Source organism: Cornus florida, unplaced genomic scaffold (genome assembly GCF_030987335.1).
Source record: "Cornus florida cultivar Cherokee Brave unplaced genomic scaffold, ASM3098733v1 CherokeeBrave_3.0.0_Hap2_Chr04, whole genome shotgun sequence".
Taxonomy (NCBI): Eukaryota; Viridiplantae; Streptophyta; class Magnoliopsida; order Cornales; family Cornaceae; genus Cornus; species Cornus florida.
The window spans coordinates 6,769,284-6,913,462 of NW_026775574.1; the positions used below are offsets into that span (position 1 = coordinate 6,769,284).

Here is a 144,179-nt window from a genome sequence, read left to right on the forward strand (position 1 = left end):
ATACCTCAAAATAAAATCAACCAATTACGAAAATGAATTACAATGCATGATTACATTAGGATTGGGTTTATAAACTTCGCTTTAATTATCTTGGAATAAAAAAATTGTGTTACTTGACAACTGTCTGTGTGAACTCCAAAGTTGATAATGTTACCTAATAAAAAAAATAAAATAAAAAAACTAATTTATATCGGATTGGATTTGGGGTGATAGTGCCAAATGCATGAAACTCTGATTCTGTATCACACTTGAAAGGGAATTAATATTATTTTATTAATAAAATATTGTATTGAAAAATTACATAAAAATGTAGTGAAGGATAAAGTTACACCAATTCAACGGTGGAGAGAAACTGTACCAACCTCATCCCTATCTTCGTTTTTTCTTCAGTGATCTTATGATTACGGTGTGCTGTATCAATCGATTTGCAACCAGAATTTGATATATATATATATATATATATATATACACACATACATATGAATTGGCCGATTTTTATGAATCTACCGTACGGTTTGTAGCTCAGGATTTAATACCACCATACATTTCTATAAATTTATAAATTTACATCGATATTCGTTTGAGTTCACTAATCATTACAGTTGCATAATTTTTATTTTACTTTTATTTTGACATAATCATATTTTTAGTTTTAACTGCAATGATTCTTTTTCTTATTCTTTTTTACTTACATGATCTCACTCTGCTCATATATATATATACATACACACACTAGCAAAAGTGCAAGTGCATAATGCACGTGATAAAAAAGAATCCTTAGAAAAAAAATTACATTTAAAATTTCATAAAATTATAAAAAATAATAAGTTTGAAGAATTTAAATGTAGAAATAAAATATGATATAATGTACTATCATATAAAACACTTTATATATATTTGTAGAGACATAGTAATATTGTAATACATCATAAATTGTTCTATTTTTTTTTCTTGTCTTTTAAATATTTCTTTTTTGAACTTGTACAAATAAGTTCACATCTTAAAAACAAAACAACAATTATGAATATATACATTATTCTTGGCTTGCAATCATAAGTCTAAAATATAGTTGTCACAACTTACATATCCTTCCCAAATTTTCTTCGGTAATTTATTCTTCATAAATTTTCTCATCAATTATCCTAGAAAAGCTTAATACTTAATCATTTCAGTCCCCAAATTGTTGAAACGACAAAATAAAATAAAACAAAATTTAATACAGAAAACAACCCACTGAAAATACCAAAACCTTGTGTATTTTTTTTTTATCTCTTGAAAACAAATGATGGAAAGTCCATTGCATCACAACATAATTCACTTAAGGGAAAACAAGAGATTTGAGTTGTTATATTCATATTCAATGTGAGAAAGATTATATTCACCTTAAAAATGGAGCCTGACTTCCTAAAGGTTTATGAGAAAATTGGAGAATTAATTTATTCAATTGTAAAAAAATTTAATATGTAACATATAACTATCACAAATTCAATCATGAATTAAAAATACAAATACCAAATCACTTGCATGCCAATATTTCTCCATAAATAATATTTCTTCTTACCTGAAGAGTTTTGGTATTTAATATTTCTTCTTACTTTTTTTTTTTGACAATTAATTATAATTAACTAATTTACTGCATAAATCATAGTACTTAAAAATAATTGCAAACAAGAACGTAAGAACTGGCTTGAGGTTATCCAATATTGCTGCTAAAGTTGGAGAATCAACTTACCCAATAACGCTGCTAGAGTACTTGACGCCTTTATATCCAAATATCTTTAAGAATTTCCTGCAGCAAATAAAATTTTATTTTGTTCAATTTTTTATTTCAGGTAACAAAACTTCTATATATATAATTAAATAAAGTAATTTTATCAATAGGAACAATTGGTTGGAAATATATATGAATATGTACATTATTTAAATCATTATACCCTAGGAAGCCATGGAGGAAGAATTTGTATTAGAGAGTCACTTGTTTCTATCAAAAGATAAAGAAGGAAAAAACCGAGATATTTTATTTTAGTACTAAAATGTGAAAATGTACAAATATTATTAAGTTAATAAAAAACGAATAACTTGATGTGTGTGTGTATATATATATATATATATATATATATATATATATATATATATATAAGAAATTGTTAGAATTGAAATATGAAAAATGGAAGAAGAATGAGGATGTCAAATTCATTATGGTAAGCATTGCTCAAATAGAATGAAACATAAGACAAAGAAGACCCAAATAAGTCATGTGTGGACTTTCACCAAATTCAAAATAAACACAAACTTTGGAGAGGACGGATTTAAGATAACGGTTTCGGTGCTTTGCTTGTCATTGTCATGCCCATCTTGTGCATTGTTTTAACAAGATTGTAATCTCATCTAAATAGATGTGTTTCATCACCTTGGTAACAGTAGAAATAACCATTTAGATTCAAGGTAACTCACAAGACATACCTTGTGCTAATGAGCCATCACATAATTTAAGAAATATCTGTTAAAAAACTTTGTGAACAATGAACCGTTACATAATTAAAAATACTATTAAAAATATTTTTAAACAAAAAATTGTACTTTTGTTTTTCTTTTACAATTTTTTTTTTTATTTGTCTGGAATAATGTGAATTAGGCTCTAGAATTTGTAGGGAGAAATTATTATTTTTTTTTTTTTTTTCATTTACGTTATTTTTTTCTTTTTTATTTTATGTGTGAGAGTTAATTTTTTTTTTTAATGTATGTTTTTTTTTTTTTCCTTTTGGCTTTTTATTTATTTTTATTTATTTTTATTTATTTATTTATTTTTCTTATTTTAAATATGTGAGCGTTAAATAAGGTGATTTAATGACACATCATTATAATTTTTATAAAGAAAAATTAGAAATTATATGAATCATAAGGGTTGTAAATGAATTGAAAATAAATTGGAAGATAATTTTGGTGCATTTGGAGAGACTTCAAATCAGATGTAATGGCAGAAAACTAAATGATTTTTAACCTTTCTATTGTAACATTTAAAAAGAAATAAATCATTACACTTAATAGCAAAAAATTAAAGGGTTGTAACCTTTATAGAGATATTATAAATCATTATATAGCTAATATACATGTTAATAATTTTTTAAAATTTAAATTAAGCAAAAATGTTTGAAGTGGGGTGGACATGCACATTTTTAAAAACAAAAATGTATGTTTTTTTTTTTTTTTTTCTTTTCTTTTCTTTTACGTTTTTCTTTTTCTTTTTCATTTTGTTGCGTGAATATTTTTTTATTTTTGTTTTTAAACAAATAGGGTACATTTTGTTTTTCTTCTACAATTTTTTGTTTTGTTTGGAATAGTGTGAATGAGGCTTTAGAATTTTTTTTAAAAATGTATGGTTTTTTTTTTTTTTTTTTTTTTTTGTAGCGTGTATATATTTATTTATTTTTTAAAACAAATATGGTACTTTTTTTTTTCCTTTTACATTTTTGTTTTTTGAATAATGTAAATTAGACTTTAAAATTTTTGGAAAGGAACGAGTTCCTTTTTAAATGGTGGGAATATTATATATATATTTTTTCCTTTTATGTTTTTTTTTTTTTTTTGCTTATTTTTTATTTGTGAGAGTTAAATAAGGTGATTTAATGACACATCATTAGAATTTTTATAAAGAAAAATTAAAAATTATATAAATCATAAGGGTTGTAAATGAATTGAAAGATAATTTTGATGCATTTGGAGAGACTTCAAATCAGATGTAGTGGTAGAAAACTAAAGGGTTATAACCTTTATATCGTAACATTTAAAAAGAAATAAATCATTGCACTTAATAGTAAGAAATTAAAGAGTTGTAAACTTTTATAAAGACATTGTGAATCATTATGTAGTTAATATATATGTTAATAATTTTTTAAAAATTAAAATTAAGCAAAAATGTTTGAAGTGGTGGTGGACATGCTTTTTTAAAAGAAAAATGTATGTTTTTTTTTACGTTTTTCTTTTTCTTTTTCTTTTTGTTTCATGAATATTTTTTTGTTTTTGTTTTTAAACAAATAGCTACATTCTTTTTTTTCTTCTACAATTTTTGGTTTTGTTTGGAATAGTGTGAATTTGGCTTTAGAATTTTTGGGAGGAAATTTTTGGAAAGGAACTGTTCATTTTTAAATTGTGGGAATATTATAGTTTTTTATTTTATTTTTTTTTTTTATTTTTTTTCTTATTAAGGAGTATTATTTATTTGAAAGAGTTAAAAAAGGTGAATTAATGATACGTAAAATTAAGATTTTTAATAATTAAAATTTGGAAAATATATGACTCAGAAGGGTTGTAAATAAATTAAAAATAAATTGATAGATAATTTTGGTGCATTTGTATAGACTCCCAATAAAATGTAATAATAGAAAATTAAAGGATTTTTCATTTGAAACCGTTATATCGTAAAATTTAAAGAGACATAATCATTACACGTAATGAGAAGAAACTAAAGTGTTGTAATATTTATATAGACATTATGAATTATTATACGGTTAATATATATGTTAACAAAAATGTTTGAAATGGAGTGGATGTGTATTTTAGAAACAAAAAAGGAGTTATTTTCCTTTTACATTCTTTTTTTCTTTTTTTAGTTGTGAGAGTTAAATAAGGTAATTTAATGACACGTCATTAGAATTTTTATAAAGAAAAATTGAAGATTGTTTGAATCATAAGGTGATTTAATTTTTAGTATTTAATGAAATAATTTTGTATTTTTTAAAAATCTAAAAATGTTAAGAAATTAGCTACACTTTTAGAATAATATAGATATAGATATAGATATAAATAGATAGATATAGGTATAGATATAGATAGATATAAATATAGATAGATTAATGAAATAATTTTGTATTTTTTAAAAGTCTAAAAATGTTAAGAAATTAGCAACACTTTTAGAATAGTATAACTTTTTTTTTTTTTAAATCTAAAAATGTTAAGAAATTAGCTACACTTTTAGAATAGTATAGAAATAGATATAGATATAGATAGATATAAATATAGATAGATTAATGAAATAATTTTGTATTTTTTAAAAATCTAAAGATGTTAAGAAATTAGCAACACTTTTAGAATAGTATAAATTTTTTAAAAATTTAAAAATGTTAAAAAATTAGTTACACTTCTATAATAATATATATATAGATATAGATATAGATATAGATAGATATACATATAGATAGATTAATGAAATAATTTTGTATGTTTTAAAAATATAAAAATATTAAGAAATTAGTAACACTTTTATAATAGTATAAATATAAATATAAATATAAATATGAATATAGATATAGTTTTTTTTTTAAGTTAAAAAAATATAGATATAGTTTGAAAAGATGTGTTTTTGGTTGTTGTAAAAAGGCAGATATGGAGAGATTCTTAGCTCATGAGTTTACAGCTGGCTGTCAATGGCCCATTCCATTTCACTTTGTCTTTTCAACATAGGATAATAGCATATCAGACTCAATCTCTCTATTGTTGACCCACCTATGTTACCAAATTGTCAATGTCAACCCACGATTTTTAACAAATACTCCATATGAAATGATTCGGTGATTCAATGGTAAAAACACGGAAATTTTGCAATACCAGATAGCAAAACCACTCATATGGCAAATCATGCTATAAACGATCACCTTTTTATTAATTTGCACACAGGAATGGACTTGTATTGACTTCATATATATATATATATATATATATTATATTTGAGTAAATTAAGCTTACCTTCTTTAAAATTTGAATAAATTATACAATATGTAAACTTTATCTATGTTTTTCATATAAAGGAATGATGAGTTTTTTTTAAGGGCAATACTTACCTATTAATTAGTGAGTAGAAAATTTATATTTATTCTTGATGTAACGCAAAAATAATGTGACAAGTATCTTTAAAATAAAAAATAATAAAAATTAAAAAAATTGAATGCTTATAGGGGCAACCCAAAATGTTGCAAATCAAATCATAATTTAACTCTCATTTTTTTTTTCTCTCTCAAACTATTCCGCTAAACACTAATTTGCTAACACCAAAAGTTTTGACTTTTATCTTTCATAGTTTAATGTGTGATCTTTATATATATTTATCAATTGTTTTTACCTAAAGTACACCCAATACAATTACATAAAATCTGGTTCACATGATTCCATAGATGATTTGTTAATTACATAATAGATTGTTATTACTTATTTCTTGTCTTCTTTTTTCTTTTGACAGAAAACAAATTTTTAAAATTATTTTTTCTATTCATTATCCAAACTTTGTTTGTATCTTGTAGTATTATTTTATTTAAGAATTTTAGCTTAAAATATTTTTTTTCGACAAAATCCCCTTCTCATTCACTTCCTAGACAAAAAGAATAGTGTGAGAGATTTAGATTTAGATTATATTGGATTTAATTCGGATAACCTCTCAAATTTATTAATTATTATTATTTTATATTATAGGAAAACATGTTCCATTAATTTTTTTTTTTCCTAATTGAGTACTCACACACACATGCCTCCATGAAGGGTCAAACCCCTAACCTCTTTTTAAAAAATAGGGGTTTAGTACCGCTAGGCTGTTAGCTTGTTGGTTGTTCACTAATTTTATGCCACATCAAGGTAAATATAAACTTTCTACTAACTTGTAAGTGGACAAGTGATATCATTGAGCGTCAAAATTTATGAGAAATCAAAATTATCCAAATCTCAGCTTAAGTCAATTTAATTTATCTTAAAATAATATAACTTACCATTTTTTTAGGTTCTCAAGGGGAAAATATTAGAATATTTATGAGGTTCTTGCAACGTAATATTCTATGCTGTAATGTGTTGGTGATGTAGTGATTTTTTAACACATTTACATTTTTTTGTTTCCTGCAATAAAATATAACATATTAAAAAATATTGTGTTAAAAAACATATGTAATGCGTTGAAAAATAAATGTAATGTATTAAAAAATGTACAGTATGATGAGTATCACGACAGTAACTTAATCATCAGACACTTATGTAGTCCAGTCCACTCAATATATATATATATATATATATATATATATTGATATTTCTGTATCATATCTTATCTTATTACATTGAATTTGTCTTTTTGATTCATGTTATATTTTTAACGATTTGTTTTAACCGAAAATAAAAAAGTGTTTTGTTATAAAGTGATTTGAATAGTAATCAGAAGCGTGTTTAGTAACGTTTATTTGTTGTAAAATTTTTTTGAAGCAAAAAATATGAAAACATGTTTGGTAAAAAGTGTTGCAAGTTTGAAAAATATAATAGTTAGTTTAAAAATGTCATTTAAGAGGTTTTTTTTTTTTTTTTTATAAATTATTTTTTATTGTCTATAGCTAAGTAATCTTTGCTACGTGTTGAAACTTGTAAAAAAAAACCAAATTGAATTTGGTGTTTTGATTTTTGACTATTAGTCAAGAAATATTTCAGCATTGTGTAAAAACAAAATATTTTTTACCAAATATATTTTTTTTCATTATTCATTATTACATTAACCGACAAAAACAAAAACATCAAAACCAAACTGACCCTAAGGCCCGTTTGACATGCACTTTGTTTTAAGCGTTTTGTTTTTGCCTGTACGAGTATTTTAGAAAAAAATCGGAAGCACTTTTGGAAATAATATTTTGTTGTGGAAATGCCAAAAACAGAAACATGATTTTGAGTCATGAACAATTATCAAAATAAGAAAAAATAACTTTTTGGTATTTTGATTTTGAACTACTATTTACAAAATATTTTAACACTATATAAAATAAAATAAAATCACACCAAATATATTTTTATTACCAAAATTAATATTATAAAATTTTAAAAATAAAAACAATATAAACAAAACGTATATCAAATGGTTTGAAAGCTGAATTAGTAACACTAAAATACAAGCTCTTGATGTGTAAAGTAACCGTTAGTACAAGGCATTTATTAAAAATTTATGATGTAAGTTTGAATAGGGGGTAAATAGTAGAGACTTGTTAATTACTTTGGTTAGTGTTAAGAGTAGGACTTTGCGGACCTAACAAGAATTTGAAGAAAAGCGTCCACGTGTCGACGTCCGAAAGCGAGTAAGAGTTTAACATACACCAGCAAAAAGGAGTAAGGGCTTGGTTGTTGTTAAGTTGATATTTTTGGGGGAGATTTTTTAAATATTTTAATATATAGTTTTGAAGTGGGTGCAAAAACCGATGAGATTTCTCGCGGGAGCACCGCCAGCGTGTTGGATTAAAAAATTAATTAAAAAAAATAAATGCAGTTTCTGCAGCCTTGCAGGTCTTGCCTCCCACACACCTTCCTCCTTCTCTCTCTAAAAACTCTATCTCTTTCTCTCTCCTGATTTGCCCAACAGCTAACATCTTTCCACATCGGTCTCTTCCTCTTTCTCTCTCTTATATTCTTTTCTTTTTCTGATTCCTCTCTCTCTATAATAACACTCATCTCATCCCACCTTTCCTTTTTTTTTTTGTATACTTGTTTTGTTTTTTCTATTAATTTCTCGGTTCTTATTTGAATCCTTGTTCGGCTGGAGAGGAGCTATACTGATCTGCACAGCTCTCTCAGGTATTATCTCCTCTCTCTCTCTCTCTCTCTCACACAGTCACGCACACAGTCACGCACACATACTTCGTATGCTTGTAGATTTGCACGTATTTTTTCTTCTTTGTTGAAGCTTCGATCTTCAACAATTTCTCACAATTCTAATTCAAATCTTAACTAATTTCTTCCTCTACTAGATGTTTACTTCAATTTATGAAATTCGTTGTGCTTAACAGGCATAAGCTTTTTCTATGCCGCTATGCTATCAAAATTAAGTTAATTTTAGATTTTTTTTTTTTTTAACTAACATCAGTTTCTTGTGTTTCTTATTTTTATCTTCTGATCAAAATGATATATTTTTCATGAGTAATATAGATCTGCGAAAATTTTTAAAATTAAATTTTTTTTTTTTTTCAATTTCGAAGTTTCCAACCAAATTTTTTTTTTTGTTGTTGCTGTTGATATGATATACTTGTATGAGATGTGTGAATTTTTTTAAAAAGTTCGTTGATTTTTTAAATTGTTAATAAATTATCTTTAAATTCTTTGTTTTTTTAGTAATTATAAATATATCTTCTGCGATTATTACTAGATCTGCATATATCTAAGTATAAATAGACTAAATAGTTGCTATTTGGCTAAAAAGCTCTTGTTTTTTTTTATGATAGATCTGTTTCGTTCTATAAATTCAAAGTTTAATTTTGATTTTAGATGCATAATAGGCTTGTGTTGGGAACGAGTCAAGAAGGTCGGCTGGAAATTTTTTAGGCTTTATTTTTTATTGGTAGTTTGACCAGATCTGGATTTTAACAGTTGAAATTATCCCTATGCGTTCGAGATCTGTCAGATTCAAATTTCAATTTGTTTTTTTTAATTGGTCTGTTTTCTCGTTTTTCTCGGATCTATAGGGTTGTCTTGAAGTATTTGTCTGAAAGTGTTTTGTTACTATTAGGCGTTGTATAAAGATATATATATCAGAAGAGGAAGATGAATCACTGTGCGATCCAACAGAACGCCTTTGTGGACTGTGAAGGGATGATGGTGGGCTCTGTTGTTTGTCCGAAACCTCGCCGTCTCGGTCTCCTCAACACAGCGATGAATGATTTCAACAGACCTTTGAGATGGCATATGAGGTATAATTCTTGTCGAAGTATATACCAATTTTATTTGTTGATGTTTTTGTAGATTTCTGTAGAAGAGATAATTTTTAACTGATTTTTGCTTCGGTTGCAGCTATCAGACGGATCTCTGTGACTCAAAAGCAGGGACTGATCTTTTGGATATCATCTTCGCTAAGGTAACAATTTTAATGTTTGGTTTAGTTTTCTAGCGAATTGTTTGTTTCATAGTTAGTTGTTTGAAAATTGAGTTTGAACTAGTCCTGAATATCTTTAGTAGTAGTATTCTGAAAACTTCCAGCAACCGAAACAAAATATTGCAATTTGGATTTTTCTAGAGATTAAATGAAATTTGAGGACCATTGAGAAAGGTTATTGTCAACTATGATGACTCAGATGATTGATGGTGTACTCTATGGCTTATGTTAAACTTGGGTGGTTTGGGTAATGTATTGAAGAAAAATTGATTGATGATCTGATTTTGTCTATAGATATTTTCTAATTTCTCTTGTTATCAATTCTGTTACTTTCAGGGTGGTTATGGTGCCGAACAAAATGTGACACAAGCAGCCTCGTCGCCCCCGTTTTTTTGTGGGTCGCCGCCGAGCAGAGTTTCTAACCCATTAATTCAAGATGCTCGATTTGGGGATGAAAAGGTCACCCCGGTCTCGCCTCGCTCAATCCCGGTTCCCTCTGGTATGTCGTCCTCATCCCCGTCTTCGTCCGCCGCCAGGAAAGGCGGATGCGTCCGGGCAAATTTTGGGAACAAGCCAGCTGTGAGAGTTGAGGGGTTCGATTGTCTCGACAGGGATAGGCGAAATTGCAGCATCCCTGCTCTGGCTTAGATCGAACCCCCACCGATACTGAAGAGTACATAGGAAACTGAATTCTAATACGACGAGTTACACCAAATTTGATCCGGAGAAGAAATTTAAACATTTTCGAGAGAGAAGGGTCCTTTGCTAGTGTAAATATGTTCAAAGGGTCATTATCATGTATGTATAGTGTCTGTAAGTAAAGAGTAGTCCTTAACCAAAATAAAAGGGTGGTTTTTAGGTTTTAAGTTATGCAGAGGTCTTGAGGAGAACCCTCTCTGTCATGTAAGTATGAGAGTAGGGGAATTTTTAAAATTTACTTCCGGTATTGGGGGGTCTTCTGTAAGTCTGAAATTTTAGTTGGCAGCCATTCTCGAAGAGTTTCTGTAAAAATCGAAGTCTGTATTGAGTCGTTTCGGAGGTCACTTGTATTGTAAATATGGTGGTTTATTTATGGACTGAACGTTCTTTGTTATTTTTGCTTTGTGCTATTGTATACTGTGTGTGTTTCAGTTTCTTCTGTTTGGTTATGGGCCTCCCAAAAGAGGGTGGACAAAAAAATTGCCTAAACTTTGCTCTTCAAAACTGGGTTCTTTGATTGAAAATTGGAGGGGATTTGGGCTAATGGGCCAGGAATTCCATTTGATCCTCGGTTAGGTTTGCTTTGTTCCCTTTTAATGTACTTGTTCGGAGTTCTACAAATTATCAAGGACAAAATGGGCTTTCTATATCGTCCGTATATGTATGGAAACTAGTAGCTTCCAGAAAGTTCAAAAAATCGTGTCATGATATGAAGTCTGGATCACATAATTATTAAAATATTCACAAGTTTATTTTTTCTTCCAAGATAATGTATTAATGAAATTAATTAATAATGTAAAAAAGAAAAAATCTCTCGTGCATATCAGGTTCTAATCAAATTACTCCTCTCTTGGTGAACACTCTTCACACTGGCTTTGAAAATTCTGAAAATAAATTAGTAGTACTGTTTCTGAGTCTGATTTGCATCCAGTGTATTGAGTATGAGTTCAAATTTGTCAGTTAAATTTCATGGGCATAATGTAACAATTTTTTTTGGTCGAGATTTATATATATAAGATTTTAAGTTACGGTGGACTCCTTTACATTCAACGTGCCTTCGGATTAGATACTGGGTGCACTTGGCATACCAAGTCATTGATATGTCCGATAATTGAGAATAATTTTTAAGATTAAGTGAAACTAATCCAAGTCATTGGTTTGTCCGGTGATTGAGAATAATTTTTAAGGTGAAACTAATTTCATAGAATGTTTCATAGAATGCTTTTTTTTCTATTGACCGTATATCAACAACATCACACACCTCACGTACCGAATATCTCATGCCCTTGGCATTGTTCCCAAACCGTACGACGAGCCCACTTCCTCTAGTTTGTAATGCTATTTGTGGGTAGAGAGAATATTTAAGACACGAGCACGCCACGTCGTCCCTTCAAACTCGCTGTGCCCTGATGTACATCACTTAATCAGATATTCGGTGTACCTGATGCACAAAATCGTCCGTGCATAACGCGAGCAGGCGTTTGCACACCACGTGCGGGCACAGACGACTCTGATGGCCCTATCCCCCTTCCTTTTGTAATGGTATCAGTGGGTAGAGGTGCCCAAAGTTTTTGCCCCTATCTAGGCAGTGGTCATACTGATGAGTCAATCAGAGCAGTGTCTATATGAAGGCGGCTCAAATATTTTACTTCCGCATATCAATTCTACTCTCCACCAACACTCATCTTTCAACCAGTCTGCATTATCCTATTGGATCTTGGGAATATTTCCTGCACCGCCCTGTGATTTGATCCACCAAAAAGTGTTCATTGAATAGTGCTCCAAACTTTTTCATGGTCCAAATTACCATAATCCAAGTCAATATTACAATAATATTACTGAACCGAAGCCGCAAATGGATACAAGATTTTGTCAATATGCCTTTAAATGGCTTTAAGTTAAGCAATAGGGACAAGGCACTGTCACGTGACCTTTGGAAACCAGCAATTGTTCTCATCACCTTCAACACACCACCTTCCAAAACCACCGTCTCACTCTCACTCCCTTTAAATACCAAATTACAAGTTCAACAATTTTACCAAGAAAGTGACAGAAAGTGGCATAGGAGAGAGATGAAGAAGAGGGAGAGAATTGTTGTGGGGAATGGAAAGGCAACGGCAAAGAGTAAGATGAAGGTGAAGAAGGAGGTTGGGAAGGAAAAAGAGGAGGTGGGGAAGGTGGTGGTGGCGGTGGAGGAGGAGCAGAGGGATGTGGCGGCGGCGGCGGCGGAGATGTTGATGGATTGGGATGAGTGGCGGCCGGGGTTGTGGAGTAGTGTGGTGGTGGATGAGCAAATGTCATGGGGATCACTTTGGTGCCCATTTTGGGGAATTGATTTTAAGGATGAAACTTACATTGATAAAATGTATGATGATGTTTGGGATGGTGGTGATATTTGGAACTTGAAAGGCATCAAGGAAGTCCCTAATCCATGAGAAAGAGAGAGTGAGTTTTGCACTTGATATTTTCATGTTTTGTAAATGTAAGTTATGTTCTGTCTTGGGACAGAGTTTAATGTTAAAGCTTATATGATACATAGTATGGTGATGTTTTTTGGGATGATCTTATTTTACAATTTACAAATGAACGTTTAAGTATAAATTTATGCTATACCTTCGAAACAATTAATTCTTCTATTAACTAACACTTGGACATGGTTCCAATTTTGACAAATAGGTCTCAGTAGTCGGTCTGTATATTATGTCTCATTTGAATATATGATTTGGCGGGAGACTCATGCACTGCAGAAGGTAAGGCTGCATAAGTGTGACAACACTGTACTAACCTTGTTTTAACATGAATATATATGATTATACTAAGCTGATGCTGCTTTTCATGTTCATCACCAGCAAAACATCAATCTTTATTTCATTCAGTTCACATTTTGCTCCATTGGACATTTAATAAAAAAAACAAACATGTAGCAAATTGATGCCCAAAAACCTACAAAATATTGAGGGACAAAAGATAAATCAACCTAATGAAAGTTGAAATGATGACCAACATATATGATCTATGGTTTAGTGATCAAATTTAGAAGCCAGGAGGCTTGTAGGCAATGAAACTGATTCACTGCACCTGGCGCTTGTTGTCGAATCCGATAATCCGAACGAATGCATTTGGGTACTCCTTCTTGGCCTCCTCCAGCTCCTTCAATACCTGCAGTGAATCGGTGCACCCGAACATGGGTAGCTTCCACATGGTCCAGTACCGGCCGTCATAGTAATCAGGGGATCTGTGGTTCACACGGTACACAAATGGATGCTACACACACCCAAAAAACCTATAATTAATTGTCAGCTTATATGTGTAGACTGTGTGTGTATTATATTACAATGTATAGATGGATTGGCAGGGTTTCACTCTTCATCTGAGCAGAGTATTATTTCTGTACTAAAAGTTTTGTATGATCATTTGTACCACTTAGCTCAGTTTCTAAGCCATTCTTAGTTTTAGTTCATCTTATATCAGCTTCTAGTTTTTGAACAAGTAATTTAAGCTCTATTGATCAGAACTATATATTAGGACACAGATAATGAATGTTGTAAATGTGTATACACAAAGCTTTTATGTAATCCCGAGGGGTTGGCCTAATGAAAAAGGTTTGGGGCTTAGAGCTCATTAAGCTTCAGATATCAGGTTCGATTCCCCTTAGGTGCGAGCAATTCCTTGGGGCCATGACTACGGATATAATTCGAGTTTAACTCGGTCTGTGTGGGAGGGTCGCCTTACACGGGTCCTCGGGGATTAGTCGGGGCGAAGCCTCAGATACTTCGGTTTTTCGAAAAAAAAAAAAAACTTTTATGTGCATTAGTAGAATTTATGGAAAAGATATATTTGTCGTTCGGTTTTTGTTATCAACTGACGGGAACACTTTAGAAGGAGAGAGACTATTGTTATCTAATACTGACAAGAGTTCGTTGTTGGACATACTATTTAAGTACTAATTAGAGTCGACACAAAATATGATTGTTGTTTGTAGTATTAAAGTTAATAAACATATAGGCCATAATTAGATAGATTTAGGATTTAACCTCCAATTCAAATTCCAAGCAAGGAATCAACCCCAAGCGAAGAAGATAGTCAACTTCCTTAGCCAATGATTCAGGGGAGAGAGGTGAAAGGTAAGAGAGAGTCTCGAACTTCTTCTTTCCCACCGGTGGCCACACCTGCACTTAGCCATAGACATTACTAACTTAATTTGTGTTTTTATCATATGATACAAAAATGGTCCTCATTTTCAAGGTTATGTTGATACTGAACTCTACCACCATTGTTGGCTACAGACGTAATGTCAATGTCAAGCTTACGCGTTAATTGGAATGTAGAGATCGACTTGAGGCCGGTGAACGGTGCAACCATGGTGGCCTGAGCCAGGATGGCATTGTTAACAGATGTAACTGCAGCAGATGAGATCATGGAAGAAGCCATGTCTCTTCTTTTTTTTGTTACACCACAGGAGTTTTGTGTGTTCAAGTGACCTGGCTCTGTTGCTTCATTCAAATATATAGTAACAAATTTCTGATCGATTTTTAACACTTTTTTGACGTATACTTCAATCCATTGGTCCAAATTCATCTAGGAATTTTGAATTCGCTTTGGCCACAGGATCGTAGGGAGGGTGGCATTGCAATTCTGTGTCCACAGAGTGATGTAATTTGGATTAGCAGCCTTATCATTAATCAACCCAGTGGGGCTGACACGTGGCAACAACCCATTATCTTATCACATCTGAGGAATGAGGACTTGAATATGTGAGGGTTTATGGCTTATTCCTTGTCAAATCTTTTCATGTTATCCCTCTCCATTGCAAAGGCTAGTGCTCGAGATTTCTCTTATTACACAAATCATTCCCATATTACACAAATCATTCCCATTACAAAGGCTAGTGCTTGAGATTTCTATTATTACACAAATCTTCTCATGTTATTCATTTCCATTACAATGGCTAGTCAAGTGCTCGAGATTTCTGTTATTAAAGAGTTTGAAAACGGTCAAGTATACAATCTTATCTTTCTATGAATAAACTATTTTTGATTTTGAACCCATGCTTAAGCATAATCAGTGCTGTAAATTTGTTTGCAGGTAGGTCAATTGTGTAGAAATTGGGGTCAAATATATGTATATCAATGATACACTGGTCTGCTGTGTATAGGCATTAAAAAAAAAAAAAAAAAAAATTTACCTAGTGTGATCTTTGTTAACACAGAGCTTTGATGTTAACAAGTTGATTATAAACCTAATTTTTGACATTATTTGCGCAAAATGGAGGCAATGATAGACTCAAGATAACAGGGATTGAAATCTAAAAATTCCTGGAGGTGGATCAGGTTTGGCTTACATTGTAATTTGAAGGTTCATCCATAGACAATTAGCAAGGTTTGAGTCTTGTAAATGTAATGTGTTTCAAGACATTATTTCGTGCCTTAAAAATTTATTAAAGTCTAAGCTAAATATGTTGAAACATGATTTAAGCGCGTTGAAAATCTCTAAAACACGCTGCAGCTACCGCACTCGTATCAATCAAGCTCTTGATTTTTGCCAAATTCCATGGGATTGGTTGGTCGAATTTGATAGAGTTTTGAAATAAAAAAAAGTAGGAAGTCTTTTTCTCCCAAAATCAATGTCAGTATCTTTCAACCAACAAATCAAGCAGGCAGTCCTCGGTACTCTGTACTATGCATTTGGGTAAAGTCTATATATGTATGGTAGTACTACTTTACTTTTGTAGATTAGGCTTTGAATTGGGCTGTACCAGACCAGTGAGGCCTCAACTAAACAAAGTCCTATAACCCCACCCTAAGATGGGTTGACCAACCCTATATGCCTAAGTAGTCAGCCCAAGCTTGTCCTATGGCTAAAGAGAAAGACACAGAGTGTGTGTGTGTGTGAAATAAGGCCAAGTAGAAAAGGGCAAACAGTGAAGTAAAGGACACAAGAGGGGTTTAATGTGGGTGGTAGAAAAGGGCAAAATAGAATAGTAGAGACACCGAGAGGAAAACAAATTCAAGGTAGAATCATAAAGTGTTTTCAACTTTATTGTATCCAGAAGATCAGATATGATAAGGCTTTTCGAGACTGTGTTTTGGTCACTTTTCTTTTTCAGGGACACACACCCAAACAAAACCAACCTTTCTTTTCACCCCTTCTTCACACAAATACGACTATAAAAAAAAAAAAACTGTTTGAAGTTTGGGCAGTAACAACTAATAATATATATATATATATATATATATATATATAAAACTCTATTGTAAGCTCAAATTTTAAAAAGGGTGTGTGCTCGTATACATTGTCACGTGAGGTCCACGCGTTTCTAGTTTTAAATTTGAACAAAATGACTTTGCTTGATACTTTTCCATAATATTACGGTATTACCCTCAGACTTGGTGAGAATTACCAAATCAACAGTGGTTTAACGGGTATGTGGTTTTTTTTTGGTTAATCCACATGGTCGTACTGATCCCCTCAACATTGGTCGTACCCACTTGTGAAGAAATTGGGCAAGCCCCATTAATTCCAATAAATATATATGTCTATATATATACAGAGAGAGACACACAGTGTCACACACACACACACTAAAGATAGGAGTTCTTTATTTGTTCATTATTGAACTAAGCCAATTTACTTCATTGTTTTAAGACTTGGTGGTCCTTTTTTCTGCTGACTTATGTAAAGTTCACACAGGGTAAATCAGACAGAGATCCAAAAGTAGGTAAAATAATTAGTCCTTGTATTTTATTTGAGGAGATTAAAAAAAATTGATAATTGATTAGGTCATTGGGATGGTGCAAAATGGAGATATGAGGTGAAATTTAAGATATTTTTAAACCAAAAAATATTATAAACTATGCCTAATTTTAAAGGTATTATAGACCAAGACGTCCTTTTCATTTTTTGACCGTGCAACTTCATAAAGAAAAGAAAGAAAAAAAGAAAAAATTACATTCGAAAATGGAATTTAGTAGGGCATTTTATATTTGATGAAAGTCGTAAAAAAGAAAAAGAAAAAAGATGTCATTGTCGAGAGAGGAAAGGTTGTATCCACTGAGCATTCAGCATTCAGTGATAAGTGATGTTTTCATTAAAATTATTTACATTCGAACATAAGATCTGATATTTCATGAGACACCAGAACTCAAAAATTCATCCGCTAAGCCAATTCCGTGGAACTAAACGTGCCTAATTAAATAAACGCTAAATCCATGCAGCATTAAGCACAACACTAAATTAAATAATCAAACACTACAATAATACAAAATAACCGATCTATCCAAACTTAATTATCCTAAAATCAAACAAGATATTCTCACTTGCTCACATCATCAAATCATTCAAGAATTAAACCCTACCCTCTCTCTCCAAACATCTCTAAAAAGGCAAGCATATACCTAGTCTTCCATCTAATAAAGAATATAAAAAAAAGCCAAATGTAGAATATTGGGTGACTAGTGATTGCAAATAAATTGAATACTACAAATTTTCCAAATCAGACCAATAAAGTTTTGACTAAGGCCAATTCAGGCAATCTCTACTCATTCCATTACCATTCATTGGTTATTAAAATGGTCCAAGATCAATAGTTTATGTTATGGTGTAATAACTAAAAGGGAATGCTTGTAAAAGGCTATTGAGCTCCACACACACATATATATTATATATATGTATATATTTATATACAACATGTGTTAATTTCTTGGTATTTCTTATATTTTCTAAAGGAAAATGAATCAACCTAAAAGGGAAGTCAATTTCTCAAAGGCCATCATTGTTGAGAACTAGGCTTTCTGTTTCTGTTGATTCTCTCTGTCTCCAGTACCTATTTATTTATCTCTTCACACTTCTTAATACATTATTATGGCCCACCCTAAGAGAATAAAATATATATAACTGATTTTTTAAAAATTATTCTTGAATTATATATACTTTTCCAAGTTGATATATATATATATATACACTTGAGACCAACCGAACAAAATTTTTGTAATTACACATTAGAGATGAAATTTTTTGTAATTACACATTAGAGATGAATGAAATTATCTCTTGTATAGGAAATATATATATATATATATATATATAGTTCAAAATAACAAGCAAGTCAACATCCAGCTATCATTTAACATAGAGCTTCACGCACTGGAAACTAGAAAATTACAACGTGGAGAGACCATTGGCATTTCAAAGAGGTTCACAAGATTGGCATCAAAAGGGGATCGTACGGACACGGTTTGATCAAATTTCTCTGTTACATACATAATAGATAATACATTACAATTTAAATGGTGTCTATACATAATTATATATATATATATATTTACACACACACTACGTACTATATAGAGTATTATACAAAATTCCTCAACACCGTAGCGAGATTCCCGGCCACCTATTCCTCGACCATCTCATGTTTTTATCAACGTATTACCCAATTTTAATATAATGTTTTCGTATCACAATCCCACGCAAACCATCTCATGTTTTTATCAACGTATGACTCGATTTTAATATAATGTTTTCGTATCACAATCCCACGCAAATCATCAACGCTTGATCTACACAGCACAATACGAGTCAAAGTAATCTTATATGTGACCTATTATTGGACTGTGAAGCTCACAAGCCCTAAAGGCGCGTTGTTGACTTGGCCAGAATTATTACACCGACATTCAGCAAAATTCAAGTTTCAACACAGAAACGCCATGCTCCGCAGGTAATGGCACTACAGTAATTTAATTTTAAATGGAGCCCCATATATTATTAAATCCTCATATACCCCCAAAAAAACAAAAAATCAAATAGTAATACTATTACTACCAACACTGCTACGTTCTCATCACCTGGACCCATCCTTGCATGAGACTTTCTCTCTCTACACTCTCTCTCTACATATACATACATACCTGTAGACACTCAAATTAAACAGCCGTCAATTATTAGAACCTGAGCCTCTAGAGAGAGATATATATATAGTGTGCTCGAAAGCTCAAAACTTGTTAGAAATCTCGCCGGAAGGAGTCTGATTTGGTAAACTTTATGTGGGTTTTCCGGGGATGTCTTTTGCCGGCGGCAGGAGGAGAATCGTGTACTCTGCTCTGGTGGGACTGTTCATCATATGGTTGTTGAGTGATTGCAGCAGAGTAGGGGCAATACGGGAATATCCACCAAACAGAGGTGCAAATGAGAGAGAGACCAACAACAACAACAACAGCAAAAGTGAAGAGCTGTATGATAAGTATTTCAATGGAAGAGTCGTCTCTGATCTCAACAACAACAACAACAACAACAACAACACGAATCATGAAAATGGTGGTTTTGAAGAGACTAAACGAAGAGTGCCCAGTTGTCCAGATCCACTCCACAACAAGTAGATTCATTTTCATCTAAATCTCTCTATATTATTATTATTATTATTTTTTGTTTTTGGAAGTTTTTGTTGGAATTTTAATATCCCAAAATACCCATGTTTTTCTCATTATGCTTTTTGATGTTGTTTTTGATGGTTTATGTAATTTTGGTGGGTAAACCGTGGGTATTTTGGTAATTTAAACTGCTTTGTTTTGCATGGAAAGATCAAGAAATGGACGATCATGATCATGATGTGTACAGAAGGCTGAGCTTTTGGTTTTTTATAGGGATTACAATGAGACGTTTTTGTAGTTTTGCTTGAATCTCACTCTGTACCTATTATTCTCTTTTTTAAATCCTTTGAAAATTCAACAATATATTTTGTTGATGAAGAAGAAGAAGAATAGTTAGATTCATGTCTTTTAACTGCAGAAAGCAAAAACCCTTTTATCTTTTCTATATCACAGATCAGCATTTACCTGATTCTCTCTGTGTCTTAGAAGATCAAAAGCTTGTTCACTTTGAGTAACTGTTGTTTTCTACTTTATGTAGTGTCAAATCAACCATTTTTCATTTCTGCTACGTCCTCCTTTGTATTTTGTCACCTAGTTTAAATTTCCAATTATAAGCACATTAATTAAAATTTTATTTTATTTCATTTTAGTTATTATTATTATTTCGTTTTTAATTTTATCAGAAAATTCTAGAATACCATACACTTCCCTTCGAATCTCTCCGTTGGATGTGATGGTAGGACTTACCTCATAAATAATCCAACAGCTGAAAGACCGTAATCCCATAATATTATAAACTTTCTTGTGTATAATGTCTAACCCCTTGGAGGAGAAGTTATTGGGTATTCAGGGATATCGGTTATTACAATCACAACACCCCCATTTTCTATTATCAAAGTAAATAAGGGGATAGTAATAGGTACATGTAGCTGTTTATTATCACGTGTGTAATATATGCGAGGGTGTGTTTATTATAGGTTCGAATGCGTCCGTTGTACAATAGGAGTTATTCTCATGAAAACATGCAATTTATCATTGTACTGGCCAATTATTGAAATTTTTTTTTGGAGTAATTCCTAGGACCGGAATTTGAATTCCCAACCTCCGAAACGGATTAAATTTTCAAATTTTAGGCTGTTTTATAATTTCACTCAATTTCAAAAAGAGAAAAGAAGAAGTTACATATATACATTGAAAATATCAGATGATTTCAGTACTTGATTATTTGGTAGTTAACCAACAAATTTAATTGCTAAAATTTAGTCAACTCTAATGTAGAAGGTTAAATTATGATTGCTGATGATGACCATGACCTGTCATTTCTTCTTCGAAACTTTGTATGCTTTTTAGTACTTTGATTTTTTCTCTGTAAATATATTGTTTCTTGCTGCAGTAGATGAGGTTCGTCAGATGATCTAAGCCGTTTGATTGTGTTGATGGACTGATCATACCTTTCATTAATTGGCCTACAAAATAATGCAAGCCCTTGTGACCCTGGTGTGACAGTCATGTGATTTTTCATTATATATAGTAGTATCTGTGACGTTGCATATTGTACCCAAATGAATGCCAAAGCCGTAGGGACTTGAAATTATCTAAAAGTCACACCAAACCTCTTTCTTTGAGTCTACGACAAATATATATCTATATGCCATATCAGTGATATATATCAGTACAAAAAAGAGTGTAGTGATCCAATTTTTGAAAGATAGATTGTGTAACATGCACGAGAGGCTTGTCTTGTATTTTCTCGGTGCATGGAACTCTAAATCAAAAAATATATATACATATATATATCAAATTTCAAGCAAATGCTCACACGCTTGGAGTGAACATTCAAATTTTTATTTAAAAAGGAGTTATCATGCAATCTAAATTAATGTCTACGATTGACTATGTTTGCGAAGTTCAAAGTCGGTAAGATCAAATTATGGAATTCTTATATTTTAATGGGCTAAAATCACAAAACACCCCTATTATCTTTAAATTCGTCATATAATTTCCTCAACTAAGAAAATTTGTATATATCTGCCTGTAATATTACCATTTGATGTTTTAAAAATTCTATTATATTACTTAATTTCTTCTCGTTAGTTTCCCTTCTAAAAATAATGAGATCGTATCATATGACAATTACGGGCAACAATTGCGTCATTTTGCTAATCAAAATAACCTTATAATTCGTAATGACAAACTTACCCTTTTCACACTTTAAAATTAACAATTTTAGTTTAATAAAATATTAATATACTATTAAGGATATTATTACCATTTTATAATAACTTAATAATTTGGTCACAAAAAAGGAGCAAGTAATAATTTTTATTAGTTTTAAAAAATATTTTAATAACTGAGAAGATTATATAACGAATTTGAAACAATAAGGTGTTATTATGATTTTAGCCCTATAATAATTTTGTTAGGGGGTGCCTCCATTATTAAAGCTGTATAATAATGTAGAGTTGTACGACTGGACTGATGAGATGAGTCTTTGCACAAAAAAATTTGCATTGATAATGACTTACTGGCCTTTCAGAAAAGGACAACTATTAGGGGTGTCTTTATTATTCCAAATAATTTTTCTTCCTTTTAATGTACTCTTACAAAATGTCTATGTTGTTGTCTGCGTCATGTTCAAATCATTTTTTTTTTTTTTTTAAACTTCGACATGAATGTTTAATGTGCCAACCGTAATGTTTTTAAAGTCTCTTGCTAGTAATATTAGACAAGTAGGAAAATTTCCCTCTTTTTATTAGTGTAAAAGATTTTTACAAGATGATATATATAAATAGAATAATTTTGATACTTTCATAAAGACAAGTGAAAAATATTTATAGTTATCTAGAGTTGCAAAAAGAATTTGGGATTAGTATACTCAAGATCATTTCTAGCTACAATTTAAATTGTTTGGTAATCAGATTCATTGAATTGAATTTGATTGAGGAGATTCTTAAAGTTTTGTGCATCAAAATAATACCATTTGAGCGGAGACACGGAGCCTTGTGCTGGGATTCTACATAGTTTGATATGTTTCGTGCATGTATACTAAAACGACATTGGTGCCATTTGGATACATGCACAAGCCTACTACAAGATGCTTTCCTCTTCGGACCGAATCGGATTTCAACTTAGAAGAGTTCTATTTCTTTTCAAACTAAAGGGTGTAAGAGAAGTTATACAAAATAGAAGCCCCTGTATTATTGGTAAAACAAACTTTATGTGACAAGTCCCTAACTTGTTTTAAAAAACACAACATAAATGTGCGTGCGTGCGTGCGTGTATATGATGTTCAATAAGTTTGAAAACACCTCTCTCTCTCTCTCTCTCTCTCTCTCTCTCTCTCTCTCTAATAATCAAATAACCTAAAGAGGTTAGGAAATATACTTCTTACTTTCCAAGAGGTTATATTCTTTGTAAGGTAGAATTACCTAACTAAATTGTCCTAGTGTTGTCATCATCAATTTATTCTTTATTTATTTATTTTTTTAATTTTTTACAATTTAATTTACCCACTTTTCTTGTTGTATGTGGGTAAAGACGGTTGTTATTATTAGTAACGCCCTAGCTATAGTTAACGCAAGTAATGTTTTACATATATAGTTATATATATAGCTATATATAGTCATGTCGATTGCCTTGTCAGTTACCATATGTATATTAAGTAATAATATTTAATGATAAACTAGAGATATCTATAGAAAGAGAGGATCTGCATAAAGATTCATTCACAGTTAAACAACGACAGTGATTCCATAAACAGTAAAAAAAAAAGTCTAATTAAACGAGAACGTCAGTGTAATTTGGATTGTTTTTCCTATTTTATTACCATTTCCAGTGAATACTTTGTCTTATAGCATTTTCGGGAAAAGTGCATGGAGACGGAGATTTACAAATTTCCACCGAGTGAAAACGGAAAGGATTTTGTCAGGGGTATTCTAGGCATTTCGTCATTTTTATATTTATTCATTATCATTTGGAGTTCGTTAGCTTAGTTGGTTCTCGTTTGTGCACGCTCACCTCTTTCATTTTTTGATGACCTTTATTTGTTCGGTAATATAAAATAAATAAATAAATAAATAAATGTTATAAATAATAATTTTATTAAATAATAAAAAAATAGAGTATAATTTTCTGTATTCGATTTTATTATAATTAGAATCTTTCTTAAATTTCTTTAAAAAATCGGTACAAGAGTATCATAAACCTGATCTTGAACTGGTGGTTGAACTTTATTTGAACAACGGTTGGCGGGGCTTGATCTCGAACGACGAATGAAAGCCTTTGATTAAGAAAATGGCGTAAGTGTGGCACGCTTATTTTTTTTCGTCTTCAGAAATCTTCAGAATTTTTATTGAGACAGAGGAAGGATGACTTCCCTTTACAAATATGTCTGTCCAAAAATAAACGAAAGAAAAGAGGCAAGACAAGTGAACTATTATAGGAGTTTTAAATTAAATAATATTATAAAATATACAAGTTTTAAACGTATTATATCTATAAATTTCAATATTATTAATATTATTGGATATAATGATAAAAATAATTAAAACTTTATTTTTCATTCTCTTTTAACGAATATAATAAATTATGAGTTTATTCCTTTCTTTTCTATCAAACGGAACAAAAAGAAGGAAATACACAATCCCTTTCTTAGGGATGTCTGATCCATCCATTCTTCTCTCCATTCAAATTTTTTTTTTTTTTCAACTGAATAGAGTTAGTGAGTTGTTTTAATATTATGTATGATGATTCTTAGATTGATTTCTCAAACTTATTTGTCAAATTAAGCTTGGAAGAATTCGCCTTCCTATTTATAGTTTACAATTACATTTACATGTATAAACAGAATGGAATTTTCAGGGGTATTTTGGACATTTCATCAATTAAGCATTTGTTAATGGTGGATTTGGAGTGTGTTAGCTTCTCGTTTTCCGGTGTTTGGACACTCAAATTTGTTAGAGAGAGAAAGGGCTAGAGAGAGAGAGGATAAAAAAAAGAGGAGGGAAATCGATGTGGGAAAGGGCCACGTATTATGCGGCGGAAGAGGTTGAAAAGCTGCGAACGTGGGAGTGATTTCTTTAAGCCGTTTGTTTCGTCGGCTAGCCGTTTGGATGCGGAATCCAATTGACTCCCTAACCTGTCCTCATCTTCCCCACTGTTTGGCTCATCAATGTACATGTTTTCCGAATTATTATATTCCACAAATCACATCTATGATTATGGATATTTTATCCTTTGTGTGGTTAATGTTTTGTCCATGGATTGAGTTTTAGATTTTTTTCATTTTTTTTTTTTAAGAGTTAATTTTGATATTTTTTTATATTAATTACATATTTAGAAGTCAAAGTTAAAGATCTTTGACAATAATCACAAATACAGATTAATGTCAAAATTTTTAGAAATAATAAACTTTTTTTTTTTTAGTGCGTGTATGTACACATGAATGGGAAAAACCATCCTCATCAATAAATATTCTCCACGTGTTACTAAAAGAAATAAATAAAACAGTGATAACCAACTAGCCAACTAGCTTTTGGATTTATCGAATTAAAAAAAAATAATTTAATAAGTTTGTCCTCTTGGTGGGCAAGGGGATGGGTTGTAATTAAGGATTTCAAGGAGGTAATGCTTGTTTTGCTATACGACATAAAAGTGTTGAATAGAATTATTCGTGTAACTATTTATTTATGTATTATGAATATGTAAAAACGCAAACGTTTTTACTTATTCATGATAATAAACTTCGTAAAGATTGAGACAAGCTTTTCAAGATACTCTGAGCATGACAATTGAATTCTCTATGTAAGACACACATAAACAGGGGCAGAGGAGTCAGGATTTTAGTTCAGAGGGGGCACAATGCACTTGTTAAATTTTTTTTTTTTAATAAATATGACAATATAATTTTTTTTTAAATCAAAAAGACAAATAAGAAAAAAAATAGTTGTAAATTAATATGCTAAATAAATACCGTAAAAAAAATATAGTTACAAATATAAGAATAAAAAAATTAATTAATAATATTTTAAATAAATACAATCACAAATGTCATCGATAAAAAGAAATAAGTTTAAAAAAATAGAAAAATACATAATTATACATAAGCGAAAAAAGAATTTTTTTGAAAAAGGAAACAAAAATTAGAAAAGGAAAAATATATTGTATATTTGAAGAAGGAATATATGTAATTTTTTTTTCTTTCTAAAAGGAAATTAAAAAAATTTGAAAATTTGAGGGGAGGCACTATTTAAAATTACCATGTAAGTATATATATGTACCAAAAATATGTACCTATATATAGTAGGTTGGAGCAAAGTGAGGGAGGGCTCGTGCCCTCTCTAGGCCTTAATTGGCTCCGCCCCTGCACATAAACATTATACGTGATGTGGGCCACAATTAATAAATAATCTTTTACACTATGAACTTTTAGAATGCAAGTGTTTAATACAAATAAGAGATAATGGCTCTGTAACCATAAAAGGTGAAAAGATGATGATCAAACCGGCCCCCGTCATTTTTAGTTTCATTTAACATGTTGTGGTTGGCCCAATTGTGAGATTTAAGGTCAATGATACATTTATACTACAAAAGATGGGTTTTAGGCCCAAATTAATTCCCCATTAGAGTCCCATACAAACCAGACTAAGCCCAAAGGTTGGCACAACAGAAACAGCCCAACACTTGTTCGGCAAATACTATTATGCCCAGGCCCGCCCATCTAAAACTTTTGTTCACAGAGGAATTTCAGGCAAACAGCAAGGGCATTTTTGTCTTGATAAAGTGACTCAATTAAAATGAGCAAGTAAAAGTAGGGTTCGTCAGGTACTGATAGAAGAGGGAAGATCGAAGACTCTCTCCGGAATCGCTCCTCTCTATTTGGTACTTTCTTTATACACAATTTATATGTTTATATATGTATATATAAATATATCTATATATGTATGTTCACATATATGTGTATAGATTGCGTAGAAAAGCTCAATTTGTGTTTGCACCGATTAAGAATTTGTTGGATTCAGTTGTGATTGTTCATTGATCTTTCTTGGTATTTGTTTGACAAAATTGCTATTTGCATAACTGTAGCTTTGACAATTGTTATTATGGGTTGCGAAACTTAGCTGAACCTTCCTAAGATGAGTTTTGTTTAGTTATGAGTGGTTTGAACTTAGAATGGTTTGAACATCGAATATTGTTCTCATTTATTTGTTTGTTTATTTAATATAATTTAAGTTGTTCAGTTCATAATGGGGCATCTGGAAATTGGGTAGAAACCATCCTTTGTGTTTTGCCAGATAGTGTCATCGACCAGTAAAATGAACCTGATGGAGCTAGTTTTGCTATAAGTAGTGTATCAGTTTTTTAAGACTAATTGAAGTCAGTTAATTGGTGGCTAGGATGATCGGATTAAAAAAAAAAAAAATTTGTAAACGTGCAACAAGTAAAATGGGGTAATCAAATTTGGGGTTATTCTAAAATTGTGAAAAGTACAAATTAATAGCACTTGGTTACTAGTTGGGGTTAATCTCGGAGTGTTAAGAGTTTGGAGTGTGATTTCTTTTAAGGGTGGAAAGAGTTTAATTTATGGGATTTTGAAGCTTATTAGTTCAACATAAATTTTTTTTTTTTTTAAGAAAAGTTTAATAATACTAATAATAAAGAAGAGAGAAATAGGAGAATAAATTTGGAGTCACTCATGGCCTTCCTTGGGCACCAGAGCTAGGTTCGCATTGAATCACACTACACAGAGTAGAAATGCTGAAAAGTTCTCGAAAAACTATGCTCTATTGAATTAATAGCGTTATATCTTTATTCATAGATCTCAGAGTAATATCAACTCTGTTACAAGTTGAACTCCAAATTTGGAAACTACAAATGAAAATTATGAAACACAATATAAACCATTAAATTCACATGTTAGAACCCAGACCAGAAGTACAATTTGAATGAAAGGCGGTCCATGGGTCATGTTATCCATGTCTAACAATTCTATAATTTAAAAGTACAACCAACTTCAGAAACATAAGAAAACATATATAAAATTTTGATGGGCTGCGCGGTGGATGATGTGGCTGCTAATGAGGTTGAGGTTTTCTTTACACAGTAAGAAGCTGTGATGTGTCCCCACTACTGCAGAGATTGAGTTTAAAAAATGCAAGCATGCTTAAGATCAATTGGTGTCTCTGACATCCATTGGCCTGCAAAATTATGATTTTGACCGGTTCGAAATTGATTGCCCTTCCTACAGTTTTTCATGTAATTTCATTAGTGGTTGTAAGAAGCATGGAAATATGTAATGCAAGGAAGTCTCTCTGTTTAAATTTATCAATGTTGTTGAGCAATTTGTTACTTGGGTGAAGACCATAGTTTCTTTTTGTCATTAATGCCTGGCTAGGAAGCTAGGACCATATTCAACTTGCCTCTTTGCTTATAGGTGACTATCGATCATCTCTGTAGGATCTTGAGTATGGCAGGAAGAAACCGTATGCCTCGCCAGCCTGATGGTTTCCATGGTTTTCGTGATGGCCCTCGACCTGTTTTACACCGAGGACCTGGACCCCTCTCTGTTCACCCTGCAGCTCTGGAGGAGGAACTTGAGATCCAGTATAGAGATATGCAGAGATTTCATGCTGAAAATAGGCATGTGATTGATGAAAATGTGATTCTTGAAAGGGAGCTGGCTGCTGCAAAAGATGAGATTCGCAGATTAGGTCAGGTAATTCCTAAACTTCGTGCTGACAAAGAGGCACAAGCAAGGGAGTTGATTGAGAGAGGATTGAAGCTAGAAGCTGAGCTTCGTGCTGCTGAGCCTTTGAGGGCAGAGGTTATGCAGTTAAGAGCAGAAACTCAGAAATTGAATGCTTTACGGCAGGAGTTGTCTGCCCAAGTTCAAACTCTTACAAAGGACATCACTCAATTGCAATCTGAAAACAAGCAACTCAATGCTATGAGGACTGATATTGATGGAATGCACAAAGAGCTATTGGAAGCCAGGTTTGAAGCTCGTTATTGTTATCTACTGAATTTTCTGTAAACGAGTTATATCGGTTGTGTTATTCTGTTTTATTAGTCTTAATGTTTTGAGGAAGTGTGTTACACGCACTGGGACCAGTATTACACATTTCACCGTGCTTACTTTTTGTAGGAGAGCTTATGAATATGAGAAGAAAGCAAATGAGGAGCAAACGGAACAAAAGCAAGCAATGGAGAAAAACCTCATTTCCATGGCTCGTGAAATAGAAAAGCTAAGAGCAGAGCAAATGGGTGCAGAGAGGAGAGCACGTGGACTTGGTAAAATCTCTCTCTCTTACACACGCAATTTTGTATTATTCCTCGAAAGCCAGAACTATCCGTAGTCTGTAACTTCTGAACCTTTGGAAAATAAGTTTGGTCATTGAGGACTCACTGGTAATTTTTATAGGTCCTGGGGGTTATGGAATGTTGAATGGAAGCCCTGAAATGAGATATTCAGGTGGTGCATTTGGTGATATCTATGGTGGTGGAGCTTGGGGACCTTATGATAAGCGTGGCCCTCCCCGACGTTGATCCCTCGTGGAGATGCTGTGCAGTTGAGTTTGCATGTCTGGGTTTTTTTTCTTCTCGGTGTCAGTATCTAGATAGTTTCTCCTTGTCTTGTGGATAATTGGTAGAGTGCTGTCATTTTACTTTGCTTAATACATTTTCTTTTCGGCCTTCTGGCTTCAACCAACATTCAGCTTTTTTAGTTGGAAACGGAGATGCATTATAGTTCTCTATCATTTTTGTGGTTATTATACAACTCTGTGGCAGTGATGGCCTCAGGAAAGTGCACAGGTTCGCAAAGTGAAACTCAAGTATGATTGATTTATGGATATTTTTCATTTGTTCTCCTAAAAATGCAACATCAGACCTAGTAGTTTGTGTTTGCAACCCACCTCACCAAGGCGGCCATGGATCTTTTGTACATTCATTTGGTTTCAATCGTCTTTGCTCTACCTTGCACGCCGTTCCTTAGCCTACAGTTTAGCTGCATTACGGCTGCTTGCTTCATTTACATTCCACTTACCCTTCTGCAGTGCAAGAATGTACTTTTGTTGGTGTGGATTGCGTTCTATCAAGATTGAGACCATGTAACACAACCTTGACTGCTTAGAAATTATAGAAGCTTTTAAAGAGTGAAGTCTTGCAAGTTTTAATTTCATCATTCAGAAGGGAACTCACAATGTCCTCTTGGAAAACTCTTTTTCATTTGTGGAAGAATTTGCAAGCCTTTGAGAACTACCAAGATAACTGGCTTTTTTCCACACTGGCTGAAACTAGTATTGTTTTGCTTTTGGCCTTTGGAACCTTCATTCACATTCACATTCGCATTCACATTCACATTCAAGTATGGTACAATTCAACATCACTAAATTCTTTTCTTGCTCGGTGTGGACATTGTATTTTTTCCGTCAATGGTAACGAGTAGAAGAAGGGTGTCGCTTGGAAGTGGTTCTGGAGGTAATGTGTAAACAGTGTAATCATCTATTAATTGCGACCAAAAATAATTTAATTGGTCAGCTAACAAAATTTTGTTGCCCTGCCTCAACTGTTCACTAAATTTCTGGAATGAAAAAATGTGGCCAAAAAAAAAAAGGTGGACTAAGTTAGTAACACACTTCTAGTTTTCAATGAATTTCATTTGAATAAAAACAACAATAAATTATGATTGGGAATGTAAGGCATGCATAGTTGTTGTGAAACTATGAATCAGGATGACTTCTCTTTTAAAGCCTTTGAAATGGCTCGGATGGTGGAAGGCGTGGTTCGACAACAGCCACCAATGAGCTTAGCACCTGCATCGCGCCATCTTGTAGCAAGCAACGCAAACTTGTCATCTCCAAAACACTTCAATGGCTGCCATTTCAAAGGAGGAGTTTGTTAACTCACAAAATTTTGTGCCCACGCAACACAAACACACACACACACACAGGGCTTTCCTAAAAGTTCCTTCACAAAGCGTTCGTGAATTTTATTGATAAAACTGCAAATATAGATGCACTTACCAGCCATCTTTTAGCTATGCCATCCCATACCTCGCCGCTGTTGGGATAGACAATTACTGCCTTCTCAGTTAACTGGAAGCAGAAAATATTTTGCAGTTCAGATCACTAAAATGGCATGCCATTCATTATTATGAAAACGAAGAAGAAACCTAAAAGAACATGTAAAATAAAAGAACGAAAAGTTATTACCTCCCCAAATTTCTGGATGAGACCCTGAACAAAATGGGGTGGTGCACAATTGATTCCGACTGCAGCAACTTTGCTACTCTTATTAATTACACCGAGACACTCCTTGAAGCTCTCTCCGGATGGTGCATTCTCGCCATCTACGGAGCTGAAACAGATCCAAGACGGAATTTGAATATTTTCTTCTTCAAGCAACTCAACACAGGCCTGCAAATTGATATCAACACAAGCATAAAAGAAATCGTATCAAAGATTGTCTCGTATTTTTCAAACAAGCTTTGGTTCAGTTCATATCGATTTACAATTCCATGAATAGAGTCCCTTTTTCTTTTTAAGGTACTTAATGGAGTCTGCTCGGTCATATGAATCCTGCTCGACTATTTAGCCTAATTATTCATAATGTGGAAAAGGCTACAAAGCAAAGTTAATGGAAGAACATACCAGAGTTTCTAGTTTATTCGGAATAGTCTCAAAAGCCAGCATGTCTGGACCAGCTTCCACAAGAACTTGCAATCTGCGACGATGAAAATCCTTCAGCTTATCCAAACTCACATCTGGACCATAGCAACCACTGGACACAAAAAACATATAGGCATTTGTTATACTAAGATGTTTCAAGTATGCGAAAGAGATTCATACGAGTAAGACACATTTATTCAAAGCATAATGATTTTGGACCATCGATTATGTTTGTGAACAAAAAATTTGTGAAGAAATAGGCAATTGTCAGGTGACCTGTATTCTGAACCATCAGCAAGATAAGCTCCATAGCTCCCAACGGAGGCTGCAACCAAAGCACGGTGATAGTTATGTTGGGGAATTCTTTTCATGATATCCCAGAACTTATCGCGGGCTTCCACAGCCAACATTACACTCTTTTTCAGTAACAACTCCCCATCCTCGATGGACAGTCCCTTGGACTGGAATCCCGGAAGAGTAGCCTTGAAACAAAAAACATAAAATTGTGAAAAAAAAGTAGCTTAGTTCAAAATCCAAATTGCACATATGATTTTTGGAATTAGCTTCAGCAAAATAAAATCCCGAATTTCAATATCCCTCCATCCTCATTCAATCATGTGTGTTTTTTTAATCATCCTAAGTACAATATAGGAATCAAGACCGATAAAAGATGCAAGAATCAAGATGAAATCTGAATCAGGGACTTCTTTGTGATGAATGCATTTCTTGTTTAACAAACTGATTAATGCAATAAAACACTTTTACAAATGATAAGTGAAGAAAATTTGTCAGTGCACACATGAATGTGTGACGTCCCGCATTGTTTGGGAGAAGGTTGTTGGCACTTATATGTGTGGATGTCTCTTAACTGTGTAGATGCATTTTGAAAATTGTGGACACGAACAATATCGAACAATATGCAAAATGGACAATATCTATACAGCAGGGCGGATCGTGACACGACGGTCTCCCTATTTGATACATGTCATGGTTGAATAACAGGTGACATTATTTTCTTCTAGTCAATATCTATACACCAGAGAAGTGGAAATGATCAACTGCAGTGTCCGATCATTTTCCCAAATCTGTAGAAAAGCTTGTTTTGTGCAATGAAAGAACAATTATATTGGAAAAAATGTACCTATAAAGAAGCATAACTAGATTTTAACAATCAAATAAAAACAATTCTAATCTTATTAACACAAATTAAACAGAGAAAACCTAATAACATTGAAGGCTATAGAATACAGAGGTGCGTACCTGATAAGATGAAGTTACCAATATATGAGCACCAGCCTCCAAATATTCCAAGTGAACCTATATATATATACCAAAGTTTGAACACAATCATAAGCCTTGAAATTACAAATCATTGCATTATATGTCAAATTTATATTGCTATCCCAAAAATAATACATACATGCCCAAAAAATTGTACTCTTTAAAAGGGAGTTCAACATTAAATTTGAAAAAGACAGTTAAGTCCGATTGATTCTAGCATGTGTCATTTCATCCCGTGTCGGGTTCTGTGTCATTACAGTGCAACAATTTTACCTTCCTCATTAACAATTTTTTTTCTTCTTATGACGCCGATTGATTCTATCATGTGTCATTTCATCCCATGTCGGATTTTATCACCTATGCAACAATTCTACTTTCCTCATTAACAATTTTTTTTCTTTTCTTATGACACTAAGTTATAATGTGTTGCAATAACGATCTACACGGGCACAGGATCAAGTCATGGGATCCGGATTCTGATATAGAACATACATATATATATATATATATATATATATATATGTGGTGTATGGCATAGGAGAGAGAGAAAGAGATACCCGGTTGATGAGATGAGGGTCTTTGATCAAGCAAAGAGCGCTCCAAAGAGGGTCGTTAATGGCGGCACCGTGTCTCTCGAGTTGGGTGGCGAAACCCCCGTCCACGACGGCGCAGCCACCTGCCTTCTCTATCAGATCTTCCAACAATGCCGTCGCCTTTTCAATCCCCATATCTCTCTGTTTCTCTCTCTACACTCCGTCTCTCTCTGTATTCACAGTTCACACAGCATCTGGTAATATATATAGATATAAGAAACAGAGCATGTTTAGCTGTTTTAATGAGCTTTAAAGCGCCGGTGACCAAGGAAAGGACTTTTTTACCTACAAATTAAATTAAAAATAAATTCACAAAAATATAAAAAGAACTTGGTTTCGTGTCCGCGTTTCGCTTTTTGACGTGTATTGCTTTTTTTTTTGGGAAAGTTTTTGACGTGTATTTTGTGTTTCTATATATATATATATATATATACATATATATTTATTGAAAGAAACATATTTACATTTTAGGAATAAAATAAAGGGTAAATTACAATTAGTTCCACTCGAGGTTCGACCTAATTGCAACTAAATCTTTACTTTGTTTCTTTTTTCTGTTTTTTTGGGACAAAGACTTCCAATGTTGGATTTTATGGTGAATTTACTCCTCTACCCTTATTATTATGTTATTAAAAATAATCAAAATATCTTTAAAAAAATAGGGAATGACCCTTTTGCCCACTAACGTTTCCCTACCATTCCACATTCCTCTCCATAGCCTCGCCACCAACCATCACTAGTACCATACACACCACCACCTTCCACCTATAGAATCATATATGTATGTATGTGTGTGTGTACACACACACAATGAAGCCTTTAATGAAGCTTCAGGCTCTCAGTTGGTCTCTATGTTGCTGAAATTCTTACCATGGGAATTAGCAACCCAGTTAAGAGAAAGGGTCCGAAGCCTTCACAAGCTGGTTCTGTTTCTTCACCTTTGAAATCGTCAAATTCGCAATAGAGAAATATTTTCACACCTTTGAAGGGAAACCAAGATAGAAAAATGGGTTTGAAATAAAAAAAGGCGATTTGGGTCATCTCTCTCCTTCAAATTCATGGAATTCAGGAAACTAAATCATTAATATGGCAATTTCATAATACAAAAACATTAGGATACATGTAAAAAAATAAATAAATTCCAGCATGCCTCTCGTCGTCTAGGATTTCGAGAATTTTAGTGCTCAAAGTCGTTGGAAGCCCGGACACAATGTGGACTTCCCTGAGAGTGCCGACGTTGCCATCTCCGACGACGATGATGTGGTAGCTCTTGAGGAAGTGCTTGTAGGCCTTGGGGGTTGTTGTACCGACGGACGGACAACGGACCATACGGTAAAGGTTAGGGCGGTGATAGTCTGAACGACGGTGGAGCAACACTGGTAACGTGAGTGTGGTCGATCGCGTGAGATGTCAGGGACAGTGATGGAGAGAGGGACGATGATGGGCGTGGTCGCATGCACGGTGTTTTAGGGAAAACTACAATGACCTAATTAAGGGGTAGTTTAGTCCACTCATGCATGGGTTTTTTGTTATTCCATAACATTATAAGGGTAATATGGTTTTTCACACTTATTTGATGGGCAGTTTAGTCACTTTAACCAAATTTCTTGATAAAAATGATTGAATTTTGTACCGAGGGGAAGTCTTTGTAAAAAATGGCAAAAATTAGGAGACACGTTGTAAGAAAATGACAAATCTCAAGTTTAGTTGTAATTAGACCAATTTTCAGGAGAAATCGTTATAGTTTACCCTAAAATAAATGACAAGAAAAGGAGTGGACCAGTAATTTTTTAAAAAATTGTGAATATATGTGTATATATTTTATTTGTGTACAACAGTGTGCATAATGTCACGCAATAGCTAGAATATATTTTCTCTATCTCATTTTAAATGTCCTTTTTAAAAAAATAAAGAAAAACATTGAAAATGGAACCGAGATAGTAATATTTTAAATTAAAAAAATATATTATTTTTTATTATTAAGGAGTTATTAAATTTTTTTTCCATGTGTTAATAAGAGGGTATGAACACAGACACGTTGCAATCCAGGATCTTAATTAGCTTTCACTTGGCCTTCTTTGTGTACTAGATTCTTTGCTTGATTTATTTCCAATGACGTAACCGTTGGATAAAGGGCTTTTTTTTTTTTTTGGTTTTGGGATTGTGGTCCAACAATAAAGAAAATAAAATTTCAAACCAACCCTAGCAAATAAAATTTCAGATTCATTTAATATCACATTGTACTTATCTAGTACAAAAATATTAAGTGTGTTTGATAAGGTATATTATAATTTGAATAGCACTAAAATGCTTCCGAAAAAAAGGTTAAAATCAAAAGCAAAAAATTAATTTCGGGTTTTAAAATAGTATTAAATACTCAAAATAAAAGTACAAAGTAACTGTGCTTGTCCACTCACATGTGAGTAGATCAGTCTTACCGACTGTGATGTGGTCCAATCACAAATATATAAATAATTTATAATTACAAAATTAAAAAAAAGTGATAAATAAAAAAATCAGAGAAGGTGACTAAACTAATTCCAAAAATATATATATATATATTATCTTTATTTATCACTTTCTTAATTTTATAATTAGGAATTATTTGTGATTGGACTAATTAATAATTAATAAGATGTCAAAGCTCAAAATGTCAAACCTAGTTCAGGTCCAACCATGGAATTCTATACCAAGTCCAACCGGCAATTCTCATCCATTTCAACTCAAGGTAGGTAGGGAGGAGTTGGTAAGCAGAAGAATATGATTCTGTTTGACATTCTGGGTTGTTTATAAGAAAAACAACTTTGTGTTTCAACTATTTAAAAACATTTTTATTTTAAAAGTATATATATATTTTTTAGTTGTGTTAGGTGTTTGGTAATAAAAAAAAAAAAAAAAATTGCAACTTTTAAACAATATTGTTACAAATCAAGTTAAAAATTACTTTAATTATGAAAATCACTCTATAAATATAATTATTTTTTCATTATAAGTGCAATGTCAAATGGGTCTGACCTCCAAAAAGAAGGGTTTTTCAAATCATTGTCAATTAGTCAAATGTATGCAACATGACCAACCGACATTAAGCTTTGTAAACATTTCATTGTAAGCCCATTCTTTCCCCTCAATCTGCTTCACGTGAGTGGCGTGTGTGTATATATATATATATATATATATCTGTTTATATATATATATATCTATGTATGTATTCGTACAAGTAAACTCTTGGACCATTGTAATACTTTGAAGGAAAAGAAAAAGTAGAATATTATGGAAGAAATGTAAGAAACATCTGTGAAAGTGAAGTGGGGGTTGGTGACGGTGTAGGTGATTTGTCTACCCCCAACCAAGTGATTACCAACCAGACAAAATTGGCCTAAAGTCTAAAATATATATATATATATATATATGATAAACCATAAACAACATTAATATTTGATTCAAACATATATTGTATGTTAGAGCCTAAAATATATTCATATATACACGTATGTGTATTTATGTATGTACATATGCATGCGTTTGCACAAAGGCGGCATTAAGAATGCCACCTGGTTACAGCAAATTGTTGCGAGGGAGAAAGGGAGGGACAGTTAGGCCAGCAAACCTGCGAATTGAATATTATTTAGTGCACGAAGACGGGGTTTAGGAAGGATTAGGATGTAGCATCGGTAACTTTCATGTCACAATTAAGTAACACCCACCTTCTCATTTTTAAGCCATACAAGCCCTATTCCACATTGTGAGTGTGCAAATATTTTTTTTTAAATTGAGGAGATCGAGATGCCAAAATCCAAGACTGGCCTCTCCTCGGTCGTATGTTGCAATGAAACGGATCCCATTTTATTTCATGGTATGATTTCATTGCATCATATATCTGAGTAGAAGTCGGAGTTGAATTTCGACACCTCTAGATTTATATATGTAGCATATTGTATTGTACATAAAAAAGTGTGTCAGGCATTTTGCTTTTTCCAGTAATTGTCCAGTGCATGATACATGTGAGATGAGGAGACTGTATGTGTCTGATGGTAAATTATTGGATGCTCTAAAAGACCCTGACGCTGCTAAAATAAATAAATTTGATGTTTTATTACTTTGTAGTGGCATTTTGAGGCTTGACTTTGTCTTTGTAATGGAAATTATGTTTTGTGCACGAATAATTATCAAAAAAGTTTGGGCTAAAATTAAGGTGGGCCTGTTCTTCAACTAGGGCTTTTTGGGAACACGATTCACCTACATCTAACCCAAGAATTCCACTCACACCTAGCCCAACAATATCCACTTTCAGACCCATATCTGATTTTAGTTTGGGCTTAAACTAGGAATACTTGAAGTATACAAAAGTCACTATTCGGCCCATAACTATAAAAAAATAAAAATAACACAAAAATATTTGAAGTTTGCATTTTCAGTTCATTTTTTTCCATTTAAAAAAAAAAGAGAGAGATAGTTAAAGGGATAGGGTAGGGTGATGAATTATCTCTTTGAAATAATATGTGATATCCACACCATTCAATATAAAAATTGCTTGAATTTTTTATACTATCAATATAACTTGCTTGAATTTCCAAATATATATATATAAATAAATTGTGTTCATCCGACAAAATGTTTTCACATATTTTCTTGAGTGATGGAACCTTTATTAATGATGACTAAATTATCATAATTTTCTTCCTAGTAAATGAAACTTTACCCAAGATGGAGAACAAAAGATTAATTAGTAGCATAATTCTAATATTATAGGTTTGATGTCTTGTTAATTATATGCACTTCTTCAAGTTAAAAATGTACCCATCCCGACATATGGAGGCATTGAATAACTCATACTTGAAAAATTCAAACCACCGATCCAATAATACTACACATAATATCACCGGTGTATCACATAGTAGTACAAAATTCTATCACGGCATTATTCACATCAAAAAGTGACGCCTATTAATAATCTTGATGCATATGCAAAAATTTTTTTTCCGTTATAATTCATATTTAGAAAATCCAAATTAATTCAATGCTTCGAACATAGTATCGAAAATAATATCAACTACATTCAAATTACCAATTCAATACTTCGTACATAATATCAACTACAAAATTCTATCACGACATTATTCACACCAAGAAGCGAGGCCTATTAATAATCTTGATGCATGTGCCGTTGAATGGTTATAATCAATCATCTGCCACACTAGGGTAAGGTGGTCCATGCCATTAAAAACTTTGCATACGACATTGCCATCTGCAGTGTATAAACACACTACTAAATTATAACAGCGTTTGTCTGGTGATCGTCGAAGTTTTATAGCCTCGTACTACACACACACACACAGTGAGAGAGCCATCAAAATGCATAGGCATGTTACATTACGTCCTAACACGACCATATGCAATTAATCAAGCACCGAAATAAACTAAACCAACCTTAAATCAGTGGACCACCTCATGATGTGACAATAAGCCACCACGGCTCTCTTTCATTCTATTTTGCAATCAGCCTGTTTCCAGAAAAAGAAAAAAATATTGAGGTTTTTACCGCCTGAATATAAGAGACATTCTTTGTTGAACTTCATGTTAGAACGATCGATTTTTATCAATATTCGTTCTTTGACTTTTGAATTTATAATCGGTACATGTACGAAGTCACCTTTAAAAAATAGGTCATAAGAATGTCATGACATGTCTGGCTCACCCACCCAATTTCAACTACGAGAGGCAAGCTTATATTTTTCTGAGAGTACTCCTCATGTGCACTTTATTGCTCCTAAACAAGAGAAAAGATAAAGACATGCACAAGTACTACAGATGAAATTGTTGGAACATACACGGACTAACAAGCATATATAAGTAGACCTCATATCGTGTTCTCACCGAGTTGATTCTTCTAGTGTTGATGACAACAAAAGAACGGCCAAGGAAAGTACAACGTAAGGAAATGCTAATTACAGCCGTGACTCCTTTGGATCTGTAAACTCCCCTTGTGGAACTCACAGGATTCAAAGACTTATAAATGTGTGTGTGTGTGTGTGTGTGTGTGTGTGTGTGTGTGTGTGTGTATAGTGAAGTGGCTGAGAGGACTTTACTTAGCTAGCACTTTCTGATTCATCCCTTCAATCTTCAGTCTCTCTGAAAGCTCCATGGGATGGATCTGAATAATTCTCTTTATTATCCAATCACCAACTTTCCTAAACACAATGAAAACAATCAAGTATGACTATGGGCATGACGTTTGACACATCAGCATTCAGTAAGCCCAAAAGACCGATAAGAGTACAAGAAGTATTCAGTGTTATTGTCACAAATAAAGTAAATGCTGGCACTTCCTTTAGGACCCGTGAGAAAGCTGAGTAAAAATTATACATTTTTGACACGTGTACTTAGGTGTCAAATAGTGATTGATCCGAAATCCCGGGACCATGTAGTAATTTTCTAGTAACTTGAGACCTCCAGTAGAGTCATAGATCATGTTACAAATAAGGTGGGTAGCCCCAACCACCACACTACAGAGTACTTTAATTCATGGAAGGTGTTCGGATAGAAAAGTCAGGAAGTTTTATGGAATGAAGACCACCACAGTCTTCCAAATAAATGGGATAGGGTGAAAAAAGTAGGCAATTTAGCCAAGCAAAACACATGCCATAGTTATAGTCTAGAACCTAAAACTAATGAAGCTATCTATCCCCTGCTGTAGTAGCCCATGCTGTAGCCTGCAGGGTAGTGTAGCGTTTTTCAACATGTTTAAATCATATTTCGACAAATTTATTTTATATTTCAATGCAATTTCAATAGATAGAACAAATGTGTTGAAACGCGATTGAAGTGCATTGAAACTAAAAAATAATCATGTTGAAAAGAGATTTCAACACAATTAAAACGTCTTTCACTACATTTGTTCTATATTTCAACATATTACTTTTAGATTCAACAGATGTTTTGTGTTGAAAACGAATTCAAGGGTGTTGAAAAATTTTACAGCATACTATAAGACGTGTTATTACAAATGATTTCCTACATTTTCCCCAAATTTCCAAATTCAGGAGAAGCTTTAAGAGAGAATGCTAACATAACCTTGCTTGATGCACTGACCATTTGGAATTTTGAATTCTGACTTGCTGAGACAGTTGAACAAGAAAATATAATTAGTGATTACAGCAATAAGAAAAAATAAAATAAAATAAATTGTGTAGCAGGAAAAAGATAGCTATTAAAGTGTGTCACTGAACAACCTGTGAACAGCCATGGTCTTTCTCTTTTCAACATCATCCAGCTGACACTAGGGCATACAGTACAATCGATATCAGTTAAAATTATGAAGGTCAGTTTCGAATAATACCAAACAGACCCATGTAATAAATAGTTCTTAAATTGCATTGTGTGTTGTCAAATGTAAATTTATGCTTTCCATGAATTTTTTTTTTCATGAAACAATGTCACCAATAACAACGGATTCATCTGAGTTTAGGACCCCTTTCAATCAACAAATCTGTCTTGTTGGAAAATTAATTAGATATACTAACAATAATCAAGTAATAAATTTTTTTCTAGATGTAGTAGTTTTCACAAATTCATATTTAATTTTTCACTTTCTAAGAGCTCTTGATCTTTACCAAATTAGTAAAATAAACTACCAAATAGAAACTCAACTCACTGTATATACATTAAGTACATATATCTAACTCCAACAGGAACTGGAACCACTATCTGCAACCAGTCAATTTTTTATTAAATGTGGAAGAGAGGTTTTATGAAATTTGTACCTTTTCATTTAAGCTTCTCATCTGCCTCCATCCATATTAGCCTCTCTTATGCTAGCCTTTAAATCCCTAACCCCCTTTCAAACATATTGCACCAAATCCCCTACCCTTCCTCCCCTCTGCTCGCTCTCTCTCTCTCTGTCTCATCATCAAAGATGTCTCCGACATTGCCGGAGTTTTCTAACTCCGTCAAGCTCAAGTATGTAAAACTAGGCTACCAATATTTTGTCAACCACATTACTATTCTCTTCCTCATACCCATCATCATTGGAACTCTCATTGAAGTGCATCATTTAGGACCACATGAACTTCTAAACATTTGGAGGTCACTTGACTTCAGTCTTATTCAGATCATTTGTTCATCTTTCCTCATTCTCTACATTGCCACCGTCTACCTCTTGACGAAGCGTGGCAGGACAATATACCTTGTCGACTACGCTTGTTTCAAGCCGCCATGCACGATGCGAGTCCCCTTCGCAACTGTCATGGAACATGCAAGAATAGTTTTGAGGTCGCAGCCCAAAAGTGTTCAGTTCCAAATGAGAATACTCGAGCGGTCCGGCCTTGGAGAGGAGACGTGTGTACCACCTGCAATACACTATATCCCACCAAACCCTACCATGGAGGCTGCCAGAGAAGAAGCTGAACTGGTTATATTCTCTGCCATGGATTCACTTTTCAAGAAGACGGGACTTAAGCCGAAAGACATCGATATTCTCATTGTAAACTGCAGCCTATTCTCGCCAACACCTTCTTTATCGGCCATGGTAATCAACAAGTACAAGCTAAGAAGCAACATAAAGAGCTTCAACCTATCTGGAATGGGTTGTAGTGCAGGAATAATATCCGTTGATTTAGCCCGTGACTTACTTCAAGTTCATCCCAACTCAAATGCTGTCGTTGTGAGCACAGAGATCATAACACCAAATATTTACTTGGGAAACCAAAGATCAATGCTTCTTCCAAACTGTTTGTTTCGAATGGGCGGAGCTGCTCTTCTTTTATCAAACCGGTGGTGTGACAGGAGGCGAGCCAAGTACAGCCTGGTTCATGTGGTTCGAACCCACAAAGGAACTGATGATAAAGCTTACCGCTGCGTCTACCAAGAAGAAGACCCCCAAGGGCACGTAGGGATATCGCTCTCAATCGATCTCATGGCAATAGCTGGTGAGGCCTTGAAGTCAAATATCACCACCATTGGGCCGCTTGTCCTTCCTGCATCTGAGCAACTCTTGTTTCTTGCCAAACTCATTGGCAGAAAGATCTTTAACAAAAAATGGAAGCCCTATATTCCAGACTTCAAACAGGCTTTCGAGCACTTCTGCATCCACGCCGGAGGCCGTGCAGTCATCGACGAGCTGCAGAAGAGCCTGCAGCTCTCGGCTGAGCATGTGGAGGCATCCAGGATGACGCTGCACCGGTTTGGCAACACATCATCCTCATCGCTTTGGTATGAGATGAGCTATATTGAGGCCAAGGGGAGGATGAAGAAAGGTGACAGGATTTGGCAGATAGGGTTTGGGAGTGGTTTCAAGTGTAACAGTGCAGTGTGGAAGTGTAACAGAACTATCAAGAAACCAACAGATGGCCCATGGGTAGATTGCATAGACAGGTACCCTGTTCATATTCCTGAAGTGGTCAAACTCTAGGGCAAAGATTGGTCCTGTTCATTTTGGAAAATTTGCCTTTTAGTTGTTTCTAAATCAGTGTGGTAAGGATTTACTTTTGTGTTGCAATTTAGTTATCTTTCATGTATATGTAGCAAGCAGTATGTATCACAAATATTCATATATTTGGTTTGTGGTTTCCAGGTTGTCTGTCTACCGTATATTCAAAAAAACACATGAAACTACTCTTGTATATACATCTAGACCATAAATATTCAAGGTGGTTTTTATGTATGATTCAGCAAAAGCAGCTGCCTGTACAGTTGTCAAAGGTGTGCATCGAATTTTTCATGCCACGGACATATGATCGAATCTAACAAAACAATTAACATCATCTCATAATTCTAGAAACTGCAGATTTTACTTTTTTTGGTAAGAACTTTTAATTATGGGAGTAATTTTTCGTTTTTTTTAAAAAACAAAATTGTGTCGCTATTTTTTCTATATACCCATTTCAACATTTACGCAAAATAAAATATTTCCTTCACTTTTTCTTTGTTGGTAGTAATGAAAAAAGTGCCCGTGACTCTCACTCCTAACAAAGTTAAGCATGCCCAAGTCAACTCAGCAAACCTGAAGCTCTGTAGATATTTAAGTGTATAAATTTAGACAAGTACCCTGTTCACTTTAAACTCCACGTCGATGCTCGCCGGAGGTCTTTGTTTGGCGGACTATCCTAGTAAGATTCGTCTAGGTGTTAGCAATGATTCACTGGTTTTCATTCAGTTTATTCCAAGACTCAGTTGAACAAAATGAAAAAAGGCAAACAAGACTCAGTTGGATCTAATGATTAAATTTTTTTCAAGACTCAGTTGGATTTGATGATTAAATTATTTATTTATTTATTTTTAACAAGGTAAACAAGCTAAATAAAATACAAACACTCACCAAAAATATATATACATACAAACTCACTTGTACACTATCTAGTGTACAAAACACATGTACTAATAAATCAATGATCCAAACAAAGGACATCTGAAACACACTTCTTCAAGCCTTTCCTTGTTGTGACCGCAAATGTTCAATAAGATCATTGCGGAGTGTGTGATGGATTGCAAAAGATCAAATCATATGATGACGAGCGAGGAACTCAGAAAAGGGTATCGGCTCCCGCGACACTTCAGAAAACAAGTGTGAATGCTATTGAAAAAAAAGTTTGCATTGGAAATGCTATTGAAAAATAATAGTAGTTGAAAATGGTAGTTGAAAAATAATGGTTATTGTATAAAAAAATAGCATTTTGGATAAAATGTACCATCGGAGTAGAATTGCTAAAATATAGTATTTTGACGCTGTAGTTCTTCTCAAAATATGGCTTTGGCATGCAAAAATAGCATTTTGCATTGGAGATGCTCTAAAGTAATTTATTTTTAAGAAGCATGCTAGATAGAATAGGCATTCAATTTTTATATGTAATTCAACAACCTAGTTACCTATTAATGGCGAGAATAGGCAAAACAAATTCATATAAAATTTGTGCTTATTAATTATATAACCAGGTGTGTACAAATCGACAAGAAGAGAATGATTGAGGACTAGCTTCATTGTTGGGACAAACCAACGAAGTAGGGCATGGTCCCCAAACAAAAAAATTCATACCTACCCATATACAAGTCCTTCCCATCTAATTTAAGGTGATGGCATTCCTCTTTAAAGTGGTATGGCATTGCCTGTATGATATATACAGGACTTAAAGTAGACCTCATGTGCAATCCATTGCCCCCTAAAGAAAATGACTAAATGGAAGTGATATTAAGGTTCCAAGACAATCCAAAGCCATTCATTTTTTGTGAATTCATATGTGTATGTATAATGAAGTGGCAGAGAAGACTTAAGTTAGCTAGCACTTCCTAAATTCTTGACATGATTCATTTTCCTCCCAAAACTCCACATAATTTAACAGCTGATGATGAAAAATCACAGCTGGGCACTCTTCTAATTGTCTTTATTAACCAAACTTAAATCCTCCCAAATGCAGCCGCAATAATAAAGTATTCCCTCCCTCCTTTTTTTGGTTTACGAAGCGGACAATAAAAAAAAAATAAAAGGAGTACAAGCATGATATTTGATTAATTGCACCGTAGCCATCCCGTCGCATCATTCCACACCACCGGAGCAAATTCCATGTGCCAAGACGGTATATGATTTGACAATTGATTCCGACTGTCTTTGACAGGTCAATAGCCCAAAAGATTGCCAGAAAACTAGAATATTTCAACGTTATGCCACATTACTTTGACAAATACAGTATAATGGCTTTCAAAAGCCATGTGAAAAACCCATAATAATACAGTAACTTAGACAGAAACGGATCCATAAGACATTGTTTTCTTTTCAAAATTTTATTGATTTTAGGCAGTATTCATAATAATAACTTGAGACCACTTCAATTCATGTCAGGGGATTGGGTTGAAAGGTCAGGAAGGTTCATGTGAAGGGACCATCGTAGCCCTCCAAAGAAATGGTATAGGTGCAGAAACCAAGAAAAATAAATGACATAATTATAGCTCTCAACCAAACTATTATAAAGTCATAATTTTATGTAAAAATATCAAGAAAAATAAATGACATAATTATAGCTCTCAACCAAACTATTATAAAGTCATGATTTTATTTAATAATATCAAAAAATTATCTATTAATGTTTATATTCTTTCTTGGAGTTATCCCCACTAACAAATTTCTACAATCTGTTTGAAGGTTATCTCTCTCTCTGTACTTTTTCTTGCTCTTTTAATTGATATTTGATAATAGTAGCTTACTTTTAAAAGTTAATTGTAGTAATAAACTTACTATTGGCTATTTTATGTGATTACACTCAGATAATAAAGATTATATATAGTATGCTGTTTTGGTGTATTTATTTTGTAATTATATATATATATATATATATATATATATATATATATATATATATTTGTAAAAAAAAAAATTGAAAAAAAAAAAAAAAAAGAAGACGAAGAAGAAGAAGAAGAAAAGATGTAGAGATCTCTGCTTCTTGGTAGTCTCATCCATGTCATTTGATATAATTATTAGATTTAATGTTGTATATATATTTCAAATATTAGTTTTTTAGTCCATTTAGATGACCATCAAATTACTATGTTTACTTGGAAAGTTAATTCATCATTATTTTATAGTTGTTCATCACATCCATTGCATGTGTTTTTTACTAGCATATATATATATATGTATGGTATACAATTGATGGCAATGTACATTGGTGATTGGAAACTAATCACCAAGAGAGAGATTTTATAGAAATTCCAATAATTCATATTAGACCTTATCTTAAGAGAAGTACTCATTTTTATGATTCCTATTCAGAATCCATCTCTTTATCCCCCAACCTAAGAATCCCTGTGAAATTGTCTTTAAAGAAGTAATATATAAAACTAATCTTAGACTACCATTACATGTCAACAAACCAAAAAGGAAAAGACAACGGCTCGAACATAGTATTCGCTCTTCTGTGCATAAGGCTGCTAAATGATAGGATAAAACACTACATTTAGCATCTCTTAGAACTAAAATCACTGATACAGAACTACATGTTAACATGAGACAGTCGTTGGGTTCAGCCCAAGTTCAAACAAGTTTTTGGCAATCACGAGTCCAGCTAGCTAGCTCTACAATCGAGGCCAAGATTGGTACTAGGGCTCTTCTAATCCCAACTTCCAGCCTGGGGTGCCCCGTTTTTGGCAAACACAAGTCTAGCTAGCTAGCTCTAAATTTAAGCCCAACATCAGTCCACCCCAAACAGGCCAATCTAGGGCTCAGCTAATCCCAACTTACAGCCTGGGGTGCTGGTGCACATATTTGACACAATTGCATTAGGCCCAAAGTCTTCCGGGTTTGTCCAAGGACCAGGAGTTGCCAAATAGTTTTATCAAGAATGCCTAAGTGCACATACCCAACTTTTTGTAAAACTAACCCCCAGGCCATCACACTTACTCTTGAAACAGAGTGTCAGTAGCCAATAGATTTCATATTCTTATTCATTGTATCCCTACAAGCCAGTGAAAGAGAGGTAGCTCTAATAAAATCTCTGGATCTTTCTGCCAATAGTTCTGAGGATACAAGAAAGCTTTTTGCTAGATTATTAGAAATATTAGGAAAACACAAAGTATTTGACATAATGTGTTGCCAAACACACTGCATTTTATTAAAGCTCAGTGGAGAGCATTAGGTAGAAGTAGTTAGATAACCAAAAGCCAAGCATGTGACAGTAGGGGTTAGGTATAAAAATTTTGGCAGGTTACCATTGTTAATGAGGTGAACCGATATTTTAATACATGAAACAAACAAGTTTAGACAAGGGTTTTGTTGGTCTTTCAACTGTCTACATGCTTCCCAACAAAAGAGAATAGTACAAAAGAAAGTAAAATGCATTAGACATGAGATTCTTCTCTTTTCAATGCCGACAAAATCACCTAATACAAACCAAAAGAGCACTGCTCACATGCTTTCCACTAAAAACTATACAAAAATATAAAGAAAATTAAATAAATAGGACATGATTGTTTTTCCCCCAATCCATCAAAATCACTACAATATAAAGCTAGCAACCATGGCAAGATAAATAGATTGAGAGAGAGAGAGATGCCTGAATTTTGTGTAACAGGAGGTACGGGGTTCATAGCAGCTTACCTAGTGAAGTCGCTGCTGGAGAAGGGGCACACTGTAAGAACCACCGTGCGAAATCCAGGTACCTTCGCTTCTCCTGCCAAAGATCAGTTGGCTCCAGAAATAATAATGGGGTATTCTGCAACAAGTTTTATTTTCTCAATCAATATTTTCATTCTCCATGTCACCTGCAAGAAGTTTGTTTTTTTTTAATACAAAATTTAAAGCTTTCCGCTCATATCCTACAAGTGATCATGAAAATGATTCTATTTTAGGCCTATGCAAAAAATATATATATTTTATTGTTTCCCTTTCTGCTAATACTCTGTTTGATTGCAAAGAAATCAAAAGATAAATAGAAGTAAAGAAGAACTAAAACCAGGGAATCATGGCTTCTCAAACTAACTCTACTTTCAATTATTTATTTCTTTAATATCAATAATTTTTCTTTTCTTTTCTGTTCATTTACATCAATTCCTTTTTTTCACATAAAAGAGAAATGGGGATCCTTTTCTATTTTGAAATAAAAAGGGTTTCCCAAAGTAGCAGCATATGCATATGTGTGTGTGTAGAGAGAGAGAGAGAGAGAGAGACCATTGTTGTGGTCTATCAATGACACCCAGATTCTGTTTCAGTTAAAATTACTGTAACTCAATAATTTCAAGTCACATACCTTTTGTTTCTTTTGTTCAGAAAATGTAGAAAAGGTAGCGTTCCTTTGGGAGCTGAGTGGAGCCAAGGAGAGACTAAAGGTTATGAAAGCTGATCTCATGGAGGAAGGAAGCTTTGACCTGGCCATACAGGGAGTTGATGGAGTCTTCCATACGGCCTCTCCAGTGCTCGTTCCAAATGACAACAACATTCAGGCAAAGTTACTTTATAACCTTTTACATAAATGATTAACACCAACAATGTTATTATTGATCAATTAACCAGTTAATTGCCCAATACATATTACCAACCTGAATGCCTTCCCTAAATATATCTTACCAGCTGTTTCCATTCATCCATATTGATGACCTATTTTTAAAATGGTCAAAGAAGTAGAGCTTGATTAGATTAGGCTCCCTCTAATGCTGTCTATGTCAAGTATACTTGGACAAAAAGAAGAATAGAACTAAGGGTTAAAAAGAATGATTTGTTGGTCTTTGTGAAAGTAAAATTTTTCAAAGCATGTAAAATTAGATTTATTTATTTATTGGTAGGTAAGTTATACACACACCCAACTCACAAACACACCCCCACTATTGTAGGGGCAAAATTAGATTAATAACTTTGCTAATATTGCAGGCAACTCTAATTGATCCATGTATAAAGGGCACCTTGAATGTGATGAGATCTTGCACAAAAGTAAGTAGTGTGAAACGGGTTGTGCTCACCTCTTCATGCTCTTCGATAAGATACCGTGACGATGCCCAACAAGTTTCTCCTCTCAACGAATCTCACTGGAGCGATCTGGAGTATTGCAAACGCTACAATGTAACAACACTTTCATCTATTTTACATTTCCAAAGGCATCATTACACACGCTCATAGAAGCATTAAACTGTTAAAACGGAAAATAAATAATAAATAAAATAACAAAGATCTCATGTTTATATGTAGTACTCTCAACTTTAACTTGTTAGTCGCTTAATTGGCCTGAGTGGAATTGATTGCACGCAGCTGTGGTATGCATATGCAAAAACTACAGCAGAGAAAGAGGCATGGAGAGTAGCAGAGGAAAATGGGATGGACCTGGTGGTGGTGAATCCCTCATTTGTAGTTGGTCCATTACTTGCACCAGAACCAACCAGTACTCTGCTCGTGATACTGAACATCGTTAAAGGTTATATCTGCATCACCTGTTATGTGATTTCCAATAGACTAACATAGCAATCTAAGATGCATTAGGATACTCACCATGTCCCCGCATTTAACAAACTCCTGCAATCAAACATGACACACCACCATCTAAGGGAGATTCTAGTCATTAAATGATATAAAAAGATGTATAATGCTTTCTTCATTGTATGGCAAGAGTCCCCTCTGCGTATAAAAACAGAACCAACATATAATAATTGGATGCAAGAGGTAACCAACATGAATTTAGTCTTAATGTTGCCAAACTAATTTACTAGACCGGTAACTAATTTTCAGGTGTGAATGGAGTATACCCAAACACAACGGTGGGGTTTGTGCACATAGATGATGTCGTCGGTGCACATATGTTGGCGATGGAGGAAAGTAAAGCATCAGGAAGACTTATATGTTCAAGCTCAGTGGCTCATTGGTCAGAGATCATTGAGATGCTAAGGGCCAAATATCCATCCTACCCATTCGAAGACAAGTAAGTGACACAGCATGGTATTTTTGTTCTTTTGCCTTCAAAATTTTGCTCTAACATGTCACAAGCATTAGATAAATACTGTCAATTTCATGATCAAATTGCATCTAAACGTAAAACAAACCCAGAATTTGTTTCTCCTTAATATTCAATATTTGTAAATGTTTTCTTACCCCGTGCAGGTGTAGCAGCAAGAAAGGGGATAATAACCCACATAGCATGGACAGCAATAAAATTATTCAATTAGGGCTCCCAGCTTTAAAAACACTGAATCAAATGTTTGATGACTGCATCAAAAGTTTCCAGGACAAGGGATTTCTATGAGTTCATAATGTTTTCCGCAAGCTCTTTCAGATAGTCAGACTTGTTCTATTTTTAAGAGAACTATTATGTCCCGGTTTAACACAAACATTTGGATGAACAAATCTTGCACTGCTATGAAAAGCTTTAGAATCTGAGAAAGTTTTCTAATAGACTAATAATATCCGTTACTGATTAAGAATCACTTTACAGATTTGTTTTACTGCAAGTTTTGGTCTCACAAGTCAGAAATTCAGCATCACAAAGACCTACCTGATCAAAAGAAGCAACTACAGATTCCTTTCTTTATTCTAGCTAGAACAATCTTGTTTGGCCACAAAGCAACCAAGAACTCATACCAAAGATCCCTTCTACCACACATGTGAGTCATGAGGCACACTACTTCCGATGATATCATGTCGGATTTTTCACAAAAGGTCAGCAAAACATTTTCAATGTTAAACTGAGAACCCTGCTCAGATTTAGTAACTTGGATGCTCAAAAACCACCTCAACTCACTAAAGTCTTTTACATGAAAATGCTTACTCAAGTGAAGTTAAAATCGTTGGTACTCGCTATATCACCTTAACAACAACAACATCAACAAACACGACAAGAATCGCAGTTCCATTGAGACTTTTTCAATACAACACCAAATAATCAGAGTGCATTGCAACCCACATTTAGTCATGATTAAACGAAAATGTACCAAAACAAGCTCTAAAAGACTGTTTAAACCCATAGTTGTCTAGCCTATATAAATTATGTGAGACCCTAAGCAACATTCTTTAGAGGTAATTCGATAAACACCTTGTAGACGGCAAGGTCAAAAGGCATTTTTGACATCAAGCTAATAAGAGGACCACCCTGCACAGTTACAACTGATAATAACACACAAATTGAAATTACAAACAGCCATCGGAACAAAGATTTCGAAGTAGTGTATCCAAAATGTCTAAAAGTAAACCCCTTAGCAACCTCTCAATAGTCAATAGTGTCATCAAAATGACTCTTAATAGCATAATTAAATTAATATCCTATGATTGAATATAAGCACAACAAATAACAAAAAGGGCACAAAAGAACAAACATGTATAGATAAAAGAGAGAAGGAAGTAGAAAATGAGTACTACCTTCTGTCAATGCAATTTGAAAGTCGTAATAAGGAGATTCAAACTGAAGATCAGAACCAGTTGGTGAGGCATGCAATTAAGAAGAAATGGAGAAGCTTGTGGAGAAGACAATGACGGTGATTTCAACACTTGTACTCATTTGGGTTTGAGAGTAATCAACAAAAAGCCGTTTAATAGCACGAACCCACATTTTCAAAATATGAGAAGAAAAGCAAACAGCAAAAGATTTCAATGGACCAGACTTGCTCTGTTACCATGTTCGAGAGTCAGTGTTGTTCATGGAAGAGGGAAAATAGAAGAAAAAGAGTTGAGGGACAGACAACAGTGAAAAATGAAAGAAAACAGAAAATGAATTCAATGGAAAAAAATGAATTTTTTTTGTTATGTATTTAATTAACATTAAAAATATATATATATTTAAAAAAAATTTTAAAAATTATCATTTTATATTTTGAATAAGACCAAAGTAATCTAATGGTAAGAGGAAGGTAAGCAAAATGTGTGCATTAGTGGGTACGTGAGTTTGCTAGAGCCCGGGACCCGGGTTCTTCCCAAAATAAAAAAAAAGTGTTTGAATAGAGTAAAACTTATTATTATTTCATTATTTTTCCTTTCATTCAATCAAATAGAAGGAGAAAAAAACACAATCTCTTTTTTGAGATGTCTCATTCATATCTTATGTTCGTTCATCCTTCCTATCAAACAGAATATAAACTTTCATAGGAAATCATTTTTTTTAGGTGTTTATGTAAAAGTAATTTTCCTTTTTGCTGCTAACTAAAATGCTAAAGTGATCAAAAATTTCCATTTCCATTTCCTTCTCTTTTTTTTTCTTTTTTTTTTTCATCGAACTACAAGCAGCCTAATTTATACATATTGTTTCAAGCTGAAATAGGAGTTTTTTTTTTTTTAAACCTTGCAAACACAAACAAAGCACGGATTAAAACAAACAATCCGTGGCAGCCAGAACAAGAATATCAACAGGAATATGGGCAAGAGCAGTATCGATAGTTACATGATTTTTAGAGAGCTTCACAATAGCATGTGCAACTTCGTTACCATTCCGATGGACATGGCTAAGACATGAGGATGAAAGTGCCGAAGCGCCACTTGAATATCAAAGATAGAACTTAAATTTCAACTGGCGCATGATCCTTAACAACAATCAAAGAATCACATTCAAATCATACCTTATTAAATGGATAACTCATTGCCCATAAAACTGCCTTACGAAGACAGATGGCCTCCGTAGAAGTTGCACCATCGACCTCATGACATCGCTTCAACATCCACATTAATCTTTACAAAACTCAAAAGTCGTCAAGCAAAATATACCTTATGACTAAATGTCACCCAAGCTTCATTTGGAGAAGTTTTGGAACCTCCATATGCTCAAGTAGATGAGAATTTGACTCTAATTTCTAAGGAAGCATTAAGTTTAAGGCTCAACTACAGATAAATATATATATATATATATATATATATATATATATATATATATATATATTACCCTCAAATCTCATTAATACTATTTTAATTTTGAATTTTGGACAACTAAGCACTTTTTCACTTTCTTTTTTGAATGATAGTCATAAAAATTGATCCATAATCTTTCACATTCTTTTAATGTAATGCTAACAATTTAATTATGCAGTGTGATAGATATTTTTGTCATATTTATTATCAAAAATTGGATTATCCAAAGATGAATATCCTGTCAAAGGAATAAGTAGTCTTTGTGGTCCTGCCTTGTCCTAAACACCATCTCCTACAGGAATCTATCACTAATAGATTCCACCATTGTTATAGACACACACACACACACACACACACACTAATCCTTGTCTGATTACTTGCATGTTTTGGATAATATACTTTTATTTTGACTTACTGTTTGACCACTGTTTTCTTATGCAAATTTTCTTTACATGAGACAAGATTAACAATTTTAAAACTTTAAACACGGATTGAAAAGTCTTTTCTAGAACAATTCAAGTAAACCAACACAAAGGACCAATCACTCTCTTTGCTTTATTGGATTACAGGCTAGCATATGTTGAACATGTCTCTCCTCTCCTCATTTTCAAGCATCCTAGAAAACTCTCATGACCCACCTAGTGTCCAACAACCCAATATATATACTATGTATGTATGTGTGTATATACATATAACACTCTATGAGGCATGTACATATATTTGCACACATACATATATAGTATGCATATGTATGTGTATAGTTGATTCCAATCAAATAAAATTAGCCACATAAATTATTTATGCCAAAAAAAAAAAAAGGAAAAATGTTTTCCTATGGGAATATAATATATGAAGGTGTGAATTTGAATAATTATCTGCTTCAAAAGTACATCTGAAACTCTTTTGAATTTCCAAACAACCCCTAACCAAATGGCTCAATCTTTAAAATAACTTCTGAGCAATATAGCCTTTTCTTTTTCTTTTTGTTGTTTAGGATCTCTAGCCATATTTGCAATGTTTAAAAGAAACCAACACTGTTTTTTTGGGGGTATAATACAGTAAAAAGTTGTTTTCTTTAACTTCTTTTAAAAAGCTGTTCACTCATTATCCCAGCTTACAGAGTCATTTTATACTCTTATGATTTATGCTTTATTAACCTTTCTTCTCAACTAATCTTAACCATGAGCTTGTGTTCAATTTTTAGGTTGAATTCAACTTGAGAGCATTCTTGAGTTTTTGTCGATAATGGTGGTTTCATTCCTCTTAAAGTCGTCTGTAATTCATCACCGGTCACATTCAATACCCCCATTCACATGCACCTGAAAATTTTCCTAAGAGTGACCCCAAATAGATTCGAACTTTCGACCGGCTAACTCTCGTAAGTATAGATAAATTGTAATACTATAGAGAAATTAGATTCAATTTAAATCTAATTTTATTTTGATCGATTTAAAATCAAATATTTATATTCAGATCAAGAGGACTGTAAAATGATAGTTACTCGCGTTATTCATTTTTCCCTCTCTTGTTATTATTTTTAAAAAGAAAAAGAAAAAAGTGGTGGTGCTACTTTGGGTCCCAAACCTAGGGATTTCATAACGGTTTTTTTTTTTTTTTTTTTACTTCACAATGGTTAGAGATTTAGTAGTTAGTAGGTGTAATGGGTAGGCACTTGCCCAATTTACTCAAAAATTTAAGTTATTGGCCCAAATCAGATGTAAGATAAGATCTCCCAACCTGAACTCGCAACGCCGGGCGTGACACCAGACTAAGGACTGGATCTAACTTTGATACCAATTGTAACGGATAAGCGCTTGTCCATTTACACAAAAACTTAAATTATTGAATTGTGTTACAAACCTATTCATTTTTTTATCCAGATTGAGTCAAACTTCATGAATAAGAAAATGAAATTCGAACATAGGAGTATAGACTATCATAACATATTCATTCATATTGGACATTCGCAACGTCACCATGCTCTTAAATAAAGTGGTATAAAATTTTTATTTATACTAATTCATTTTTTTTATTCAAATTCGATTCGAAACAAGTTTTTCCTTGTAACAATAGAGAATAAGGAAATAAAATTCAAACTTACGAGTATGGAGTGGAACACTTAAGACCTGCCCATTTTACTAGTCAGCCAACACCACCATAGTGTGATAACGGATTGAACATCATATATATATTCATAAAGAATATTTACAATATCAGCTTGCGCTTAAATAAAGTGGTTTGAATTTTCAAATATAATATGATTGAAAAAGATGTTGAGGCCAATGAAATGAAAGTCAGCCTTAGATTAAGGCATTGATTAGCCGGATATGATTAGGACCCCTATTGGTTTGGTGGGACGTTGGAGGCCGACCATGCATCATTTTCTCTTTAGGAAACATCCGACTTGGACATGGTCCCTAAATCCATATAATTATAGCTTCTCAATTATGATTTATTGGGACCCATTGTCTCATTTTCACGTGCTTATTTCACTCATCTTCTTTTTGCTAATTCACCCTCTATTTTCTACTTATGCCTTGTAATTAAACCAATAGTACTTGGGTAACAACAAAGTTATCATTGTCTTTTTTACTTGGACGTGTAAAGTTGAAATTTTATTTATTTAAATTTTTTTTAGTGAAATATTTTAATTCGAGAACTAATGATTTGGATTAAGAAGGTATGAAATGGATCAATTTGACCCAAATTAGACTCCATTCAAAGTCTACTCTTGATTTGAATAAAGTTAATACCGATATATATCGAGTTGGATTGGTGCAGTTATGTCTAATTATTTAATTGTTGAAATTAAGTAAAACAGATATAAATAAATAAATAAATTGTAATGTAAGTTACAAAACCTCTTAATTTTTTACAAGGGACAACTTTTATTGTTAAAGCGCTTAGGTTTTGGTCAATAAAGTTTAATAATACTAGTGCTTCGAAAGAGCTTTATGAATAAATCCGTTTGTGTGTATATAACTTCTTTCTAGTGGTTTAATTTTCTTGGTTTTAACACCTAGAGCAATATTGAGAATAATTCATTATAATGCATTTTTATTTTTTTTGTTAAAACTGATTTTATTTCGCTACACAAATGTTTACCTTCAGACCATGTCCACCATTTCAAAACTTGGAATTTTTAAGAATGGTTCCAGACATTTATTTTCATTATAAATGTGTCTACGAGGTAAATTTTCTCGAACTTTTCCTTGAATCCCAATAACAAGAGAGAATTTTCAAACTCCTAAAATTGAATTCAAACAAAGACTTTAAGTCCGATATTGAATTATGACTCTCTCACGACACCTGTTTGTTAGAATGAACCCCACCACACATGAGAGAGTCAAAATCGCGGTCTGTCATAATGGACTCCACCACAAATGTGAGAGAATCCGAATCACGGTATTTGAAGTTAAGTCACATAAAGTAAGAGTAGGAGTGCAAAAGCGAAAAAATTTAAGTCGCATAGAGTGTGGATGTGAAAGAGACAGAGCACGCGGAGCATAAGAGTAACGCCTATTCAAAAAAACTGTCTAACATAAGTTTAGAGTTAATCCCAAAGTATTGGCCCAGTTGTAAAAAACTTAGACCTTAATAGTAAGGGTGGCAATTCATGTTGGCGTGTCGTAATTGTGTCGACACAATTACGACACAAACATGATTATTACATGCATAACACGACACGACGCTTTTATTTTACACGTTTACCTAAATGAGTCATTTTTTACACGAACACAACACGTTTAGTTAATCATATTATTCGTGTGATAATCGTGTATATAACGTCAAATTCGAACACGACACGTTTAGTTAACGGGTCAATTCGTGTTGACGCGATTACAATAAATGATTACTTAAATGAGTCATTTCTTACACGTTTACCTAAATGAGTCATTTCTTACACGAATACAACACGTTTAGTTAATCATATTATTCTTGTGATAATCGTGTATATAACGTCAAATTCGAATACGACACGTTTAGTTAACGGGTCAATTCGTGTCGACGTGATTACAATACGAACACGATTAATCAAAATTCAAATCCTCTTATCTCGTATCGTGTCAAATATTATCACCCTTACCAAATAGCTCATGAAACATCAAGTCCCTAAGGTAAAAATAATTCCTAGGAAATTAAAAAAAAAAAAAAAAAAAAAACGAGCATGGAGTCTACCTTAGACTTTTCCATTGAACAAATGTTTATGTGCGCTCTCTCACATTAGTAGTGGGTCTCACAAGACCACAAAGTGTTCGAATGGGACCAACCACATATGTTAGAGAGTCGCAGAGACGCGGTGTCGTGGAGTCGGCCTTTTCAGACTTTCCACTGAACAAAATGTTGGGTGTGGTGCTCCCTCGACACAAAAATCTTCACTAGTGAAAGAGAGATGTATGCAATGCATTGGCATTAAGTCATCATCCACTGCATCAACTAGGAACATAAACTGCATTTTCTCATCCATCAATAATGAATGCGCATGCCATAGCTCAAAACCATAAACTAATCAACAATCATATTAAAACTGTCACCAACATACCTACTTAGGTCCCCCCTAAGTCTCTCACTAATTGTAATGACCACCAAGTGGCATGGTCATCAAACCCTAGCTTAAAAATGACTCCTCCAAACAGATAACCCAATCCTGTAACGACCTCAAGTTGCAGATATGCTTTGCTTGGCAAAGCAAACATTAAAAAATAGAACACACAATAACATATGGCCCACAACCTGCCCCATCCACTGCTCGTGCTTCACAAAAATAGAAGAAAATTTGCTACACTACTAGTACTAGTCAGCAATGAAGTGTGAGCAGCCTAAATTTCAATTTGCACAACATCACAGGTTCATAGAATGTGTAGCAACCAAACAAAATACAAATCACTCAAAATTCAAGGCCTCAAAATCAAGTTACCAACCATAAAATCACAAATGAAAAGACCTTAAGATTGAGGAGCTCACTCGATCTAAGTTTATATTAATTAGGTTAAGTTCATATTAAGTAGGTAACATGAGACCTAAGTCGTGAAATTCTTCTCAACGGTGCCGCCATCCACACCTGCCACTTGAATTTTGTAACTTACATTTACTTAAGATTTGGTCACTTTTACACTTCTATACTTCTCCTACTCTTTCCATGTGTGATAAAAGCATATACATAAGATATTGAAGGGAATTAATATAGAGGCACAGATGTTGTAAGCATCAAGATAATAAACTTAATTCCATAGCCAAATCAGAGAAATTTCATGGACAAAAAAGAGAGATTTAACCAGAGATGAGAAAAACTCAACAAAGCCTGACTGAAGTCCTCGGACGGCTCCAAAAGCACAAGAAAACCCTGAGGACTGTTTTTTCTCTCCCCGAAACATTACATGGATAATAGCTCCTCTCTCTAACAGATCTCGACAAACGAACAAATAAACTCACTCAAACAAAACCACTTCTCTTCCTCAAGAACATATCTCACAGTTCTTGTGATTTCACCGTCTATATAAAACACTATTTAATATAGGATACTACTATACTAATTCCTAGTAGCTGCAAAACTCAGGGGCAAGCTATGTTGAGAGGTTTATGAGCAGCAAGCACACCACCCTCACACTCTGGTGGAAGATCGAATTCTTCTGCAAGTTCAAAACTTATGTCGGGAAGTTCAAAACTTAAGTCTTCTGGAAGTTTGAGGTTTTCGAAGTCGAAGAAGTTTTCATCTACGCAAAGCTTCGCAATTTCATCATCGTCAAACATCCAATCGAATTCTGAGTACATTATTTGCCCACCTTGAGAACACATCAATGGCTCATCAACAGAAACCAATCCTTGCCCGCCTTGACAACACATCAATGGCTCATCCACAGGAACTGCATCAAACACTTGGGGGCACATCAATGGCTCATCCACAGGAACTGCATCAAACACTTGGGGGCAGATCGATGGCTGATCCACAGGAACCGAATCAGGCACTTGAGAATCGGTGACATTGTTGACAATGCCAAGATTTTGCATTGAATCATTGAATTTTCCATTGTTGTTGTCTGAGGCCGTAGCCGAAGCCGAGGATTCCAACTCAAGGACCGACGACGGTGAAGTGTGAGACAAAACGCTATCAGAGTCCTCAGAAACAGAGGGCTTTCGAGACTGAGAGATTGCCTTTGAAGAAGTCTGCTTGAAGGTCTTCTCAAATGCAGAGGCAGAGGCCAGTGTCGCCTCGAATTCGAGCTTCTTCATGTCGTAAGCCCTCGCGGCGTCTTCAGCAGTCTGGAAAGTCCCCAACCAGACCCTCTTTCCCATGAAGGGGTCTCGAATTTCCGCCGCCCATTTACCCCACTTTCGCTGTCGAACACCCCTGTATTTCGAAGGGGTCCTCTGCCGATTCAGGGTTTTGCTCAAAACCCCATCCTTTCTGGGGTTTTTGCCTCCACTGTTGCTATCTTCGCACGAACTCTCCATCTCAGCTTTCGGGCCACCACCAATCGAAAGATTGACAGCTGTCGAGTCACTATCAATCGTAAGATTGATCTCAGTGACGATGCGCTTGCGCTTCACAGTTCTCTCATCGTCCGACGAATCAGTCATGTCGGGATCGTGACAAATCACACGAATTTTCCTCATGGTTCTCCTGCTTTCTTCAGCAGAGGATGATCTTTTCTTCATTTTTTTGCACAGACCGTCTCGATTGAATAGTTTCTGAGGCTCGGACATACCGCAAAAAATCTAAATCTCACCAAGCCCCTTCAAGTTACCCACAAAATTGTGTTTGGAAGGAAAGAAAAAAGAAGGAAAAACAAGGAAAACAAAAACAGAAATCTCTGGGTTGTATCAAGTGAGAGGATCTCGCTTTATGTGAAAACCCCCAAAACACTCTACTCCAGAACAAGTCCTGCAAGGGAGAAAACCCAATAAAAACCACATACCCATCTCAGATCATGCCCTAAAACCATCAAATACATATATAGAAACTACAAAAATTGCAGGTAAGAAAATAAACCAGGGTTTAGGAAATATTTGTTACCTTTTGGGCCTCAAACGCATCGAAACAGTTGGGAAACACAGGCTGGTGCTCTGCTGGTGGAGACAGCAGAGTTGTCGCATACAGAGAGTGATGAACACAGAATCCAAAGAAAAACAGAGCTTCAACGGAGCTCCAATCACCACCAATTCAGACCCTGCCGACATAAATCTCCTCCCCACAACCGCCTTTCACAAAACCCTAGCTTTTGTTCTTAAACCAGAGAAAGAAAGGGAAAAAAAGGGAGAAAATTGTATCAGATATATAGCAAAAACCCTTCGTTCGGTGTGAACGAAACAAAGAGGGTTAGGAATCTACTGCTACGATCTCTCTTTCTCTCTCTAGAATTACCGATTTTCTAGACAACTGTAAAACAGAGTCTACTTCTACTACTACACTAGGGTATATAGAGAGAGAGAGAGAGAGACAGAGACCCAACAGGGATTGAAATACGCAAATCTCAATGGAACATATCAGAGAGAAAATAAGGGAAAAGAAACCATATATCATCGAAAATCTAAAACCATAAAGAAATTGATACTAATAAATATACCTCGTTGGTTTGTCTCTTCTCTCTCTCTTCACCCACCCACCACTGATAATCTGTTTTATTTTTCTCTCTCTCTAGACTTTCACGTCTCAGTCTCTGCTAGTATTTGGTTTCTCACTCTCGCCGTTCACCTTTTTCCAAGCGGTCAAAAATGTATTAAAGGGCCGGTATATATATAATATATATATAAATAATGTATTGGCAGTGAATGTGTGTGTGCATATGTATATATATATGAATAATATATTTGGCAGTGAATGTGTATATATATGTGGTAAGTCTTATTAGCTGGCATGGGCTAAGGATCATCCACATTCATGACGCATGACCATACCATCTCAAGTCATGCATATCATGCATAGGCTGCCAGTAGGATTCTTTAGGTGTCAGTCACTAAGATCACGCTTACTTCACACGCGTGAAATGCACTCGACCTTCAAAATTGGGAGAGTAAAGCAAATTTAATTTCAAATTAGTAATGCTACGTTTTTTTTTTTCTTTGTTATTTTGTCAAATCTTAGATAAATAAAAAATATTTTTTAAATTAATCAAGATTATTATCAGTTTTCTTGCATCACCGTATGCAAGTACAATCTTGTTATGACACATTACCTTTAATTAAAAATTTAAAAAAAAAAAAGAATTACACAAAATTATGCTACATATGTCATGCTAGATGATGATGTGGTTGCTTTTTTTACCTCCTCAGTGCAAGATGGGTGATTCATGTCAAGAATGTGAATAAAAAATAAGAAAAACTTAATATTAGTCAAATGGATGTGACTATCAAATTTTATATATAATAAATCAGTATAAAATAATTTTTTTAAAACAAAAATTTGTCTAAATTTTGTTTTTTTAATTGTTTTTGGGCGCACATAACATAGGATTTTAGTTTGTTGGATGGTTAGATTAATTCACGCGCACAGAAGAAACGTGGGAATTGAATTCCTTACGTTACTGATTCTGATTGAAACGGCAGAGTATTGCCGCGAGACGGCAACGTAGTGTCGCGCCGTTTCTGTTTCTTATCAAAATTAGGGGCCATAGTTCTTCATATTCGCAATATTGCCACTCAAAACTCTTGCTCCCCGAGTTTACCCTCAATTAGAATTTTTTTTCTTTGTATGGGAATTTGAACAACTAGTAATTTCCTCTTACTTTGGATGCTTCTTTTTTAAGTGTTGTTTTTAGAGTAAATCACGGCCCCAGAATATTTATTCTAAAATATGTTACAGATGTTTACTTTGCGGGCTTCTAAAATATTTTTTAAGAAAATAATTTTTTATTTATTATTGTTTAATTGTCGTAAAATATTTATAAAGAAAAAAAATATTAAAATTTAACAAAAATAACTTATTCATCAATTTTCAACAAGTTATTTAAAATGTCCCGCTGGATGGACTCGACCTGACGTAGATCTTTACCAAATACCGATAAATTAAAAATAAAAAATTTTATCTGAAAAAAAAAATATTTTTTCAAAAAGAATATTTTACGTCGAAACAAACAGAGCCTAAATGAAAAAAAAAATTTTTGGTAGATTCTTAGTATTTAATTATTTTTTTTTCAACTTAGTATTTATTAATTATTTTGTATATTCCATTTTAATTTGTTCCATATTACTAAGACCCAAAAAATATATATTTTTTGGAGAAATTTAAAAAAGAAAAAGAAAAAATGTATTTTGTTGAGAATTTATTTTTTTATAAGTTCCCAAGAAGGTTAAATTGGTAATTTTATACAAAAATTTGGAAGATTGACTTTTCAATTGAGATATTTATTTTGGAACACTCAAAAATAAAAATGTAGATAATTTTTTTTTTATTATTTTTTTATTTTGTATAGAGGAGTAGTATATTACTAATAACCAAATACTTTTAAATTGGTGTAAGAAGGACCCTCCACTTTCTTATCTCTTTGGCACAAATATCACTATTACAAGGTAGTTGAGGTGGCAATGGACGGTGGTGGTGAAAGGCAATGGCAATGATGGATGGTGATGGTGGTGGTAGTGGTGTAGGTGATGGCAGCGCGGGCAATAGTGGTGGTAACGCGACTATGGTGGAAAGGCAATGGTGTTGGCGATGGTCAAATGTGGTAATGGTGGCAATGATGAAGGTGACAATGGTGGAAGGTAGTGGAGGCGGTACCGGTGTGGTGGTTGAATGCGACAACAATTATGGTAGTGGTAATGACAGTGGTGGAAGACAAATGCGGCAGCAACAATTGTGGTGGAAGGCAATGGAGGTGGCAAAGATGATAGCGGGCAACGGTGGTGGATGTTTTTGGACTTGAAACATGAGGGGTTTTTCAAAAATTTGATTTTTTTAACACAAAAAAAAATTACTTAGGAATGGAATGGCTATATTCTATAAGTTTAGTCTTAGAATGAATTTTCTTTCCAGAAATGATCATTTCTACCTTAAATTGTATACCAAACAAATAAATAGTTAGAATAGACATTCCATCTTTTTACTTTAAATGGAAAGAAGAATGTAGGAGGGAATAAAGAGGGCTTTCAAAGAAAAATTATATTTACTCAGCATTATTTGATTGAGAAAGAAAAAATTTAGGAAGGAATGCAGATGATATTGCATAATTTGATTATTATACTCTTCCATGGTTAGAAAATATTTGTTTGGGATGGGGGAAAATGGGGAAAGAATCAATTTTTTCTATTTAGTGTATATTAATTTAGTGATATTTTGAATAATGATAGGGAGACCGATGAATTAATTTTGACGTGTTTTTGTCCACCTACTTAAACAGTTTCTAAAAATAATTGTTCAACACATAATGAGAATGACCAACCACGTTAAATTCGATATTAATGCGTTGATTCATTTTCGATTTTCCTATCATTACTCTATAATTTTTAAAGGCTATTAGTCATGCATATAGTCCATCAATATTACTTCTAGCCACCAACCTCCAGCACTGAGAAATAAGTTTTCCTCGAATTGCCAATTGGTACAAATTGATGTGAAATTGTCACATTTCAAAGATAATTGTGCTCTCCAATGGACTTATTTTCTGATTGAAGTTTACTAATAAAGCTTGTTCTTTGCCTTTGACAATATATCTATATATATATATAAATAAGAACGTTTTTTTGAGGCAAGGTATGAATGTGCGATCAAAATAATAATAATAATAATAATAAAATTAAAAAGAAAATACTATTAGAAATTCAAATAGCATAGTTACAAACTTACATGGGAACCAGATATGAGTAGGTGTGTTTTGGTAGACAAGGTGGGACCAATGACAGTAAACAATAAATGAGAAGTTTTTAATGAGTTAATAAAACATATATTACGCACAGTTGTAAACCTATTCGATCCAACTATATTACACACAGTCTCTTTAAATTTTGTATCCCTATAAACCTATTTGATCCAAGGATTTTGTGTCGTGTAAGAATGTATGCCGAGATCAGATTTGTACAACAAAATCTACGCCTTAACAAACATTTAATAGGCCATTTAAAGGTTATGTGGTCTGGCAGACACTAATATGTAGTAAATGGCATGGTGATGTGGATCTTAAATGTTTACCTAAGTATTGAGTAATTAATTCTTGGTGAAATTCTGATGTATTTTGCCAACCAAAAATGATAAAAAAATGTCCACCAGTTTTTGTAACTGGTGACAAATATAAAGATAGAACACGTATGTAATATTATTTGTTTTTGACTATTTTGAATTGGATATTTTTCAGAGGCTTTTCAAGTTATTCATTTTGGTATTATTTCAGAATAAGCACGGTCCGATACAATATTATTTATTTTTGACTCTCTGAATCAAAAAAATTTCAGTAAGTCATCCATCCTAGTATTACTTTAGAGTAAATATGCTTAATTTTGAAAATCTGATGGGTTCACAATCATCACCCCTCACACCCGTCCACAGCCCACAGAGGTTATCACATAAAATACCAAAAAGGTAAAGGAAAATGAAATATCATATTTGATATAGATTATTAAATGAAAGGAAACAAATTAGGCATAATGTGTTAATTCTGTTATCCTTTAAAGAAATAAAGAATTTGAAGTAAAGGAAAATAAATGCTAACATTTTTAATGAAACATTATTAATACCAAATTTATCCTTATTTTTTTAAAAGACAAATTTATGAAAAATTGTATGATAGTAAACTAATTAAAAATTTTCCATTTTTTTGTTTTTCTTTATTAATCAATCAAATATCACAAGTAATTAATAATATCCTCATTAAACACCATAAGTGGTTAACAATATCCTCTTATTTTTTATCTTTCTCATAATTAATGTTATATTATTTTATTTTTCACCCTAACAAGCATAGTCTATATTAAAGCACTAGGTTCTTGGTGCCGTTCTACTATCGCCTCATGTATTTATGATATTCGCACTAATTTGAACCTCTTCTTGTGAGTTAAGATTTTTCATGTGCGGAGGTGAAATAATCGAGCAACCATGCTTTTGCATCACTCTCCTCATTGTGATTGTGTGCTAATTCTATCATCTCTGGACTTCCGACGAAAATAAACGATTTGCTGTGTGGGCAATTAAATTTTTCTAGGTTTATTGTGGTTAGGAAACAGTCGCCCCTTAAAACTCAGATTCAATTTATTGGTCCCACAACAGCAAAATCTAAGTGAGAGAGATAAATTGTTAGGGGAAGAAAAAATGTTTTTGGTAAGATTTTTTATGAAGAGTAATGATGGTATGTGGAAATGCAAGTAAATGTACTGATTTTACTGGTGATTTCGATTTGATTGGTACGAGCAAATAAATGTTACTTGGTACCATGATAATAATACCCTACTATTGGTAGATAGCTATTTTTAACTTGCAAATGGTACTTGCACTTTAGTAGGTTTCAGTCTCAAGTAAGCACTTCATGTGACTTAAATCATCATTTATGACTACTTGCGAATAAGCATTTCATGCACCTTCTCCTGTATGGACACAATATATGGATCTCAATTCTAACGCATGGTTGGCGGTGTTAGTTAAGGTCGCGATGTACGAATTATGCATCGAACCTGATAAAAGTTCGTCATATCATTAGATACGTCATGTATCGAACCTAAAAAAACATAATAATAATAACGTATCGATATGATAAATTATGTTCTAAAGTCAATTTTGTAGCAAAATAAATTAATTAATTAACAAATATATATAATTTTTTCAAATACGACTTATTATTATTATTTTAATAGCGAGAAATATTTTTGTTCAGATTTGAACCCTTGAAAGTGAGAAAGTATTATTAAATTACAAAGATCTTGATCAAATAAACTTTTATTAGAAAACAATTCATATAAAATTGTTAATTTGTTATATATTTAGGAGCAAAGTACAAAATTTTTTTTTCGACTTGTAATCTTTTTCAGTAAATCTCGTCTAATATTTTACCAAAGAACCTTCATCGACTTGTAACCCTTTTCAATAAATCCCCCTCAACTATCTAAGGGGATAAAAGTGTTGATATTTAGATCAAAATGGACTTTTATTTAAATTTTAATTTTCTCGAACTTCAAAATTTTATATCTCACAAACATACCGTACATCCAAATATTGAAAATAATATATGCACGAAAAACTTATAAAATAAGGATTCTAGAAATATAAGATTTGTTTAACAAAATTTTGTAATCAAAGAGAAATAGGCAATCTAAAAATTTACTCCAACAATCTTATTTTATTTTATTTTTTATAAAATACTTGGGTTATTTGCAAAGAAAAATTTCAGAATTATTCATTTTCATATGAAGCATAATATATATAAAAAAAAATTAGCCCCAATAGAGACTAAATATTCATTTCTATTTATTTTTTAAATGGTGAGTCTATAAAAAAATGAAAATATTTTGACGCAAAATATGATATCTCATAAAATCGATTTCTATTGGGGCTAAAGTTTTTATGTATTCGACTCCATATGTAAATGAATAATTCTGAAAATTTTCTTACAATTATCTCGAGTAAGATTGTTGGAGTAGATTTTTAGATTGTCTTATATTTATGAAATCCTTATTTCATAAGCTTTTCGTGCATATATTATTTATAAATTTTAAATGTACGGTTTGTAAGATATGAAATTTTGAAATTCGGGAGAATTAAGATTTAAATAAAAAGGCATTTTGGTCCAAATATCAACTATTTTACCCCCTTCAAATATTTGAAGGGGGTTCTTTGGTAAAAAATTAGATAATGGAGATTTATTGAAAAAATGCTACAAGTCGAGGGAGTTCTTTGGTAAAAAAATAGATAAGGAAGTTTATTAAAAAATGTTACAAGTCGAAGGAATTTTTCTATACTTTGCCCTATATTTAATATATATAGTTTTCTAAAGTTGTCCTCATAAAAAACTTACATTCTCTTAGGAGATTCTATCTCCTATTATACGAAATCGCTCTTTAATAGAATTATAACTTTATTAATTCGTGATCAAGAAATTACTAATTTCAATTAATGAGCCAGAAATGTCGAATTTATCAATTTATTCAATAAATTACTGAGAGTTCATGTAGCCAACGTGTAATGACCCAGACATTTTCCTTCCTTTCTATTTTTTCAAATTTTACTGATTTACTTTTTCCGTTGATTTTTCCTTTCCAAGTTCGGGTTTTTGTCACTTTGTGTTGTTTCGAGTACTCGGGAATATTTTTCGAAACTCTTTCTTTTGGATTGACAACGTCCTTGTGAAGACAGCGTCATTTTCACACTTTTTTTTTGACATTTTTTGTTTTTCGTCTTTTTTCGGTTTCATTTTCCTTCGCATAACCTCACTTTTTGTGCTTGGATTTAATTCCGACTTTACATGCATCCATGATATTTAATTTACAGGATATGTGTATTTTTTCTTTTGTAGAAAAGCATGTTAGTTGCTTACTTTTTCGTAAAGGGTATGGATGTATAGTTTTTTTAGAAACATTCTTGATTTTTGGGTTTTAGTGTAATTAATTTTTGTATTAGGGGTCATTTTGTAATTTAATTTATAAGATATTTAAAGGAGAGACCTTTTTGCAATTTTTGAAAAGTGTGACAAGTGTCATACTCTCATTGGTCTACTTATTGTCATTGCATTGGTTACCCTTGGGAGTCTTGGATGATGACATGTGGAGGGTGATGATTCATCCACTTGTTGGCGTAAGATTGGTACACTTGTTGGCTTGGATTGTTGACAAGTGTAAAGCTTGGATTAAGCCTTGGAAGGTGACCTTAGATGTTGACAAGTGTAGGTCTAGGATTGTGTCTTGCATTAGTGTATGAGAGAGATGGTGTGTGAGTGTGTGTTATTGACTAACCAAATGCTTTTAGTTAGTGGAAAATCTAGAGAAAATCCACTAATCTTTCTTCCTGCTCACACCTTGCCTCCATTGAAGCAAGCTTAACTTAGGCTTTAAACCTGATTTTGGTCCCCTTCCACTCACCTGAAACCTAAAAGCTTGGAATACAAAAGTTTCTCCTCACATTCCTCTACAAAACCCTTAAAGGATTTCTTGGAATTCCTTTGCTTCCTTTGGATTCAAAAGGAACAATCCTCTTATGAGGTAAGGGGTGATTTATGTTTATAATCTTAGTATTTTAAATGCTTTGTAATTTATTATAAATTGTATGCATGTCTTTAACTTAATTTTTAAGTTGGTAGGTAGTAGTACCTTGCATGAAATTAAGCTAAGACATGAGATTATTAAAGGCATTGACTTGTTCTTTAATATATGTTAATTTGGAATCATTTGGAGTTATTTTAAGATCTAGAGATTTAATTATTTTAATTTAATTGAATTCTATTTAATTGTTCCAATGATGTAATTAAGTTTTTTATTTGATATATGTATTCACCATGATATGATCTTTGACATATAATTATTTGAAGTCATTTGAAGTTGATTTAAATTATAGAGAAATTAATTAATTAGTTTAATTAATTTTTATTTAAGTGTTCCATTCATTTAAATAAATATTTGAGTTGATATATGTAATGACCATGATATGATTCTTGACATATATATATTAATTAAGGATTATTTGGATATGATTTGAACTCTAGGAAAATTAATTATTTTATGTCATTAATTTCCATTTTTGTTATATTAATGATTTAATCATGTATTTGATGTTGTTTATATGTTAAAATCATAATTTTGGACTTGTTGTATATTCATGCGAATATGTTTTCAATAGTATAACATTGTTCTGGTGTATCGAATCGCACATTGAAGATTCAACATCTTACATGCCATAGTAGTTGAGGACTTAAAGCATATATTGTGTGTTTCCAAAATTGGGTTGTGCATGGTAGATAACTTATTGCTTTGTATATACATGTTGATATATACATTTGTTGTACAATTTGTTAATTTTGGAAACTTGGGATGTCGTTGTCTTGACTATGACTAGAGTATGTGTGATACCCCTTGATTCTAGAGTCACGGGTGATCAAGTCCGAGCACAGATCTGAGAGATACCAAACAATTAATATTTAAACAAACATAGATTACAAAAAAAATTTAAAGAATAGAGATAAAACGCTGAAAAGAATTCTAAATAACAATCCTTAAAAAATGCTAATTAAATAATCCTCCAATAAAAACCATAAAATCCTCCAATAAATAAATAACTCGGGAATCCATCAAGTGGACCCCTAATAAAAATCCCAACTGAAAAATTGAACTAAAGAAGAAATCCAAAACATAAACATAAATAGCAGTCCTACGTAGTCGGAAGAATGAATGACTCTCTTTGCTCAGCACGAACAAACTTTAAAACTGGAACCGTCCGATACCTGAAAAATAATAGTGGGTCAGGCCCACAAACAAGTTCTACTCTAATTACAATCCAAATAGAGACCCGAAACGCAGATACATCCTAGACAACTCAACAATAACTAACTAGTCCATAAATAAATATATCCACACTAAAGGACTCTCACTGGACCACAAGGCGGTCTCAACCTGATTAGTAGGTAACATGCAAAATGCACCTGAAGTGGGCATAAGTACCTAGACCTAACGGAGTACACCTCTACCATTATAGCCAGCTATGCATCCCAACGCATATATGCTCCCTAACCATCGATCCTGAGACTCGAGCTCATATTGTGGTACCATAAATATATATTTAAAATCCATCCACAACCAAAGTAGTGCCGCTCAACTGTTCGTTGCCTTGACACGATATATAAGTAAGATGTAACATTATTGTTAATCCATTTCCTTATTCCAGAGTATGTAGGATTTAGTATTTGGAACTAATCCTTCCCTAGTATGCTACCGTCCCATACCGGTGCATACAATCCACAGAATTCATGTAATTGACAGAACATAATTGAATAACTCATCAATTAAAATCTAGAATAAGTACAATAAAAATCTGATATGTATATGATCATATTATGCATCCAATACAAGATTTAAAAATCATGTCACAGTCCGTTAAATTGCTAAAATAAGATTAAGTAATTAAATCATCTCTATCCGTTAAAGGCATGCAAACTTGTTTAAACTTTCATATTGTTCAAAACATTAACATAATAGCACAGTCTAACAAATCCTGGGATTTTAACATGTTCATTTAACTCATTTAAAACACCCCACAATAATCTAGAATCACCCTTAAGCCCCGAAGTTTCAAAAACCATCAAAATACACCCTTAGGTTTATAACCAGTGAGAGAACCGCCTCCCTTAGGGAAGGAGCCGGCTCTCCCTCTCTGGAGCCAGCTTTCCCACATGGAGAGCCGGCTCCCTCATTTAGGGAGCTGGCTCTCTCTCTCACAGAGAGCCGTGGGCTGAAAAATAAAGGGAGTTGGCTCCATCCCTTTTAGAACTGACTCTACCCCTGCGTCGTATCATCTTTGTGATACCCCTCGGATCCGAGACACGGGTTGATCAGGCCCAGGCCCAAACCCAAGGGAATATCAAACAATTAATATTTTATAACGAACACGGAATACAAAATGAATTAAGAAATGAAAGTTTAAAGCTGAAAAGAAACTAAAAGATAATCTTTAAATAATTAAATACTTAAATTTGATAAACCAAATATCCATAATTTGAACAACTCGGGAATCCATCTCTAGTGGACCCCTAATAAAAATCTCACACTAAATGAAAGTAAAATAAAAGATAAAACCCAAATCCAAGATCTGGAAAGAAATCCTACATCGTCGGTAGAATGGAAGATCGTCTCTGCTCAACACGAACAAGCTCAAGCCTGGAACTGACGTACACCTGAAAAATAGGAGTGGGTCAGGCCCACGAACAAGTTCTAACCTACTACAATCCAAGCAGAAACTCGATACGCATGTACATACTAAATAGTTCAACAATAACTAATAATCCGTACATAAATATATCCACACTACTGGACTCTCACTAGGCCATGAAGGGGGTCTCAACCTGGATAGAAGGCATCACACAATACGCACCTGAGTGGGTATGAGTACTTAAACCTAAACAGGGTATACCTCAACCTTCACAGTCAGCTACACATCCAACTGCATATACGCACCCTAACCGTCGACACTGAGACTCAAGCTCATGACACGGTAACATAAAAATATATCTAAACTCCGTTTCTATCCATCCACAAGAAATCCAGTAAGTCACTCGGCGCATTCAACCGTACCGACTTATATATATAAGGAGGATTGTATTTTATAACCCGTGCCCTTACTCCAAAATAGGTAGGACTTAGCAATTTGAGCTAATCCAAACCTACTATGTCACCGTCCCATACCGGTACATACAATCCAATCCGTCCAATAGTTGATAAAGCATCGATAATTATAACAACAATATCAACAATTCCATACTAAACATAATAGAATGCATTAGCAACCATTCTTAAAAATACCGATAATTGATTCACATTGAAAATATAAATATCAATGTCAACTACTCCTTACTATGCATATTGAAATAGATAATCAACATGCTTATTTACATTTACAGTTGATAAAATAATGACCATATAAATGTCAATACCAATAGTTCCAAACTAAACATGTTAGAACAGATTAACAAACATGCTTAAGTAAGCCAATTCAGAATCCATAATTTGATCATACAGGGCTTTATTTGTAATTATGACCTATTCCCAGTTTCCATAGAATTAACAGAGCCTAAATAGATATTTTCCCACTCAAATCCATAGCATGCAAAATAAATATAAGTAATCTATTATACTTATAGTTTCCTGTCCAACAACTTGACGCACTAACCGTTAAATTTAATCATCAACTAATTTTCAGTGAAATATAAATTTTTAGCATAATTTCTACTTCCATGAACATATAATTCGAGTGGACAAGCTCTCACAGAAAATTTCGAATATAATTAAGAAATTAGAAACTCCAAATCCACACAGTCTACAAGACATTCGTAATTAACTCCATGTAATCCTAATGATTAATGCTTTGTGTCCAATTCTATGTTAATCTGGTCTTTGCATATTTACGTTTACCCTAGACCACTCCTAAACCATCCATTACAGTATTCATTCTCCACTAAAACATATTAAAACAATCACTAGGAAGCCTAATCACTGAAAAACTGGAAAAACCACCAACAGAACCAAAAACCCACGAATAAACAACCTGGAGCCGGCTCCAGAATATTGGAGCCGCCTCCAATGGCCCTGGAGCCGGCTCCTAGACCATTGGAGCCGCCTCCAGTCCAAGGAGAGCCGGCTCCAATCCAATAGGAGCCGGCTCTCTCCCTCCTCTTCTTCGTGTTCTCCTCTCCGGTCGCCGTTTACGCCTCCGATACTTCACAGTATTGGTTTTCAGAGAGTTTAACTTAATCCCAGAAGATTTTAACCCTTAATTCAGTCCTTATTATGCTACTAATATGGATTAAACCAAGAATTAAACAAGAAAGTTCAAAGTTTAAATAGTTTACAATTTTAAAGCAAATTCAGTTTCAGTGAAACTCTGAACATGAAACAGCTAACGTTTTTAGTTTTTTTAAACATGTAATTCATCCTGGAACTATTGAGTATGCAAAGAACACGAGTATAAGGGAGAGAGTAAGGTTAGAACTTGCCTTTTGAGATTTTTGTTAAAAATCTCTACGTTGTCTTCTACAATCTCCGACGATTCCCACTGCAACTTCCTTTGTTCCTCGTTTCTAATTCCACAGACGTGTTTTGGTTTTATTATTTGTTTTCCTAAGCAGACTTATCTGATATATTTATAGGCAACCAAAACCCTAAGTCTAATTATATCTAAAGTCTGAAACGCGGCCCATAAACACAACCTAGTTTATAAACCCTGTCGGCTCATTAAATTAAACCTAAACAGAACTAAAACCCTAACCACACTTTTATACCTAGTCACAAATTAAAACATGTAATTACTAATTCAATTAAAGAAACAATAAAAATTCCAAGTTAACTACTAATTCAATTAAAGAAACAATAAAAATTCCAAGTTAACCGTAAAACAGAAAATAACATACAATTTACAGAGAATTAAAGCCAAATAAATAATTAAAACAATTAACTTAAATAATCACAATAATTCAAATAAATAATTAAACCAAAGAATTAATTAAACCAAAGAAAATAAATAAACTAACTAATTAATTCAAATAACACAAATAAGTCAAGTAAATCAAATCATTAAAAAGTCAATTAAAACATAATTCAAAACAATTAATGAACCAAAAACAATTAATGAACAGAAAATAATTAAACAAATTACCGAGACTATCCTTTTGAAAATTAGGGGTATTACAATCTTCCTCGCCTACGACGACGGTAAACCCTCTGTAATGTTTTGTTTAGGTTCCCAGAGGTTAGTTTATGTCCCAAAACTATCCCAAAAACTTTAAAAACACTGTATGCATTATTAACAATAATTAAAGTACATAATACGAAATAATTGATACAATAATTCAATCTTAATTAACAACATGTAACAATGGTTTAAACTCTGAATCACATTCATATTTAATCAATTTTAATGTCTGTTTAGTTCCTGGAGACTATCTAGCATGCACAGAACATAAGTCTAAGGAAAAGAGTAAGAAATAGAACTTGCCTTTGATTTCAGTTTTGAAACCTTAAACATTTTTCACTATTAAATCCGACGACATTGGTTACTTTCACAGACCTTCCATTGCTCCTGATTCAACCCATGAGCAAGCTTCAACCACCCCTCCATAGTTCAGCCCTCTCTTTTTTTCTCTTAAACCTTTCTGTATATCTCTCCGCCTCCACTGTTACGTGAATAAGGTTCCCAAACCCTTGGCAAACATACAACATATATATATATATATATAGGCGTACAAAACCTAATACTAATTATCTTAAGAGAAGAAAAACGAAAAAATAAATTAAATTAAACATATCACTAAGTTGGCTAACCTGTGACTCCATAAAAACCTATAAAACCCTAATAGTATATTATACATTATAAAATGAATAAAAATAATACTAATTTAATTATTAATAATTACCAATAATTAATCTAACCTTATATACATATATACTTATATATACATGTATATACATCTATGGGTAATAACTGTACCTATTTAATCCCCTATCTAAGCCCAACTTCGTTTAAAAATAAAAATAATACATTTAATTTACATTCAATTTAAACAAATAAAACAATTTATACAATTAAACAAATAAAACAATTTACACAATTAATTCAATGCCACATAAGCACATAATTGCAATCAAAACAAATAAATCAATTAAACAATTAACCAAGTAAACAAATAGCCAAATAAAGTAAACAAATAGCCTAATAAACACATAAAGAAAATAAAATTGCAATAAAACTATAAAAGAAAATACTGAGACCATCATTTTAAAATTAGGAGTATTACAGTATGGCTCTAAGGCGGGAAGTAAGAGTTCTCCCCACATGTGCGCACTAGGGTAGTTCTAGGCGAGCTAGTAACCCAAAATAACTATTATTGTTCGGTTTGATCGAACGTGATGTCCAAGTATATCCACTTTGTATGATTTGCTTTTCGTTTCAAGTTGATAGCACTAAATTGTTATAACTTGTTGTATTTTCGGTTCTTCAATTTTGTTAAATTGCATAAATATTGTAGTCTATGTTGAATTGTTCTAATGTAGCTTAGGAATGATCCTATAGACTCATTTGGAATATAGACGTTAGGTGGCGTGAACCACTTCAGTTGATTTCGCATTTTCATTTCCAAGTTGATAATATTGAGAAATTATAACTTGTTGTGTTGTATTAGGTATCCTAATGTGGTTTAATTATATTAACCTTGTGATTTACGTAGATGATGTGCTAAAGTAGCTTAGGATGATCCCTTAGTCTCACTTTGGATATAGACGTTAGGTGGCATGTACCACATGGATTGATTTATATTAATTTGCAAAACAATTAAAACTTTAGGTTATATGCATATCAATTTCATACGAGTAACTTGTTTACTCACTCGAGTGGTTTGTGTTATTTTTCAGGTAAATAAATATTGTTTTGGGATGCATCACATCCCTAGATTACTTGGGTTGCTTGGCATATTTTGAAGCACTTTTATTCATGCACTTGTTAGCATGAAATGCTTTATTTTTGGTTTTATATGTCAAACACATGCATATTTTGTTTTAAATATGTAATGTACACATAAGTGCATCTTTTGGTATGTATTTAACATGTATGTAATGAGGCCAAGAGCCATTTACATTGAAGTTTACTTTTAAGTACCTTTGGTTTCTTGTATAATTATAGAAAAATGAAGAAATTGGAGGTTTTAATATGTCATTTTTATTACCGGATGTGTAAAGTGTGCATAAGCACACCCTTTAGGACTCTTTGTATATGCATGACGTGTGGCCAAGGATCAAACGGTCTTTTGAATGCATCTATGCAAGTTGATTTCAAGTTTTACCTTTAAATGTCATTTTAGGTAAATTTGAGATTTAATAGGTCGTATTTTGCATTGGGTATATTTGGGGGCCGTGGACCATTCCCACGTACTTCAAAACACTTATTACATTTGTGTGCACAATTGTTTTAGCATACAATCTCACATTCGACCAAATGAACACTTGAAGCAAAATTGCATTTTATGTAAAAACTGAGCAGAAGGGCATTTTGGGGATTTCACATCAAAAATAATTTTTTTTTACATGGTCAGCTAGAAAACATGAATTTAAGGAGGGTTTCTTCTTTATGTTTTTCCAAAATAAGTCGTTTAAGGTCCTGAATCAGCTATCTGTTCTGGAAAAGCTGCTAAATGGTGGTTTGCTGCTGTCAGCAGCCTTGCCCCGCGCGTGGCACGCATCTTGTGCGCACGTGGGATGCACCATCGCGCGCACATGTGGGTGCCCTTGGTGCCCTCCTTGGCCGCCTTGACATTGATTTTTGTTTTGGCCTTATTCCTTCGCACGGATTCCGAATCAAGTGATTTTTGAGTCTAACTTTATTAATTTTTCGTTGTCTATCCAACGGTGGGCTCGGTGACATCTATATCTTTTTGAAAATGACCATATTACCCATAGGGTTGCATTTGTCCGTTTTTAAAACATCGTTTCTGCTCCTTGAGTCCCGTGGCTTCATGGGAAGTTATGCTTATGTCTTAGGGGTGACGTATATCTCTCGAAACTTTGTTTTTGTGTGAAAAGACCATATTGCCCTTGGGCCCATACTTGGTCTATTTTCAACCCTATCTTCCGTTTTCATTCTCGTTGAGTTCCATGATCTCATGGAAGGTCACTTTGGCGTCTTAGAGATGTGTTGTATTTTTAGAGACCTAAGTTTTGTCTTTCGCTTCCGCATTCGAATCCGATATTGGATTAACCTTCGGGATATCACAGGACGCACTGGCTTGTAAAACCAGGACCGTCACACAACGACCGTTTAATCACATTCTAGAGAAATGAACCTATTTGAAGTGGCTCGTTCTTATTGGAAAAGCCCATATATGAACCACCATTAATTTTTTTTTTTATATTTATTATTTTGCTCAAAAAATATATATTTTTATATTACTCCAAATCGTCCACCTTTAAAACAAAATATGAGAAATCAAGATTAAGCATGATGGTTGCATTGTAAGTGATGAGGATAAAAATAATAGGCAACTCAAAGTCAAAATAAGATAAGGGTAAGGGATTTATCCTCCCCAAAATCTCTATGCAATTATAAAAAATCTTTGGTTACCATGTGTAACGATAATTATCATTCCTGTAAGAAGGAAACGATATCATCTTGGATCAGGGAGAATCTCGCTTCAACAATTACTACTATCAATGCTTCTATAAAAGAAATGATCAATCAACCTAAAAAGGGTGGCCATAAATTTTATATGTAATCCTTATCGGATATTAGATCGTCAAGTACTAACTTGACCGTCGGAGTGCACCCGGTCGGCATCACGCCGGTCATCACTTCTCTTGTTTTGCAGGAATCGCCACTGACTCCGGAACATGTAGATTTTTGACATCAACAGTAAGCATGGTTCGCAGTCGCGATCGCGGTGTAACGGACTTGAATGAATTTCGATGTAATCTACAGATTCGTGAAAATGTGTAATGGTATCAGAGCCTTTAAAAAGAATTACGAGCCAATCGATTCGACAAACCATGATTTTAAGAAAAGAATACAATAACTATAAATGTAATATATATATATATATATATATATATATATATATATATATATATATTAACAGATTAATAGAGTAAGGGAGTTCGTATTTTTAATCTATAGAAGTAAAAGTTGGGTAAGTTGTAAATGAAAACCATTAGTGCCACAGGTGGTTGATCTATGCTCATTATTTATTTATTTATTTATTTATTGTATATTTTTATTTAAAATTGTTACATTCGTGCATTAGTCGCGAAAGAAAAGATTCCTAGTGCAAATGTTGTCTTAGAAACATCGTTATTAGCACATTATAATAAAGTGCTTCTAAGGGTGAAATTTTTATATAAACAGAGCAGGGCTTGCACGTGACCGTGTTATTTGGGGAGTAGCAAAATTTTTAAATCCAACGGTTAATACTGAAACAGCAATGAAGACAATGTACCCCCATCTCAACCAATCCGTACAAGGTTAGGTTGAATCAGAAAAAGAAAATGGCGGGAGTATGGGTCTGTGTCCATAGAATATTTGCAGTCACGTGATCATATCAACCTTTGTAACACAATGGATGGTGATCATCACATCACATAAATTGCATATACACACATATATATAATATGTATGTATGTATGTATATGTGCATGGCTCTACGCGCATGCATGTTTTGTTGACTAAAATGACATAAGTAGAGAGAGAGAGAGAGAGAGAGAGAGAGAGAGAGGAGGAGGAGGAGGAGGAGGAGGAGGACAAGTGGGCTACGCAAGTAGAGATGAGTGGACCGGGAAGATCGCTTTGTTTTCCCGCCAAGGTGATGATGTGGAACCCACGAACCCTCATTTCCCGCCAAAAAACAACCCAACTTCTCGGCGAGGACGGAAGAACTGTGCGACAAGTGGTCTGACTCTTGACAAGTGTCCGCCAGCTGTTGATCCCAGCGATGACGTAGAGGGCCAAATGCATCATATTGTAACAATAAATGATACTCCTATATTTTTATGTGTATACATATATATATATATATAGAGAGAGAGAGAGCATTAACTCTTCGCTTTTTTTTTCGGAAGTCTTCCACCGAAAATGGATGGCGGTGAAGACTGGTGACGTGTTATCTGTAGATGTCCTTGTCATTCGGTAACAGCTCAGCCGTCAGATCAACCTGTTTGCAGTCAGGAGAGTTTGTTTTACTATTGGAGGATATTGGTCTTTGATACACCCTTTTCTATTCTAAATCACCCAATTTTTTTTGCAACAGTAATTATCGCTCTCACACTTGGGATACATTTTTGTTCTCAGGCTCTAATTTAATCACGCTCTCACTTAAATTTTTATTATTTATAATTTAATTTTACTGTTTTTACATCTCAATTTTGTTTTTGCTCTACGTGACTCAAGCGTTATATACCCTTTCTAATTTGTTGAGATCTCACCTAAGTGTTTTTTTAAATTTTTTTCGATAATTACATCTTAAGCTATAAGTTAATAAGCAAAACATATTGTTAAGTATTTTTATTTATAACAATATTTTTAAAATGCTAAAACAAACACATACAACAAATTTATCATCATACCACATCGACCTAAGAGACATGACAATTATAATTTTTTTAACTTTGACAGGAAACTCAACTCAATGACCCGGATCAGGAACTACCCAGAAATATAAGTGAGGGATGGGGGAGACAATGTGAATTTTTTTACTTATAGGTATATATATCAAAACCCTAAAAATTAAGAGTATAATACTAAAAAAAATAATTAAATGATTGCTCCCACTTAGACACACATTGGGTCGTACCTGATCCGAATTATATGAAGATATTAATTTTTCATGTGAATTCACAATCAGAATTGTTGAATTTCATAAATAAACAAATACAAAAATGTGAAAATTAGTATGGATCATTCTAAAGACACTATGGTTTATTCCTCAGCTTAAACTACATTCTAAAGAAGATTCAAATTCAACGGATATATTTGGAGCTGATTCTCACCCTTAGATGATGCTGCTTTTGCAAAGGTTGGAGCACTTGCGACTCTCCTATATGATACAATACAATATATTTCACAAACTTCATATATTATAGTATATACATATACATATTAAAAAAACCTTAACATTTGCATATTGTAACTTGGGCTATACAAATAATTTTTATATGCTTTTTGTAATGGGATTATAATACTCAAAACTAATGGTCTAACCGACAATGCTAGTCAAGTGATTTTTATTAATTTGTTGAATATTAATAAGGGTTAAAATTGTAATCAACTCCTAAAAAGAGAGGTTAATTTGCTAGTCACTAAGGTGTGGCGATGCTGCTCAAGTGATAAAAGGATCAGATCAAAAGTATCCCCACCCTACCGATTTTAGGTTCAACTCCCCCCCTCTCCCAATTAACTACTAACCATTGCCACGAAAAAAGAAAAAAGAAAATAAAATTTGCTAGCCACTAAACAAGGGTATATTTGAAGAGGCTAATCAGTTCTCTACTATCAATTATTGATCATATTCTAAAAACATTGCTGTTTTTTTTTTTTTTTTTCCGAAAGATTATCTGTATATATAATGTAAATAGTATATGGAGGGCCTTGGGCCAGAACTAGCGAGAAACAGAACAGGCCCAAAATTGGGCACAACACTAGACACCTTAGCCTATTACAATCGGCCCATTACTATCAAATAACAAAAATTAATGGACAAATTAATTGTTGGGCTCGCCCAAACAGACCAACTATCATGAGGCCTTCTCTTTTACACTATCACTAAGCTTTATTCGGATTGTCACAAAAAGGAAATTGAAACATGCATCATTTAACAAATTACCTCTTTTTCACAAGCACCTCCATTTTTTTTTTTTTAAAGTTGAGTACTGCATACATATTATCTCATAGTTTTGTAGAGTTGACATGATTTAAATCCATTTTGATTCAGTTCAATTTTCTAGAGTTTGGACTATCTAAATCCAAATTCGATTTGGATTCAAATTCACTTCATTTCATGCCCTAAGACCCAAAAGGAACAAAGCAAATCAAAAGAAGAAGTCCAATTTTATAAAGCCAAGAGACACAAATCCAACATTCTAAAGGCTTTAATTAATAAAACATGAGAACTGCATTACTATTTTAAACTACAACATCAATGGAAAAAGCTCTAAACAACCAAGGAGGATCTGACCCTCACTTTCTTGGCATTTTCTCAGAGAAAAGGATGAGCACATTTTAAAACTCATCTCCTTTCCATCAAGAGATCCCTGATGAGACATTTTAAATGGTTCAACAATTGGAAGGAAAAGAAAATAATCAAGATAAGTTGTCCAAACAGAAGTAGATAAAACTACTTGTCCTCAAGCTTTGATCCCCATTTTCCAGGACATTGAGAATTTTTTGCCTAAAGGCAGCTCCAACCCTTTAATCTCTACCATCATACTCTTCCTCTTGTCCCCTCCACCTTCCAGCTCCTCTAGGTACCTCTGTTCCGTTGCACTGAACTTCACATTCGTGACATCCACAACCGGATTTCCCTCAACTTCAACCGCGAACTCTCCTCCTATTGCATCCAATCCCAACACTGTTACCTTCTCTATTTTCCAGCCTTTCTCTAAAGCGAATTTGCCCTCCTGAACGTTCGACCACACCTTCACAGTTCCTTGTTGGACGTTTGCATAGAAATCAATATATGTGGAATACCCATTGCCGAGTTTCATTTCTGGAAGCTCATCCTCGTCGAGGAAAAGCTGTCCTTTGGCTTCTCCCTCGGTGGCACCTGCCGGGAAGGTCACTATGAGGCTAAACGGCGTCATTCTTGCTTCCTTAGAAAGCAGTCCTCCCTGCTGCATTGGGAGTATGGTGTTCTGATACACATGCACATTGATCACATGCAAAGGTGCATCAAGTGTAAGGTAGTGAGCTTCTTTTGTGACAATGGCTTGTGTCATATCGAATAAACTGTACCATGTACCGGGGGGAAAGAGTGCTTGGACTTCTGATTTCCCCTGCTGAAGCACGGGAGACACCATGACACTGCTCCCTAGCAAGAACTGTGTGCTCACCTCGTAACACTTGGTTTCAGTAGGGAAAGAGAAGAAGAGTGGCCTGGCAATTGGTGCACCGCTAACATGAGCTTCGTAGTTTAATGTGTACAGATATGGAAGGAGCCTATACCTCATACCAAGAGCATTTCGAGCAGACTCAGCCACGGATGTCCACTGATAAAGCTCCTGTCTTGGGGAATAAAAGTTTGCATGATCCCTTGAAAAGGGGTAGAAAGCCCCTAGTTCAATCCAACGGTTGCAAAGCTCTTCTGTAGGTTGTGGATAAAATCCACAAATATCTGCTCCCACCATTGGAACCCCAAAAATGCCAAAATTCAGCATGGTAGAAATTGAATAACGCAAATTCTCCCAAGTGCCCTGATTATCACCTGTCCAGTGTGCAGCATAGTGGCCTGACCCGACAAAAGTGGAACGAGATAGTACAAATGGCCGCTTGCCTGAAAGCCCTTGAAGAGCCTTATGAGTTGCAACCGATTGAGAGAAGCCATAGATACTATGAGCATCGTACTCCAAGACTCCTTTGTAGTGAACTGCACTGGTGGCTATGGTTTTGTACCCTACTGGCACTTGCAATCCTGAAGCATTTATCTTGTATGGTGGATCGTCCCATCTTGTTTTCGTTATGTTCTTGCAATCCAAGCAACAGATCCAACCAGGTCCACTTCCAGTTGGACACTGCTTCCCCTTTGGGATTGTACACAATCCAGAACAAAAATTCGAAGCTTCATTCATGTCAATCCATAGGCCATCAACAGGAAGAAGTTCATGGAATCTCCGGATTTCGTCACCCCACCAATCAACGGTTTTTGGGTTAAGGAAATCAGGGAAGTTGACAGCTCCTGGCCAAACTTGGGCTAGGTAAGGTTTACCTTCATACTTGATGAAAACATCGTTGGCCAAACCCCTTTGGTAGACACCATAGCTAGAATTAACATTAATTCCAGGATCAATGAGGACAATGTACTTCATACCTCGGGAATGTATTTTGTTCAGAAATGCCAACATCTTTGGACGAGGGAAGTTCTTAGGGCTGAGGGTGAAATCCTTGTGAAAATCCATGTGATCGTCATCAGTCCACATCACATCAAGTGGGATTTTCGCCTTTCTGTAGTTCTCAACAACGTCTTCAACTACCGATATATTATGGTAACCCCATCGGCATTGGTGGAATCCTGTAGCACCAAAAGAAAGAGAGAAAAATGTGAATGGCGGATATATTGTAAGTAAAGAAATTTAATTATTTACATGTCCAGATTTTGCAGGCTACTGAATTCTAGTGATGGTAGATTAGACACATTAATCGGGGGTTTTTGAATATGCAATGCAGAAACATTCTTTTTGTACATAGCTGATGATTAAGATGGAACTAGGACTGCATTTCAACCTGGCATGTAAAGAGGGAAGCTTATAAACATTCCGTGCTCATGGTTTTACAAACGTGTCTACACAGTTATGAGGCATCTACACATACAAGTGACGACAACTTCTCCCTCCCAAGCGATGAGGGACGTCACACCCTTAGCATCATCAAGGGAGAAAAATGCATATCAGATACTACATTAATATTTTTACCACTTTTAAGTTAGATTGATATGGTCAAATACAAGATATCTGATCATTTGTGGTAATAGAAAAGGATAATGTAATCACTTCCAAGTAAGGAGCGTGGGAATGTAGCCGCTAAAAATGAAAATGATATCATCTCTGAAAAAATTATACATCCTGAAAGAAGCAAAAATGGTTCGAAATCAATAGCGTCATCCCATTTGCCATCTCCAACTCATTCAAGCATTAGTAGAAAAGATCACAGTGACAAGTCATTTCCCATATATTGACATTTTACATAATCTGGAAATGAGAAATAATGGTGAGGCCAATATCAATTTTTTAGTTCTCTCCTAACATCCTTATATTAGTTACATATGTATATAATTCACAAGCATGTAAGCAAATTAACGAAGATATAGGCACACATGTGATATCCAATGGTCCAAAAATCAATCTTAGTTCCAAAATATCTACTGTAACTTTTATAAAATCTAGCAGTAAAAATTGAACCCTACTATTTCTCCACGCATTTTTCTTGGAAAAAATCCAGACATCACAACCACACCCTCATGTGCCAGGCTGCCAGCACCACCTTAGAACCTTAAATGTACTTCACCATGTCGTGAAAAAGCCCATACACATTTAAGATGCCTTTGGTACAATGTCCATCTTCTAAACAGTTGCACATCACAGTATCACATGTGAACTGCAAGGTGGTGGACCTATGGAACTATAATTATCATAAGCTTATAAGCTCCGTAATACTTTCAAAGGACACGAGCGATAGAAGTAAATTATTGTCAGCATGTCTAAATTATTGTCGGCATGTCTACTATTAGAATTTAGTTGGACCCATTCAATCAACATCACAGAATGGTCGAAAAATTTCCGCCTCCTGTGGAGAAGATAATATTTATATGGCAACATGAATGCATTGTATGCAACAAGGGTTAAGAAGTGGTATTTTCAGGGGTCCACTTGTTGCTTTCTACAAAGGTAATGTGAAAAGTGTAGGGTTTTTGGCTTGTAAAGTTGAGGAGAAAAGAGAACTTTCAACAATGACAGAGAAATATCAGAGCTACTAACTTTGATCATGCGGGCCTAAAAAGATTTTTTCAAAGAACTACGCATCAAGGAAGAAGATTTTGTAGATTCAATGGTTGATTATGGGAAATTACAGGTAGGAAAATGATGCCAGCTTTAATCCAACACACCTACTTTACTAAAATCAACAAAGAACAAAACATCTCTATTCTTAAACGTCTACGTAACACCGCAAACATACATTAGTCAATCATATCATTAATCAATATTTACCCAAAAATCATATTAGAAATGAGAATACCTAATTCAATATAATATAAATGTCACATTCATGATTGATGGGACAATCACAATCATTTGATCTTGTGTTATGCAAAACAATAATCCCGGTCTTATTTTTATCATTTTAGAATAATAATTTTTTATTTTTTTTTAGTTCTCATAGTTTATGTTTCTTTTTACCATGGCATGGAACTCCCACATCTACCAATACGGAATTGAATGCTCGACCTTCTATTAGGCTTGGATGAGTTCGAGATGATTTAAAATCCCAATCTAAACAAACTTTCATTCTGAAACTCACTAATCTGAACTCAACCCACACACTCATTGAGCTTAGGGTCAAGAAAATATTTTTGAGCTTTGGACTATTTTGTCTCAAATTACTAAATCTAGTAAAACACCACAAATAATCATGTTCTGACATAATTAATCCTACTGAAATGAAATCTAGGTGGGTGTTCCAACAACCCAAATTAATTCGGACCTAAAATCTTCAAACCACATTGACTAGCACAAGTAAGTAGCACCTTCAAGCCAAGGCTATATATATACATATATATATGAATAACACCCCAAAATAATATTAATAAAATGGAAAAATAAAATAATAAATGTGAAATGTACCTAGAGCCCAGTACGGCATTGGAGCAGGCCGGCCTATTAGGGCAGTGTACTGATCAACGACAGCTAGAGGTGTGGGACCGGCAAAGAAGTAAAAGTCGAAAACACCCCCAATGACCTTGTATGTCAATGAATTCCCTGTATAAAACACATCCATCCCATTGCTGTTCAACAGCAACACTGCATGGGCATAGGCCTCCCCACCCACATTCCTCAGGTCCATGTACACAGGGTGGGACCCATACAGATCAGTGTTGAGATTAATGGCTGATACATCAGTTGTGTACAGAGTGTAAGGATCGTTTGGATACAGTTTAATCCCATGTGGCTGTGTGTTCTCACCCAAACCATACAGCGAAGCATCTTTGGGCAATCTGGTTGATATCTCCAGATACTGATCCTTAAACACCAAATTGTTATACGGGTCTGATTGATCAGAGCTGGAATTGAAAAGGGCCTGACCGTCTGATTTCCTCTTCACCGCAAACCCAAATGGGTCCGCGGTGTAGCAGAATATGAGCTCACTTCCTGAATACTCTGAGACTGTTACTGGGTTCTTTCTTGACCTCCCAATGGTCTGCTTCAATGAAGGAGGTTGTTGTCTTGGCAAAAGATTGTACGGTACTTCCCACCTTTGCTTCTCTGCGTCTGTTATGTATACCCTCAAACGATCTTGAGTTTCATGCCTGAAAAATAAGTTGGTTCTTGGTGAGGTTCATTAAAAACCATAGACGTGCAAAGCATTGAATCATTGATTTTTTTTTTTACTAAATTGGCGAACTAAATCGTGAAATAAAACTAACACATTTAATTGCATAATTTTTTTTAATTTCGTAATATTGTTATTAACAAAACTCGAAAACTCAAACATTTGAGAAATCATACTATCTAGACTAATGTCGGATTGAAATTGAAGTATTAGCGGTGTGTGGGGGACTTACTTGACATAGAGCAGCAAATGGGGGATATCGGGGCCGTAGATTGAGTTCTTCTGCTTGACTTGGAGGTGGCCCACAAGACCTCCATCAGGGGTCTCGTCAATGGAGATCAGACGGTAGCCCTTGCCGATCTTGGTTGGGACAGTGGAGGTCGAATATACACCAGCTATGCACAGTAGCAATACAAGAGCAATAGATAGTGGAGTAGAAGAAGAAGAAGTGACCATGATGCTAGTGAGAGACCGGAGTGAGAATGTGGCCTCTCGGGACTGTTTGGGGTTGATATAAAGGGCAAAAAAAAAAAAAAATCTAGAGAGAGAAAGAGTGGAGTGGAGAGAGAGAGAGAGGGGTCATGATCCATGGAATACATGTGAGGTGGATGAGGATAACAGGACCTCTTTGATTGCTTGCGAAGGTGATGATGTTATTTGGGTCCCACAGTCTTTGCCTTTCCTTGACACGCAGTGGTCACACCTCTATCTCACACACACATCACTGGCTGTGATTGGGGTAGTTGGGGGACAATTTCGTACCAACGCGGGTGGTTCTTCTCTGTGTAATTTGGAAGTGTATCAATTTAATACGGTACGACGCGACATAGGAAATCGGAGAGACTAATACGCGAGCGTCTTTTATTTGGAAAATTGAGATTGAAATTTTGTTTGATATGAGGAATAAAGAAACCCGTGATTTTCGCAGCATCCAATCACTCAATCCTAACAAATTTTCCAATGTTAACAGTAAAATAATAGTCTTAGTCATGTGGATAAGATTGTGTATAATCAGATTAATGGAAAGAACTTCACTAATCCAAAACCTACTGGAAAATGAAATGAAAAAGTGATTGAAAAAGATTTATTATATTAATTGATAAAAGTTTATGCGGAAGGATGAAAAGGGTAGTATTGGAACAATATGACCGTAATAATAATAATAATTTAATATTGTCTTAGCTCGTGTTGTTACTTAAAAATTAGAATACAATTCTTGCAATCATTTTTAAGAAACAATTATTTTACTTGGTTTCCAAATCTCAGTGTTAAGTACAATCTAATTGCAATTATTCTCCAAAGCCCAAATTTTGAGAGATTTTGTCCATGTGAATTTGACATTTAGTATTGCGTGTCACATATTTATTTATATCTTTTTACGTGTTAGTAATAGATGATAATTTAAAATAAAGAACATTTTTAAATTATTCGAATAACGCACCAGGATTAAAGCGTTTGTACCGTATTTTTTGAAATGTACAGTCTAGTGATAATTTAAAATAAAAAATATTTTTAAATTATTCGAATAACACACCAAATAATTGAAATTTAACTTTTTTTTTTTTTTTTTCATGGAGGCTTTATTGTGCTTCAGTTTCACCTTTTTGTCTTAAAGCAAGAATTCAATACTCTTATTAACTCAGAACATAATGTAAAGATGAAAATGTTAATGACGTTTGTTGTCTTTTACTGTAGCTAAAGGTGCTTTACATTGGTATGCAGATAATTGGTACGATTTGATCAAATGGCATCTCTCACTTTCAAAGGAAAGTCGTTAATCTTTATTTACGAATGCCTTCGTAGCTTAGCGGTGAAGGAGGTTGTTTATTTTTTTCGAAGTCCGTCTTTTGATTTTTAATTTTTAATATAATATTTTTGTTTAAGAAAAAAAAATAATAAACTTTATTTAGCAACTTCTGTTTGTGGGGGTTCTTGAATATATGTCAATATTACAAAAGTCATTTCTTTTATGCACCTATGTCCATATTTATAATCCCAACCTTTATATGAGTTTTGAAGTCTCTCAAGCCTCTTCTTAAGGTAGTCATTATGACCGTACTGGCTTTAATAAGGATAATATGATCATTTGATTTGAGGATATGTACCATTACATTAAATGCCCATATTTTCGGTGGTAGCTGAGATTTATTAATGTGATTATCAGTGTTGCAATCGAGACACGTAAACTTATCATTTTTTTGTTTGTCCAGACATTTAGTATCCTTATATCATACTCGAGTCAGGCCTAGTGATGTGGGGTGTGCCACGTGACCTTGCGGGTTCAATCCCCTACACTGTTTATAATTGAAATGAATATAAGGATGTGAGTGCCACTTCAAAAGGAGATTTGTGAAATCATTTTTTACATGCAACAGTGTTAAAGTTACAGAGACTTTTTTAATTTTATTTTTTTTTTTTTCGGGACAAGTAACTCTCACACTGTTTCTGTGGAGATTCAAATTTGTGAGAGTTATGTACATTGACAGTTTTCACTTTAAGAATCCAAATTCAGAAAAGACTCCTACTTTGTTAATTTGTGGAAGAGAGATCATAATCTATTCACAATACATATGTGAATATTATATATATATATATATATATATATATATATATAAACAAAGAAAAAAAGAAAGAAAGGAAAGAATTGATCGATTCGTCACTTTGAAAAAGAAAAAACCTCATTTACGTGAGTAGATTATTTTCTTTATTTTTTTTTTCTTCTTCCCATTCTTTCTTTTTCTTTGTTTATATAGATATTTATTTTGTGAATGGATTACAATATTTTTCCAGAAATTCACAAAAACTCAAATTCTACAATTTTATTTTAACAAAAATTACATTTCATAATTTTACTTTAATTAACACTTACAATCATAAAATCTCACATTTAAAGTGAGTGTATATATATATATATATATATAAATCATTATAAGACAATGGAAAAAAAGTGAAAAGAAAAGAATAAATGTTTCTTTATTTTTTTTCCCTGAGATTAGAAATGTATATATATTTTTATTTTTCCAATTTTCCGTTAGAACGATGGTGTATATATACATACCGTGAAAAGGAAGAGTTAGAATTTTAAAGGACAATTTTGTCTTAAAATAGAGAAGTTTTTAATTTCATTAAAAATAAAGCTGCAATGATTTGATATTTCAATCCATCAAAACAGCAACTGTAATATATAATTGTCTCAGGGTGGGTCAGATTAATGGAAAGAACTTCACTAATCTGATTCTGTTTTCTAGTTTTATTATATTCAAAATCGTTTTAAAAATAATATAATGAAAATTAAATAAAAGGACATGTCAATGACCTGTTATGTTTGAATAGCTCGAAAATGAGATGTTATGTTAGGGTTTTGGGAGAAGAAAAGTAATTAAGAAAGATTTATTATATTAATTGATTGATTGTTTACGTGGAAGCATGAAAGCGGTGGTTCATCACTGCTGTTATAATTAATTTAAAAAATAGTAGTAGTATTTTATTTTGGTTCAATATCACCATAATAATTTAATCTTGTCTGGCCTTGTGATCCTATTTAAAAATTAAATTACAATCCTTGCAATCAATAAATTAAGAAACAATCATTTTTTACTTGGGGTTCCAAATCTCAGTGTTAAGTACAATCTAATTGCAATTATTCTCCGAAGCCCATTTTTTGAGAGATCATGCCCATGTATGTGTCAGTAATAGAAGATAACTTAAAGTAAAGAATAATTCCAAATTATTCGGATAACACGGCAATAATCAATTGGACTTACATTGATTAGAGTGTTTGTATAGTTTAAGTCCATCAAATGAAAAAAAAAAAAATTTGAAATTTAACTTTTGGAGATTTTTTATTTATTTATTTTATTTCATAAACTTTTGGAGGCTTTATTATGCTTAAGTTTCACCTTTTGTGTTAAAGCAATAATTCAATACTATTATTGACTCAGAACATAATGCAGAAGATCGAAATGTTAATGATGGTTCTCATCTTTAATTGTAGCTAAAGGTGCTTTACATTGGCGTTGTGTTTTTTTAGAGTCCAGCTTCGAGTTTTCATATCTCTGACAAAAAAAAAAAAAAAAAAAAAAATTATTTAGCAGTTTTTGTTTATAATAGAAATGAATATAAGGATGTGAGTGCCACTCAAAAAGGAAATTTCTGAAATCATTTTTTACATTGAGATTTATTTATTTATTTTATTTTTTTAAAGTTACAAAAAAGACCCATGTTGAGTCCCTACAAAATTTTCTAAAATGAAAAAAAATTCAGAAAAGATTCCTACTTTGTTATTTATTAATTTGGTTCAATTTTTTTTTATTAATTATATTATTGTAATGACTGAACTAAATTTGTGACTCCACCACTATTTGGAGGTAATGTAAATAGAATTGGAAGTCATTTCTGATTTGTTTGGCATGTTTCTGGTTACCAAAACCAATCGTCTCTAACTTTCATTTTAAAACTCACTAATATGAGTTCTAAACGCGTTTATGCTCTCACCTTCTACGTGTATTCTTACTTTCATTCCCATCTTATGTTATTTAAATTTTATAACTTTCATGTTTTTACTCTTGAAATTACTTTCGTTCCTTACAATATAGTTATCTATATTGCAGTTTTAATTCAATAAATTTTTTTGGCTTACCACACAATTTTTGTTTTTTAAAAAAAATCAAATCAACAAGTAGTTGTGAGAAAGGGGAATGATGGGCCAAACAGAAAGTATGAGTATCTGTTATAGACGTGTATATATATACGAGTATATATATATATATATATATATAGATGTACGTGTGGTGTGTGCACATTGGGATGGGAGAATTGAATTGTCATAAAGTTCTAACTTTAGATGCCCAGACAAAAAAGGCTTATTGTCTGTTTACAGAAAATATCGACTTTTGATAGTCCCAAGAGTCACAAATGCAAATGGAACTGAGAAAAAAATGTTACATGTATATGCTAACCAGCCTAACCATTCTAAACAAGATAAGAATACTCCTATAATATATGACAATAAAATAATATATTATTATATACTCCGTAGTGTATAAGTTAATTTTTATTTTTATATTCTATATATTATTATGAATGTAATTATTAAATTAGAATTTAAACATCAATAAATGTTAGGAGTATTTTTGTTTGCTAAAATATTATATTATTTTCAATTAACTCATGATATATTTTAAAATTCCTCAAAACCTTCTTTTGTTAAAATACACACACACATATATAAAAAACTACCTTACGTGTACGTCAAGGAAATATTATTAATGCGTCATTATTGTGTATATGTTCGGTGTAATAAAAAAATATATATTTAAGCTTCGGAACATTCCTAGTTCAGTACATCATACATCATGTCAGATAATATCTATATAAGACATAATGTGTTGGATACATATTTATTGTTTAACACTCGTTTATTAGGAAAAGAAAGAAATACTCCCAACATATTTATGTATTGCGAGTAATATCACTCTTTGAAATATTAAGTTGATAAATTCTAACACAAATTAAAATGGGATCTTATGTAATATACTCCTATCACTTTATAAATGCTTTACTTTCATGTTATTTTGGATTTGGTTAATTTTTTTTTAAAATTTTTGCACTTAAGAGTACTTGAACTCTCGACTTTTTATTTTAAAAGGTGATGAAATACTACTAAATTATAAACCTTAACGTATACTTATTCGTTTTATATAAATTTACTCGTGAACAAACCATTAAATTACTTTAAACTTTTTAATGAAATTCCTGCTAATGCATCGACTGCCTAACTATATATATATATATATATATATATTTTATAGACACTAATTACAGCAGTAACAATTTGAAGAAATTATTATATAGTCTAAATTATTGGTCCAAGTCAATGCTATTTGACACATAAGTAAAATTAGATATTTCTAATACATTCGCTTAGGTTATAAATGGTGATTTACAAGGAAAAATGTAATAATTTTATGACTGAAATTTCGTATCTTTGTCTGTCTTCCAAAACCTTGAATTGGGTGAAGTGAGGATAAGGAATTTGACAAACCAATATATAAATAAATAAGTAAAGAATTTGTGTTTGTCTTCAACAGAAACTGAAAAAGCAGCAAATATTGACGAATATTAGGTCAGGTGTTACGATGGAGAATGTATTCACATCAGAATTGTCCATATTTATACGCACATGAATGAACAGTTTTGATGTATCATACTGTACACGTGAGAATGGACAGTTCTGATGACCGGTGCACGGTGCACCGAACACACCGAATATATTCTCCTTAGGACACAATTGTTGGTTCAAACAATACCAAGTGCTTAATTGAGATTTTATTCTTTCTATTGTTTTATCAGATTTAACAAAATTCATTATTAATTGCAATTTTAAGTATTTGTTAGTAATATTGACCATAATTTTCATAAAAAGTTATATCTTAAACTTGTTTGTGATGAATCTTATTTTCTTTTTTGGACCTGATTTGATATTGGATCACAGGGCATCGGCTATAACTTTTCTAATGTTAAAACATTTTTTTTGTGTTGGGCAATAGTTCCTTATTTGAAATTTGAAAACAAATGGAATCATGTGATTGGGCTTAGTCAGCCCAACTATTTAGTAGTCCACTACTTACGCCTCCACTCTGAGTCCAGGGTAACGACCACACCACCCACGGTAGCTAGCATGTGCCATAAAATATACATCACTATATTTTATTTATTTTGTTTTTTTATTTATACACACACATTTTAGACTGTGGATTGGATTAGGATACTTTGTAATTGAATTCATATAGGAAGTCTAATCCAATAAGAGTGTTGTTTTTTTTTTAAAAATAATAATAAAATTAATGTCAAAAGGGTGTATTAGAAAAAAAAATAATAATAATGATACAAATTAAGTGAGAGATGAATAAAATATGGAAGAATATTTTGATAATTATAAAGGGTCTCTCATGAACTTTTAAAATATTTATAAAAGATCTTACAAAAACTTCCAAAAGTCAAAATAATCTCTCATTTTTTTAACTCATTTGTCCAACAAGATTTATTTATTTTTAAAAAACCATGTTTAAGAATCAAAATTCGGGAAAAAATAAAAAACTCCTCTTTTGTTATTGAGTTTTTGGTATTTGTATTTTCTATACACGAATCTTGATAATTATATAAGTTGCTCTGTTGACTAACTCATTTGCCCAACAAAAATTTCAAAATTAAAAAAAGACCTGTGTCTTTTCTCCTATTGTGTGCCCGACTAAATTTTAAGAATCAAAATTCAGAAAAACTCCTTTGTTGCTATTTATTATTTTGGTTCAAAATTTCTTATCATATCATTGTCAATGGTTGCCTCCACTGAACTAAATTCCAAGCTCCGCCACTGCCTTGGATTGAGTTCGAGTCGAGCTTTTAACTCGCCCAACACATAGAGTTGCACCCTTGGGTTGTGTAAAGATTAAAATTTTTGTCAAAACTTTGAACCGCCGGATATTGAAAATGTCTCATAGAAAACTTTGAAGTTCGACAATTATGGATGAAACCAAGTCTATACTGGATTGGAATAGATAGGACATTGGAATTATTGAATTGAGAAACTTTCATCAACTACTTCTTGAGGAGGGCCAATGATGGTGGGTGAATATGGGGAAGGAGTGATATATTGGAAGACCATCTTGTTGGTGCTTTGCTTTACCACGTTAGTCCATGTTTTTGTTATATGTGGATTTGGTGCAGGGTTGAGTTTGGTTGAGCATATAATGCAGTGGTTGGGGTGGGTTGCATGCTCGTGTGAGGTTGTGGAAAGTGGTCAGTGGTATTGCTTTCTTTGGCTGTATATGCTGTTTGAGACTATTGCCTACTAAAGCATTAGTGGCAAAATTGAAATTTGAATTTAGGTATTAGTAATAGTCGTAAATTAATGGATTTAGACAAATATTGATCAGTTTATAGAAGTGTGTAATAGTATTAAATTATTAAAACAAAAAGTACCGATATGTAAAAATTATGAAACAAATGATATGTAGTGTATCAATCAATACGACGAACTGCATGCCAAATTGAGTCACCTTATTCATAACTCTGTCTTATTGTGTTCGGTCATTTCTACAATTTGAGCAGCTTCTCTTTTATGTTGGTTGGATTTGCATTGAATTTTGGAAAACAAAAAAAATCGGCATGAGTTCGCATCCCGGCATCCCCGTCCCATATATCTCAGAATGTACTGATGTACCAACGTATGGTACACCGAATTCATTCCAATCATAAATTGTAGCACAATGCATCCGCCCACCCAATATCTATTCAAAATATGCCGACTAAAGTTCCTTACAGTAAATGATATGACTCGCATTAATTACAATAATGAAACTTTATCCACTGAATGCGACTACACGGGAATTCACTGGAGAGATTTTTTTCCCTGCTGCTGCTTTCATAATAACCTGGCTCCTGTCACAACCCTTTTGATTGCAGTGGTCTAATTAATTGTATGGTCTTTTGTTTGCGCTATATTATTAATTGTTGAGACCTACTCCTTTGTTTTGACAGTCTGTTCTGGTACCTCCACCTTAAGTAGTAGTATACTAGACACAGACACTTGACAAGCTCCAACCAAACATGTATAACATATGTCATGTATTATGATTTCCCATAAGAAAGATTGAGATCAATATTAAGTACAATATAGTGAAAAACAATAATTAATATAAATGCATACAAGCACACATATAAAACCAATGAATCTAGATCCCCTATGTGACCGGTATTGCTAGTGCAAAATTTATATAATAACTTAGTTATTACATAAATGATGTAAAATTTGAGTTTCGAAACTAATATGTTTTGACTTAGAACTTGACTAGTTCAGGAATATGAACTGGGTACCTATGAATGCAATCCTCCCATGGCCCATCTGTTGGTGTCTTGATGGTTCTATTGCACTTCCAAACTGCACTATTACACTTAAAACCACTCCCAAACCCTATCTGCCAAACCCTATCTCCCTTCTTCATTTTCTCCTTGGCCTCAATATAGCTCAACTCATACCACAGCGACGACGATGACGTGTTACCAAACCGGTGCAACGTCATCCTCGACGCCTCCACGTCCACAGCCGAGAGCCGGAGGCTCTTCTGCAGCTCGTCGATCACCGCCCTACCACCCGCATGGATGCAGAAGTGCTCGAAAGCCTTCTTGAAGTCCGGAACATAAGGCTTCCACTTATTGTTGAACACTTTCCTGCCCACCAGTGTGGCAAGAAACAAGAGTTGCTCAGAAGCAGGAAGGACAAGAGGCCCAATGGTGGTGATATTCGACTTCAAGGCCTCGCCGGCGATCGTCATGAGATCGATGGACAGCGACATCCCTACGTGACCTTGAGGGTCCTCTTGTTGGTGGACACAGTGATAAGCATTGTCATGAGCTCCTTCGTGTGTTCGAACTGCGTGAACCAGCCGGTACTTTGCTCGATTCCGGTCGGACCACCGGTTCGACAACAGAATAGCAGCTCCACCAACTCGGAACAGACAGTTAGGAAGAAGCATTGATCTTTGGATTCCCAAGTACATATTTGGCGTTATGGTCTCTGTGCTCACCACAACAGCATTTGAATCTGCATGAACTTTAAGAAGGTCATTAGCTAGATTAATGGATATCAATCCTGCACTACAACCCATTCCAGAGAGGTTGAAGCTCTTTATGTTGCTTCTGAGCTTGTACTTGTTGATGATCATGGCTGACAAAGACGGTATGGGAGAGAAGACACTGCAGTTCACAATGAGTATGTCGATGTCTATCGGCCCAAGTCCGGTCTTGTTGAAGAGTGAATCCATGGCTGAGAATATAACGGTCTCGGCTTCTTCTCTTGAAGCCTCCATACTTGGGGTTGGTGGGATGTACAATGATGCCGGAGGGAAGCTAGTCTCTTCGCCGAGGCCGGAGCGCTCCAGAATTTTGATTTGGAACTGAGCGGCTTTCGGGCATGAGCTGAAAGCAATTGTTGCATGCTCCTTGAAGGTTGAGAAGGGGACTCGGCAAGTGAGTGGCTTGAAACAAGCGTAGTCGACTAGGTATGTAGTCCGGCGACGCTTGGACCGGAGGTGGACGGTGGCAATATATACGACGAGAAGAGATAGACAAGCAATCTGAATGGGTTGAAAGCAGAAAGAGTGCATTTCAATGAGGCTAAATAACATGAGGGATAAGAGCAAGAGAGTGAAAATGTGGTTGACAAAATATTGGTAGCTTATTTTTACATACTTGAATGGGATGGAGTTGGAAAACTCCTGCATCTTTTGATGAGAGAGAACGAAATCTAGAGAGAGATAGAGGGGTAAATTTGAGTTGAAAGAGATAATGGGATTCAGAGGGAGGCTAGGGTAAGGATTTAAAGGGTTCCATAACATGGTAATGAATGGAGGTAGATGAGAAGATTAAATGAAAAACCACATTTGACCAATATTAATAAATTAGATATGTACTTCATGCATATGAATATATAGTTTCTAGTTTTCATACCTTAGAATATGCTAGAACAGTGTTTTCATTACACTGAATTTGAAACAAAATCTATCAGCAACGTGAAGTTTAGTATTACCTCCATTTTATATTAATTATTTATTTCGAAAATTTTGACTCACAGCCATTTTTTATTTTTGAATCATTTATATCTACAAATTTGAGAGAAATAAATATGGTAGTAGACATTACGAAGACATTCAACATTTTATAAATAAATGAGGATTGAAAAGTTTATCAAACAAAACTATTAGTTGTGATATGACGGCTACCAATTCCCATGAAAAAAACAAAAAAAGATATGATGGCTACCAAGCAAACATTTTGACTGAGAAAATGAAATAAAATGAAGATCATAATTTAAGCCAGACCTTAGTTTTCTTTAGCTTGGATTAAGTTTGAATTGGTTGGGTTAAACAAACCTTTTTATTCTAGAAAAAAGTTACTAAATAATTTCCATTAATTAAAAAAAAAGGAACATACCCAACATGCCTACTATCTAGATGCAACTGGTATTACTAGCTGTCCTTGCGCGCACACACACAAGTAGCATTATCAGCTGGAACTGGCATGGAATCATTACTTCTGGGGGAGGAATAGTGACAGGAGAGAGAAAGTGAGAACAATGCCTACTGTCCGCAGATGGCTGTGTGGTCCTATATCACCTAATTAAATAACTTTATTTTATATACTAATGAGAATCATTGCTTGATTAAGCTTTTTAATGCTTTAATATCAGTATTAGTGAGTTCGAGTTTTTAAAAGAGAAATGAGATTTGAAGGAATTTCAAAGAAAATATTGTAACATTGTGAATTTATAACTAACTAATCACCTATCAAAATTACTCTTCTACAAACCATTTTAATGCTTTACAAACAATGTCTTTCATATTTTTAAGGTCTCTTGTCTTAAAATGGTACAAAATTTATTTATTTTTTTCAAATTCAATTTTACAAATTAAAGTTTATTCCAAACCCGCAAACAAAATTATATTTTAATTACATTCCAACTCCTTTGTCCAATTTCAATTTCAAATCCCAAATGAATTACAACTTTCAATTTCAAATCCCAAATGAATTTAATTCCAAAAAAAAGGATATGTAACTTGACCAATAGTAAACCAAATGTTGTGTAACTAGGTGATATTTGTTGGGAAAAAAATAAGAAAAAAGAAGAAGTAACAATGTTTGCTTTTGTTACGGTGAATTACTTAACAAAAAATTTTTGAGTGGTTATTTATGCACAAGTGCGTGCCCATTCCATAGATAGATGAACCAATTACAAAAAATAGGCTTAACAATTAACTGCAACACATCCATGCAAGAATCATTTTTCATTTTTTTTTTTTTTAAATTGCTAGTATTTGGAAACCTAGAAATTGTGAGTTGTGCAATAGAAGATAACTCGTGTAGAAAGTTTTGTATTTTAAAAACAGATTTGTGTCTTTCTAACTTTACTTATTTTAGTAATTAATCAATTAATCTTGTGTAAGATAAAATAAAGTAAAGTAAATAGAGTTAGAGATGACACTAGAATTTTTAGCGAGGAAACCCCAATTGGTAAAATAGACCAACTGTTTGCGGAAAAACCTTGTGGACTATGCAGTCCAAAGTAAACCGATCCACTATGTTTGAAAAAAAGTATAATGGATTTTGACTCAGGCTCACACCCTATCGTTCTATCAAACACTAATCGCTGACAATCCTTTGGCTTTGCAACGTCCTGTCCAACCGCACTTGACCTCAGGCTTACTCTTGATGTAATACCCCGTAATTTTAAAGAATGTATTTAAATTAATTTTGTGTTAGGTTAATTAATTTTATTTATTTGTGCATACTACATTATTTTATTAAATTCATTTAATTGTGCATGTAAATTAATTGTGTATGTTAAAATAGTAAATTTATTCATTTAATTGTGCATGTATTATTTTAATTACTTTTATTTGTTGATTATGTTTAATTAAGCAATATTAGTTAATTAGAGTATTATATTTGTGTTATAAAGTATTATGATAATATAATATATTATTTTGTAATAACAATAATAATAATTATATTAGTTTAATAATAATAATAATAAGAATATAATAATAATAATAATAAAAGTTTATTAATAATAATATTAGTAATAATAATAATAATAGTTATAATAATAATAATAGTATTAAACCAAAGTCATGATGAAACTAGAGATTAAGATAGAATTGCATCAATGGTTATGGTTGGAATTGAAGCCATATGGTTGGGAGGATGGTTAGTTGATGAAAAAATAAGATATTTGTAATATTTATATTATATATTTTGTATATAAATTAACTAGCTTGCCTTAGAAGAAAAAAAAAAAAGGGAGTTAGAAGCAAAGTATAAATTCGAGAGAGCTATTTTATAAGAGTGAAAGGAAAAGAGAAAGAGAAAGAAGCTTGGACCGGTGTAGGCAATTTTACCCGACTACGCGCAGACCGGCGGATTTATTTTAAATCCAAAAAGGCAAGTTATTATCTACTTTTCCCCTTTGAATTAATAAATTAATTGTTTAGCTTATTTTTATGCATAGAGCCAAGGTTTGGAGGTTAATAAATTATTAATTTTATTTTATTAAATTAATGGAATTTTAATTATATAGGATGGTATATATTTATTTAATGTCCTATGAAATTAATAATGGCTAAAAATAATTAAATAAGACTTTAGGGATTTTTCTAGAATTTTCTAGATTTTCCCGGGCATTTTCTGCAATTTCCGGCGACCTTCCGGCGAGTTTTCCGGTCGCCGGCAGTGGGGGAGACGACCGGAGTGATCCGGTGCGACGCGGCGCACCATAGGAGGTGTACGCGCGCATCCTGGCCATTAGTGGAGTCTGATTGATCCGGTGCATCGCGTTCCATGATACCGCGGTACACCCGGATCCGTGGACGTTGGATGGAGGAGATGTAGGTGGATTGCTCCGGTGTGGCGCGCACGTAGGAAATCTGATGCAACCGACCAACCAGCACACGCCGCGTCAGCAAGGCACCCCTAGTGCGCGCGTGGCAGCGCGTGCGCGCGCGTGGGACTCTCCAGACGCGCGTGGGAGCGCGTGGCTGATGCCAGACGCGCGTGGAGGCGCGTGGGAGAGTGGGGAAGGTTGGGCTGCGCGTGGGGAGGCTCTGGGAGGCGCGTGAGGGCGCGTGTGGGGTCCCTACAGCTGCTGGAAATTACCAGAATACCCCTAGGGCCTGTTTTGTAAATTCCAGAACCTTAAACTTGGATTTTTAGGTACTGTGTTGGTAATTACGGGTTTAACGGGCCACGAAATTATTATTTTAACACCCGTTACTTATTCTTATGGCCGATTAATCTTTTCTAAGCATTTATTGGCTCGTTCGCAGTACGGGTACTAATGTGATTTATTTAACGACATTGTTAAATATAAATAGTGTTATTATCGTATTTAATGGTATCAAACATTACTGTTAAATTAAATAAGGCCATGGTTTTAGTCAGATAAATTATCCATGATATCTTATAGGATGTTTATACTGTTAATTGATATATAAACCATGATTATTATGCTGTGTGCATTTCAGGAAATAAATGGACTGTTTAATTATGTCGCATTTATATTATATGGATGTGTTGCCATATAGAACCATATGAGCTGGCTAATAAGTTTAGACTCATTTATACCTTATGCATTCGTTGCGATAGACAGATGTGTGGCTGTCGGGGTATGTGGTTTAATATTATTGGCATGTGTTGCCTAATTGACATACTCGGTATATTTATTAATGTTATTGGCATGTGTTGCCTAAATTGACATTCTCGGTACATTTATTAATATTGTTGGCATGTGTTGCCTAATTTATATGCTCAGTATATTCATCAGTACTTTGCGAGGTGTTATCACTGTGTAGTTCGTTATAGTCTGTGTTGTCAGTACCGTACACCATGTATAATAGCTGATTTCCCGGGTAGGGAAAGGCGACACTTGACCACCTAGTGTGAGTTTAAGTGATCACCGTCTATTCTGGTTGAGGTCATGTTATACATCGGATAGTTCCCGTAGGATGTATACAGATATAGTACTCAACCGATTCATAATGATTAATTTATTTGATTCTCTGATTTGGGTCATAGTAGAGAGGACTTGCTCGTGGGGTTGACCCACCATTGTTGTTATTTCAGGATACGGTCAGTATCCGTTTCAAGGCTGAGGTTAGCAGTGTGGGACCATCATCCGAACTCATCTACTCTTACGATCCAGTGCAGGGTAGAAGTTTTATGTAATACTTCAGTTTCAGTTTTTATTTACTTTTGACGTTGAACTCTCAGGGTTATATTTAGGGATCCCTGACGTAGGATTTCCAAGTTGTAATAAAGTACTGCATTAAATAAAGGATGGATGGATGTTGTATGATTTAATGTTTCTTTCCTGTCTAAATTCTTTTAATTCCATCATTTTGTATTCCATGCTTGTATATTGCCAATTGTTTTTGATATCCCTCGTTTTTCGTGTATAAGCCTGATCAACTTATGCGTGGAAAATGTGGGGGTGTTACACTTGATCTCTGTAAAAGGATCGCTGGTAGATCAAACAATACTTATCGAATGCTTTGACACTTTCAAAGTGTGATCGCTTTACCACTGTTTTTCAAGATCTGAATTTGATATAGAAGAAATAGATCTGTTTTCTCTGATCGTTGTAGATGCAATATTCAATAAATTTTGAACACGATCAGGAATTGAACAACACTCTAAACTCACTTTTGTGTATATGTGTGTGTTCTAGAAAGAAAGACAGAAAATAAGATTTGATTTTCTGTAAAAATATCTCTCTAATAGGCTTTCTATTAATCAGAAGATATAATGCAAAAGTCGTATCAGCCTACATGTAAATCTAGGTTTATATAGAATTTTCAAAGACCTAGATATGCATAGGAAAAGGTAATTTTCGTGCGTATGACTTTTGGAAGAATTCTAAACCAAATAGGAAATTTTAGACAGAACAGGAAACAATTACCTAAATTGTATCAGCAGTTGGAACCGGTAGCCAGGAAGTGGAATCGGTAGCCAGGGAGTGGAACCAGTTCCCTAAGGACAAAATCCAATTTTTCGAAGCAATGGTTCTTGAATCGGTTCCCAATTCAGTTTCGTATCGGTTCCCACCTGACAAAATTCTGAAGGAAACTTGGAAAAATCCCTGTTTTGGAAACTTCGAAAAACATGCCATGTAGTTATAGTGTCCTAAGTAGGAAACAACTTTTTAAAGTGTTGTTCATACCTTATTCGTAGATCAAATATTATCAAACTTGAACAACCTTCCAATTTCGTAGCCAATCTCGATCTTGATATGGTAACTTGAGAATTACAACTCGATTAAACTTATTTTGACATTGAAATTAGCCAATTACAAAAATTATATCTCACAATCTCATCCTTTGGCAATTTCCTGACAAAACCCTAAAAACAAATATAATCTACCCAAACAGAAAAAATAGATTACAAATTATCAAGGACACAAAATTTTTCTTCTCTGTTCTCTTCTCTTGTTGGACAAAATTTTACCTAATTTCCTACACATTGATCAAGTAAAAACTACCAGTTAAAGTTTAATAAAACAATTTATAAAAACTCCCCTTGAACAAATTATTATCCATTTTTCTCTTTTCCGCCACCTTTTTGGAACAAATTGACAAAACAAATAATTATCAGAGCAAAGCATATAGAAGAGAAATAGTTAATTCAGTGAAAACATGTCATTAATCAAAAAATAATAATGACAATGTAAACTAAACAAAATATGATACATGAATGTATGATCAAAAGAAATCAAGCATCAACATCGCCCTCAAAAGGAATAGTAGTAGTAGGAATATCATCAAAATCACCACCATCATTACCACTATCATCCTCATCATCATCTGTTTCCTCATCCTCACCCTCAGCAACTAAAGACGGATCTGGAGGAGTAGGTCTGTAGACATCCTCTGTAGAACCACCTGCTGTCCTCTAAGCAATCTCACCTCAGCTTGGACATCACAAATCGCATCGAGTATGGCCTTGTAATTATGAAGAAACAGAGAATACAACAGATTCGCATCATCTATCGTGAAATTCCCTTTGGAGGGAAATATTTGTGTAATCTCTGGAATCTGAGACTCTTTGGAATCTGAGACGAAGCAGTGTCTGAACCCCTTATAACCTTCCTTACATTATCTCTTGCAGACTTAGACTTGTTCAAGGCACGAAGATCTAACTCAGACATAATCTCCTGATGATGAGCTCGGGGAGGAAGCATAATCTGAAACTTCCCTATAGAATCCCATGATAATAATAGGGAATGGAAATGACTTCCTTTTGGTATTGCTTTTGTAGTAAGCAACCATCAAATTCATGATAGAAGGGGTAATGTGAATTTTTACTCCAATAGCAAGAAGATATAGAACTTGAGCCCGATCTAATGCAATCACATCATTCTTCTCAAAATAGCCAAGGTTGGTCATATCAAACAAATTCAGAAACGCTGCCTCATTAGTGAGATAGCGAGATGAGATGTGGTCAGCAAATCTCGGAGAACCTTGAACGCACAAAGCGTAATAGATTTCTTGCTATTTAGGCCCTGAAGCAGTAAGAGGTAGAATATGACATGCACAGCTCACCCTCTTTGGAACACCTAAGATGCCATAGGTAACATCTTCATCCACGTGATAATCAGTTCCAAAGATAGAAACCTCAAAATATTCATCATCATGAACTCGACGAATATTTGAGTAGAAATTGTTGGGGAAACGAAAGTTTTAAAAACTTTAAGAGGGATTTTCAAATAAATATTTTGATTCATGTGTAGAGACAAGTTTTATCCGTGAAGAACATGATAATCCATTCAATTAGAGATAGAAAACTTACATCAAGGTTTGAGTAAACCTTATATCTCTCTTTTAAAGTGAATGTTCTCACTTATTGTAATACCCCTAATTTTAAAAAGGATATTCCTGGTATTTCTTTATTATAATTTCGTTTTGATTGTTTTAATTGTTTATATTTGCATTAATTGTTGACGTGCATATGTGTTAATTTAATTATTTTCATTGTGGTGATTTAATTGATTTAATTATTTAAGTGGTTTAATTTAGTTGTTTTAATTGAATTGAGTTAATAAATTTATTTGGTTTTAACGTGACTGTATGGTGGCACACATATAGTTATATTAGGGTTACAGTTTATAGCCGACATAGACTTTGAATGTAGGTTATTATATGGGCTGACTAGAGTTAAGATTAGGGCTCTGTCTCTATCATACTGGGAATAGGTTTGTATTCACGTCTCTATATATATAGAACAGTACATTCGTTTAGGGTTACAAACAAAACCCTATTCACTACGATGGGACAGAGAGAACTTTGAGAGATTTCCAGAGAGGTTTAAGGATAACTGGACGGAGTGTTTCTGGGTTGAACCAAGAGCACCGAAGGTGTAGAACAGGAGTCTCGAACGTGGACGGAAGCTTCAGAGACGGTGGTTTAGAGTTTCAAAACTGAAACTCAAGGCAAGTCTCTATTCTATTTCTTCCCTTTAATTCGTGTTCTGTGCATGCCTGGTTAGACTCCAGGGATTAATCAAGCATTAAAACAGATTAAATTGAAGTTAATATTAATCTTGTAAGCATGTTTGAATCAACTTTTAAATCGTTGAATAAATCTATTTTTGTGTTAAAAGTTGTTCTCGCTTAAGAATCTGTTTGCATTGGTTTTTAATCTTGATTAACCTTGGTGTATTTGGGATTGGATACATACTTATAATTAATTCTAGGACATCAATTAAACCTTGAAATAAATTATAAAAACTGTACAGTGACTCTGAACTTCACCGGAGGCGAAAACGACGAACATGTTAGGGGATATGGCTCTCAAAGGAGGAGAGCCGGCTCACCAAAAGAGGGAGCCGGCTCTAGGGCTTGTAGAGCCGGCTCTACAAGGGGTAGAGCCGGCTCCTTTGTTTTAGGAGGCGGCTCTACCCTATTTTCTTGATTTTTCGTGTTCTGGGCTTGGTTTGGATAGTAGGGGTTGGTTTAAAAGGTTCCAGTGGCTGTGAATGGGATATATACTTGTTACAGACTTGTAAAGACTCTTGGGAAGCATGTTGAATTTATTATGTCGAAGCATGCAATAATATAAGGTTCAACAATAAACCTGTTTGTGGAACATTGGATGAAGGAATTGAAACTGGATTACTGTGCTTACTGTTTTTCTAAAACAATTTGGTTTCTTCGCATGATTTAAGATTGTTAATCATGTCTTAGTTGTGTTATAAGCATATAATTATTTATCTGGAAAAAAATAAGTATGCTTAGATGGAATTAATTGATGTTTATTTCTACTGTTTGTTTGCATCAATTATGGTACTGTTTGGAGGAGTTAAATGTGTAATCTTACTTCATTTATTTAAAAGACTGGAATAGGATTTTTAAATCTTATATTGGATGCATAATTTGTCATACACATGTTAGACTATATTTATGCTAATTCTGGAGTATGGTTGATAAGTATCTATTACTGTTTTGTCAACTTTGTTAACTAGAGGATGGTATGTACTGGTATGGGACGGTGACATACTAGGGCTGGACTAGTTCAAACACTAAGTCCTACCTAATTTGTATTAAGGTACGGATTAACCATATAGGTTAAGTCCATCACCTACTTGTGTCATATCAACAAAATAGTTGAATGACTTAATGTGGTTTCAGGACGGATGACTATGCATATATCAGACCACTACACAGATGGATGGTATTTTGTATTAAGAGGAGTACGAACTTTATATATTTATTATATGGTTCCATGGTATGAGCTTGAGTCTCAAGACCATGGTTAGGACGCGTATATCGCCTAGGATGGATAACTGGACATAGATGTTGTTCCCTAGTAGGTCTTGGTACACATGACCACATTATGTGCGATTTGCATGGTATCTCTACTCAGGCTGAGACTGACCTATTGGACTAGTGAGCGTCCTATAGTGTGTACTATATATACATATGGACTACTCTAGATATTGTTGGGCTATCTAGGATGTATCTGCGTATCGGATTACTGTATGGATTGTAGTAGAATAGGACTTGCATGTGGGCCTGACCCAGTCTCTTATTTTTTCAGGTGTTCATCAGTTACAGAGTCAGAGCTTGGACGTGCAGTGCAGATACAAACATTCATTCCTCCGATTATGTAGGAATCCTTTCTATGTTTAGCTTTAGATTCTATTTCTGATGTTTTAGTTTCTATTGGGATTTTTAATAAGGGGTCCACTGGATGGATTCCTGAATTGTTAACCTTATGGAGTTTTGGAGTATCGGATTTTAATAATTATATTTTGAGGATTTTAAATTAGCATTCCTTCAGTTTATTATTTTTATTTCTTATTTCACTTTGTATTCTGTGTTCGGTTACATATTAATTATTTGATATTCCCTCGGGTTTAGGCCTGGGCCTGATCAACCTATGTCTCGGATCCGAGGGGTATCACAATTGGTATCAGAGCATTCCAGGTTCAAGTGTCTCTAGGATTCTATCGTATAAAACTTCCGCGTAGCATTTTCTTTTGATTAGAGCTTAAGTTTAGGATTCATTGTATTCTTTACGGTTCGATTTAATCATACTGATGTCTGTCTTTCTGTGTTGACAGAATGGTTAACGCAAGAACCAGACGGAACAATCGGCAACGAAGGGAAGCGGCTCGTAGGCAGCGTTAGGAGGATGAGGGTCAGTTTTATGAGGATCAGGTGGAAGTTCAGCAGACTCGGGATCAGGGAGGAGATCCAGAGTTTCTTCCTCACCTCAATGACCTTATTGCTTGGGCTATAGAAGCTAGGGTAACAACTGCACTTCAGAATCAGCCTCAGGTACAGCTGGCACCGCTACCAGCACCGGTTATTCAGACTGATACTTTGGAGAAGGCCAGGAGTTCTTTCACAAAGGGGAGCCCACCTGAGTTCACAGGCTCCACCAATGCGAGAGCAGCTTACCAGTGGAAACAGGACATCAAGCGACATCTTCATTTGTGTGATATCCCTCGAATCCGAGACACGGGTTGATCAGGCCCAGGACCAAACCCGAGGGATATCAAACAATTAATACTTTAAAACGAACACAGATTACAAATTGAATTAAGAAATAAAATTTAAGCTGAAAGAAATTAAATATAAATCCTTTAAAAATTGAATACTGAAAATCTGACATTCCAAAACTCCATAAGTTTAACAACTCGGGAATCCAACTCTAGTGGACCCCTAATAAAAATCCATACTGAAATAGAAGCACTGAAAGAACATCCTGATAAGCTATGGAGAGAAATCCTACATCGTCGGTAGAGTGAGTAGAAACCTCTGCTCAGCACGAACACGTCTAAGTCTGGAACTGTCGTGTACCTGAAAAATAGAAGTGGGTCAGGCCCACACGCAAGTTCTATACTATTACAATCCAAACAGAGACTTGATACGCATGTACACTCTAAACAATTTAATAATAGCTAATAGTCCGTAAATATATATATATATAGTCACACTAAAGGACTTTCACTGGACTACAGGCCGGTCTCTACCTGAATAGAGGTATCATGCTAAAACACACACAAAGTGGGCATGTGTACCTAAACCTAAACAGGGTACACCTCTAACCATCGTATCTAGCTATGCATCCCAATGCATATACGCTCCCTAACCGTCGATCTTGAGACTCAAGCTCATATCGAGGTACCATAACAATATATTTAAAATCCATCCTGAATTCTAGTAGTGCCGCTCAACTAGTCGTTGCCATGACACTATAATCAATAGGACTTAACTTTTAGTTAATCCAATTCTTAATCCAGAGTAGGTAGGTTTTGATATGTTGGAACCAAACCGTCCCCAGTATACCACCGTCCCATACCGGTGTATACTATCCAATCATCCAGCAGTTGATAATATCAACAATTAAAGTAAACAACAACTATCCCTAGTATACCACCGTCCCATACCGGTGTATACTATCTAACCATCCAGCAGTTGCTAACACCAACAACTAAAGTGAATAGCAACTAAATCCATATCTCCACCATTGATATTATAAATGTTAACTTTAAATGTCATAAGTTCCAGAGTAAGCATACTAGAGTTATGTATTTCCAATATGCTGAACCTACACTACACCACCACAGTCCAGCAATTAACCATACATCAGTATATGCAATTATCAGTTTTATTTCCAGAATCCATATAAAAGCTAGAACATGGTAAGTGTACACACCAAATAATATCATAGTGAGCTTACTAATCATAGGCAGTTATCAAGCTTCAACACACAGTCCCATAAGTTATGAAATGTTTACTAAGGTTTAAATGGCAAATACTCCACAACAGGCATAAGAAAAATGTACAGATTTTTAACATGCTTAGTTTATACCAGAAATCCATGATTATTATTTAATAACCATTCACAGACAGTTCATAGGACAACCTAAACAATTTGAACCACCTGCAGCCACCACAGTTTGTATAACTTGCTAGAACTCTTTAATGTTTAACCTAGCAATCTAAAGTGATTTAATATTCTTTCCTACATCCTCTGAAGTTCTAATACAACCAGAGAACTCATCTAAATCTCCGCTTACAATCCTTGAACATCCCAGAAAAATCAAACCCATTCACTGTCCCACACCCTTGGGAGCCGCCTCCTATCAAAGGGAGCCGGCTCTCTCCAAAGGAGAGCCGGCTCTCCCCCTCTCTGCTTCGTCTCTTCGCCTTCTGTCTCCGTTTTACGCCTCTACTACCTCACGCCATAACTTCCAGAGGCTGCAAACCAATCCAAGTACATTCCCAGTCTATGCTTAAGTCTAGTTAACATTACATACATGGCTTTAAACAGAGATTTATGCAAGCAAACATCATGTTTTTAACAGTTATAAAGCGTAAACATATTGATAAATTACAGTTTAAGCACGAACAAAGAATGTTTTAAATTGATTCCATTGATCCTAAAACTGTTTAAGAATGTAAAGAACACGAAACCTAAGGGAGAGAGTAAGGATGGAACTTGCCTTACACCGATGTCCGTCTTATAATCTCTGGCGAATTCTTTATTTGTTCTCTGTTTTCTTCCCAGTCGACTCTAAAACTCCACACAGCCTTACTATGTCGAAATCTTCTTCTAAAACCCTAGGTAGACATCCTAGGTGAGTATTTATAGGCCACACTAACCCTAGGCTTAGTTAAACCCTAATCGGATTACTCGGCCCATAGCAAAATCTAGGTTAAACATAACGGCTACCTATGTGTATACCATATATGCAACCAACCCTACTGTAATGTGAAGTTAGAAAACAATTACGTTTAATTAAATAATGTCATAATCAAATAAAAATAATTAAATAAATAAACCATTAAAGCAAAATAAAAAACCTAATTAATAAATTCAAATAATACAAACAATTTAAGTAAGTCAAATAAGTCAAAGAAACAATTAAAGAATTAAAAATTCAATTAAAACAATAAATTAAATACCAGAACTATCATTTTGAAATTAGGGGTGTTACAGTTTGGTTCAGTGCATGGAGGTTCAGAAGCAAATGCTTGCAACCTTCAAGCAAGCTAGTGGGAGTTAGTTACCACCATGGAGGGGAGGATGGCGTTAACTTATGATGAGTTCAGTGCACGCTTTGAAGAGAAGTACTTCCCTTATGCAGTCAGGGCAGCCATGAAGACTAAGTTTCTTAATCTACAACAGGGGAACATGACTGTGGCGGAGTATGAGCAGCAGTTCACACGCATATCTCTTTTTGTACCGGAGGAGGTGGATACAGAGGAGAAGAAGCGCAACAGTTTCGTTAAGGAACTGATGTGGTCTATCAGGAGAGCTATCACAGGTAGTCCAGTTTTACTACCTATGCTCAGGTGGTAGGCGCCGCTCTACAGCAGTACCAGTTGACCGTGGACATCAGACAGGCCAAGGGTGAGAAGCGGGGTGACAGAGACTCTGAGAAAGGGAATGGGAATGGACACCGACAGAATGACAAGGGCAAATTTCAGGGACAACAGCCTTGGAAGAAGCACAAGGGTGGTTTAGATGCTCCCAGAGAGGTGGCACCTATTCAGCGACAGCAGAATGGGGGACCACAGGCAAGACAGGGTCAGCCACAGGCTAATTGACAGAGGTCATTTGGTACTTTCCAGGGTAGTTGTTATACTTGTGGAGAGTATGGTCACACTTCCAGACAGTGTCCTACAGCCAGACAGGGACAGCATGTGCAACAGGGACAGAGGGCGCCAGTGCCTCTACCAGCTCCACAGGTTCCATGGATTTAGGGACAGACATATTCGGCTTTACCGGCACCGTCGCAGCCTCAGGGACAAGCACCGCAGTAGTTACATTATGGCAGGGTGTACAATCCTATGCCACAGGATATGCAGGCACCTCAGGCTATTGAGGGTAAGTTTCATATTCATGGTTTACTTGGATGTGTGTTATTTGATATGGGTGCTACACACTCATTTGTAGTTAGGACTTTTGTTACTTTGTCTGGGATGACGACTCGGGTATGCAGTAGACCTCAGGGTATTTTTACACCGTTGGGCGATACAGCCATTCTATATGAGAGTGATGGGCCTGTGACACTAGATATCGGCGGACTCAGATTTTTAGTCAATCTACTAGTCCTAGACATGCACACTTATGACGTGATACTTGGGATGGATTGGTTATCTCACTACTATGCCCAAGTTAATTGTTTTGATAGGTCTATTGTATTTACCATACCTGGTCAGGATATGTACGTGGTAGCTATGCTTCATTCTAAGGGGGGCAGTAGTACTTATTTGTTTCATGTGGAGGAGGAAACGAAGGAGGAGGTTACTATGTCATTGGATCATATACCAATTGTACAGGATTTTTCGGATGTTTTTCAAGAGATTCCAGGGTTGCCGCTTAGTTGCGAGATCGACTTTGTAATTGATTTAGCTCCAGGCACTACGCCTATTGCTAGGGCACCTTATAGGATGGCACCAGTGAAGATGAGAGAGTTAAGGGATCAGATTCAGCAATTACTCAGCCAGGGTTTTATTCGTAGGAGTACGTTACCCTGGGGAGCACCGGTCTTGTTTATGAAGAAGAAGGATAGTTCGTTTCGCCTGTGTATAGATAACAAGGAGTTGAACAAGGTTATTATTCGTAACAAGTATCCTTTACCCAGGATTGATGATCTATTTGATCAGTTAAGGGGAGCCACATACTTCTCCAAGATTGATTTGCGTTCTGGATATCATCAGTTGAGGGTTAGGGAGCAGGATGTTCCTGAGACAGCATTTCTTACGAGATATGGATTTTATGAGTTCCGTGTTATACCGTTTGGGACGACTAACGCACCAGCAGTTTTTATGGACCTGATGAACCTAGTCTTCAGGGCTTATTTGGATCAGTTTGTCATTGTTTTCATTGATGATATCTTGATCTATTCTAGGTCAGAGGATGATCATACTAGACATCTTCGGATCGTGTTGCAGATGCTTCGTGAGCACCAGTTATATGCCAAGTTCGAGAAATGTGAATTTTGGCAGCGGGAAGTGAAATTTCTAGGTCACGTGGTGCCAGAAAGGGGAATAGCAGTGGATCCAGCCAAGGTTTCAGCAGTGGTTGAGTAGGGATAGCCTACTTTACCTACCGAGATTCGGAGTTTTCTCGGATTGGCAGGATATTATCGGAGGTTCATCCAGGGTTTCTCTAAGATAGCTGAACCATTCATGCACCTAACTAAAAAGGGTGTACAGTTTGTGTGGGATGAGCATTATCAGCGAGCTTTCGATGAGCTCAAAAGGAAGTTGACTTCTGCACCGGTTCTGTCTACTCCACAGAGCGGGATTGAGTATCTTGTTTACACGGATGCTTCGTTGTAGGGCCTTGGATGTGTTTTGATGCAGGAGGAGCGACCGATTTCTTATGGATCTCGGAAGCTTAAACCTCATGAGCTTAATTATCCAACACATGATTTGGAATTGGCAGCAGTGGTCTTTGCCTTACGTATTTGGAGGCATTATCTGTTGGGTGAATCCTTCAAATTATTTAGTGATCACAAGAATTTGCAGTATCTGTTCACTCAGCGGGAACTGAATATGCAACAGCGCAGATGGTTGGAGTTTGTCAAGGATTATCATTTTTCTGTACAGTATCATCTAGGGAAAACGAATGTGGTGGCAGATGCACTCAGTCGCCGACCTGTTGGTAGTCTTTCTACTTTATTCACCATTGAGTGGAATGCTTTGAGGAATATGGATGAGTTATTGGATGTTTTTATGGCTTGCTTGGTGGTTACACCTTTCATCATTCGCAAGGTTCTGCAAGCCCAACTCACGGATCAGCAGTGCATTGACAAGGTTGCAGAGATAGCTTCTGGGGAGGTTCCATTTTGCCATGTTAGGACTGACAGAGGGTTGAGGTACAAGGGACGTTTAGTGGTACCTTCTGCTGATGATTTGAGGAAGGACGTGATGACTGAGACTCATCATTCTGAGTTTTCTGTTAATCTAAGCGGAGACAAGATGTATCAGGATATGAAGCGGCAGTTTTGGTGGGCAGGTATGAAGAGAGACATTGCTCTTTTTGTTTTTCAGACAACTAAAATAACCCTAATCCTTTTCCCAATCCAAGTCAAACTTCTAAAAAAAAATTTAAAAAATTTAAATACTAAAAAGGTAACTAAAATATATTTTATTCTTTTTATATATAATATATAAATATATGTCAGATTATTATTACAGAACTTTCCTTATATGTATATATTTATTTATTTATTATATATATATATACAACTATGTATGGGTAATTATCCGTACCCATTAAACCCCTTAACCAAGTAGTCCATGAGGCCCAATTAGTTGGTCCATTACTACTATCCATATCTAATTCCTTAAAAAATATATAAAAATAAAAATAAAACAAAACAATTAAATTTCTAACCAAATACACATCATCATATACAATTTTTATTTAAACAAAGAAATCAAAAACACATTTTAGCATACAATTTTATTTAAACAAATAATTCAATTAACACATAAATAATTAAATCAATTAAACAAGTAAACAATTAGCCAAAAAAACAAATAAATAATTAAAATGTAATTAAAATAATTAAAACAATACCGAGACTATCCATTTGAAATTAGTGGTATTACACGGTTCAAGTCTTAGTTAATAATGAATCTATCGATAATTACTGTCATGCCCCCAGACCGAAGTCTGAATTGTGAACACACCACACGGATAACTAAGGTCTCATAGAAACTAACATCACTATAACCTGTCTTACCATACACATCCACCCATTCATTCCCATTTATTTTCCGTACATGAAGATAAACAGGTAAGATACATATATTACAACTTTAAAATTTCAAATTCTGTAATAACATTTATTACATAACAGGGATGTAACTGAACCAATATTATACGACATTGTTCCTTCAATATACAACATCCGTTACACAAGAGAAAACACTACAACCACCTGTCCCAAATATGTCTAAGGCTGAGGAGGAACGTCCTCTACGACCTCCTTGCCATGACCTGAAAAGATGCGTATAAAATAAGAATGAACACAACAACTCAGTAGGAGTTGCTTAAAGCACACTCCTTAATACCATCGTGAATCCACACATTGAATAAATATAGGATAAAGGGATCATACAAGCTTGGGAAAATAATATCATGTGATGTAATAAAATGGAATGCAATGCAATATTAATGCCAATGCCACTGTCATTTCCAAACTTCCCGAAACACTAACCAACAACACACCTCAACAGTTAATGTATCCGACTTAGAGTAATCTCCAGCACCACGAGAAGAAGACTGGTCATTTATCCCTAACCTAGAGTAATCTCCAGCTCCATTTGGGGCCTAGTGACTCAACCATACGCAGGGTATGTCCCTACGTTTTCTCTAAATCCATTTACGACCTGGACATGAGGTACTCCACGCCATCCGACTTTCACATTATTCACTTCTAATTCTTTTCTCAACAACCATCTAATAAGATGTCCCCACTTTTCTTTCCATCCCGAATACATCACCAAACCATGCGAGATGAATGTACATTTATAATAATACAATGTACAACATTTTAAAATCAACAATTTAATCTCTATCCCAAACACAACAAACTTTATCAATTCAATTCTTTCAAAATACTAGCGTGCTCAATAACAAAATTAACATAACATAATCACCTCATGTTCTTGATTTCATTGTTAATACACATAACACATTAAGCATGCTTCTTTTCACCTATTTATAGTACAATCACAATAAGAGGATTTAATACGAAACCAAGTAATCAAGTGTGCATCTCGTCCCATGAAGGAATCCCAATTCAGTTTTCAATTTTAAGTTTCGACATTTTTTTTTTACAATCCAAAATCAATAGAATTGATTCACCAAAGGTAAAGATTGTGAGATTTAGAAAACCTACCTCAAAGAAAGCTTGAACCTTGATAAAAAAAATCCAAAATCACCCCAAGGAAGGATTTAAGCCACCAAAATTAGAAGAAAATGAATAACACATTTTTAAAACACTATCACAACCCTCTTCCTTCAAAACAGCTTTTAAAATCCCAGCAATGAAGAAATGATCACAAGTTGATATCAAAAGAAAGATTATAACCTCAGGAATATTTTTCATTCACATGCCCCTCTCAAATTCTCAACACAAAGGCCTCAAATTAGAGCTTCAAAATATACGTATGAAAAGCAACAAAGGTAAGAAAATTGCAGAATTCCCTTCTGTAAAACCATTTCAAGCAATATATAGAGTCATGTCATACACCTCAATATGTTGCCAAGTGCGCAACATGTGTCATGCCCACACAAAGTCAAAGGTAAGACTTTGCGAAATGACCACAAGGTCCTCCAACTTTCTCTAAATACCTTCTATGCCATTTGCATAGTAAAAGTCCACAATACCCCTAATGAAATATACAAATGACATCCCACATAATTAATTAAAATAAAGAAAATAACACTAATCTCAACAATAAAATAGAAATGCACAAAATGTGAGAAGTTCGGAAAAATGTAAAAGCACAAATCATTACAATTACCGACTATGAACTATGTATGATTACTATTTACGTTCATATATTGATCGTCATCACATACATATAAATATCTCTTGTAATTAAGTGGACACTATCAATTTCATAATGAATCGAAACATAATATATTGAATTTACAAATTGTATAAAGTATAAATATTTCAGATATGTTAGGAACATACGTTTCTTTAATCCAAATAGAAATTCGTTATAATAGGGCATATAAATCACAACAGAAATAGTGTACCATATCAGGAGAGAAGCTACGCTCCAATGTAGTGAAGAAAAGCCAACTATTTTGTGACACTCATCGATTTTAGAACACGGATTGATCAAGTCCGCGTATGACACCAAGGGATACAGCCTGTTCTAGTATCTCTACCTTAGTATACTAGACGGAGACTTGACAAGGTCAAGCCAAACATTTATAACATGTGTCATGTATTATGATTTCCATTCATAAGAAAGATTGATCAATATTAAAGTACAAGATGGTGAAAAATAATAATTATAAATTAATGCGCAAGTACCAGACTGATTTAAAACAAATTTTACAAGCACATAAAACCAATGAATCTAGATCCCTTCCTGTGGCCCGGAAGTGCAAAGTACTAAAGCTAAAGCTACATGATCAATTTTATAAAATAACGTTATTGTTACATAAACGACATAAATATACGTAAACACGATTAGGAGATAGACATTCGAGTTCCGATACCGATATGTTTTGACTTAGAACTTGACTACTTCAGGAATATGAACTGGGTACCTATGAATGCAATCCTCCCATGGCCCGTCTGTTGGTGTCTTGATGGTTCTATTGCACTTCCAAACTGCACTATTACACTTAAAACCACTCCCAAACCCTATCTGCCAAACCCTATCACCCTTCTTCATTTTACCCTTGGCCTCAATATAGCTCAACTCATACCACAGCGACGACGATGACGTGTTACCAAACCGGTGCAATGTCATCCTCGACGCCTCCACGTCCTCAGCCGAGAGCCGAAGGCTCTTCTGCAGCTCGTCGATCACCGCCCTACCACCGGCATGGATGCAGAAGTGCTCGAAAGCCTTCTTGAAGTTCGGAACATAAGGCTTCCACTTATTGTTGAACATTTTCCTGCCTACGAGTGTGGCAAGAAACAAGAGCTGCTCAGAAGCAGGAAGGACAAGAGGCCCAATGGTGGTGATATTCGACTTCAAGGCCTCGCCGGCGATCGTCATGAGATCGACGGACAACGACATCCCTACGTGACCTTGAGGGTCCTCTTCTTGGTGGACACAGTGATAAGCTTTTTCATGAGCTCCTTTGTGTGTTCGAACCGCGCGAACCAGCCGGTACTTTGCTCGATTCCGGTCGGACCACCGGTTCGACAACAGAATAGCAGCTCCACCAACTCGGAACAGACAGTTAGGAAGAAGCATTGATCTTTGGATTCCCAAGTACATAATTGGAGTTATGGTCTCTGTGCTCACCACAACAGCATTTGAATCTGCATGAACTTTAAGAAGGTCATTAGCTAGATTAATGGATATCATTCCTGCACTACAACCCATTCCAGAGAGGTTGAAGCTCTTTATGTTGCTTCTGAGCTTGTACTTGTTGATGATCATGGCTGATAAGGACGGTATGGGAGAGAAGACACTGCAGTTCACAATGAGTATATGGATGTCTATCGGCCCAAGTCCGGTCTTGTTGAAGAGTGAATCCATGGCTGAGAATATAGCGGTCTCGGCTTCTTCTCTTGCTGCCTCCATACTAGGGGTTGGTGGGATGTACAATGATGCCGGAGGGAAGCTAGTCTCTTCGCCGAGGCCGGAGCGCTCCAGAATTTTGATTTGGAACTGAGCGGCTTTCGGGCATGAGCTGAAAGCAATTGTTGCATGCTCCTTGAAGGTTGAGGAAGGGACTCGGCAAGTGAGTGGCTTGAAACAAGCGTAGTCGACTAGGTATGTAGTCCGGCGACGCTTGGACCGGTGGTGGACGGTGGCAATATATACGATGACGAGAGATAGACAAGCAATTGGAATGGGTTGAAAGCAGAAAGAGTGCATTTCAATGAGGCTAAATAACATGGAAAACTCCTGCATCTTTTGATGAGAGAGAACGAAATCGAGAGAGAGAGAGACAGAAGGAGGGGAGGGGTGTGTAAATTTGAGTTGAAAGAGAGAATGGGGGTTCAGAGGGAGGCTAGGGTAAGGATTTAAAGGGTTCCATAACATGGTAATGAATGGAGGCAGATGAGAAGATTAAATGAGATAATTATAACACACGACATCAATCACTTCTGCATATGAATTAATATAAGTAGTTTCTAGTTTTTAGTCTCCATTAGACTATGCTAGAACAGTGTTTTCATTACACTGAATCTGCAACAAAATTCATCAGCTAATCAATGTGAAGGTTAGTAGTTTTTAGTCCCCATTCGAATTTAATGTATAACAGGAATTTTGAAACTAGATCTGGACTATGTTGTTTTAGGAGAACACAACAAAGCCCATGGGCAGGGTCAAGCCCAGGAAATCGGGTCAATCCATCCATTTAAAAATCATCATTCTTTTTAAATGATCTCGTGGATAGGATGATGCACCAAATCACTGATAGAATTCATCAATCACTTCTTTTACCACATTGAACCAAAAGAAAAATGATATAATTGTCAACAATATTTTTCCAAGTACATAGCCCACTTAATATGAAAATTAGTGATTGAAATAAATATTTGAAAGAAAAAAAAAACACCACAACCAGCTTTTGTTTACATTTAGCATGTGAAAGTTAGGGAAGGAGTAGTAGGTCTTTTCATTATCAAATTATATTGCAAGTCCAATGATACTATTCAATTGCACATGCATCACAGATGCTATAAAGCAGAGGATCTGTTGTCCACCACACTTGGTGTTTAATTAAAAGGAGTGATGTTATAATTTTTTGTTTAGTACGTGGTGGTGAAATATACGGTTGGGAATTTTATATATTTTGTACATTTTACACCAAACAAAATGCATGGACATTCTCTGAGGATGAACTGAAGAATATAATGTGGGTCATTTTTGTTGATTTGGCGTAACCGTTGACTGTTTGATCAAATTACACCTATCATCGTTGATGATGTGACATTTATCGTGAGAAAATTATGGCATTACTTTTCCATTTAGTAAAAACGTATAACTGAAATCCTATTCTAAGTCAAATTTTACAATAAGAAAACTAAATCAAGAAACTACCTAGATAAGTATAAGAAATTCAAACTAATAAATCCTAAGAATCTGAGATTGTCCTATTCTAAGTAAGTGAAATTTTACAATAAGGAAACTAAATAACAATCAGGAAACTACTTAGATAAGTATAAGAAATTCAAACTAAGAAATCCTAAGAATCCGAGATTATTGATTTTCTCTACCGCAAGATGGAACTCCGAGAGGATAGCACAATCTTGGTCTTCAAAAATAGAAATCGAGTACGCGAAAACAGTTTGGTGAGAGCATCAGCCAACTGATTAGTATAGGAGACATGAGCCACCCGAAGAGCGCCACTTTGAACTTGTTCACAGATGAAATGATAATCTAAAGCAACATGCTTCATGCGGGAATACAAAACTGGATTTGAGCACAAATTCGCAGCATTGACATTATCACAATAGATCACTTGTTGCGAAGAGAGAGAAACACCAAGTTCAGTAAGAAGAGAGCAAAGCCAACGGAGCTCAGCGGCAGTAGTTGCAACGGAACGATATTGAGCCACAGTGCGTTCCTTCTTGGAACTCCAAGAAATAGGATTGCGACCAAGGTACACAAGATAGGCACTAGTGGAAGTGAAATCATCTTTGTTACCTGCCCAATCGGCATCAGAAAACGTATGGAGAGACAAAGAGGAATATCGATAGAGGACAACACCATGATCCAAAGTCCCACAAAGATAACGCAACAATCGTTTAACAGCATTCCAGTAGTCACTAGTAGGTTGATATATAAACCGAGACAGTTTATTCACCATATAAGCAATGTTAGGGCGCATAAGTGACAAGTGCTAGAGACTGCCAATAGTCCTATATTCAGAGGGATTGGAGAACGCCATACCAGAGGCATTGGCAAGAGGTGTAGCCATAGGCTTTGCATCTGTTATGCGTGTGCGAGCTAGTAGATCCGTTATGTACCGGCGTTGAGATAGAAGTGTTGGGATTTGTATGCCTTGGCATAGCGAATTCTTATTTGGATTAATTAAGTGACATATGTTCCTAATATATCTGAAATATTTATGCTTTATACAATCGGTGAATTAATGTATTATGTTTCGATTCATTACGAAATTGATAGTGTCCATTTGATTACAAGAGATATTTATATGTATGTGATGGCGATCAATACTATAACGGCCCTGGTTTTTCAAGCCAGCACGTTCTATGATGAACCAAAGTTTGACCCGATAGCGGATCCAAATACGGAAGTGAAAACAGAAATCAAGTCTCTAGAGATGCAACGCATCTCTAAGACGCCAAAGTGACCTTCCATGAGGCCACAGAATTCAACGAGAACTAACGCGGAAGAAAAAGATCGGGAAAAAACCAAATAAGCCCTCAAGAGCAAAATAATCTTTTTACATGGAAACAACGTCTCTAGAAATGTACATCATCCCTAAGACACAATCATGACTTCTCATGAAACCACGGAAACTAAAGGAAAACAAGCGGAAGCGACGTTTTAAAAATGGACAAGTTTAGCCCCAAGGGCAAAATGGTAATTTCTAGCAAGATTTAGGTGCTACCGAACACACCATTGGAAAGACGACGAAAAATTAATGAACTTCTCTTGACATGGTCATGTAGAAAATATGATTTTTGGGGGGGGGGGGGGAGGGAGGTTTCTTCACAACTTTTTTTTTTCTAAAAAATATTGTTTAAGCTCTCAAAACCCCATTTGAAATCCAAAAATCTGTGTAGGCCTTGTACAGATTTGAAACCCGGAAAGTTTAATTTTATGAAACTTTGAAGTTTTATACCTTCTTCATCCAGATTCCGAATCAAGTGATTCTTGAGTCTAGATTTATTAATTTTTCCTTGTCTATCTAATGCTATGCTCAGTTGCATCAGTTTTGTTTGAAAAGACCACTTTACCCCTGGTTAAGTACCCTTCCCGTTTTATAATTTTAGCTTCCGCATTTGATTTTTTTTTAGTTTCGTGACATCATGGAAGGTCACCTTGGCGTCTTAGGGATGTCGTATATCCCTAGAGATCTTGTTTCTGTTTTCGTTTCCACATTCCGGATCTGTTTTGGGTCATCTTACCGGTTATCACAAGACGTACTGGCTTAAAAAACTAGGGCCGTCATAGGTTGTATCAGCTTTCAAGTTTGAATACCTTGAGACGACGGGTTTTGGGTGCATATCACGTTTTTGTTGCTATATTTTACGTGTTTATATGCAATTTGATAACATGTTTTAGTATTATAACATGTTTACGTGCTTCTTGATAACATGCTTGGTTTGATAACTTGTCTACGTGCTTATTTGGCAAATTATTTAGAAGCTTACCTACTCCGTTTTAGCATGTTGTATATGCTTATCTACTTTAGTATGACTGTATGTTGCATACATTGACGTGCTATTTGTTTTATACATTCACTGAGTGAGCTGCGTTCGGTCATGATAACTTGTGTTAATATTGACGTCGTTTCATTCTTTAACGCATATAGCGTCATGGTCTCGACACATGGAGAGTCTTCTCGTCAGGGCTCGGGTAAGCATAGAGTTGCAGTCTTTGTCTGGTGGAATGAGACTTGGGCCGTGGAGGCGTCGTTTCATCCCATCTTTCTTTTGTAGCTTTATAACATGGTCATGGGGCATCTGAGGTGGCGGTATCATCTCTTGGGGTTTAATGGTGACCTTGATGTGATGACGTCGTTGAGGTATTTGTTTCTAGTGTCATGGGACAATGAGTCAGGATAGACTTGAGTCCTTCCTTGGGGAGTTGGGAAACCGCCTTGTGAGCCTCAGCGGCGAGGTTCTCGTGTCTTGCCTTCTTAGGGCAATGGTTTTAGGATTTGGATAGGTGTGTTGACCTAGGATCCTTCTTGTGTTGCCTCAGACAGCTCTTACAAGCTACTGTTGGGACGTGAGCGGTTTTGTGTAATTAATTGCGTTGGTGCAATTAATTACTCTCCCTTATCTTTGGAGACTTACAGCGTTGTGTAAGGGTTCTAGTAGAATCCTGTAAAGTTCCAATAGAACTCACTGGCACCTTGAGGGGTGTTCTTCTTGTTGTTGTCTTGTACCGGTTAACATTGGGGCTATCCATTTCGTCTATCCATTTCGTTGTCACCTTGTTTCGTGTGATGTCGGGATTCCATCTGGGTTTGAGTTAGTCTTGAGAAGGACTTACTGGCCTATGTTTCGAAGACCTCAGTGGTCATTTGGGAGATGATTCCTTTCTCGTAGAGAGAGATTGGGCTCATCCATGTTCTATTGTACGTTTTTTGCGAGGTGTCTTTTGAGAGGCATTCCATTCATTTATTTTGGTTTTATAAAATTGTCATTTGTATGATCACTTTTACATGTTATGAGCCCATTGTTTTTGGGCATGCCTTAAGAACATGTTTAGGATATATGACTATGTGGTAGTTCGTATGAGGATATAGATGATACGTTTTCATATACTATATCCATTTTGCATGCTAGTGCCATTAGTGGTGTATGGCGTGTCATTGTTTATTTGACCCCTATGTGATATGTGGCTTGTTTGATTTACCTTATGTGTACTATGTGCTTAGTATTAAGGTATTATATAATTTATGCAATTTAATTTTGCGAGTATGTACTATGTGAGCATCTAGTTTGTACTGTTTTATCTTTCGTACACTTATGTTGAGGTTTTGTGACCTTGGTTGTCGGGATTGTCATGAGTGAGCTACGTGGTAGACTTTTGTTTTGAGGATTTAGTTGTCCACGATAGGGATTTTAATCTAGCATTTTGTTTTCGTTTGTGACCTTAGGATAGGCCTGCTTCAGGACGGTATTTTTCGGTTTCGTGGAGTCCAATCCATTGGTTTGAGGGCATGACTTGTCAGGCTTTGGATTTGTGACTGGAGGTTGTTGATAAGGGTGTTTTGTAATGTAGGAGTTGCTGGCTCTACTTGCACTGAGGATTTAAGGCCTTAAGTGTAGCGGTGTCTATGACATTGTTGTTGGAGTTTGGGATTGGCCAAAATGGCTCGGCCGGACATCTTTGGACCATATCCCAACTCTCACAAAATGACTGTTTCTCGTAATGCTTTTGGTAATGATCATTTTCGACATTGATGTAATTTGTATTGATAAGTTTTTTCTGGGTTGACCTGTTGGGGGCATGTTATGAACTAATGCCTTATACTGTCATGCTACCGTACAAAATTGTGTGTTGTGGGCGAGTACTAGTTACCGTCGATACTACCTTACTGACGAGTAAGTGTAAGCGGGCACTAGGCGTTGTCATTGCTACCACACATTTGAGTACGTCGTGGGCGAGTTTTGGTCGCTGTTCATACTGCCATGTCGCTCTTGTCTTTTATCGTGCTTTGATGTTTCGTTGTCTTAGGATTCTCTCGGTGGTTGACATTGAGTTGATATGCCGATTCGTTTGAGGAGTTGTCTTTCGGTTCGTGGTTTCGTGTTCCTCCGTTTGATCTTGAGGTTTCTGGAGTTATACTTTAGTGTTTTACGATCCTTTCCTTAAAGTGACATTGTGTTCGGTCCTTATTCGGTTCTTCCGGTGATGTTCCTAATTTCGGGAATGCAATTTCCTTAAGGAGGGTAGGTTGTAACGACCCGGTCATTTTCTTTTCTTTCATTTTTATCAAATTTTACGGATATTTTTTTTTCTGTTGATTTTTCTTTTCAGAATTCGGTTTCTCATCACTTGGTGTCATCTCGAGTGCTCGGGAATGGTTTTCGAGATTCCTTCCTTTGGATTGAAAACTTCCTTATAAGGACCGCGTCATTTCCACATTTTCTTTTTTTGACACTATTCACTTTTTCTCTTTTTTCCCGTTTGTCATTTTTTTGGCATGACCTCACTTTTCGTGTTTGGAGTTGATTTTTGACTTCACGATTTTTCATTCTAGTTGATTTCGTCGAAACGCGTAACTTTACTTTTGGAGAAAAGCTTGTAATACCCATATTTCTCAAAATGATATAATTGGAATTTAATTATTTGTTTTATGTGCACTTTAATTGATTAATTAATTATTTGTTTTATTTGCTTTTAAATGGGATTATCTGGCTATGTGTTTAATTGTAATTATTTTAAATTAATTGTTTAATTGTTACTTAATTTACTTAGTTGATTTAATTGGTGTTTTAATTGACGTGTGTTATCTAAGTGGCTTGTATGACTTAATTGATTATAATTTGTAAGTGTCGTATATAGTTTTGGTTTAGGGTTTTTATGTTATTATGTAGCCGACATGTAATTTGGTTGGAGTTAGAAGTAGGGTTAATAAACGCCTATATATATAGAATAGTATATGTCTGCTAGGGTTGGAAAAACCTTATTCACGTAATTGTTTTGAGAGAAAAACAGAGGAAGCTTGAGAGGGAACTGGGAAAACCACCAGTTAGGAGTTTAGCCGTGGACTGAAGGACGTACCAAGGAGGAAGGAAGGGATGGTTTGTGGGATTGAAACCGAGCAGTAGGAGGTTTACGGGTAGTCGGTAGTCGTCGGAGAATTGAGAGATGATGTTGAGAGGTTTCAAACCGAAACCTAAAGGCAAGTTTTATTCTATCTCCTTCCTGTAAACTTATGTTCTGTGCATTCTTTATAGTCTCTAGGAACTTAATTAAACTTTAAAACGGATGTATTATGCATTATAAATTAAACTGTAATCCGTTATATGCCTGTATTTTAAACTGTAACTGTTTTGTTCATAAATTGTTTCGATTGAGATTTAAACTTTTGTAAAGCAATTTGTAATGGAAATTGAGGAGTTTCTAGGACTGAATGGACTTAAGTTGAACTGTAGGAATGTTTAAAAAAATTAGGACAGGGACAATAAACTTCGTCGGAAGCGAAGAAAAAGAACAGAGGAGGAAGAACAGGCTTTTAGGAAGAGAGAGCCGGCTCCCTCCCGAGGGAGCCGGCTTCTTAGATGAGAGAGCCAGCTCTCCATGAGGGAGACCTAGCTTTGGAAGCCTAAGAGCCGGCTCCCATGATGGGGGAGCCGGCCCCTTTGTTGGTTCACTTCTACGGGGGTATTTCGGAAGGTTTTTGGGTTCCAGGGGCTTGAACGTAATTTTTGGAAAATGTTATGGGGTTTTAAATGTTTAAAATTAACTTGTTAAAGCCTTAAAATAGTTAGTATATGCCAGTGTGCTAATATTAATGGACATCATGATTTTTTAAAAATAAATATGCATGTTGTCAAGGAAGAAGGAGGACTTAATTTGCTAGTTTGTTTTAGCAACTTAAATGCACTGATACGAAAGTTATTGTTAGGATTTTATATCAATGATATATATAACATATTTCAGTTCCAGGAATGGTGGTTATGCTGTGGTTATGGACGTCATGTAATTTTGTCTAATAAGTTGCATGCTGTCAGGAGTTGTAGAAATTTAGTTGCTAGTTTTGTGTTGGCGAACCAAATGGACTAGTATGAAACTACTATTGGAAATTCATATAGTGTACTCTGTCTAGACTTCTAAGTGTCATTATATCAGGTGCAAGATTTGTAAATTGAGGATTAAAGGGACGTTATGGGATTTAACTATTAATTTGCATGCAGTCAAGGATTGAGGAGGATTTATTTACTAGTCTTTGTTTTAGTAATTTACATGAACTAGTAGGAAAGTATGGTTTGGGAATTCTAGTATAATGTGCTCAGTTCATAATTCTAATAATCATTATACCATGCTATGAATGTTAATTAATGAACTGTTTTAATTTTTGTTCTGTCAATTATGTGGATATGGATAGTTTGAATTGTTTGGTATTACTTTAGCAATTTAAACGGAGGTTCTATGATTATAATCATATACTGGATGCATGGTAGGATCTTATCTATATCTGATTTCTATTATGTTGGTTTCTGGATGTACTTGATGTTCATTTGAGTGTGCATCATTTATGGATCATATGCATTATATGCACCAGTATGGGACGGTGGCATATCAGGGGTGAATTAGATCAAAATGCTAAATCCTATCTGTTCATACATACGGAATGGATTAACTAAAACAGTTAAATCCTACATGGATGCATGTCCTGTCAACTAAAACAGTTGAACGACATAACAGATGTTTGTTTTATTTTTCTGTATTAGGAAGGATTTATATATATACTTATGGTACTGTGATATGAGCTTGAGTCTCAGGATCATGGTTAGAGTGCGTCTATCGCAAAGGATGGGTAACTGGATATTGCTGATGTTCCCTGACAGGAGATGTACATGGCCACTGAAAAGTGTGATTTACATGTTTCCTTCTATGCAGGCTGAATTACACTATAGGCTAGTAAACATCCTATAGTGTGTATCTATATCTATATAGACTATTTTAGTTATTACCAAGCTGTCTATGATGTATCTGCGTATCGGGTTTATGTATGGATTGTAGTAGGATGGAACTTGCATGTGGGCCTGATCCACTTTTATTTTTCAGGTGTTCGTCAGTATCAGGCTTAGAGCTTGATCGTGATGAAGCAGATACAGTTACTCCGACTACGTAGGACTTCCTTTCATATTTTAGTTTTGGATTTTGGTTTTGTATTTTATTTTTAAATTGGAATTATTAGGGGTCCACAGGATTGATTCCAGAGTTGTATGGATTGGAAAGATTAAATTATATTAATCTATTATTATTGGAGAATTTTGATATTTAGAATTCTTTTTAGCGTATTATTCTATTTTTAATTCTTTTGTACTCTTACTTGTTTACATATTAATTGTTTGGTATCCTTCGGATCTGTGCTCGGACTTGATCACCCGTGGCTCTAGAATCGAAGGGTATCACAGTTGGTATTAGAGCACTCCAGGTTCTAGTGTCTTTAGGAGTGTCTTTCGTTAAATGACTTCCGCGTTGCGTCTCTCAAAACTTAAAGCCATATTAGGATTCGTTACACTCTATTTACGATTCATTAGGAGGAGCAAATCTTAATTATATTTCATAATTATGGAATGGTTGACACTAGGAGGAGGGTGGGGTCCAAGGCAAAAGCGATACAGATCCAAAGGAGTAAAGGAGTATGTTATCGAGTTCTTTGTCAGAAACAGAACTTGGGATCGATGGTTTAGTTCTGGTTGGCGCTACTTTTAAAAGTATAAGCTAAGGAAGGATTTAGGTGTGTGTGATAAGTTACCGCATCTTGGGCCTATACGATTTTAGTTTTCTCAAAAAGGAGAAAATCGAAGAGGATGAGCCCGAAAGAGATTCTAATGGAGGAGATTTCAACGTATCCAAGAAAGAGGACACCGAATCTTGAAGATGAAGGATCACACGAGAGTGATCTTATTCACTAGTGAAATAGTGAATGATACTTGTAGAGTTGGTGTGAATCAACCTATATATAGTTCAACTTTCGTTTTATCTTTAAAAGAAGTGGATAAACAGAACTCTTCAAGGGTTCAGGAATCGGATGGAGTTCTAAGCGGAACGAAGCAATGATTTTATATCACGTTCTAGAGGGTATGATGATTAGGTTGTGACGTTCTAAGTTACTTTACAAAGCTACGTTAGACGGTTTGTATTCCGCGTATAAGAAGGATGAGGGTTAAGCCTTTGGAATTTGCTGAGGCAAATGGATTTTTGTTTTTAGTTATGGTTAGAGCATATGTTTCGAGGTTGGATGATTACCTACGAAACTATAAAAGGAAATTATGAACCACTTTGGTAAGGTTGAGTTTAAAAGAGACTTTCTTTTCTAGAAAGAACGGTGTTTTAAGTAGGATTATATTTTGTTTATTGTATGTATCTTATATGTTTCATTTTCGTCAAGTATTCAAGATTTGGAATGTGGTTTAGTTGGGGACACAAGTATGTGATCAACCAACTACCATTTTGGGAAGAATAATATTAATTACGCTAGGATTTTTAGCATGTGGTCATAGGATTTGGTAAGTATACATAACTTTAGTCAATCTATTAAACCTAGACATGCATAATTGTGGTATGTTTTAAACCAGCAGTACAAGGCAAATAATCTAGTACGATTGGTTTGACATACTATAATGCCACGATGATTTATCGAAGGTACTGACTTTGCTAAACATCTTCTTGAAAATTTCAAAAGTTGTTCTTAAGTCGGTAGAAGGATTTTGTACTAATTCAAGTACTTATTCGAATAACACCGACTAAGGATAGTAAACGGACTAACTGTTCATCATTCTATTCTGAATTAAGAACTTTATTCATGAGGGCATGTCATTAGGAGGAGTTGTCAGGGTTGCATATCGAGGAGGAAACAAAGTCTCTTCATTTGCATAAATAATATGGATTTTTTTTTTTTTAGGTCACAGTTCGCAACAAATAGTTGTTGCTAGGAAATTGTTGATTTTTGGAGGATGGAAAGATTCCATATTCTTTTGAAGTTAAACAGGAAGTCTAATAGACACTTACTTGTGTTAGAGAAGTAGAATGTCAAAGACATGAAGGTGAGACCGAACACCTAAATAAGAAGAGGTGTACGATGTATGTGAAAAAGTTTTAATTAGTTGACTTTTGATAAATAGAATTATCGATTGACTTTCTATATCGGTAAGTTTATCGTGGATCAGAATATGTGAATTTAGTTGCAGAGTTAGCTTTTGACGGTACTTTTTATAAACAAAGTGGAAGAAGGATGTAAGGATTGAGGTTCACAACTCTTAGTTATTTATTTATCCTGGAGGAAACATGATGCTTCACAAAATAAAACAGATGTTTGGAGAATAGGTAGGAGGAGGGACACAGTGATTTTGTCTCAAAGTCTGATATCTATTAAATAATCTAGATGGTCCATCAAAGATCGTTAGATCCTTGCAACCATTTCTCATACTAGGGTGGGAATGACGGAGTGGTTTCCACGGATTTAGTTGAGAAATTGTTGATTCTACACAAGGGTCAGGATTCTGGTTGGGATAGTGCTGGACTGATATAGTTCACTCAACTTCATTTGGTCTATTTTGGAACTGGTATGATGTCAGTTCCTACGAATAACACGGATCACGAGACGGCTTAGATGGATAGATGTGGTGATTCACACTTTGCATTAAGTTTTGTTTGGTAGAAGTGATAGGGAGGAGGATGATCTTATCAACTGATATGGTAATTGAACATTCGGTGGTTATTGCACAGTCAGTTGAGTTTTAGCATGTGTACAAATAACACCTGTTATTACCAAAGAAGTTGAAGAGGTTAACTTAGGAGATTGGAGCTGACCTTGGAGGAGGTGGTACCTTCCTCGTAGATCACCGCCATTTTTATACCGTCATGATCCTCACGTGCTTTGCTTCTCTTTCCACCCATTTCTCTGTCGTCTGTCCGTTTTCTCGTCTACTCCTCCCATGTCACTCTGGCCAAAAAAAATTATTACGATGGAATAGTTTTGTGTGGTGGTGATGATGATGTTGTTGTTGTGGTCTGGAATTATATATATATATATATATAGGAGGAGGCGCGTTGCCTACTTTTCCAAACCGAAATGAAAGGCCCACAATGATGAATGTAATGTTGAATTTTCTTTGATGAACTCATTGTTGACGTTGTAGTAAGTGACGAATGATAAGCAACGACACACCAATACGTAATCTTATTTAGTGCATAAATAATTGTATACACGAGAACTGTAATATTTAAGAGTTGATTCCCATAAAAGTGGGGCATGAATGGCTGCAAAGTCTATGCCCCAGATTTACTGTGAACCATGCCACACTCGTCAATGGTCAACAACCCAAACATCTCATTTGGGCTCACTACCACATCAATAGTCTCTTCGAGTCTAACAAATTTAAATTTTTTCATTTACTATTTACACCCTAACTCACAATTATGTTCCCTCAATATACAAATTCATGTCAAATTAGGTTGAATTTGCTACTGGGTTTGCAGTGCATGTTTCAAATCAAAAACGAAACTAGATTTTCTTCCATTTTCAAACTTCTATTGCCACCAATACCCTTTTTCTTTTCTTTTTTTAAACTGGGGTGTTCAAAATTTTGTTGAGACACGTGCAAAGCAATCATTTCACATGAATCGGGTAAAGTTCGAACTATGTCGACAGTCGTAACTTCTAAGGAATTCATCGCACTCTTCCAACATGGATTATTAAGAAGTTGTTTCACTAAAAATGGCAAATTCATGTACTTATATCCCTAAAGTAAGTATCTAACTTCCATACATTCCAAAAAAAAAAAAAGTATCTAACTTCCATAGCTAGCGAGTGATGGATGGAATGTGTTATTATTGTGAGTCGTACACAGCGGAATGTTTTAGAAAGTTTTGATTATTTTAAAACAGATCTGTGTTTTTACCAACTTATAAAGTTAGAGATGATACCAGGATATTTAGCGAGTAAACTCCAGTTGATAAAATACGTCAACTGTTTGTATGTGAAAACCTCGTGGACTGTGCAGTCCAAAGTAAACTGATCCACTATGCTTGAAACAAAGTACACCGATTTAACTGCTGACAATCCACTGGCTTTGCGACTCCCCGTCCAACAGTAACTTGACCTCAGGTTTATGCTTGATATTTGTAGAAGAGTAGCAAGTAAATTAGACAACACTCCTCGAATGCTCCAACCCTTTCAAAGTGTGATCGCTTTTACTTCTGTTCTTCAATCATCTGAATTCGATGTAGAAATAGATCTGCTTTTGTCTGATCGATATAGATGCAACTGTATGATCACGATCAGGATTTGAACACCATAACTCTAAACTCACTATGTGTTTATATGTATGTGTCTTAGAAAGATGACAGAGAAATCTCTTGGATTTTCTACAAGACTACTATTCCTAAGGCTTTTAAAAATAATGAAGTTGTATAACAAAAACCGTTAACAAACCTATGTGTATGACAAGGTTTATATAGATGTTTGAAAAGTCCTATCCTTTTGAAAATAAAGGAAATTTCGTGCATAAGACTTGGAAGGAAAGTTGGATAAAAAGGAATCAAATTGAATAAGGAAACTGAAAACCTGATGCTGTCAGGACTTCTGGAACCAGTTTCTCAATCTTGGTATGTGATACCCCCGGATTTTCGAATGCGGGTTAGCCAGGCCCACGCCCGATTACCCGAGGATATCAAAACAAATTGATAATAAACGAACACAGAGTACAAAAGAATAAAGAAGAATAAATAAAATGTTGACAAGAAACTAAAATGATAATCTAATTATAAACCTCAGAATATATTTCCATTAAATAATAAACTCTTCTGATACAACTGATCCTCCAAAATACAACTCGGGAATCCATACTGTGTGGACCCCTAGAAAATCCAAACAAAACAAATGACAACAATAACTGTCTAAATCAGGAAACTGAATCATAAAGGAACTCCTACGTAGCATCGGAAGAATGAAGTAGACTGATCCCTGTTCAGCACGAACAACCTTTACTCCTGACGAATACCTGAAAAATAATGGTGGGTTAGGCCCACAAACAAGTTCTACTCTACTACAGTCCAAGCAGAGATCCGATACACGTATACATCCTAGTCAATCCAACAGTAACTAGTAGTCCGTATAAAGGAACCTCACTAGACTATAGGATTGTCTCAACCAGAATAGTAGGCAACATGCAAAATGCACATATAGTGGGCATGAGTACCTAGACCTACCAGGGTACACAACTACACTATATCTAGCTACACATCCCTGGCGATATACGCGCCCTAACCACTGATCCTGAGACTCAAGCTCATATCATGGCACCATACTTATATATATATAATCTAGTAACTATCCTATCCAGTATAAATTAATCCTCCATAAGTCATTCAACTTGCTCAGCTGACATTCAACTTGCTTAGCTGACCTGACTTGAATATAAGTAGGACTTAACATTTTAGTTAATCCATTCCCTTATATGATAAATTAATCCTCCATAAGTCATTCAACTTGTTCAGCTGACCTGACTTGAATATAAGTAGGACTTAACATTTTAGTTAATCCATTCCCTTATATAAAATAGGTAGGACTTAACTGATAAGTTAATCCATCCCTAAAATGCCACCGTCCCATACCGGTGCATTAAACCACACAATCCAACAATTGATGTAACGATTAAAGAAATACATCAAACAATCCAAAAATAACTATGATAATATGATATCAGTTATCACAAAATAGGAATGACTTATTATTTATTTAAGCTTGCTGTAATACCCCGTATTTTATTAAAGAGTTTAGTTTATTTAAAAATTCAATTATGTGAGGATTTCTTTACTTATTATTGTGCATGCTACATTATTATATTAAGTTCATTTAAATGTGCATGTAAATTAATTGTGTATGTTAAAATAGTAAATTTATTCATTTAATTATGCATGTATTATTATTAATAATTTTATTTGTTGGTTATGCTTATATTAATCATTATTAGTTAATTAAAGTATTATATTTGTGTTATAAAGTATTATAATGATATAATGTATTCTTATGTAATAATAATAATAATAATAATAATAGTTTAATAATAATAATAATAATAATAATAATAATATAATAATAATTATAAAAGTTTTATTAATAATAATATTAGTAATAATAATATTAGTATTAAATCAATGTAATGATGAAAAATTAAATCTTAGGATAGGATTTACCTTAGGACATCTTGCTTGACTTGACTTGCTAGCCTTAAAGTCTTATGGTTGGGAATGTGGTTAATTAAATGCAAAAATAGATATTTGTAATATTTATATTATATAATTTGTATATAAATTAGCTAGCCTACCTTAGAAGGAAAGAAAGGGAGTTAGAAACAAATTATAAATTCTAGTGAGCCATTGTAAAAGTGTGGAAAGGAAGAGAGAGAAAGAAAGGAGCTTGGACCGGTGTAGGGAATTTACCCGACTACGCGCAACCGGCGGATTTATTTTAAATCCAAAAAGGCAAGTTATTATCTATTTTTCCCCTTTGAATCCATAAATTAATTGTTTAAATTATTTAGATTATGATGGAGCATTGAGAGCATGCTTAAATTTTATTAAATGATTTTTTTTAGTTTATTAAATTAATGAATTTTTAATTATTTAGGATGGTATATAATTAGTTATTATCCTATGATGTTCAAAATAGCTAAAAATATTTCCTTAAGGCATTAGGGATTTTTTTTAGAATTTTTAGGAATTTTTCGGGCATTTTCTGCAATTTCCGGCGACCTTCCGGCGAGTTTTCCGGTCGCCGGCAATGGGGGAGACGACCGAAGTGATCCGGTGAGATGCGGCGCGCCATAGGAGGGTATGCGCGCGCATCTGGGCCATTAACAGGAGCGATTGATCCGGTGCACCGCGGTCCATGTTACCGCGGTACACCCGGATCTGTGGGCGTTGGATGGAGGGAAGATAGGGTGAGATGATCCGGTGTGACGCGAGTACGGAGTTCGGATGCAGCCAACCAACCAGGAAGTGACACGTCTGCAGGAAGCCATCAACGCGCGCGTGGGAGCTCGTGCGCGCGCGTGGCTGATGCCAGACGCGCGTGGAGGCGCGTGGGAGAGTGGGGAAGGTTGGGCTGCGCGTGGGGAGGCTCTGGGAGGCGCGTGAGGGCGCGTGTGGGGTCTTTACAGCTGCTGGAAATTACCAGAATACCCCTAGGGCCTGTTTTGTAAATTCCAGAACCTTAAACGTGGATTTTTAGGTACTGTGTTGGTATTTACGAGTTTAACGGGCCACGAAATTATTATTTTAATACCCGTTGCTTATTCTTATGGCCGATTAATATTTCTAAACCTTAAATGACACATTTACTGTACGGATATGAAGGTGATTCATTTATCAACATTATTATAGATGCTGTTATTGTTTTATTAAATGGTATTCAGTAGTACTGTTAATAATGTCACGGTTATCGTCATATATATTAGCCATTAGATATTATGGGATGTTTATACTGTTAAATGATATATAAACCATGATTATTATGCTGTGTGCATTTCAGGAAATAAATGGACTGTTTAATTATGTCGCATTTATATTATATGGATGTGTTGCCGTATAGAACCATATGAGCTGGCTAATAAGTTTAGACTCATTTATACCTTATGCATTCGTTGCTATAGACAGATGTGTGGCTGTCGGGGTATGTGGTTTAATATTATTGGCATGTGTTGCCTAATTGACATACTCGGTATATTTATTAATATTGTTGGCATGTGTTGCCTAATTGATATGCTCAGTATATTCATTAGTACTTTGAGAGGTGTTATCACTGTGTAGTTCGTTATAGTCTGTGTTGTCAGTACCGTGCACCATGTATAATAGCTGATTTCCCGGGTAGGGAAAGGCGACACTTAACCACCTAGTGTGAGTCTAAGTGATCACCGTCTATTCTGGTTGAGGTCATGTTATACATGGGATAGTTCCCTTAGGATGTATACAGATATAGTACTCAACCGATTTATAATAATTAATTTATTTGATTCTCTGATTTGGGTCATAGTAGAGAGGACTTGCTCGTGGGGTTGACCCACCATTGTTGTTATTTTAGGATACGGTCAGTACCCGTTCCAAGGTTGAGGTTAGCAGTGTGGGACCACCATCCGAACTCATCTACTCTTACGATCCAGTTCAGGGTAGAAGTTTTATGTATTACTTCAGTTTCAGTTTTTATTTACTTTTGACGTTGAACTCTCAGGGTTATATTTAGGGATCCTTGACATAGGATTTCCAAGTTGTAATGAAGTACTGTATTAAATAAAGGATGGATGGATGTTGTATTATTTAGTGTTCCTTTCTTGTCTAAATTCTTTTATTATCATCATTTTGTATTCCATGCTTGTATATTGCCAATTGTTTTTGATATCCCTCGTTTTTCGTGTATAAGCCTGATCAACTTATGCGTGGAAAATGTGGGGGTGTTACACTTGGTATCAGAGCATTCCAGGTTCGAGTGTCTTAGGGATCTGTGATTACTGTACTTCCGCGTTGTGTATTCTGATAATTAGAGCCTAAGTATTAGGGTTCTTTGTATTCTTTTAGTCGGTCCATTATAATGTACTGACGTTAGATTTTTCTGAATTTAAAAGAAGGATGTCTCGGCGTGGGACAAGGAATGCGAACCAGCATCGCAGTATTTCCCCAACTCAAAATGAGAATCAGGAATTTTCCCCTCAAGTTGCTGATATCATTGCACGAGCTGTGGCAGCAGAAGTAGCATCTGCTCTACGAAACCAGCAACCTCCTCCGATAGTACCTGTTCCTGAACCAGTGGCACAGCCAATGTCATGGGACAAAACTCGTCACTCGTTTATCAGAGGGAATCCACCGACATTTGCAAGGTCCACAGATGTCCTGTTAGCATATCAGTGGAAACAGGAGAGCGAGCGTCATCTTCGGATGGTAATCTGTACCGAAGTGCAGAAACAGATGCTAGCTACGTTTATGCTGATAGGCAATGCATTGCAGTGGTGGGAGTCTATTACTACTGTCGAAGAGAGGACCAGATTGACTTATGCTGAATTTCAGACTCGCTTTGACGACAAGTATTTTCCTATGTCAGTAAGATCAGCGATGAAGACTGAATTTCTGGATCTGCAACAGGAGGATATGACTGTGGCTGAGTATGAACAGAAGTTTATTAATTTGTCATTATTTGCACCAGAGGAGGTCAATACGGAAGAAAAGAAGAGAGACCGCTTTGTGAAAGGGTTGATATGGCCGATTAAAGTGGTGATCATAGGTAGTCCTGTATATACTACTTATATCCAGGTGGTTAATGCCGCTTTACAGCACTGCCAGATGAGGAGTGATTACCGGAAGTCCAAGGGAGATAAGCGGACTAACCGAGACTACCAGACAGTGGAGAAAGGAAGCAGCAGTGGTACCAAGTCCAATGATCGGGGCAGATTTCAAGGACATCAACCTTGGAAGAAAAACAAAGGAAACCTAGATGTGCAGAGGGATGGAGTCCCTAATCAGGGTAGACAAGGTGGGATACCTCAGACCGGACAGGAACAGTGGTCGGGAAGTCAACAGAGGAGGCAGACAGGTCCTTTTACGGGACGTTGTTATCACTGTAGAGAGATTGGACATCCGGCCAAGATGTGTCCCAAAGCTAAGCAGGGACAGTATGGGCAGCCGAGACCTAATCAGCCGTTACCTCTACCGGCCCCACCGATGCCACGTGGGCAAGTTCAAAATGTTCCGGCACTTCCAGCACCACCATTTCCTCCGGGACAACCTCCACAGCAGTTACATCATGGCAGAGTTTATAACTTCATGCCACATAATGCGCAGGCTCCTCAGGCTATTGAGGGTATGTTTTCTATACATGGTAGAACTGCTCGTATACTGTTTGACACTGGTGCATCACATTCTTTTGTGTCTAGATCTTTTGTTATCTTATCTGGTATGACGACTCAGTTATATGACCAACCTCTTAATATTTATACACCATTGGGAGTTGGCGCAATTTTACGAGAGTGTAGCGGTGATATCCTTATAGATATGGGCCGGCTTCGATTTCTTGCAAATTTGTTAGTGTTAGATATGCATTCGTATGATGTTATACTTGGGATGGACTGGTTATCTCAGTACCATGCTCAGGTTAACTGTTACGCAAAGTCTATTGTATTTGCTATACCAGGACAGGAGATGTATCTTCTTGTTGTACCACAACCTGATAGAGGGCCTAGCACTTATTTATTCGTTCTTGAAGAAGACTCACAGGAAGCGACTGCGGTATCTCTTGACAGCATCCCGGTAGTACAGGAATTCCAGGATGTATTCCAGGAAATTCCAGGCTTGCCACCGAGTCGAGAGATAGACTTCGTTATTGATTTAGCTCCAGGCACTACACCTATTGCTAAGGCGCCGTACTGAATGGCACCAGTGGAGATGCGAGAGTTGAAAGATCAAATTCAGCAGTTGCTCAGCCAGGGATTTATTCGCAGGAGTACTTCACCATGGGGAGCACCAGTACTGTTTGTAAAGAAGAAGGATGGATCTCTTCGTCTTTGTATTGGTTACAGAGAACTGAACAAGGTCACTATTCGCAACAAGTACCCGTTGCCCAGAATTGATGACCTGTTTGATCAGTTAAAGGGAGCTACTTACTTCTCAAAGATCGATTTGAGGTCTGGTTATCATCAGCTATGAGTCAGAGAACAAGATGTTCCAAAGACAGCATTTCTCACAAGGTACGGATCTTATGAGTTTCGTGTTATGCCCTTCGGTTTAACGAACGCTCCAGCTGTCTTTATAGACTTGATGAATAGAGTATTCAGAGAATACTTAGATCAGTTTGTCATTGTTTTCATTGATGATATTCTGGTTTACTCTAAGTCGGAGAAGGACCATGCCAGACATTTACGCACAGTATTGCAGACACTTCGAGAACATTAGTTGTTTGCGAAGTTTGAGAAGTGTGAATTTTGGCAGAAGGAGGTCAAACTTCTAGGTCATGTAGTGTCAGAAGAAGGGTTAGCAGTAGATCCAGCCAAGGTTGCGGCAGTTATGGAGTGGGGACAGCCTACCTCACCGACAGAGATTCGCAGTTTTCTGGGGTTGGCGGGGTATTATCGCAGGTTCATCCAGGGATTTTCCAAAATTACGGGTCCACTTACTCATCTGACTAAGAAGAATGTACCATTTGTATGGGATGATTCTTGTCAGACTGCTTTTGCTGAGTTGAAAAGTAAGTTAACTTCTGCACCTGTCTTAGCCACACCTCAGAGTGGAATCGAGTATTTAGTATTTACCGACGCTTCTCTGAAGGGTTTGGGTTGTGTGTTGATGCAAGAAGAGCGACCAGTTTCTTATGGGTCTAGGAAGCTTAAGCCTCATGAGCTTAATTACCCGACTCACGATCTAGAGCTCGCAGCAGTGGTTTTTGCCTTGCGTATTTGGAGACATTATCTTTTGGGGGAGACTTTTCGATTGTTTAGCGATCATAAAAGTCTACAGTATTTGTTCACACAGAGGGAACTGAATATGAGACAGCGCAGATGGTTGGAGTTCGTGAAAGACTATCATTTCTCTATTCAGTATCATCCAGGGAAAGCGAATGTTGTAGCAGACGCACTCAGCCGCCGACCCTATGTCAGCCTTTCAGCTTTGTTTGCAACAGAGTGGGATGCTTTGAAGACTGTTGATAAGTTAGCAGACGCTTTTATGGCATGTGTGGTAGTAACTTCTTCTATCATTCATCAGGTCATTCAAGCGCAACTCTCAGATCAACAGTGTATTGATCGGGTTTCGGAGTTAGCCTCCGGAGATGTTCTTTTTTATTCTATAGGGACTGATGGAGGATTGAGGTACAAGGGACGTTTAATTGTGCCTTCAGCTGACAATTTGAGAAATGTGGTGATGAGAGAGACACACACTTCTCAGTTCTCTGTACATCCAGGGGGAGACAAGATGTATCAGGACATGAAACACCAGTTTTGGTGGGCCGGCATGAAAAGAGATATAGCTATCTTTGTCTCTAAATGTAGCACCTGTCAGATGATTAAGATTGATCATCAGAGACCGCCAGGATCGTTACAGCCACTTCCCATACCAGAGTGGAAATGGGAGAGTATTTCCATGGACTTCATAGAGGGATTACCTACTTCACAGCATAATCACAACTCTATTTGGGTCATTGTTGATAGATTGACCAAGTCCGCTCACTTTCTGCCTGTTCGGTCAAACTTTACGTCAGAACAGTATGCTAAGCTGTATATTGCAGAAATGGTGAAACTTCATGGCGTACCATTGTCCATCGTATCAGATAGAGATCCGAAGTTTGTATCAGGATTTTGGAGAAGCTTTCAGCAGGCTTTGGGTACAGAACTATATCTTAGCACTGTTTATCATCCTCAAACAGATGGACAGACTGAGCGAGTTAATCAGATTTTAGAAGACATGTTGCGGGCATGTGTTCTTGATTTTAAGGGCAATTGGGAGGAATATTTGCCGTTTTCAGAGTTTGCTTATAACAATAGTTATCAGAAAACTATTGGTAGGGCACCATTTGAGGCTTTGTACGGTAGACCGTGTAGGTCTCCTGTCTGTTGGCTTGGAGTTGGTGAGAACAGCTTTTTGGGTCCTGAATTTATTAAGGACACGTCAGAAAAGATCGCTATCATTAGGGATCGGATGCGTACAGCCCAAAGCAGACAGAAAAGTTATGCTGACCGTCAAACTTGTGCTTTGGAGTTTAAGGTTGGTGATCAGGTTTTGCTTAAGGTTTCTCCTATGAAGGGAGTAATGCGGTTTGGGTCAAAGGGTAAGTTATCGCCTCGGTTTGTGGGTCCTTTTATGATTACAGATCGGATTGGGGCAGTAGCTTATCGTCTGGCTCTACCAGATAATCTTCATAGGGTACATAATGTTTTTCATGTATCTATGCTGCGAAAATTTCTACGGGAAGAAGATCGATATCAACACATTGATGTGGGTGAAATTGAGTTGCAACCCGATGCAACCTATTTGGAACAACCTTACTGTATTCTCGATCGTAGGAATCAGATACTGCGCACGAAGACTATTCCATTAGTACGTGTATAGTGGAGTCATCATAGTGCTACAGAGTCTACTTGGGAACGGGAAGATATTATCCGTGCCAAGTATCCAGAGCTTTTTAATATAGGTATGTAGTGAATTTCGGGGACGAAATTCCGTTATTAGGGGGGGAGAATGTAATACCCCGTATTTTATTAAAGAGTTTAGTTTATTTAAAAATTCAATTATGTGAGGATTCCTTTACTTATTATTGTGCATGCTACATTATTATATTAAGTTCATTTAAATATGCATGTAAATTAATTGTGTATGTTAAAATAGTAAATTTATTCATTTAATTATGCATGTATTATTATTAATAATTTTATTTGTTGGTTATGCTTATATTAATCATTATTAGTTAATTAAAGTATTATATTTGTGTTATAAAGTATTATAATGATATAATGTATTCTTATGTAATAATAATAATAATAATAATAATAGTTTAATAATAATAATAATAATGATAATATAATAATAATAATTATAAAAGTTTTATTAATAATAATATTAGTAATAATAATATTAGTATTAAATCAATGTAATGATGAAAAATTAAATCTTAGGATAGGATTTACCTTAGGACATCTTGCTTGACTTGGCTTGCTAGCCTTAAAGCCTTATGGTTGGGAATGTGGTTAATTAAATGCAAAAATAGGTATTTGTAATATTTATATTATATAATTTGTATATAAATTAGCTAGCCTACCTTAGAAGGAAAGAAAGGGAGTTAGAAACAAATTATAAATTCTAGTGAGCCATTGTAAAAGTGTGGAAAGGAAGAGAGAGAAAGAAAGGAGCTTGGACCGGTGTAGGGAATTTACCCGACTACGCGCAACCGGCGGATTTATTTTAAATCCAAAAAGGTAAGTTATTATCTATTTTTCCCCTTTGAATCCATAAATTAATTGTTTAAATTATTTAGATTATAATGGAGCATTGAGAGCATGCTTAAATTTTATTAAATGATTTTTTTTAGTTTATTAAATTAATGAATTTTTAATTATTTAGGATGGTATATAATTAGTTATTATCCTATGATGTTCAAAATAGCTAAAAATATTTCCTTAAGGTATTAGGGATTTTTTTTAGAATTTTTAGGAATTTTCCGGGCATTTTCTGCAATTTCCGGCGACCTTCCGGCGAGTTTTCCGGTCGCCGGCAATGGGGGAGACGACCGGAGTGATCCGGTGAGATGCGGCGCACCATAGGAGGGTATGCGCGCGCATCTGGGCCATTAACAGGAGCGATTGATCCGATGCACCGCGATCCATGTTACCGCGGTACACCCGGATCTGTGGGCGTTGGATGGAGGGAAGATAGGGTGAGATGATCCGGTGTGACGCGAGTACGGAGTTCGGATGCAGCCAACCAACCAGGAAGTGACACGTCTGCAGGAAGCCATCAACGCGCGCGTGGGAGCGCGTGCGCGCGCGTGGCTGATGCCAGACGCGCGTGGAGGCGCGTGGGAGAGTTGGGAAGGTTGGGCTGCGCGTGGGGAGGCTCTGGGAGGCGCGTGAGGGCGCGTGTGGGGTCTTTACAGCTGCTGGAAATTACCAGAATACCCCTAGGGCCTGTTTTGTAAATTCCAGAACCTTAAACGTGGATTTTTAGGTACTGTGTTGGTATTTACGGGTTTAACGGGCCACGAAATTATTATTTTAATACCCGTTGCTTATTCTTATGGCCGATTAATATTTCTAAACCTTAAATGACACATTTACTGTACGGATATGAAGGTGATTCATTTATCAACATTATTATAGATGCTGTTATTGTTTTATTAAATGGTATTCAGTAGTACTGTTAATAATGTCACGGTTATCGTCATATATATTAGCCATTAGATATTATGGGATGTTTATACTGTTAAATGATATATAAACCATGATTATTATGCTGTGTGCATTTCAGGAAATAAATGGACTTTTTAATTATGTCGCATTTATATTATATGGATGTGTTGCCATATAGAACCATATGAGCTGGCTAATAAGTTTAGACTCATTTATACCTTATGCATTCGTTGCTATAGACAGATGTGTGGCTGTCGGGGTATGTGGTTTAATATTATTGGCATGTGTTGCCTAATTGACATACTCGGTATATTTATTAATATTATTGGCATGTGTTGCCTAATTGATATGCTCAGTATATTCATTAGTACTTTGAGAGGTGTTATCACTGTGTAGTTCGTTATAGTCTGTGTTGTCAGTACCGTGCACCATGTATAATAGCTGATTTCCCGGGTAGGGAAAGGCGACACTTAACCACCTAGTGTGAGTCTAAGTGATCACCGTCTATTCTGGTTGAGGTCATGTTATACATGGGATAGTTCCCTTAGGATGTATACAGATATAGTACTCAACCGATTTATAATAATTAATTTATTTGATTCTCTGATTTGGGTCATAGTAGAGAGGACTTGCTCGTGGGGTTGACCCACCATTGTTGTTATTTCAGGATACGGTCAGTACCCGTTCCAAGGTTGAGGTTAGCAGTGTGGGACCACCATCCGAACTCATCTACTCTTACGATCCAGTTCAGGGTAGAAGTTTTATGTATTACTTCAATTTCAGTTTTTATTTACTTTTGACGTTGAATTCTCAGGGTTATATTTAGGGATCCTTGACATAGGATTTCCAAGTTGTAATGAAGTACTGTATTAAATAAATGATGGATGGATGTTGTATTATTTAGTGTTCCTTTCTTGTCTAAATTCTTTTATTATCATCATTTTGTATTCCATGCTTGTATATTGCCAATTGTTTTTGATATCCCTCGTTTTTCGTGTATAAGCCTGATCAACTTATGCGTGGAAAATGTGGGGGTGTTACACTTGCTATATCATATGTCCCACCCAAACTGAATCTTATACATGATGATATTTTATTATACCGTCAAATAAGCATTCTCCATATCCAATTCATCCTACACATTTAATCTTAATTGCTAAACTATTTTAAAAGATTAAATCCATTCGTTTGTTTAAAACATTCAAATAACAAACATCATTATGATTGAGTCTATTTAAATTTATTTAAACCCAAACCTAGTTCCTATTTAATGTTCAGGAATCCTAAGCATATTTCTACGTTCCATCATTTCACAGATATGAAAAATACATAATTTAAACATGTAAAAATTCACACCGGAAATCAAATCAAAATCATGCATTTATCAATTCATAACACAAGAACAGATATGAACCAAATTCATAAAACCTATGTTCTAATCCAATTAAACATGCATAATTATTTAATTTTATGTGTTTAATAAATCTTGAAATTTCGTAGGCATGTACAGAAACACGAATCAAAGGGAAAGAGATAGAAGAAGAACTTGCCTTAAACTTTCGGATCGAAAGTTAAACTTCTTCTTCCTTGATCATCTTCCTACAGGATTGTTTCCTCCTTCCTTCCTTTTCCTTCTTCCCTATCTAACTCTCTATCTCTCTCTAGAATATATCACGTAAATATTTCTAACCCCCTTTTACAACCTATAGTTATATATTTATAGGCTAAATAAAATAACCCTAACCCTTTTCCCAATCCAAGTCAACTTAAAAAAAAATAAAAAAATAAAATATTAAAAAGGTAAGTAAAATATGTTACGTATATAATTTATGTATATTTTTATTAAATAAATAAATTATACACATCGCATTATTTATTAATGGATTATCCAATAATACTTAAGTTACCATAATATTATAAAGTAACTTAAAATATAACACGTATCAAATCTATGTATATTTTTATTATTTAAATATAAAACATATACATCAGATTAAATATTACAACCCAAGTTACCATAAAAGTAATTAATAAATTACTTTCCCTTTTATATATATTAAAAAGGTAAGTAAAATATGTTACGTATATAATTTATGTATATTTTTATTAAATAAGTAAATTATAAACATTCCATTATTTATTAATAGATTATCCAATAATACTTAAGTTACCATAATATTATAAAGTAACTTGAATCATAACACGTATCAAATCTATGTATATTTTTATTATTTAAATATAAAACATATACATCAGATTAAATATTACTACCCAAGTTACCATAAAAGTAATTAATAAATTACTTTCCTTTTTATATATGTATATAATACATATCTATATATATACATACACAACTATTCACGGGTAATAATCCATACACATCCAACCTCCTATCCAAGTAGTCCATGGGACCCAATTGGTTGGCCAATTACCACTAACCATAACCATAAAAGAAAAATAAAATAAAATAATAAAAGAAACGAAAACATTTAATTTACAATTAATCAAAATACCATTTAAGTACGTAATCTAATTAAACAATTAACACATAGACAAATACAAATAATACGTAAACACATAATCAAATAATCAAGTAATACCTAATTCAATTAAACACATAAACAATTAGTCAAATAATCAATTAAATAATTAAAAATATAATTAAAACAAATAAATAAATACCGAGACTATCCTTTTAAAATTAGGGGTATTACATGGTACCAGTTTCCAAAGGACAGAATGAAATTTCTCGAAGTTCTACTTCTTGAACCGGTTCCCAAATTCAGGTACCGGTTCCCACTTAACAGAATCCAATTTGAACTTGGATTTTCTGTTTTTGAAAACTCTGGAAATATACCTTATAGGTATTTGTGTCCTTAGTGGGAAACAAATTCCTAATGTGTTGTTCTTTTTTCGATGATCAACGATTCTTTCCTCTTCTAAACAATCTTCCAATTCCGTAGTCGATGTTGAATCTAATATGGTAATTGAAATTACAACTCGACTAGGATTTATTTTGTTACCGAAATATGCCAATTTATAAACATATATCCCACAATCTCCCCTTTGGCAATTTTGTGACAAAACCTTAAAAATAATTTAATAATCTACACAAAGCAGAAAAGTAAATTACAACTATTTAAGGGAATACAGAATTTTTTATCTCTATTCTCTTCTCCTCTTGAACAAATTCTCACCTGAATTCCTGCACATGGATCAAGCAAAAGTACCAGTGAAAGTTTAATAAAACAAGTTATAAAACTCCCCCTTAATAAATTATCTAAAAACTTTTTTAGAAAATCGAATTTCTCCCCCGTAATGTAACCTTTTTCTCCCCTTTTTTGGAACAAAATTGACAAAGAAATCAACAGAGTGAAGAAATAATGAGAAGAGAAATAGATAAATAGTTTATTACATGTCAACGGTCAAAAGATAATATCCAAAAATATCAAGTTATGACAATGTAAAAACTGAACAAAAATATGATGCATATATGATATGAATATAGAATCAAGCATTAATATCTCCTGCAAACGAAACAGTAGTAGTCGGAATGTCCTCATCACCACCATTAGTTTCACTACCACTACCATCCTCATCACCCTCTATCTCATCATCCTCATCTCTCTCATCCTCAGGAATAAGTGACGGATTTAGAGGGGCTGGTCTGTAGACGTCCTCAGAAGTACTACCTATCCTTTGCTCTTTAAGAAATCTAACCTCTTCATGTAGATCAAGAACATCATTCATCATGGCCTTCTGATTCTGAAGAATTAGGGAGTAGAGCAGATTAAAACCTGTGTGGTGAAATTCCGTTTAGACGAAAAAATCCGAGTAATCTCAGGTTGAGATGACGAAGCAACTGAACCCCTGCTAACCTTCCTAGTTGTAGCCCTGGTGGATTTAGACTTGTTAAAAGCCCTAACATCTATCTCAGACATAATCTCAATATGATGAGCTCGAGGTGGAAGTGGAATCTAAAACTACTAGTACTGACCCATGATGATCATAGGGAATGGAGATGCTTTTTTCTTGGTATTATTCTTATAGTTTGCTACCATCAAACCATAGATAAAAGTAGTAAGATGTATCTGTGCATCAATAGATAGAAGATATAATACCTCAGCACAATCTGAGGAGATAACATCCTTCTTCCCGAAGTAGCCAAGATTGGAGATAGCAAAAAAATTCAGAAATGCCGCTTCATCCGTGAGATAACGAGATGGTATATAATCAGTATATCTCAGTGAGTCTAGAACACACAGAGCATTGCAAATATCTTCCCACTTCAGGCTTGAATGATCAAGTGGAAGACAATAGCCCATGCTAGTAAATTTCTTGGGTGTACCAAGAATTTTTCTGATTGCCTCTTCATTAACCACATAATCCTTGCCAAACATGGAAACCTCAAACTATCCTGAATCATAGACTTTCCGGATATTAGAGTAGAAGTAATGTACCAAGTCTAGACTATAGATACGCTCTAACCTTGTGAAGAAAAGCCAATTATGCTTCTCAATATATTCAACAAGCTTTTTCCTCAGATTATCTTTGAGCTTCTTCAAATTCACATTCCATCCGATCCTTGTACACTTTACTGTACACCTTCCACGCATAGTCATTGTAGAAATGTTCTCTTGTAAACTCAACCTTCCCAATGTCAGAAACTGAAGGATACCCAGGTGGTATCTCAGTAGAAGGTGAGAAAGAATGCATAGGCAAACTTGGTTCATCCCTTGAAACATGTGAACCCTCTTGTGGTTCCTGGATGGAAATCATCGTTCGGGCTTTCTTTGGATTTGGTGGAGTAGCAATTCCCTTGCTTTTGGCCTTTTTGGACAATCTTGGAGCTATTTTGTGTTTAGAAAATTTTGCTTTGAGGCCCCGAAGTTCACTTGGTAATTTTATCAAACACTTGGAGTGCGCTTCAATACTTGTTCTTGGACAAGGTTGATTTGAATATT

The 144,179-nt window shown here is 34.8% G+C and overlaps 9 protein-coding genes, 1 long non-coding RNA gene and 1 pseudogene across 13 annotated transcripts; 4 read left to right on the forward strand and 7 right to left on the reverse strand.

The window, feature by feature from the left end:
- Positions 1-8,205: 8,205 nt before the first annotated feature.
- Positions 8,206-10,964, forward strand: LOC132302616 (uncharacterized). 2 transcript variants are annotated; one of them, XM_059799528.1, is made up of 4 exons: positions 8,206-8,580; positions 9,465-9,689; positions 9,790-9,853; positions 10,208-10,964. In XM_059799528.1, the coding sequence occupies exons 2-4, from the start codon at positions 9,544-9,546 to the stop codon at positions 10,517-10,519; spliced, it is 522 nt and encodes a 173-aa protein (XP_059655511.1). In that variant the 5' UTR covers positions 8,206-8,580; positions 9,465-9,543; the 3' UTR covers positions 10,520-10,964. The 2 variants fall into 2 exon arrangements, with proteins under 2 accessions (XP_059655511.1, XP_059655510.1); XM_059799527.1 differs by having other exon boundaries at positions 8,207-8,580; positions 9,509-9,689.
- A 2,639-nt stretch (positions 10,965-13,603) lies between these two features.
- LOC132302617 (ribulose bisphosphate carboxylase small subunit, chloroplastic-like) lies at positions 13,604-15,001 on the reverse strand (annotated as a pseudogene).
- An 11,735-nt stretch (positions 15,002-26,736) lies between these two features.
- On the forward strand, positions 26,737-29,690 carry LOC132302621 (protein FLX-like 3). Of its 2 annotated transcripts, none has more exons than XM_059799530.1 (4): positions 26,737-26,814; positions 28,390-28,926; positions 29,078-29,223; positions 29,354-29,690. In XM_059799530.1, the coding sequence occupies exons 2-4, from the start codon at positions 28,400-28,402 to the stop codon at positions 29,476-29,478; spliced, it is 798 nt and encodes a 265-aa protein (XP_059655513.1). In that variant the 5' UTR covers positions 26,737-26,814; positions 28,390-28,399; the 3' UTR covers positions 29,479-29,690. The 2 variants fall into 2 exon arrangements, with proteins under 2 accessions (XP_059655513.1, XP_059655514.1); XM_059799531.1 differs by having other exon boundaries at positions 26,772-26,814; positions 28,367-28,926.
- A 722-nt stretch (positions 29,691-30,412) lies between these two features.
- LOC132302620 (homocysteine S-methyltransferase 1) lies at positions 30,413-33,690 on the reverse strand. Its single transcript, XM_059799529.1, has 7 exons — positions 33,440-33,690; positions 32,862-32,918; positions 31,878-32,083; positions 31,584-31,713; positions 31,146-31,349; positions 30,957-31,028; positions 30,413-30,807 (listed from the first exon to the last, which is right to left on the reverse strand). Exons 1-7 carry the CDS (start codon positions 33,608-33,610, stop codon positions 30,661-30,663), a joined length of 987 nt encoding a protein of 328 aa, XP_059655512.1. The 5' UTR covers positions 33,611-33,690; the 3' UTR covers positions 30,413-30,660.
- Positions 33,691-38,511: 4,821 nt separating this feature from the next.
- LOC132302624 (uncharacterized) lies at positions 38,512-48,294 on the reverse strand. Its single transcript, XR_009480874.1, has 5 exons — positions 48,202-48,294; positions 47,553-47,625; positions 40,705-40,751; positions 38,903-40,590; positions 38,512-38,720 (listed from the first exon to the last, which is right to left on the reverse strand). It is a non-coding gene; the product is annotated as an uncharacterized LOC132302624 (long non-coding RNA).
- On the forward strand, positions 41,298-43,133 carry LOC132302622 (3-ketoacyl-CoA synthase 6-like). The gene has a single exon (XM_059799533.1). The coding sequence runs from the start codon at positions 41,388-41,390 to the stop codon at positions 42,879-42,881; it is 1,494 nt and encodes a 497-aa protein (XP_059655516.1). The 5' UTR covers positions 41,298-41,387; the 3' UTR covers positions 42,882-43,133.
- Positions 47,378-50,383, forward strand: LOC132302623 (tetraketide alpha-pyrone reductase 2-like). The gene is made up of 6 exons (XM_059799534.1): positions 47,378-47,610; positions 48,222-48,394; positions 48,819-49,007; positions 49,194-49,356; positions 49,668-49,857; positions 50,037-50,383. The coding sequence occupies exons 1-6, from the start codon at positions 47,505-47,507 to the stop codon at positions 50,176-50,178; spliced, it is 963 nt and encodes a 320-aa protein (XP_059655517.1). The 5' UTR covers positions 47,378-47,504; the 3' UTR covers positions 50,179-50,383.
- A 7,579-nt stretch (positions 50,384-57,962) lies between these two features.
- LOC132302625 (ethylene-responsive transcription factor ERF119-like) lies at positions 57,963-60,499 on the reverse strand. Of its 2 annotated transcripts, XM_059799536.1 has the most exons (3): positions 60,329-60,499; positions 59,779-59,988; positions 57,963-59,646 (listed from the first exon to the last, which is right to left on the reverse strand). In XM_059799536.1, exon 3 carries the CDS (start codon positions 59,466-59,468, stop codon positions 58,317-58,319), a length of 1,152 nt encoding a protein of 383 aa, XP_059655519.1. In that variant the 5' UTR covers positions 59,469-59,646; positions 59,779-59,988; positions 60,329-60,499; the 3' UTR covers positions 57,963-58,316. The 2 variants fall into 2 exon arrangements, with proteins under 2 accessions (XP_059655519.1, XP_059655518.1); XM_059799535.1 differs by lacking the exon at positions 60,329-60,499 and having other exon boundaries at positions 59,779-60,311.
- A 19,435-nt stretch (positions 60,500-79,934) lies between these two features.
- Positions 79,935-85,714, reverse strand: LOC132302626 (alpha-xylosidase 1). The gene is made up of 3 exons (XM_059799537.1): positions 85,394-85,714; positions 84,456-85,138; positions 79,935-82,129 (listed from the first exon to the last, which is right to left on the reverse strand). The coding sequence occupies exons 1-3, from the start codon at positions 85,615-85,617 to the stop codon at positions 80,250-80,252; spliced, it is 2,787 nt and encodes a 928-aa protein (XP_059655520.1). The 5' UTR covers positions 85,618-85,714; the 3' UTR covers positions 79,935-80,249.
- An 8,055-nt stretch (positions 85,715-93,769) lies between these two features.
- LOC132302627 (3-ketoacyl-CoA synthase 6-like) lies at positions 93,770-95,497 on the reverse strand. The gene has a single exon (XM_059799538.1). The coding sequence runs from the start codon at positions 95,439-95,441 to the stop codon at positions 93,999-94,001; it is 1,443 nt and encodes a 480-aa protein (XP_059655521.1). The 5' UTR covers positions 95,442-95,497; the 3' UTR covers positions 93,770-93,998.
- An 18,756-nt stretch (positions 95,498-114,253) lies between these two features.
- On the reverse strand, positions 114,254-115,998 carry LOC132302628 (3-ketoacyl-CoA synthase 5-like). The gene has a single exon (XM_059799539.1). It carries the CDS (start codon positions 115,985-115,987, stop codon positions 114,494-114,496), a length of 1,494 nt encoding a protein of 497 aa, XP_059655522.1. The 5' UTR covers positions 115,988-115,998; the 3' UTR covers positions 114,254-114,493.
- Between the last annotated feature and the right edge of the window lie 28,181 nt (positions 115,999-144,179).

Bases quoted from the DNA above. Each gene is read 5' to 3' on its own strand.
- LOC132302616 (XM_059799528.1), top strand. From the start codon at position 9,544: ATGAATCACTGTGCGATCCAACAGAACGCCTTTGTGGACTGTGAAGGG. The intron at 9,690-9,789 runs GTATAATTCTTG...CTTCGGTTGCAG, and splicing joins CCTTTGAGATGGCATATGAG to CTATCAGACGGATCTCTGTG. The intron at 9,854-10,207 runs GTAACAATTTTA...TGTTACTTTCAG, and splicing joins TGGATATCATCTTCGCTAAG to GGTGGTTATGGTGCCGAACA.
- LOC132302621 (XM_059799530.1), top strand. From the start codon at position 28,400: ATGGCAGGAAGAAACCGTATGCCTCGCCAGCCTGATGGTTTCCATGGT. The intron at 28,927-29,077 runs GTTTGAAGCTCG...TACTTTTTGTAG, and splicing joins AAAGAGCTATTGGAAGCCAG to GAGAGCTTATGAATATGAGA. The intron at 29,224-29,353 runs GTAAAATCTCTC...TAATTTTTATAG, and splicing joins GAGGAGAGCACGTGGACTTG to GTCCTGGGGGTTATGGAATG.
- LOC132302620 (XM_059799529.1), bottom strand. From the start codon at position 33,610: ATGGGGATTGAAAAGGCGACGGCATTGTTGGAAGATCTGATAGAGAAG. The intron at 32,084-32,861 runs GTACGCACCTCT...TTTTGTTTCAAG, and splicing joins TGGTAACTTCATCTTATCAG to GCTACTCTTCCGGGATTCCA. The intron at 31,714-31,877 runs GTCACCTGACAA...TTTTGTGTCCAG, and splicing joins GCTGATGGTTCAGAATACAG to TGGTTGCTATGGTCCAGATG.
- LOC132302622 (XM_059799533.1), top strand. From the start codon at position 41,388: ATGTCTCCGACATTGCCGGAGTTTTCTAACTCCGTCAAGCTCAAGTAT.
- LOC132302623 (XM_059799534.1), top strand. From the start codon at position 47,505: ATGCCTGAATTTTGTGTAACAGGAGGTACGGGGTTCATAGCAGCTTAC. The intron at 48,395-48,818 runs GCAAAGTTACTT...CTAATATTGCAG, and splicing joins CAAATGACAACAACATTCAG to GCAACTCTAATTGATCCATG. The intron at 49,357-49,667 runs GTTATATCTGCA...ACTAATTTTCAG, and splicing joins GATACTGAACATCGTTAAAG to GTGTGAATGGAGTATACCCA.
- LOC132302625 (XM_059799536.1), bottom strand. From the start codon at position 59,468: ATGTCCGAGCCTCAGAAACTATTCAATCGAGACGGTCTGTGCAAAAAA.
- LOC132302626 (XM_059799537.1), bottom strand. From the start codon at position 85,617: ATGGTCACTTCTTCTTCTTCTACTCCACTATCTATTGCTCTTGTATTG. The intron at 85,139-85,393 runs GTAAGTCCCCCA...CTTATTTTTCAG, and splicing joins CATTTGCTGCTCTATGTCAA to GCATGAAACTCAAGATCGTT. The intron at 82,130-84,455 runs GTACATTTCACA...TTGGTGCTACAG, and splicing joins AATGCCGTACTGGGCTCTAG to GATTCCACCAATGCCGATGG.
- LOC132302627 (XM_059799538.1), bottom strand. From the start codon at position 95,441: ATGCAGGAGTTTTCCAACTCCATCCCATTCAAGTATGTAAAAATAAGC.
- LOC132302628 (XM_059799539.1), bottom strand. From the start codon at position 115,987: ATGTTATGGAACCCTTTAAATCCTTACCCTAGCCTCCCTCTGAACCCC.